This window comes from Monodon monoceros, unplaced genomic scaffold (genome assembly GCF_005190385.1).
Source record: "Monodon monoceros isolate NGI ecotype Baffin Bay Population unplaced genomic scaffold, NGI_Narwhal_1 Super_Scaffold_22, whole genome shotgun sequence".
NCBI lineage: Eukaryota > Metazoa > Chordata > Mammalia > Artiodactyla > Monodontidae > Monodon > Monodon monoceros.
Genome location: NW_021703779.1, coordinates 41,181,030 through 41,325,208, shown reverse-complemented (window position 1 = coordinate 41,325,208; position 144,179 = coordinate 41,181,030). Strand labels below are relative to the sequence as shown.

General features: G+C 39.4%; 2 protein-coding genes across 13 annotated transcripts in view; both read right to left on the bottom strand.

The window, feature by feature from the left end:
• JADE3 (jade family PHD finger 3) overlaps nucleotides 1–25,356 on the bottom strand; it is a 149,411-nt gene extending 124,055 nt beyond the window's left edge. For 2 of the 11 annotated variants that reach the window (XM_029240044.1, XM_029240056.1), the window contains exons 1-4: nucleotides 24,874–24,953; nucleotides 21,794–21,927; nucleotides 21,238–21,328; nucleotides 410–541 (exon numbers count right to left, since the gene is read on the bottom strand). The gene's annotated coding sequence lies outside the window, so the exon portion shown is untranslated. Of the gene's footprint in view, nucleotides 1–409; nucleotides 542–1,058; nucleotides 1,072–21,237; nucleotides 21,329–21,779; nucleotides 21,928–24,873; nucleotides 24,976–25,336 lie in introns of those variants that run through there. The other 9 variants (XM_029240047.1, XM_029240053.1, XM_029240045.1 and 6 more) reach the window with 7 other exon arrangements.
• Nucleotides 25,357–52,324: 26,968 nt separating this feature from the next.
• RP2 (RP2 activator of ARL3 GTPase) lies at nucleotides 52,325–100,125 on the bottom strand. 2 transcript variants are annotated; one of them, XM_029240043.1, is made up of 5 exons: nucleotides 99,847–100,125; nucleotides 77,432–78,097; nucleotides 72,582–72,696; nucleotides 55,706–55,791; nucleotides 52,325–54,334 (listed from the first exon to the last, which is right to left on the bottom strand). In XM_029240043.1, the coding sequence occupies exons 1-5, from the start codon at nucleotides 99,946–99,948 to the stop codon at nucleotides 54,251–54,253; spliced, it is 1,053 nt and encodes a 350-aa protein (XP_029095876.1). In that variant the 5' UTR covers nucleotides 99,949–100,125; the 3' UTR covers nucleotides 52,325–54,250. The 2 variants fall into 2 exon arrangements, 1 of the variants encoding a protein (XP_029095876.1); XR_003796318.1 differs by lacking the exons at nucleotides 77,432–78,097; nucleotides 99,847–100,125 and adding an exon at nucleotides 74,112–75,877.
• Between the last annotated feature and the right edge of the window lie 44,054 nt (nucleotides 100,126–144,179).

Here is a 144,179-nt window from a genome sequence, read left to right as displayed (position 1 = left end):
GTCATCCTGGAAGACAGTGTTGAGCCCAAGCTTTGAACTGTTTGAGAGCCAGGGAGAGACATGAGGATTAGGAAGCTTGGTTGTCTACTAAGTAAAGAGGAGTGACACCTTGATGACAGGGATCCACAGCAATCTCTTACTGACAACCTACCATGAACATGCCCTCTAGATGCCAGGAATGCAGCAGTACAAAACCTGCTCTTTCGGTTATTTACTGCTGCATAACAAATCACCCCAAAATTTAGTGACTTAAAATAACAACCATTTTATTTGCTCATAATTCTGTGGGTCAGCAATTTGAGCTAGAATCAGCTGAGTGGTTCTTCTGCTAGTCTTTCCGAGAGTTCCTCATGAAGTTGGTCATCTGGCAATACGACTAGGGTTGAGTATTTAAGATGGCGTCACTCACATGTCTGATGGTTGGCTGCTGACTGGCCTCTCAATATCATCTCTCTTCTTCCAGCAGACTAGCTGGGGTTTCTTCACATGGTTGCTTCAGCGTTCTCAGGGAGAAGAGGAAAGCTACAAGACTTCTTGAGACCTAGGCTCAGAAGTCACCCAGTTACTCATGCTGCATTTATTGGCCAAAGCGAGTTACAAGAACAGCTCAGATTCAAGGAGTAGAGAAATAGACTCCACCTCCTGATGGAAGAAGCTGCAAAGTCACACTGTAAAGTGGTGTATATACAGAAATGAAAAGACTTGGTGTCCATTAAGCACTCTATCACACCATTCCATTTGGGAAAATGAGTGTTAAACACATAGTCCTGTGGGCCTTGAGAGATGGAAGGAACCACTGAGGTGAAAAAAATGAGCTTTTGAGTGGATCCTGAGAAATGTGCAGATAGAACAAACAGAGGAATGTGGAGAACTTCAGGCAGAGGCAGTACAGACAGAGTGGCAGGACGACTCATGGTATGTTTAGACTCTAGTGAATGCACACTTGGGTGGAGTGGGTAGAGAAGAGGATTTAAGACATAAGCGGTAAGGATGGTGGGAAAGGTTATGCTTGGGTGTGGGGGACTTTACCTGCTAGGCTCTCAGGAGTACAGGCATACCTACTATGCAGTGAGCAGCCAGGAGTACATGGTGGCTTAGTGGCAGGAGTGGGTATGGTGGTGTAGCGAAGACACCTTTAAGAGCCTGCATCTTTATGAACAGCAGTTTGGAAGGAAGTTGAGTTTGACCTGGAGCGGCACAGAGATCATGGCAAGAAATCAGCCTAGAGACAGTTTCCCTAAAGGCAAGTGCCTACATGGATTCTCCTCAAGGGGCTAAAGGGCATAATTGGAGTTTTAAAGGTAGGCTTATTTAGAAGTATAAAAAAATGTTTATCCTGGATTGAATTACCCTAGAGAGCTAAATTTAGGTTCATAACACACACAAACATACCCTCCTCTCTCCTGTATAAGATTCGACTTTCATGTGAGACAAGTAGGATACAACTGTTTACAGTCAAAGTTTTGTTTGTATTTGAAAAGAAAAAATCCTAGTGCTCTTTAACATTATAAGTGGGCAAGGAATCATGGATGAGGCCAGAAACCATGATGCAGCCAGGGAAAAGCTGCCTGCAGTTTTGACTGTAATCTAAACTACAGAGCCATGCTCTGCCCAGGCAGACTGTATAGCCACACTTTTCACAGTGGCAGCATAGGAAAACACCAGTTTTCTTTTGACAGTCTGCAAAATGTATATTTCTTTTCCAAACGACTGCTTTCCACAGGATTTATGTGACCATTAGAGCACGTTATGTGTAATTTTTTAAAATACAAAATGAGAAGTGATGTTTGGTTTGTTAATTAAACAGCAGGCAGCAAATAGATAACCAACAAGGACCTACTGTATAGCTCAGGGAACTATACTCAATATTTTGTAATAACCTATAAGGGAAAATAATCTGAAAAAGAATACACACACACACACAGACACACGTATCTGAATCACTTTGCTGTATACCTAAAACTAACAAAATTGTAAGTCAACTATACTTCAATAAAAAATAAAAAACCAGCAGGCAACAATTCTGTTTCAGGTATTTGTGAGAGACAGAACGTAGAGAATTTGAAGCTCTACTATCACTATGGGAGGGGCAGTCTAGTTGTAAAGCTTCAGGTCATGTGTATACGAAATAGGTCACAGAGTAAGGAAGTATGGCATTAGGTGCCAAAGTGAATAAAAAAGACAGGACTTAAAATGAGAGAATATGGCGCAGAGGATAACATCCAAGTGTGTGGGTTTTGGGGAAATGGAGAATCTCCCAAGCTAGAATTTCCAAGAATTTGGAATTGGCCCAGGCAGGATTGATTGGCAGGAAGAAGAGGACAGGATGATCCAGCTGTGAGGAAAGGCTCCAGGTAAACTTGAGTGTTGGATTGTTGGTGGTATTGGGGGAGGGGAGCCAGTGAGGAAACAGTTCAGAGATGACTTCCCAGTCTGTGTGCTTAAGATTTCTGTTAAACCTAGTTGCCCTGAAATCCCAGGTGAAGAACTGTCCTCAGTTGATGGATTGTCATGGGAAAACATTACAAAACAACTGAAACTAATAGACAGGAAAAGAAAGGATATTTAGGTTCCTCTTTACACATACAGGGCTTTATCCACTGTCTAGTAGGTGAATGGGTGGCCCTTTGTGCATACATCATAGGATAGGGAAAAGTTCTCCAAGGGAAAACACATCTCCTCTGCCCTTGGTGCTTGCTCAGACTGAGCCAGACCATAGCATGCAGCAGTTATGCAAGAAAGGGACCTCCACTGCATTTTCTAATGACATAGTATTCTAGGGAGATATCTGAGTGGGCATGCTGTTTTTGTCAATTCTCTCCTCAATGTGCTCCTCAAAACTGGGGAGGTTTCCTGTAAAAAGATGTGTTTTCTTTTAGGATCTGAGAAATTATAGATGGTTCATATCATGGGGGTTCCAATAAATCATGCCTCATCAGTGTCCTCAACAGTTAGCTTTTTAAAAAAGTATAAAAATAGCATTTAGTGATTATCCGAATTACTTATTTTGTGGGGAGGTACTCAGGTTTACACACCTGAGGACTGTCTACACATAGGCCTGGTATATAGCAACCACTCGAGTGTTAGTTCATTCTGAGCTACTTTTTGCAGCTTCTTTATGAAGTATAGCAATGCACTAAATTTTTGGTGAACGTGATTCCTTAATGTTGGGAGGACAAGTAAACCCATCAAAACGGGGCATCTGGTCCAACCTTTGGATATTATATAGAACTCCCATACATCTAAATGTTCCTAAGGACAACTGAGGACAACATTTAAAATTTCGCCAATGGACACCATGCTTTGAAGGCTTGCCTACGAAACACACCACACCTATGGATTATTATTATTTTTTAATTACTTATCTCCATGATATCATTTTATTTTATTCTATTTTTTTAAACATCACTAGAGTATAATTGCTTTCCAATGGTGTGCCAGTTTCTGCTTTATAACAAAGTGAATCAGTTATGCATATACATATGTCCCCATATCTTTTCCCTCATGCGTCTCCCTCCCTCCCACCCTCCCTATCCCACCCCTCTAGGTGGTAACAAAGCACCGAGCTGCTCTCCTTATGCTATGCGGCTGCTTCCCACTAGCTATATATTTTACATTTCATAGTGTATATATGTCCATGCCACTCTCTTACTTTGTCACAGCTTACCCTTCCCCCACCCCGTATCCTCAAGTCCAGTCTCTAGAAGGACTGAGTCTTTATTCCCGTCTTGCCCCTAGGTTCTTCATGACCATTTTTTTAAGAGTCCATATATATGTGTTAGCATACAGTATTTGTTTTTCTCTTTCTGATTTACATCACTCTGTATGACAGACTCTAGGTCCACCCACCTCACTACAAATAATTCAATTTCGTTTCTTTTTATGGCTCAGTAATATTCCATTGTATACATGTGCCACATCTTCTTTAACCATTCATCTGTCGATGGACACAGGTTGCTTCCATGTCCTGGCTATTGTAAACAGAGCAGCAATGAACATTTTGGTACATGACTCTTTTTAAATTATGGTTTTCTCAGGGTATATGCCCAGTAGTGGGATTGCTGGGTCGTACGGTAGTTCTAATTTTAGTTTTTTAAGGAACCTCCATACTGTTCTCCATAGTGGCTGTATCAATTTACATCCCCACCAACAGTGCAAGAGGGTTCCCTTTTCTCCACACCCTCTCCAGCATTTATTGTTTCTAGATTTTTTGATGATGGCCATTCTGACTGGTGTGAGATGATACCTCGTTGTACTTCTGATTTGCATTTCTCTAATGATTAGTGATGTTGAGCATCCTTTCATGTGTTTGTTGGCAATCTGTATATCTTCTTCGGAGAAACGTCTATTTAGGTGTTCTGCCCTTTTTTCGATTGCGTTGTTTGTTTTTTTGATATGGAGCGGCATGAGCTGCTTGTAAATTTTGGAGATTAATCCTTCGTCAGCTGCTTCATTTGCAAATATTTTCTCCCATTCTGAGGGTTGTCTTTTGGTCTTGTTTATGGTTTCCTTTGCTGTGCAAAAGCTTTGAAGTTTCATTAGGTCCCATTTGTTTACTTTTGTTTTTATATCCATTTCTCTAGGAGGTGGATCAAAAAGGATCTTGCTGTGATTTGTGGCATAGAGTGTTCTGCCTATGTTTTCCTCTAAGAGTTTGATAGTTTCTGGCCTTACATTTAGGTCTTTAATCCATTTTGAGTTTATTTTTGTGTATGGTATTAGGGAGTGTTCTAATTTCATTCTTTTACCTGTAGCTGTCCAGTTTTCCCAGCACCACTTATTGAAGAGGCTGTCTTTTCTCCACTGTATATTCTTGCCTCCTTTATCAAAGATAAGGGGACAATATGTGCATGGGTTTATCTCTGAGCTTTCTATCCTGTTCCACTGATTTATATTTCTGTTTTTGTGCCAGTACCATACTGTCTTGATTACTGTAGCTTTGTAGTATAATCTGAAGTCATGGAGCCTGATTCCTCCAGCTCCGTTTTTCGTTCTCAAGGTTGCTTTGGCAATTTGGGGTCTTTTGTGTTTCCATACAAATTGTGAAATTTTTTGTTCTAGTTCAGTGAAAAATGCCAGTGGTAGTTTGATAGGGATTGCATTGAATGTGTAGATTGCTTTGGGTAGTAGAGTCATTTTCACAATGTTGATTCTTCCAATCCAAGAACATAGTATATCTCTCCATCTATTTGTATCATCTTTTATTTCTTTCAACAGTGTCTTACAATTTTCTGCATACAGGTCTTGGTCTCCTAAGGTAGGTTTATTATGAGATATTTTATTCTTTTTCTTGCAATGGTAAATCGGAGTGTTTTCTTAATTTCACTTTCAGATTTTTCAATATTAGTGTATAGGAATGCAAGAGATTTCTGTGCATTAATTTTGTAACCTGCTACTTTACCAAATTCATTGATTAGCTCTAGTAGTTTTCTGGTAGCATCTTTAGGATTCTCTATGTATAGTATCATGTCATCTGCAAACAGTGACACCTTTACTTCTTCTTTTCCGATTTGGATTCCTTTTATTTCTTTTTCTTCTCTGATTGCTGTGGCTAAAACTTCCAAAACTATGTTGAGTAAGAGTGGTGAGAGTGGGCAACCCTGTCTTGTTCCTGATCTTAGTGGAAATGGTTTCAGTTTTTCACCATTGAGGATGATGTTGGGGCTGTGGATTTATCATATATTGCCTTTATTATGTTGAGGAAAGCTCCCTCTATGCCTACTTTCTGGAGGGTTTTTATCATAAATGGGTGTTGAATTTTGTTGAAAGCTGTCTCTGAATCTATTGAGATGGTCATACGGTTTTTCTCCTTCAATTTATTAATATGGTGTTATCACACTGATTGATTTGCGTATGTTGAAGAATCTTAGCATTCCTGGGATAAACCCCACTTGACGATGATGTATGATCCTTTTAATGTGCTGCTGGATTCTGTTTGCTAGTATTTTGTTGAGGATTTTTGCATCTCTGTTCATCAGTGATATTGGCCTGTAGTTTTCTTTCTTTGTGACATCTTTGTCTGGTTTTGGCATCAGGGTGATGGTGCCCTCGTAGAATGAGTTTGGGAGTGTTCCTCCCTCTGCTATATTTTGGAAGAGTTTGAGAAGAACAGGTATTAGCTCTTCTCTAAATGTCTGATAGAATTCGCCTATGAAGCCATCTGGTCCTGGGCTTTTGTTTGTTGGAAGATTTTTAATCACAGTTTCAATTTCAGTGCTTGTGACTGGTCTGTTCATATTTTCTATTTCTTCCTGCTTCAGTCTCGGAAGGTTGTGCATTTCTAAGAATTTGTCCATTTCTTCCAGGTTGTCCTTTGTATTGGCATATAGATGCTTGTAGTAATCTCTCATGATCCCATGTATTTCTGAAGTGTCAGTGGTTACTTCTTTTTCATTACTAATTCTACTGATTTGAGTCTTCTCCCTTTTTCTCTTGATGAGTCTGGCTAATGGTTTATCCATTTTCTTTATCTTCTCAAAGAACCAGCTTTTAGTCTTATTGAACTTTGCTATCGTTTCCTTAATTTCTTTTTCACTTATTTCTGATCTGATCTTTATGATTAATTTCCTTCTGCTAACTTTGGGGTTTTTTTGTTCTTCTTTCTCTAATTGCTTTAGGTGTCAGGTTAGGTTGTTTATTTGAGATGTTCCTTGTTTCTTAAGGTAGGACTGTATTGCTATAAACTTCCCTCTTAGAACTGCTTTTACTGCATTCCATAGGTTTTGGGTTGTGTTTTCATTATCATTTGTTTCTGGTATTTTTTGATTTCCTCTTTGATTTCTTCAGTGATCTCTTGGTTATTAAGTATTGTTTAGCCCCCACGTGTTTGTATTTTTAACAGATTTTTTCCTGTAATTATATCTAGTCTCACAGCGTTGTGGTCGGAAAAGATACTTGATATGATTTCAATTTTCTTAAATTTACCAAGGCTTGGTTTGTGACCCAAGATATGATCTATCCTGGACAATGTTCCATGAGCACTTGAGAAGAATGTGTATTCTGCTGTTTTTGGATGGAATGTCCTACAAATATCAATTAAGTCCATCCTGTTTAATGTATAATTTAAAGCTTGTGTTTCCTTATTTATTTTCATTTTGGATGATCTGTCCACTGGTGAAAGTGGGGTGTTAAAGTCCCCTACTATGATTGTGTTACTATCCATTTCCCCTTTTATGGCTGTTAGCATTTGCCTTATGTAGTGAGGTGCTCCTATGTTGGGTGCATAAATATTTTCAATTTTTATATATTCTTGGATTGATCTCTTGATCATTATGTAGTGTACTTCTCTGTCTCTTGTAATAGTCTTTGTTTTAAAGTCTATTTTGTCTGATGAGAATTGCTACTCCCGCTTTCTTCTGATTTCCATTTGCATGGAATATCTTTTTCCATCCCCTCACTTTCAGTCTGTATGTGTCCCTAGGTCTGAAGTGGGTCTCTTGCAGACAGCATATATATGGGTCTTGTTTTTGTATCCATTCAGCCAATCTGTGTCTTTTGGTGGGAGCATTTAGTCCATTTATGTTTAAGGTAATTATCGATATGTATGTTCCTATTCCCATTTTCTAAATTGTTTTGGGTTCGTTATTGTAGGTCTTTTCCTTCTCTTGTGTTTCTTGCCTAGAGAAGTTCTTTTAGCATTTGTTGTAAAGCTGTTTGGTAGTGCTGAATTCTCTTAGCTTTTGCTTGTCTGTAAAGGTTTTAATTTCTACGTCAAATCTGAATGAGATCCATGCTGGGTAGAGTAAACTTGGTTGTAGGTTTTTCTCCTTCATCACTTTAAATATGTCCTGCCACGCCCTTCTGGCTTGCAGAGTTTCTGCTGAAAGATCAGCTGTTAACCTTATGGGGATTCCCTTGTGTGTTATTTGTTGTTTTTCCCTTGCTGTTTTTAGTATTTTTTATTTGTATTTAATTTTTGATAGTTTGATTAATATGTGCCTTGGTGTGTTTCTCCTTGGATTTATCCCGTATGGGACTCTCTGCGTTTCCCGGACTTGACTGTTTCCTTTCCCATATTAGGGAAGTTTTCAACTATAATCTCTTCAAATTTTTTCTCAGTCCCTTTCTTTTTCTCTTCTTCTTCTGGGACCCCTATAATTCGAATGCTGGTGCATTTAATGTTGTCCCAGAGGTCTCTGAGACTGTTCTCAATTCTTTTCATTCCTTTCTCTGTATTCTGCTCTGCAGTAGTTATTTCCACTATTTTATCTTCCAGGTCACTTATTCATTCTTCTGCCTCAGTTATTCTGCTACTGATCCCTTCTAGAGAATTTTTAATTTCATTTATTGTGCTGTTCATCACTGTTTGTTTGCTCTTTAGTTCTTCTAGGTCCTTGTTAAACGTTTCTTCTATTTTCTCCATTCTATTTTCAAGATTTTGGATCATCTTTACTATCATTAATCTGAATTCTTTTTCAGGTAGACTGCCTATTTCCTCTTCATTTGTTTGGTCTGGTGGGTTTTTACCTTGCTCCTTCATCTGCTGTGTGTTTCTCTGTCTTCTCATTTTGTTTAACTTACTGTGTTTCGGGTCTCCTTTTCACAGACTGCAGTTTGTAGTTCCCTTTGTTTTTGGTGTCTGGCCCCAGTGGCTAAGGTTGGTTCAGTGGGTTGTGTAGGCTTCCTGGTGGAGGGGACTAGTGCCTGTGTTCTGGTGGATGAGGCCGGACCTTGTCTTTCTGATGGGCAGGTCCACGTCTGGTGGTGTGTTTTGGGGTGTCTGTGGCCTTATTATGATTTTAGGCAGCCTCTCTGCTAATGGATGCGGATGTGTTCCTGTCCTGCTAGTTGTTTCTCATAGGGTGTCCAACACTGTAGTTTGCTGGTTGTTGAACGGAGCTGGGTCTTGGCATGGAGATGGAGATTTCTGGGAGATTTTCACTGTTTGATATTACATGGAGCTGGGAGGTCTCTTGTGGACCAGTGTCCTGAACTTGGCTCTCCCACCTCAGAGGCACAGCCCTGACACCTGGCTGGAACACCAAGAGCTTGTCATCCATATGGCTCAGAATAAAAGGGAGAAAAAAAAGAGAAAAAGAAAGAAGATGATAAAATAAAATAAAATAAAGTAAAATAAAATAAAAAATAATTATTAAAAAAAATTTAAGTAATAAAAAAGAAAGAAAGAAGAGAGCAACCAAACCAAAAAGCAAATCAGCCAATGATAACAAATGCTAACAACTATACTTAAACAAACAAACAAAAAAACGGACACACAGAACCCCAGGACAAATGGTAAAAGCAAAACTATACAGACAAAATCACACACAGAAGCATACACATACACACTCATAAAAGGAGAAAAAAGGGGAAAAAAAATATATCGTTGCTCTCAAAGTCCACCTTCTCAATTTGGGATGATTCGTTGTCTATTCAGGTATTCAACAGATGCAGGATACATCACGTTGATTATGGAGATTTAATCCACTGCTCCTGAGGCTGCTGGGAGAGATTTCCCTTTCTGTTCTTTGTTCGCACAGCTCCTGGGGTTCAGCTTTGGATTTGGACCCGCCTCTGTGTGCAGGTCGCCTGGGGGCGTGTGTTCTTTGCTCAGACAGGACGGGGTTAAAGGAGCAGCTGATTCGGGGGCTCTGGCTCACTCAGGCCGGGTGGAGGGAGGGGTACAGAATGTGGGGCAAGCCTGCGGCGGCAGAGGCCAGCATGACGTTGTAACAGCCTGAGGCATGCCGTGCGTTCTCCAGGGGAGGTTGTCCCTGGATCACGGGACCCTGGCAGTGGCAGGCTGCACAAGCTCCCAGGAGGGGAGGTGTGGATAGTGACCTGTACTTGCACACAGGCTTCTTGGTGGCTGCAGCAGCAGCCTTAGCATCTCATGCCCATCTCTGGGGTGCGCACTGATAACCGCAGCTCGCGCCCTTCTCTGGAGCTCGTTTAGGCGGTGCTCTGAATCCCCTCTCCTCGAGCACCCCGAAACAATGGTCTCTTGCCTCTTAGGCAGGTCCAGACTTTTTCCTGGACTCCCTCCTGGCTAGCTGTGGCACACTAGCCCCCTTCAGGCTGTGTTCACACAGCCAACCCCAGTCTTCTCCCTGGGGTCCGACCTCCAAAGCCAGAGCCTCAGCTCCCAGCAGACAAGCCTTTTGGGCTGGTGAGTGCTGGTTGGCACCTATCCTCTGTGCGGGAATCTCTCCCCTTTGCCCTCCACACCCCTGTTGCTGTGCTCTGCTCCGCGGCTCCGAAGCTTCCCCCCTCCGCCATCCGCAGTCTCCGCCCAAGAAGGGGCTTCCTAGTGTGTGGAAACCTTTCCTCCTTCACAGCTCCCTCCCACTGGTGCAGGTCCCGTCCCTATTCTTTTGTCTGTTTTTTCTTTTTTCTTTTGCCCTACCCAGGTACATGGGAGTTTCTTGTCTTTGGGGCAGTGTGAGGTCTTCTGCCAGCGTTCAGTAGGTGTTCTGTAGGAGTTGTTCCCCACGTAGATGTATTTCTGATGTATTTGTGGGGAGGAAGGTGATCTCCACATCTTACTCTTCCGCCATCTTGAAGCTCCCTCCTATGGATTATTTAATTTCTCCATTTTAATTGACTAAAGGCGAATGTCTCTGACAAGAAAACGTTTTATTAAACATGAGATAAGTATAATAATATATTTAATATGCCAGACATTGATCAGCATTTTATTCTTTTCTTAAATATTTATTTATTTGGCTGTGCCAGGTCTTAGTTGTGGCATGCAGGATCTTTGTTGCAGCATGCAGGATCTTTTGTTGAGGCATGTGGGGTCTTTTTTTAGTTGCAGCATGTGGGGTCTTTTTTCAGTTGTGGCATGCAGGCTCTGAGTTGTGGCACGTGGAATCTAGTTCCCTGACCAGGGATCAAAGCCAGGCCCCCTGCATTGGGAATGTAGAGTCTTAACCACTGGACCACCAGGGAAGTCCCGATCAGCATTTTATTCTTAATATGCCATCAATATAGGACTTCCCGGGTGGCACAGTGGTTAAGAATCCACCTGCCAATTCAGGGGACATGGGTTTGATCCCTGGTCCAGGAAGATCCCACATGCCGCAGAGCAACTAAGTCCATGCGCCGCAACTACTGAGCCTGCACTCTAGAGCCCGCGTGCCCCAACTACTGAGCCCATGTGCTGCGACTACTGAAGCTTGCATGCCTAGAGCCCATGCTCCGCAACAAGAGAAGCCATCACAATAAGAAGCCTGCACACCCCAACGAAGAGTAGCCCTCGCTTGACACAACTAGAGAAAGCCCACATGCAGCAACTAAGACCCAACGCAGACAAACATAAATAAATTTTTAAAATATGCCATTAATCCCACACAATAATCCCAGTGGTTGTTATTGTTAACTTCATTTTACAAATATGGAAACTGTGGCACAAAGAGGTTAAACTCACTCAAGGTTGCATAGCTAGTAAGAAGCAAAAGCAAGATTTAAACAATTTGGGTCTTTGTTACTCTATCCATTTCTAGCATTCAAACTCTAGCTAACTAGTTTTACCATGAATGGCAGTGTAATTCTAGCAATCTCACTCTCAGGTATTTACCCTAGAGAAATGCAAATTTACGTGCACACAAACACTTGCACATGAAGTTTTACAGCAGCCCTACTTTTAATCACCCAAAACTGGAAACAACCAAAATGTGGTTTCATATAATAGACTACTACTCTGTAATAAAAAGGAACAAACTATTTGATACACACAACTTGGATGAATCTCAAAAGCATTATGCTGAGTGAAAAAAAACCTCAAAATATTACATATAGTCTGACTCCATTTATGTGACATCAAAGTGACAAAACTATAGTGTGATAGAGCACAGATCAGTGGCTGCCAGCAGTTGGGGTGAGAACATAGTATGACTGAAAGAGGTAGCGCAAAGGAGTTTCCTAGGGTGGTGGAACTGTTTTGTACTTTGACTGTGGTAGTGGTTACACTGATCTATACGTGTCAAAATCCACTGAAATATACACACCCCAGAAAAGTCAATTATACTATGATAATTAAAGAAAAAGGCAACAGGTCGTCATCTTTTCAGTCAGTACGAATTTCTGTATTTCTTATTTACTCAAAATAAACTTTTACAGTTCTGTCACCAACACTAGGTTTTCAGGTTTAAAAACTAGAAGAGTTACATTATAATGTGAAGCAAAGAATCATTATTAGGCCACACATCCAACCTGAATGATGACAGTTACCCCTAATAAACATTCCTTAAAAGTTAAATGAATTTGGGTGCTTATTCCCTTAAATATAAAAATATTTCACGGGACTTCCCTGGCGGTTCAGTTGTTAAGACTCTGCGCTTCCACAGCAGGGGGCATGGATTTGATCCCTGGTCGGGGAACTAAGATCCCACATGCTGTGTGGCACGACCAAAAATTTAAAAAAAATATTTTTAAGTATTTCAGTAAACTTATTAGATGATACATTTGATATAGCAATTTGCACAGTAAAACAAAAGTAAGTAGTCAAAATTAACTTTGGGAAGGAGAATGTGACGGAATGAGAGTGTCATAAGGATGTCAATGGACAACCATGGCTCTAGTAAAAACTAGTAAAAACTTTTCAGTTTTTACTAGAATTCATTCATGTATCACTAATATAAGTAAAAATAAAAATTTAAAAAGAATTTTAAAAATCCTAGATTGAAATGGAGATGTTTCCCAAGTTGCAATATACTTCCATCCATGGGGCTTCCATTGCCTTCAGGAACCCCTTGGTTACTCCATTTACCAGGTCAGGCTTGTATTCTACTTAACACTTAGTGCCTCACTCATAGCACAGTGGGCACTCAACAACTATCAGCTGAACTGAAGTGCACCTGGAAATGTGGAGAATAAAAACAACGAACACATGGTCACTAACAAACTCTATGATCTAGAAAGGCTAAATCATGCTCTAATTTTGAATGAGGCCAATTATTATTGAGTGCTAACAACATGCTCAGTAGTTACCAAAGGCATACACAGAATTTTAGAAGAGAGCAAGACAAACATATAACATACTACCAGTGGTACAGAGGCTTTTAAAGCCTAAAATAGGCAGAACCCAAGCCAGAATCAATTATTTCTGGCTCCCTAGCCATAAAACTATAAAATTCAAGGGTTTGAAAAAAAGAAAAATAAGGGGAAAAAACTAACCTGTACTAAGTTTCTATGGGCTGCACATTAGACATTTGTGTAGATTAAAAGTTATTTGAGGCCTTAGGTTTCAGCTTGGTCATGTAAAGTACTGGGAGGTCATCATTTCCACCTTTACAAGAAAGAAGCTATATCGACTGAAAATCAATGACTCTTCTTGGACCTATCAGAGAAGTGAAGTCATAGGGCAAACCACCAACCCACTATCTGAAGAGACCGGTGCCTGCAGGTAGACACAGGATCCGAACATGTAATCTGGTAGGAAGATTAAACTAGAGATTCTGACAAATTACTGGAGGCCAGAGTATGGAATGTCATGAGAGTATGAAGCTCTTGGGCTCCACGTTGTGGGGGAGGGGTTTCCCATCCTCTTCCAAGTTTTACCAAAAGGAATCCCACAAGGTTCCTACAGGGAAGATCAGGAAAAATGTCAGAGAAAGCTTCCATGAAGGTGCTGTTTGGCTGAGGAAAATAGCACTCACTGTGAAATCCACCCAGACCCCTTTCCTTTATCTCTAGTACAGAACAAAAGGCTTAATTTTCGGGGGGACTTAAAATCTATGGCTTGAGGACACTGGTGGATACTCACTGCCGCTGGGCGAATGAACAGAGGAAAAAGAAAAAGAAGCTCCACCCCTGGAGAAAGGGCAGGAAATCTTGTGAAGGACACACTCAAGACCCAAGTTCCAGTACCTGCCTAAGTCTGAGGCTTAATCAAATCATCAGAGAACTCCCCCTCCCCCAGCAACCACCACCTGGCAAACCAGTTATGTGGTTAGTAACACTGAAATGCAACTGGGAGAGCTGTAAGAGACAGCTCTTGGGAAACAGCGCAAAGGAAAAACCCAAAGCCAAGCAGGAGTCAAAAAGAAGGTATCACTAGAGGAATCAGAAATCTCTGGTGCCCATAGCAAAAACAAACATGGAACACAGGCAGACTCCTGACTAGATTAATTAAAATCCCCACACTAAAGGCCTAGCAGAAGGAAACCTGTGTTCTTCTCCTGCCCATGTTCAGCTTTTAACAAATTTATGAGGTATAATAAAAGGCAGGAAAATATTCCAAATGCCAAAACAATCATCAGATCCATATTCAGTATGACACAGAAGTTGGGACTATCAGAAATAAGATCTAAAAGAATTATGATTACTGTGTAATCTAATGGAATTAGACTCTAATGGAAAAGGTAGACAATATGCAAGAGCAGATGGATAATTTCAGAAAAGAGATGTTAACTGTGATAAAGAATCAAATGGAAATGCTCAATAAAAAAAGAGTAAAAAACCACCATGCTCAACAGTAGAACTGACACAAACAAGGAAAGAATCAGTGAACATAAAGATCAAATTTGTTGATCAGGTCAATAAAAATAAAATAAAAAGGGACAAAAGGGAGAAAAAATAGAACACAGCATTCAAGAACTGTGGGACAATAACAAACAGTATAATATATTTGTAATTGGAACCCCAGAAGGAAGAAAAAAAGAGAGAATGGGGCACAAGAATTATTTGAAGAAATAATGGCTGAGAACTTTCCAAATTAGTGACAGGCAACAAACCACAGACACTAGAAGCTCAGAGAATACCAAGCAGCATAAATATGAAAAAAACTAAAAGGCCACACCTGGGCAAAGACAAAGAGACTGAAGGAAGCCAGAGGAAAAAAGGCAAATTAGCCATGGAGGAACAAAGATAAGAATTACAGCAGACTTAACAGAAACCATGCAAGCAAGGCAACAGTGGAGTAGTATGTTGAGAGAGGAAAAAAACTCAACTCCGAATTCCATATTCCATGAAAATGTCCTTTAAAAGTGAGGAAAAAAAAGACTTTCTCATACAAACAAAAACAGAATTTACTGACAGCAGATCTGGCATAAAAGTTAATGTTAAAGGAAAATTCTTCAGGCAGAAAGATTATGAATAAGATGGGAAGCTGGATTAGCATAAAGAAATGAAGAGCGTTGGAAAAGGAATAAATGAAGGTAGAATATAATGTTTTATTTTCAAAATGTTTGAAAAGCCAATTTCCCAGACACCAGCCAAGGGCCAATCTTGCAAGCAGGCCTTCTAAAGACAGCAGCCTCAGGCCTGCTATGTTAACTCTTTTCAGCACAAGAGGGTATATATTTAAAAAAAAATCCCTACAGCTAGCATCGTACTTAATGGTGAGAGATGGAATGCTTTCTAAGACTGGAACAAATGAAGGATGTCCTCTCTCACCTCTACAACTCTGATAAAGAAGAAAAAATAACAGTACCCATATTACCTGATTTCAAGAATCCTATGAAGCTATAATAGTCAAGACAGTGTGGTAATGGCAAAATGACAGGCACAAAGATCAATTCAACAGAACAGAGAGCTCAGAAATAGACCCACACAAGCATAACCACATTTTGACAGAGGTACAAAAGCAATTCAATGGAGAAAGGACAGTCTTTTCAACAAATGGTTCTGGAACTACTGGACATCCATATTCAGGAAGATGAACCTTGACATACACTCATTTTCATGGCTGGTAGGAATGCAAAATGGTAGAACCACTTTGGAAGACAGTTTGGCAGTTTCTTATAAAAACTCAGCAATCCCACTCCTACATATCTACCCAAATGAACTGAAAACTTATGTCCACACAAAATATTTATTCAGCTTTATTCATAATAGCCAAGAAAATGGAAGCAACCAAGTTGTCCTGAAACAGGTGAATGAACCGTTGTATTCCATACAATGGAATACAATTCAGCGATAAAAAGGAAAAGGCTATTATTTCACATAACATAGATGAATCAAGTAAAAGAAGCAAGACCAAAAAAGGCTACATACTGTATGATTCCATTCATATGACATTCTGAAAAAGGTAGGGCTATAGTTAAAAATTCAGAAGTACACTATTCTGAGGCATTTCTAGGAAACAAAACTGGCTGGATATATTTTTTAACATGGATAGTTCTGACCAGGTCAACTTGCGTAGGAGTTCATGGAAGTTCACATCACCATAACCATATACCATCTCTTTTTAGATAAATGTACTTAATTTTTAAAATAGGGTAATATATTCACGTGGCTTAAAATTCCAAAAGTATATATAAAAGTTTATGCAGTGAAAAGTCTCTCTCCCACCCTCTACCCAGGCCATGTATGCCCCAAAGCTATCAGTGTCTTGAATATCCTTCCAGAAATATTTTATGTTTATGTAAGCAAACATTTACATATTACTGCCCCACTATCTATTTTATACAAATGGTAGTATACAATACACATTGTTCTGTTTCTTGCTTTTTTTTTCATTTTGTACATCTTGAAGATCATGCAATATCAATGTAATATTCTACTGTATAATCAAGTCTTGATTGATCCTTAGGCTATAACCACTCTTGCTATTATAAGCAATACTCCGAGTAACACGCAAACATTTGTTGAATTCATTCCTGGAAGTGTTTTCTGGTTCAAATGATATGTGCATTTATAATTTTGATGGCTATTTCCAAGTCACTTTTTCTTTTTTTAACATCTTTATTGGAGTATAATTGCTTTACAGTGGTGTGTTAGTTTCTGCTTTATAACAAAGTGAATCAGCTATACATATACAAATATCCCCATATCTCCTCCCTCTTGCGTCTCCCTCCCACCCCCCCTATCCCACCCCTCTAGGTGTTCTCCCTGTGCTATGTGGCTGCTTCCCACTAGCTACTCTACATTTGGTAGTGTATATATGTCCATGCCACTCTCTCACTTCGTCCCAGCTTACACTTCGTCCCAGCTTACCCTATCCCCTCCCCATATCCTCAAGTCCATTCTCTACATCTGCATCTTTATTCCTGTCCTGCCCCTAGGTTCTTCAGAACTTTTTTTTTTTTAGAATCCATATATATGTGTTAGCATACGGTATTTGTTTTTCTCTTTCTGATTGACTTCACTCTGTATGACAGACTCTAGGTCCATCCACCTCACTACAAATAACTCAATTTCGTTTCTTTTTATGGCTGAGTAATATTCCATTGTATATATGTGCCACATCTTTATCCATTCATCTGTCTATGGACACTTAGGTTGCTTCCATGAGCTGGCTACTGTAAATAGTGCTGCAATGAATATTGGGGTGCATGTGTCCTTTTGAATTATGGTTTTCTCAGGGTATATGCCCAGTAGTGGGATTGCTGGATCATATGGTAATTCTATTTTTAGTTTTTTAAGGAACCTCCATACTGTTCTCCATAGTGGCTGTATCCATTTACATTCCCACCAACAGTGCAAGAGGGTTCCCTTTTCTCCACACCCTCTCCAGCACTTATCGTTTGTAGATTTTTTGATGATGGCCATTCTGACTGGTGCAAGTCACTGACTTTTAAAATGTCAGGGATTTTTCATTTTTAATTTTTATCCTAGGAGGAAAAAAAGGAAGCTGAGATTCTATCACCAGGCAATTTTCTAGAGAAATGTACAGCTCTAAGATGTACAAAGTGAGCCTTCTATTCATTTTCCCACACATGCTTCCTAGGGTCCAGTTGCATTTTCATGTAATGTATTTCAGGCCACAAGCTGGTTGTAAAGCCTATTTCAGGTGTGTAAAAGGTGTTACTTCTAAAATCTTCACAAGCAAAAGCCAAAGGCTGACTCCCCAAATTACTAGTCACTGGCCACTCTACAGCACAATGGTGGATTCTTCACTGCAACCACAGGGAGATTTTAAAATCTTGACCAAATAAAACATATCTACAGAGAATCCTTTGTCCTTATTATAATGCCTAAATAAGGATTTCTTCTCTTAGGTAAAACTAAAGGTTATGAAGAAAGGATGCAAATGTTTCTCTCATCTTTCAGGTGGTGATGGATTCCCAATTAACCGTCTTTTTGCTTGACTACAAAACCTAGTGCAGTCTAGTACACTACAGTTTTTGTGATAAAGCTTGAACGGGAGGTTGAGGAAACCCAGGGGCTCCTTTGATAATAGCCACACAAGATCAGTGAGCAGCCAAGCCATTCATGATGGTATCTACATCTAGAGCCACACTGTCTCCCTTTGGCTTCCTCCTAGAAAAACCATCACTCAGCTCCACACTCGATAGAAGAGATGTGGCATGATCATATTACTTAGTCTCAAGAATACACTACATTTACAAATGAGCATTTAAAATGATTTATCAAAGGAAAAGCTGTTATATTCATTAATAATTATTATGCATTACTGTGGTAATGGTCCCCAATTTTCTCACATCTCCTTATGTCCACACCCTGGAGGGTCCCCTCCCACAACGACTCTGGGCTTGGCCACGGAAGAACTTCTGTGGTTTGGCTGATGGGACAATATCAAATGTGACACAAGCAGACACTTGAGAAGTGCTTGTGCACTGGTGCTTGCTCTCCCTTGCTACTCTTTGTGCCTTTGAGACCACGATGTTAACAAGTCCAGACTAGCCAGCTGGATGAGAGACCACTTGGAGTGGGGATGAGCCATCCCAGCTTAGGGCCTCCTAGACCAACCAGCCTGCCAACTACCAAATGTGTGAGCGAGGCCATCCTAGATCATCCAGCTGCCAGCTAACTACCCTCCCTGCCAAAAAAAAAAAAAAAGAAGGAAAAGCTAATTGACATAGGCTACTTCAAAGTAAATATGTTTGTGGTCCACTACATATGGAAAGGGGAAAAGAACACTGATTTTCCCTATGAAGTTTACTCTGCACATAAGAAATAGTTTCAAACAGAAAAACCTGCAGTACCTGGATGAGAATAAATAAATATATAAGTATTGAAAAAATTCATCAGTCTTCCCAGATTCTCACAAATGCACTGTCTGCCATCACGGATGGCACACACCAAACACACACACACACACACACACACACACACACACTCCACAAAAAATTTCCACTTAGTCACTGAAGCATCTTTATCATGATATATTTAAGCCAAAGTCTTATATATTCAACAGTTCCATTTCTAACATGAACAACAACTCAGGTTTCCAGGAATCACTTTTTCCTTCAATTCTACTTTTTTTCCCATTTGACAGGGCTTGGTGAAAGCTGAAAGAGCTCCCTTAATGCAGCCTAAAAAGCATCAGATATAAGAGCCCAATTAAACCTCCTTCTAGAAGCATTCTACAGGACCAGCTTCTTCCAGCATCACAGCAACTCTTTTTAGCCATGTTAATGGTGGGCAGTAAAAATTGTTTAAGATCTACACATGGGACTTCCCTAGTGGTCCAGTGGTAAAGAATCCGCCTTCCAATGCAGGGGACATGGGTTTGATCCCTGGTCAGGGAACTAAGATCCCACATGCCGCAGGACAACTAGGACCGTGCACCACAACTAGAGAGTCTGTGTGCCTCAAACTACAGAGCCCATGCGCTCTGGAGCCCGCAAACCACTACTAGAGAGAGAAAACCCACACGCTGCAACTAGAGAGGAGCCTGCGTGCCGCAACAGAGGATCCCGCCTGCCTCAACGAAGCCTGTGTGCCGCAACTAAGACCTGACGCAGCCAAAAAAAAAAAAGATCTACACATTTAGGCCAGAAACACTGCCTCTATTGGATCACAAAGTGGGACACTGAAAGGGAAATGACTCTCTTAAACCGCTTTTGTTTAGGCCTCACTAGATGCCTTTCTGGATTAAATAAACACACACTCAGAAAAACACCTTCCAGCAGCCTCCCCCAGTCCTTGGAATAAAACACAAGCTCCTTAATGAGGTCCCATAAGGCCCTGTCAATTTTCCCCTGCCTATCTCATCTCTTTCCCCAGGTCCTAGCCAAACCTCTGTGGATTCTTTCTACATCTCTCTCCCATCTCAGTGCCCTTACAACACCTGTTGTTCCCTCTGCCTAGCAATCCCTTCTCTCTGACTTTTACCTTGTTTTTTCCTGCTCATCCTTCAGGCTCCAGGGCACCTTGCTGATCTCCCTCTCAGAAGCATTCTACCTCTTACTTGCTGTGTGACCTTAGGCACGTTACCTTTGCTTCACCTCTTTGAGCCTCAGAAAGATACCCTGTGATAAGCACTTAACACAGTGCTTAGCACACAAGAAATGGTTAACAAATCATCGCTGCTGTTATTGCTATTATCTCACAGTAATCTCCATCACAACTCAGTACAATTAGTAATTAGATATTTATTTGCAGAAAAATAGAAACACCTCCTTGGATTTCACCTTAATACCTAGTACCTTTCATGCTATTCCCCCCATACTGTATTTTTTGAAGGGAAGACGAAATGAATGTTTACACAGCAATTATTTTTATTATTATTATTTTTTTTGCGGTATGCGGGCCTCTCACTGTTGTGGCCTCTCCCATTGCGGAGCACAGGCTCCGGACGCGCAGGCTCAGCGGCCATGGCTCACGGGCCTAGCCGCTCCGTGGCATGTGGGATCTTCCTGGACCGGGGCACGACCTGTGTCCCCTGCATCGGCAGGCGGACTCTCAACCACTGCGCCACCAGGGAAGCCCAACAGAGCAATTATTACCTTAATTAATTATTATCTCGGAGGTGTGGTTTGGCAGATGAAGAAATTGAGGCATGGTGAAGTTAAGTAACTGGTCAAAATCAAGTGGTGGATTAAAATGCAAGTTGGCATGACCCCACAGTCTGTGTTGGATATGACACCAAAGGCTTCCCTAACCTCATGAACCTTGTCATCTAAGAGCAGCAAGCCTCAAAAAAGATGGATCTTCACATTCACATACTTCCCAAATGACTCCCAGGTATCTAACTCTTCAAATCCTCAACCAGCTTGCTGTTCCAATTACCCCTGTAAACCCCTTTAGCACAATACTCTTCCCCTTGATTGAGGTGATAGATTTCCTTACTACCTTTCCACTGGATGTTGAGCTCTCAAGGAGATGAATATCTTTCACCTCTTATACCCCTAGCAAATATATGCTTGCTAAATAAATTAAATGAAAATGTTCGAGAATATATTATAGGTGCAAAGTTGGGGGAGTGGTGGAATGGATTTTCATAACTATTAAAGCTTGGCAGAGCTAAGAACAAACGACGAAAATGCTGACAAAAGGGGAGTTTACATTAACCACTTTTACAATTGATACTGATTTCTATATTTAGCACCAGAGATTCCATGTAATTTAAAAATCAGTGCTTTACAGCTTTAGGTAGATTTCACTCACCAATGTTCTGCTGCACCCCACAGCTGCACCTGGGCCACCCTCTGTGCAGATGCCTTTGACAAATACCAATCTCTCAATGGTTACTCTCAAACTGTTCATAAAAAGAAACAGAAAGAGCAAATGATAAGGCAAATGGGAACAAACTGTTAGTAAACGGTGACCTTGACTGAAAGGAATAAAGGAGTTCTTTGTACTATTCTTACAACTTTTTTTCTAATTGTGTCAAAATAAGAAGTTTTGAAAATCTAAAAAAAAAATTTCCCAGGAGATTGCAACACACAAGGTCTAGTGTACTGGCCATGCTGGTACCATATTCTCTTGTCAGCTGTTCCAAAAAACACACTCCAGACTCGGGTTTCCTTGCCTATCAGCCAACAAAAAGCCCCTTAGGTAACGGGGCTCAGCCATGGCTTCTGGGTTGGGACAGAGATTAAATTATTTACTGCTTGAAGAGCACTAATGAACATATAGGTATCTCCCATTGGAAAATGCCCCAGTACTATTTCCCCACACCAGGCCCCCTACTTTCCTCAGTCGGCTACCTTTGAGTTCTTACTTTCTTTTTCCCAAGCTCAGCTATAGGGTCAGGCAAATTCTCCCCAGGACACTTCTTGCTCACTGTCCCCGGCAAGAGAAGCACAGAGGCAATTTCAATGGTAAGAGCTTTGCTGCTGTTGTCTATGGAGAGATCTACAGAAAGGAGACAAAAATAACCATGGGGGAGTCACAAAGATTCCAGAAAACAGAAAACTCAAAGCTAGTAGTTACTTGGTCTGTAATGACCACTTGCTAGCACCCTTTTATTCGTTCATCACTTCTACCTACTCATCCTAGACCTTCCCCACCCCACAAACCAGAATGCTTCAGCTTTCCCAGTCACTGTAAGTGGAACAACAAGTAGAAACTTGTAAACCATTCAAGTGTCCCATATTAGCCATTTCAGCAAAGTGCCACATGGGTGTCACCCAATACTCACCCCTCACTTATAAGGTGAGATAAGTAAAGGTCACAGTAAGTTATCCCCTGATGAGAGATTTTCTTAATGTAAACCAGCATATGATCTCTACCTTCCTCAGCTCCTGTTTTGTGTAAGCTCTATGAGAAGGTAGGTACATTATGTCCTATGATAATATTCAACCTCTGTATCCCTGATCAAGGCTTGTTAGAGTCCTTTGTAATGCCATGTCTTCAAAAACACCCAATGCCTTCTGCCTCCCCCAAAATACTTGCTTAGTTCCAGCCAGACCTCAAAGTAGCGTGCAAAAAGAAGAAATGCTTTCGTGTAGCTTAGGGTAGGAATGGGTTGTTAGGATCAGTGGAACACAAAGGAGGGAAAAGACAAGCATTACCAAAGGAGATCATACTCAACCTACAGCCTTCAACATCCTTTGTTCTTAAATATTTCAACTTTTGCTAACTCATACATCTCAACTATGATGACAGCCCTGCACCATCACCTTTCTTGCTCCTGGGAACTCTCTACAGGTCAGAAGGTGGGTCCCGGTCACCCCTAAGGCTGCTTCCAAGTCACTCCCGGAGGCCAGATGATCACAAACACTTCAGGTAGGAGTGGAAGGCCCTTCTTCACTTTCCCCTACCTATGAACAAGATTCACCAACTCCTACAGGCGAGAAGGCATTTACCACACTGCCAAGGCACAGCAACACGACTCAGAAAAGTGGGAGAACGAAAGTGTGGGTTCTAGAACCAGACCAGGACCCCTGAGTATTCCAGAACTGACTGGATGAAGAATGCAAGAAACTGTCAAGGCACCAATACTGGGTTAAGAGCACTTCTCTAGCAAACAAAACTGTAGAGAAGAGCATAGTTGAAGAAAAGGTGTCAATGATGGTAGCCAAGACTGAGATCTCATGTAATTCTCTCACCCTTGGAGAGAGTCATTATCCTTTTACAGTTCAAGTATTTAAATTTAGAGCTCACTTTAAATGAAAAAGAAAATGATATGTTATAGAGGTAGAATACTCCTAGGCTAAACAAAAGAGAAAAAAAAACACATTTTCACTTATCCAGAGAGTAATCACATGATACTATAAAAGCATGAGAACTACACTATTCAAAAGGTACAGAGGCCTGGGATCCACATTCCCATTGTTTACAGATGTTATGAAAGTATTAAATAAAAATGCGATGCTTTGTTCAGGCCGACTCCTTTCTCACACCCCGCCTTCACCCCCAGGCTGACAAGAAATGGCTGCAGGGAAGGTATTTAAGAGAACTACTCTGAGAAAGTGGATTCTGGGTTGCTTAAACTAAGCCAAGATGTTGTGCAACCACTCTTTACCTAAATTATTTTCCATTACTTTGCCAGTTTTGAGAGAAGCAGACAGTTATCTTTATCAGGGAATGAGGTCGCCTTTCCCTCCAGGCCACTGGAATCACCATCAACACGGTTTTGATTTCTTACACAATCAGACGGCAGGGGGGGGGGGGGACGCGGGGGGGGGGGGACGACACGGGGACCTCATCCTCAGCTTCACAGATCAACGGATCTCACATCAAAAACAATCTCTCGAACATCTGAGACCATGGATTTCCTTGCAACTCAGAAATCCAGAGAAGCGGCCAAACAAGTTTCTTGCCAAATGCTTAGGAGCTGCATATGTCCCAGGGCTACACAATGATACCAACTTTTAAACATGCCTTCACATACCACCATTACGGTCACACACTCGAAATCCCGCCCCCCCTTTCCTCCTCACAAATAATAAACGCAGGTTGCCCGGTGCAATTTAAAGCCAGACTTCACCGAAGCAGTGGCTCTGAAAAGCGAGAGAAAAAGATTGGAGGGAGGCTATCTTTTTTTTTAATCGATTGCCCCACGGCGGAGGGAATAAAACCAACTCGATTGCTGGAGAAAAGTTAACTTTGCCTTGCCCAGCGATGGGAAATTTTTCCCATAAGACTGGCAAAGCCCTCCCGTTTTCGCCACCCCCGCCCCCGGACCGCCCGGCGCTCACCGCGGATCCGGACCCGGAGCGCCGGAACAATGACGCGAGGGGGAGGGAAAGTTCGCCAGCCCGCGGGGCGCCCGGGCTCACCGGGGACCTCGCCGCCACCCGCACCGCCCGGCCCCCAGTCTCCGGGACTCAGTTCTTCCCGCCCCCCAACATCGAAACAGTCAGGGCGCGCCCCCGCTCCCCGGAGCATCCGGCCCCAGGCGGCCGGCAGAGCAGGTCCTCCCGCCGCGGGTCTGACCCCGGGAGCCCCGAGAGCAGGCAGTGGACCGGGAGGGAGGGGGCGCCAGGATGGGGCACCGGAGGGAACGGCCGCAACAGTTATGGCGCTCAATTCCTGCCCGAGTGTAGCCGCAGCCGAGCCCGGCCGGGCGCCCCCACCACCCCTGCCCCCGCGCCGGCCACCCGGCGCTGCGCCGGCCGGCCGAGGGACCACCGGGCACTTCACCTCAGCCCACACACGCTCTCGGCCCCAAGGCGCTGGGGACGCCAGAGGCCACCGCGGTGAGGAGCCGAAGCGACCCAGAGCGCGGCGAGGCTGGGCCGGGACGTTGCGCTCCGCGGCGCCCGTTTCCACTCCCCGAGGCCGCCACTCCCGCTGCCCACACAACGCGACGCCCCCTAGCCCGCTCGCCCCGCGTCGAGCCTCAGTGGCGCCTACCTTTGCGCAGCTCGGTCGCCGCTCCTTCCCGGCTCCACACTCGGGCCCGGCAACGTGCCTGGCGAGTCGGGTAGGGGTGGTAACCGCCCCCCGAACCGCTCGCTTTCTTCTCTCCCCTCCCTCGCACCTGCCCCCTAATCTCCTCCCCACCCCCGCCCCCCGCCCCCCGCCCCGCCACGGGATCCGCCGGGGCCGCCCCCAGTGCCTCAGCTCCCGCCCTCGGCCCTCGCCCGCCCGGCCCGTCAGGCCTCAGCGCTGGGCAGGCGGTTGGGCGGCGGCGGCTGCAGCGGCTGAGGCGGCGGCGGCGGCGGCTGAAGCGGCGCGGAGCACTATTGTATTCCTGACACTGTGCGCTCCCACGCTCCGCCTCTTCCCCTTCCTTCCTCCCCCCGTCCCCCCCCCCCCCGCGCTCCACTCACAACCCCCCCCCCCCGCAGCCAACCGCTGTCCGCGCTCGCCCTACCCGACTGGCTCCCCGCCGTCCGCCCGCCGCGCGCTCTTCTGGCGGGCTGGGCGCCGTCGCTACCGCCGCGCGCCTCGAGGCTCCGCCCACTTAGTGCTCCCGCACCCGCGGCACTGGGCTCCAGGTGGGTTCCTCTCTGCTCCTGCTGGGCGCGCTGCTGTCGGGAGCAGCCTCAGCGCCTCTAAGGGCCGGAGACGCCGACGACGGGGAGGTTCCTGGGCCGTGTTGAAATACTACCTAAGCTTTTCATGGCCCCTTTCAACTCTAAAGTTGTGTAAGTGGACCCTCATGTATACAACTCTTGTCGGCCACTATTGATTTAAGTCGTTTGCACTTGAATTACCTATAATAATCAAGCCAAAGTGGCTATTAACAGAATAAATTTATTCAGTTGCAAGCACAAGTGGTTTATGATGTGTGGCTTTTTGATGAGTCAACTTGGTTAGGCTACAGCCTCCATTTATTCAATCAAACACCAACCAAGGTGTTGCTGTGAAGGTATTTTCATGTAATTAAAGCTCCTGATCAGTTGACATAAAGTAAGGGAGATTATCCTGGATAATCTGAGTGGGCCTGATCATTCCTTCCTGACTGCGTGCCCTATAGATTTTGGATTTACTTAGCCTGCCCCACATTTGTAAGCCAATATCTTCTAATTAATGAATGAATAAGAGAGAGAGAGAGAGAGAGAGTGTGCGTGTGTGTGTGTGTGTGTGTGTCTATAGCTATTGGTCTGCTTCTTTGGTGGAATACTGACTCATACAAATGTTTAAGCAACAAACCCTTTACCATGAACTCATAATTGTCATTTTCATTTACATTTCTAGACTAAACAAAAAGGTAAGCTCTATGTCATAATATGCAAATGTGTGAATTCTAAAATATTCATGGTCCTTCAGACTTACCTCATTTTATTATACTTATTTTAAAATAATTATAGATTCACAGGATCTGTAAAAAAAAATATTACAGAACAGTCTCATGTAATCTTCACCCAATTTCCCCCAATGGTAATATCTCACATAACCAAGATATTGACATCGGTGCAATCCACAGGCCTTATTCCGATTACACCAGTTTTACATGCACTCGTTTCTGTGTCTGTGTATATAGTACTGCGCAATTTTATCACATGTAAGTGGAATCATACCTTTTGAAACTGGCTTTTCTTCACTCAGCATAATTTCCTTGCGATCCACCCAAGTTGTTGCATGTATCAATAGTTCATTCCTTTTTATTACTGAGTAGTAGTATTGCTATGGATGTACTACAGTTTGTTTAACTACTTACCCATGGACGGACATTTGGGTTGTTTCCAATTTTTGCCTATTAAGAATAAAACTGCAATGAATATTCATGTAGAGTTTTTTGTGTAAACATTAGTTTTCACTTCTCTGTGACAAATGCCCAAGAGTGCAATTTGCTGGGTCGAATGGTATAAGTTTAGTGTTATAAGAAACTGCCAAAAATTCCAGATTATCTGTACCATTTTACATTCCCACCAGCAATGTATGAAAGATCCAGTTTCTCTACATCTTTGCCTGCATTTGGTGTTGTCACTATATTTTTATTTTAGTCATTCTAATAGGTGTGTAGTGATACTTCTTTGTTTTAAATTGCACTTCCCAATAGCTGATGATGTTAAACATCTTTTCATATGCTTATTTGCCATTTGTATATCCTCTTTGGTGAAATGTCTGTTCATGTCTTTTGCCCATTACATTTTGAGAATTTTTTATATATTCTAGATACAAGTTTTCTGTCAGATATGTGGTCTGCAAACATTTTTCCCAGTCTGTAGCTGGTCTTTTCATCCTCTTAAGAGATTTTGAAGGCCAAAAGTTGTAATTTTGATGAAGTCCAACTTATCAATGTTTGCATTTATGTATCATGATTTGGTGTCATGTCTGAGAAAAATTTCACCTAGTCCTAGGTCCCACAAATTTTCTCTTGTATTTCCTTCTAAAAGTATTATAGTTTTATATTTTACATATAAGGCCATGCTTCATTTTCAATTAATTTTTGTATAAAATGTGAAGTTAAGGTCGAGGTTCATATTTTTGCCTATGAATGTCTGATGGCTCAAACACAATTTGTTAAAATAACTATTTGTTCCTCCACTGAATTGCTTTTGCACCTTTGGCAAAATCAGGTGGGCATATTTGTGTTAGGCTATTTGTGTGGGGCTATTTCTCCATTCTCTATTCTGTTTTATTGTTCTACGTGTCTATCCCTCTGTGAATACCAAACAGTCTTGATTACTGTAGCTATATATTTCTTTATTCTTCTTCAAAATTGTTTTAGCCATTCAAGGTCATTTGCTTTTCTATATAAATTTTGGAGTGAGCCTGTCTATATCTACAAGAACCTTGCTGGGATTTTGATAGGAATTGTGTTGAACCTATAGATCAATTTGGGGAGAATCGACATCTATACTATATTGAGTCTTCTATCCATAAACACGATATGTGTGTCTCTCAATTTATTTAGATCTTCTTTGACTTCGTTCATCAGCATTTTGGAATTTTCAGCATGCAGATCGGGTACATGTTTTGTTAAGTGTATATCGTATTTCATTTTCTTTGGCGTGATTGTAAATAATATTGTGTTTAAAATTTCAGCTTCTTTATTCATTGCTCATTATTAGTATATGGAAATGCAATTAATTTTGGCTGTTGATCTTGTATTCTTTGACTTTGTTGAACCCACTTACTAGTTCTAGGAATCTTTTTGGTAGATTATTTGGGATCTTCTACATAGACAATCATGTTGTCCATGAGTATGGACAGTTCTATTTCTTCCTTTCCAATCAGTATGCCTTTTATTTCCTTTTCTTGCCTTATTGTGCAGACTAGAACTTTCAGTACTATGTTGAATAAGAGTGGACATCCTTCCCTTGTTCCCTATCTTAGGGGGAAATTTGCCATTAAGAAAACTGTTAGGGGGCTTCCCTGGTGGCGCAGTGGTTGAGAGTCCGCCTGCCGATGCAGGGGACACAGGTTCGTGCCCCAGTCCGGGAAGATCCCATGTGCCGCGGAGCGGCTAGGCCCATGAGCCATGGTCGCTGAGCCTGTGCGTCCGGAGCCTGTGCTCCGCAACGGGAGAGGCCACAACAGTGAGAGGCCCGCGTACCGCAAAAAAAAAAAAAGAAAGAAAACTGTTAGCTGCGGTGTGTTTTTTTATTTGTTTGTTTTTGTAGATGCTGTTTATCAAGTTGAGCAAGTTCCCTTCTACTCCTAATTTGCTGAGAGTTCTTATCATAAATGAATGCTGAATTTTGTCAAATGCTTTTTCTGCATCAATTGATATGAACATATGATTCTTCTTTAGCCTGTGGATATGGTAGTTTGCATTGATTGAATATTGATTTTTGAACTAACCTTGCATAGCTGGAATAAGCCCCGCTTGGCCATGGTATAATTGTTTTTATACCTTTCTGGATTCTATATCACTAATATTTGATTGCAGATTTTTGTGCCAAAGTCCCTGAAAGAAGTTTTGAGAGTTTTTTTCATGCCATGTTTGTCTGGTTTTGATATTAGGTGAATACTGGCCTCATAATACGAGTTAAGAAGTTGTGCAGAAAAGAGTTAACATAGCAGGCCCTTGGCGGGCCTCTGGGAACTGGGATTTCAGGAGGGTTTCTACCATCCCCAGAACTGATAAGAGTGACTCACTATGCCTAAACTGTTTGTACAAATGTGATTTATACTGGGACTAAAATTCAAGTCTCCTGATTTCCAAGCTGTGCAGAAGAGTTAACATAGCAGGCCTGACTGTTATCCTTTGAAAGGCCTGTTTGCAAGGTTGGTTCTTGGATGGCATCTGGAAACTTGGATTTGGAGTGAGTTCCTCCCATTCCCAGGACTGATAAGAGTATCTCACTGTGCCTAAACTGTACAAACAATATGGTTTATGTTGATCATCTGCTTTTCTTCTGGGAGTCTGGAATTTTGGTAAGCGCTAAGCAGAGGGTGCCTACATGACCGACCCTCAATAAATGCCCTGGGAACTAAGCTTCTAATGAGCTTCCCTGATAGACAACATTTCACATGTGTTGTCACAACTCTTTGCTGGAGGACATAAGTACATCCTGTGTGACTCCACTGGGAGAGAACCCTTGGAAGCTTGTGCCTGGTTTTCTCTGGACTTCCCCCATGTGCCTTTTTCCTTTGCTGATTTTGCTCTGTATTCTGTCATTGTAATAGATAATAGCCTTGAGTCTGACTATATGCTGAGGTCCTAGTTGAATCATTGAGCCTGGGGATGGTCTTGGGGACCCCGACACAGAAATGTTCCCTCCTCTTTGGTATTCTGGAAAAGATTGTGTAAAATTGGTGTTAATTCTTTAAATGTTGGTAGAATTTTCCAGTGAAACCATGTGGACCTGGAACTTTTTTTCCCAAGACCTTTTAAATTACAAATCTAACTCCTTTAGTAGTTATTGGAGTATTCAGATTATAAATTCCATATTGTTTGAGTTTTGATAGTGTGTGGTTTTCAAGGAAACGTTCCATTTTATCTAAGTTGTCAAATTTATACGCATAGGGTTTTTCATAGTATTCCGGTTTTTAAAAAAATTATTTAATTATTTTCACACCGCACGGCATGCAGGATCTTAGTTCCCCGACCAGGGATTGAACCTGTGCCCCCTGCAGTGGAAGCACGGAGTCCTAACCACTGGACCACCAGGGAATACCCCATAGTATTCCTTTTCTAAAAACACACATCCATCACCTCACACATTTACTCTCCCCTTCTTTTTCTTTGGTGAGAACATTTAAGTTCTCCTTAGCAATTTCAATTATACAATACAGTGTTATCAACTATACTCACTATGTCATACATTAGATCCTCAGACTTTCTTCATCTGACAGATGGAAGTTTGTACCCTTTTTTTTGTTTGTGTTTGGCTGCTTGGCATGCGGGATCTTAGTTCCCCAACCTGGGATTGAACCCGTGCCCCCTGCAGTGGAAGCATGGAGTCCTAACCACTGGACTGCCAGGGAATTCCCTGGAAGTTTGTACCCTTTTACCAACCTCTCTCCGTTTCCCCTACCCCTCGGCCCCTGGCAACCATTATTCTACTCTGTTTCTATGAGTTCGACTTTTTTCTTTTCTTTTTTTCTTAGATTTCACATATAAGTGATTCCATGCAGTATTTGTCTTTCTCTGTCTGGCTTATTTTACTTAGCGTAATGCCCTCCAGATTCATCAATGTTGTCACAAATAACAGGATTTCGTTCTTTTTTTTTTTTTTTTTGCGGTACGCGGGCCTCTCACTGTTGTGGCCTCTCCCGTTGCGGAGCACAGGCTCCGGACGCGCAGGCTCAGTGGCCATGGCTAACGGGCCCAGCCGCTCCGTGGCATGTGGGATCTTCCCGGACCAGGGCACGAACCCATGTCCCCTGCATCAGCAGGCAGACTCTCAACCACTGCGCCACCAGGGAAGCCCCCTCGTTCTTTTTTTTAAGGCTGAATGATATTCTTGTATATGTGGTATATATATATATATCACATTTACTTGATCCATTATTCATCTGTTGACAGACACTTATGTTGCTTCCATACCTTGGCTCTTCTGAATAATGCTGCATTGAACATGGGAGTGCAGATAGCTCTTTGAGATCCTGATTTCAGTTCCTTTGGATATATACCCAGAAATGGGATTGCTGAATCATATGGTAGTTCTTTTTTTTTTTTTTTTGCAGGGGGGACCCTAATGTCAAAGAAATACAATAATTTGCAAGTTTCTTTTCCAAATAGTGACATTTTTGGGAGTTCCCTCGTGGCCTAATGGTTAGGATTCCAGGCTTTCACTGCTGTGGCCGAGTTCAATCCCTGGTTGGGGAACTGAGATCCTGCAAGCTGCACAGTGCAGCCAAAAAAAAAAAAAAAAAAAAAGAAAGAAAAGAAAACTACAGTGACATTTTTAATGAACATTTTGGTCAGGGATTGACTATATATTTGCTATAGACAGACATTTCCATAGCACCTTCCTTCCAAAGAATTTGGTTACCAGGTTGAGAACTTTATTTTCCTTTCAATTGGCTTCAGGATCTGTAGAAAGATCCCCTGGCTCATTTGTGATATTAGTGATTTATGTCTCCTCTCTTTATCTTAGTCAATCAGTGCTATAGGTTTATCAAGTTAATTGATCTTTTCAGAGAAACAGCTTTTTGTTTAATTGATTTTCTCTATTGTTTTCCTTTTTTCAATTTCATTGATTTCTGCTCTTATCTTTGTTATTTCCTTCCTTCTGCTTGCTTTCTTTGAGTTCATTTTATTTTGTTCTTCTTTTTCTAGTCTCCTGAGATGGGAGCTTACATGATTGATTTGAGGCCTTTCTTCTTTTCTAATGTAAGCACTTAGTTCTAAATTCCCATGCCAGCACTACTTTAGCTACATTCCACAAATTTTGATATGCTGTATTTTCATTTTCATTTAGTTCAGTGTATTTTTAAAAATTTCCCTTGAGATTTCCTTTTGACCTATGGATTAATGAGAAATGTGTTATTCAGTTTCCAAGTATTTGGAGATTTTCCTGTTGACTTTGTAATTGATTTCTAGTTTGATTCCATTATGGTCTGAGAACATACTCGGTATGATTTCAGTTTTTTACATTTGTTGAAGTTTGTTTTATGACTCAGAATATGAGCTATCTTGGTGAATATTCATTGGTATTTGAAAAGAATGTGAGTTATGATGCTGGATGGAGTGTCCTATAAATTAGGTCCTGTTGTTTTATGGTGTTGTTGAGCTGTATAATCTTGCTGATCTTATGTCTAGTAGTTCTGTTGCTGAGAGTGGGTATTGAAGTTTCCAACTATAATTATGGATTTGTCTGTTTCTCCTTTCAGTTCTATTAGATTTTGCTTCATGTGTTTTGAAGCTCTGTTGTTTGGTTCACACACATTTAGGTTTGCTATGTATTCTTGGTGGATTGACTCTTTTATCACTGTGTAATATTCCTCTTTGTCCCTGGTAATTTTGTTTGCTCTGAAGTCTACTTTATCTGATGTTAATATAGCCACTCCTGCTTTTACAAATTAATGTTTGAATAGTATATCTTTTTCCATCATTTTACTTTCTATCTACCTATGTTATATTTGAAGTGAGTTTCTTGTAGACAACATATAGTGGGGTACTTTTAAAAGCCGTTCTGTGAATCTATTTTATTTTCTAAAATTTATTTATTTATTTTTGGCTGTGCTGGGTCTTCATTGCTGTGCACAGGCTTTCTCTAGTTGTGTCGAGTGAGGGCTACTCTTCCTTGCAGTGTGTGGGCTTCTCATTGCAGTGGCTTCTCTTGTTTCAGAGCACAGGCTCTAGGCGCACAGGCTTCAGTAGTTGTGGCACATGGGCTCAGTAGTTGTGGCTTGCAGGCTCTAGGGCGCAGGCTCAGTAGTTGTGGCACACTGGCTTAGTTGCTCTGTGGCATGTGGCATCTTCCTGGAACAGGGATCGAACCTGTGTCCCCTGCATTGGCAGGTGGATTCTTAACCACTGCATCACCAGGGAAGTCCCTGAATCTCTGTATTTTAATTCATGTATCTATACTATTTACCTTTAACATAGTTATTGATACCTTAGGGCTAAAGTCTAATGTTTTATTATTTGCATTCTGTTTATTCCCTCTCTTTCTCATTCCTCTGTTTTCCTTTTCCTGCCTTATTGTAGGTTACTTGAATACTTTTTAGAATTCCATTTTGATTTACATTGTATTTATTTATTTATTTTTGGCTGTGTTGGGTCTCCGTTGCTGCGCGTGGGCTTTCTCTAGTTTGGGCAAGCGGGGGCTACTCTTTGTTGCAGTGCATGGGCTTCTCATTGCAGTGGCTTCTCTTGTTGTGGAGCATGGGCTCTAGGTGCGTGGGCTTCAGTAGTTGTGGCATGAGGGCTCAGTAGTTGTGGCTCATAGGCTCGCGAGCACAGGCTCAGTAGTTGTGGCACACAGGCTTGCTTGCTCTGTGGCATGTGGGATCTTCCCGGACCAGGGCTCAAACCCGTGTCCCCTGCATTGGCAGGTGGATTCTAAACCACTGTGCCACCAGGGAAGTCCCTACATTGTATTTTTGAGTATATCACTTTGTATGGTTTTCTTTTTCTTTCTTTCTCTATTTCTTTCTCTCTTTCTTTCTCTCTTTTTTTTTTGGAGGTGCTGGGTGGCATGTGGGATCTTAGTTCCCTGACCAGGGACCAAATACAGGGCACCGGCAGTGGAAGCATGGAGGCCTAACCACCGGACCACCAGGGAATTCCCTCTATAGTTTTCTTAATGTTTGCTCTAGGTATTAAAATACACATATGTAATATCACAATGTACTGTCATCAACATTTTACCACTTGTAGTAAAGTGTAGAAATTTTATTTTCATTTATGTCCCTTTACCCTCTCACTTTTTAAATGCAATTTTCTTATCTATTTCCTCTACATACATTAAACCCAACATCAGATGGTGTTATAATTTTTGTTTCAAGAATCCGTCATGATTGAAAAAACTCATGAGGAAAAGGATAGTCTGTTATATTTATCCTTATTTTTACACATTTAATTGTTTCCCTTCCTTTCTGAAGTTCCAAGCTTCCTTCTGTTATCATTTCCATTCTTTAGCCATTCATTAATGGTAATTCTGCTAGTAAAAAATTTATAAGTTTTCTATTATCTAGGAATGTCTTTATTTCCCCTTTATTCCTGAAGGATATTTTTGCTGATCATGGAATACAGATTTGACTTTTTTTTTGGCTGTGCCACATGGCTTGCAGGATCTTAGTTCCCTGATCAGGGATTGAACCCATGCCCTCAGCAGTGAAAGTGCGGAGTCTTAACCACTGGACCACCAGGGAATTCCCAGATTTGATATTCTTTTCTTTCATCATTTGAAAAATGTATCACTATTTTTTCTTTCATCATTTGAAAAATGTATCACTTCCTTCTAGCCTTTATAATTTCAGATGAGAAATTCACTATCATCTGAATCAGTGTTATTATACAGGTAATGCATTTTCTTTTATCCCTAGCTGCTTTCAAGACTTTTTTCTTTATCTTTAGTTTTCAGAAGTTATTTATGATGTGTCTTGGTGTGGATACTTTTTACTTTTCCTGTCTGAGTTTCACTGAGCATTTTGAATTTGTAGGTTTTTGTCTTTCACCAAATTTGGGTCATTTTCACCTATTATTTCTTTGAATTCACTTTTACTTCTCCTTCAATTTTATGAATATTAGCACTTTTGTTGTTATTGTCCAACAGGTCCCTGAGACTGAGGTTTTTTTCCCCCCTTCATCTTTTTTCTCTCTTTTGTTCAGATTGGAGAAATTCTATTGTTCTGTCCTCAATCACTGAGTCTATCCTGTCATCTTCATGCTACTATTGAACCCATCCAATGAGTTTTTTGTTTTGATTATTATATTTTTCACTTCTATACTTTCTGTTTGGTTCTTTTTTTGAAACTTCTGTTTCTTTTTTTTTAATACATTTATTTATTTATTTTTGGCTGCATTGGGTCTTCGTTGCTGCATGTGGGCTTTCTCTAGTTGCAGCAAGCAGGGGCTACTGTTCATTGTGGCACACGGGCTTCTCACTGCAGTGGCTTCTCTTTCTGTGGAGCACGGGCTCTAGGCATATGGGCTTCAGTAGTTGTGGCATGCGGGCTCAGTAGTTGTGGCTCGCAGGCTCAGTAGTTGTGGCACATGGGCTTAGTTGCTCCACGGCATGTGGGATCTTCCCAGACCAGGGATCAAACCCATGTCCCCTGCACTGGCAGGTGGATTCTTAACCACTGCGCCACCAGGGAAGTCCCGAAACTTCTGTTTCTTTGCTGAAATTTTATGTATTTCTCCATTTGTTTCTTTTTTCTTTTTTTTGGCCTCGCCACATGGCTTGTGGGATTATTTCCCCGATGAGGGATTGTACCCGAGCCCTCGGCAGTGAAAGCACAGAGTCCTAACCACTGGACCACCAGGGAATTCCCTCTCCATTTGTTTCAAGAGAATCTGTAATTGCTCATTGAAGCATTTTTTATGACAGCTGCTCTAAAGTTCGTTTAAGATAAATCCAACATCTGATTCATCTCAGTGATATATCTGTTAATTGTCTTTTCCCAGTAAAATTGTGATTTTACTAGATCTGGGTATGATGAGTGCTTTTCCATTATCTCCTGGACATTTTGGATGTTAGGAGACTCTGGATACTACTTAAATCTTCTATTTTAGCAGGCAGTAACACTATTTAGGTTTAGTGCACAAGTCCTAGTCTACTTTTGTGGGCTGTGGTTCCAATGACAATTTTGTTTTTAGAACCCTTCTTGAAAACAGAGGTGGCATTGCACACTGTAGTTCAGTTCTCAGACCTTCAGGCATGTTGATTTAGTCAGTTTTACCTTGTGGTCAGTCAGGTGTCTTTCCAGGACTTCCTATACAGATTTAAAGAATCCCTTTCTCCAGCTCCCTCCTCTCTGAGATCCTCTCTTCACTCTCTAATTGAGAGAATGAGGGTACTAGCTGCCACTGGCCGACACGGGTAAAAGTCTGGACCCCTCACTCTGTCTCTACTGACATGGCAACACCAGGTAGGGGGAGCATCTCTCTGGATCCTTTCCTTATGCCAGGTGGGAGAGGAGTGGCAGATGTCCAAACTCCCCCATACATTCTCAGCCAACACCACTGGTGGGAGAGGAAAGTGCCTCCCCAGTCGCCTGCCACTTGATGGGGGTCAGGGGATCCTGTGCCTCCCTGGGCCATCCCATATCACCAGGTTGAGGGGAGGGGGGCTGGGAGACGCCAGGCCTGCTGGGGCTGAAAGTGCTATAACCCTGGCTACCTGGTGCTGCTGGGTGAGCCACAGCAGTGTGGATTCCTTGCTGGTTATCTGCTGATGGCTCCAGCAGGGCACAGCACTGCCACCATCCCCACCCCCACTCCCCGACCAGTGCCATTGTGGCTCCAGTTTACTCTCCATGGGGGGAGGGGGTGTGGGGTGCTTCCCAGGCTGCCTGGTGCCACTGGGACTCACACTCAATCTTGGCTTGTGCTCTTCGAGGGAGAGGGAGGGGAAAGCATAGGAAAGTGTTTCCCCTAGCTGCCTGCAGCTACTGAATGGGGCACCTAAGTCAAATGTCCCTATTCAGTCACTGCTGACACCATAGGCTGCTGTAGGGCAGGTGCTGTCAAAAAGGTTTCTCTCCTGCTGGACTGGGTTTCTCTCCTTTCCAGGTGCTTTGGCCAGAAAGAACAGGGTTTTTTTTTTGGCTTTACTGTTTTTTGTTTGTTTGTTTGTTTTGGTCTGCTCTGATTGGAGATCCTAGGTTGCAGGATTCCCCAGCACCCAGTCTGGAACACTGAAAAACCAGGGAGCTCACCTCCATGTTTTCTCGAGTCCTGAGGTCTCTGGGCAGCCCACATTCCTCTTTCCAGCACCAGAGTCTCTTTATGATGGACTTTTGTATTATTTCTGGGGATTTTAGTTGTACTTAGCAGGGAGGAGCAAAGAGAAATGAGCCTATGCCATCTTGTCTGGAACTTGAAGCTACCTCACCATTTAAAAGAAATTAGTGAGGGCTTCCCTGGTGGCGCAGTGGTTAAGAATCCGCCCGCCAATGCAGGGGACATGGGTTCAAGCGCTGGTCCGGGAAGATCCCACATGCCGCGGAGCAACTAAGCCCGTACGCCACAACTACTGAGCCTGCGCTCTAGAGCCCATGAGCCACAACTACTGAGCCCACGCACTGCAGCTACTGAAGCCCACGTGCCTAGAGCCTGTGCTCTGCAACAAGAGAAGCCACAGCAATGAGAAGCCTGTGCACTGGAACTAGAGAAAGCCCGCGCACAGTAACGAAGACCCAACGCAGACAAAAACTGAAAAAAAAATTAATGAAATGATTAACAAAGAGATTTCTGTTTCAGTTAGAAAACACGAAGAATTTGCCATCATGATGACTTCAGCTTGCACTTTAAAGCCAAAACGACTCTTCTTTCTTTCTTTCTTTTTAATTTGTAAATTAGAACTGCTAATGCTTGGACTTCAGTGGAGAGACTTTCAGAAGGCCTAGGGGACTGTGTATCTGTCTTTGTTGAGCCACTCCTTGATGAAACTGGATGCAAGATCTCTAGACCACCTGTGCTATTGTGCAGACACTATGGTGGTGTAACTTGCCAGCAATGGGCTCAGGGGACCAAAAGTGAAAAGGCCAAAGAAATATAGAGAAGTAAATTATCACTCTTGGCAAAACCGTCCATCCTTCTCTTTTCTCTCCAATCTCTCTCTTACTCATCACACCAGTTTCACATGATAAAAATCAATAATAGGCCCTATTTTCCTTAGACAAGTAAAACAGCTACTTTCCATATAATTTCATCTGTCTGTGTACTGTACTATATATGTAAATCCATAGACAAATGGTCTGGAAGAGTACAGACCAAATTGAGAATGGTACTTACCAATGGGGAGTAGGGATCAAAGAGCGTTTTTAGATTTATCTCCATTTTTTTCAGGGAAAATAAAATGGTATTATTTGTGTAATTAACAATTAATAATAAAACAACCCGTGCATCTGCCGAGCCACATGAGAGAGACTGATAAGGAAAAGAATATAAGATATGCTCCCTTTTCCTCGGCCAAAAATTATTTCAAACTTGTGAAATCTGGTAACACCTAACCTTTGTTCAGAACTTCATGACTATGACTCAGGAATATTTTCAGATAAAATTTGGAAAATTGCTGATTTTTCAAACAAAAAAAGCAATTGTAAACACCTGGAGAATTTTATCTGCACTCATGGTTGAAATGAAAACATGTAAAAATGGTCTTCATATGCACATAAGTAAATACAAAGGAAACTACAGTGAGAGTATAGTCAGTGTGATAAATTCACGAGCCCTGGTAACCTCACTTGATTCTTTGCTATATATTGATATCCAAAATAATGCTATCAAGTAGAAACAATCTGCAAAAAAAAAGTTGGAGAGAACTTTTAATTCACAAGAGTTCACTTGTGAAGGCTGTATTCATGGAAGGAGACAGAAAATCAATGTGTGGAGAATCTACTGTGTTCCAAGTGTTTTAACTTATATTTTCTCATCTAATCCTTCCCCATACCCTCCAGATAATAATCATTATTCCCACTTCACAGGTAAACAAACTGAGGCTCAGAGAGAAAATAACTTTCCCCACATCATTAATAGACAGTAGGTATGCTTCATACAAAATGCTTCTTACTCTTGTGTAGGTTTCATTATTTAAAGCATCCACCATTTTTATTCCAAGGGAGAGTAGAAATTGCCAACTAACCTAGCCCAGTATTCATTAAACATTTGTGGCATGATGGGAATTCCCAGCGGGCCAGTGGTTAGAACTCAGCGCTTTCACTGCCAGGGCCCAGGTTCAATCCCTGGTCAGGGAACTAAGATCCCGCAAGCCAAGCAGTGAAGCCAAAAAGGAAAAGAAAAGAAAGAAATGATTTACAAATCAAGAAATACGCACCTATTCCTTGAAATACTCCTTCCTTTTTAGGTGTTAACTGCAATTGAGTTGGAAGACTAATTTTCTTACCAATAAACTGAAGAGAGTTTAGTGGAATCAGGTAATAGCATACACCCAATGGATGAATTATAATCAGTGAAGCTTCCTTTCACCAGATGGTTAATGACCTTTATAGACCAAATATGTATTAATGCTGATACCACAGATTGATAATATTGGCTCTTTCTCTTCTTAGAAGTCTGTCCAGGCTTGTGATTTATTTTCACAAAGAACAAAATGTTCTGATGGAATTTAAAAACAAAATGAAACACGAACAAACACCATTAGTGTTACAGGGCTAGGCTATAGTTCCCAGCTATTCATTCAAACACTAATTGAGGTGGGGCTGTGAAGGTGTTTTGTAGATATGATTCAAGTCTTCCTGACTTTAAGTAAGGAAGATTATCCAAGATAATCTGGGTGGGCCTGATTCAATCAGTTGAAGGCCTTAAGAGCAGAGCTGGGGCTTCCCTGAAGAATTCCCACCTACGGACAGCAGCATCAGCTTGTGCCTGAGAGCTCCAGCCTGCTTATCCTGACACTCCCCTCTACAGACTGCAGATTTTGGACTTGCCTAGCCAGCCCCCACGATCACCTAAGCCAATTCCTTGGTTCTGTTTCTCTGGTGGAATCCTGAATGATACAATCACTATCTTTACTTTTAAATCCAGAATCTATATGTACTTAAGACAAAAATTAGTTAATTTCCCTGAACTTTGTCTTCTCTCCTTAGATTGGATTTTTCTAAATCAGAAATTTCAAAAGGGGTGAACTGTCCGATTCCAGAGAATGCTCAGCTTTAGAGACTAACCATCATTTTCCATATTAGAAGTAAACTGCACCATGTGTGGCTTAGGCGAGAGTGATTCCTCTTGGAAACCATCATCTAAGTGAGTTCTCAGAAGTCTCAGTATCTGGCATTCTGAAGATATAAGCACCAGGATCTTTGGGATAGAAAGCCACGAAAACTGTTCCAGGCCTTCTATGCTCTATTTAAGGCCATCCATAAACTCTGCATGTCTGATGGGATACATGAACCAGTTGTTTTTGTTTGTCTGAGTCACAACAGCAATAATTTGGTACCTGAAGTTCTTCAGAAATTTCTTGGAGATTTTTTACTTCTCTGAGAGACCTTACCCAAATGATCTCATCTCATTCTTTATCCCTCTGAAGAAACTTTTGGGTTATTTGGAGAAATGTTCCTAAACTTTTCCCCTCCCATCTGTTTATGGTATATTCTAAACTACACGGATTATAAGCTTCATGTGGAAAATACTGAGAGTTGTTTACCCAATATCCATTCTTTTCATCTTACTGTCAGAACCTCAGTTTTTCAGGGAGACAATATGCCCAGTAAGAATACTCACCTCCTCAGACTCCCTAGAAGGTAGGATGGCCATGTGATCCAGCTCTGGCAAATGAGATATAAGTTGAAGTCTACTGAATGAGACTTCTGGGAAAGTTACTGTTTTCCCAATGGAAAGGTACAGACTTAGCTGGCCTTCTGCCATTCACCTTCTCCATTCTTTCTACCTAGAATGCAGTCACCATACCTAGAGGTCTGAAAGCCATGTTACTGGCATAAAGAAAAAGTTACATGTTTAGGATGGCAGAGCAGGAAGATAGAAAGAGCCTAGGACCTTAAAGACATTTCAGAGTTGTTGGGTGGCCTAGCTGCCTACCTCAAGACTTTGTTACATATGACCCATCACCTCAGCTCATATAAGTTCAATACTCATAGTTGTTCAGTCAGAGTTACTAATTGAGTGGCATTAGGGTACTAGAGCCCCCTACACATGTTTATATTTGTATTCATCCAACCAGTATTCATTTGCCTTAGGCAGTATTTGGCTGCCTGAGGCCAACAGGGGGCAGGTACAGAAGTCTTGGTGGCTGTCCACAGTGAGTTTTGTGTCATGTTAGAAAAATAAGACACAAGAAAAGTGATACTTCAGAGTTTTGTGTGATTAAGGTGAAGACCTAACACTGAGGCTAGAACTTTTACTTACTTTATTTCACTGAACACTCAAAATAACTACAAAGCAGTCATACTTCTCATTTTACAGAGCACAGAAGTAAAGACATAACTTACAGAGATCTACACAGGTAGTATGTAGGAGAATGTAAGTCAAACCCAGGTCTGATGTTTCTCAAACCCATACTTGTTGTTCTTTGCAACTCTGACATGACTGGTTCAAATGATCAAGGGTCAGTGGCTTATTGGAGGAGATGGAAATTAGGCCAGTCCAGAAGGAAGGGCAGAATTTGAAGCTTTGGGGTAAGGGGGCGGGAAAAGTGGAAGAGTGATAAAAGGATTCCAGGCATGGAGAGGAACATAAACAAAGACAAGTTTTCAAACTGCTAAAGTGGAGGACGGAGTTCTTCAAACAAGTAACTGTGATAGCTGCTGTGGGCTATACCAAAGTTAATTTTCGGAAAGTACATGGCATGTGTTGCCACTCAGTTTTTTAAAAAAGTGATCACTGAAGAACTCAAAGAGGAAATAAAAAAATACCTAGAAACGAATGACAATGGAGACACGATGACCCAAAACCTATGGGATGCAGCAAAAGCAGTTCTAACAGGGAAGTTTATAGCAATAAAATCCTACCTTAAGAAACAGGAAACATCTCGACTAAACAACCTAACCTTGCACCTAAAGCAATTAGAGAAAGAAGAACAAAAGAACCCCAAAGTTAGCAGAAGGAAAGAAATCATAAAAATCAGATCAGAAATAAATGAAAAAGAAATGAAGGAAATGATAGCAAAGATCAATAAAACTAAAAGCTGGTTCTTTTAGAAGATAAAATAGATAAACCATTAGCCAGACTCATCAAGAAAAACAGGGAGAAGACTCAAATCAATAGAATTAGACATGGAAAAGGAGAAGTAACAACTGACACTGCAGAAATACAAAAGATCATGAGAGATTACTACAAGCAACTCTATGCCAATAAAATGGACAACCTGGAAGAAATGGACAAATTCGTAGAAATGCACAACCTGCCAAGACTGAATCAGGAAGAAATAGAAAATATGAACACACCAATCACAAGCACTGAAATTGAAACTGTGATTAAAAATCTTCCAACAAACAAAAGCCCAGGACCAGATGGATTCACAGGTGAATTCTATCAAACATTTAGAGAAGAGCTAACACCTATCCTTCCCAAACTCTTCCAAAATATAGCAGAGGGAGGAACACTCCCAAACTCATTCTACGAGGCCACCATCACCTTGATACCAAAACCAGACAAGGATGTCACAAAGAAAGGAAACTACAGGCCAACATCACTGATGAACATAGATGCAAAAATCCTCAACAAAATACAAGCAAACAGAATCCAACAGCACATTAAAAGGATCATACACCATGATCGAGTTGGGTTTATTCAAGGAATGCAAGGATTCTTCAGTATACGTAAATCAATCAACGTGATAAACCATATTAACAAATTGAAGGAGAAAAACCATATGATCATCTCAATAGATGCAGAGAAAGCTTTCGACAAAATTCAACACCCATTTATGATAAAAACCCTGCAGAAAGTAGGCATAGAGGGAACTTTCCTCAACATAATAAAGGCCATATATGACAAACCCACAGCCAACATCGTCCTCAATGGTGAAAAACTGAAAGCATTTCCACTAAGATGAGGAACAAGACAAGGTTGCCCACTCTCACCACTCTTATGCAACATAGTTTTGGAAGTTTTAGCCACAGCAATCAGAGAAGAAAAGGAAATAAAAGCAATCCAAATCAGAAAAGAAGAAGTAAAGCAGTCACTGTTTGCAGATGACATGATGCTATACATAGAGAATCCTAAAGATGCCACCAGAAAACTACGAGAGCTAATCAATAAATTTGGTAAAGTAGCAGGATACAAAATTAATGCACAGAAATCTCTGGCATTCCTATACACTAATGATAAAAAATCTGAAAGTGAAATCAAGAAAACACTCCCATTTACCATTGCAAGAAAAAGAATAAAATATCTAGGAATAAACCGACCTAAGGAGACAAAAGACCTGTATGCAGAAAATTATAAGACACTGATGAAAGAAATTAAAGATGATACAAATAGATGGAGAGACATACCATGTTCTTGGATTGGAAAAATCAACATTGTGAAAATGCCTCTACTACCCAAAGCAATCTACAGATTCAATGCAATCCCTATCAAACTACCACTGGCATTTTTCACAGAACTAGAACAAAAAATTTCACAATTTGTATGGAAACACAAAAGACCCCGAATAGCCAAAGCAATCTTGAGCATGAAAAACGGAGCTGGAGGAATCAGGCTGCCAGACTTCAGACTATACTACAAAGCTACAGTAATCAAGAAAGTATGGTACTGGCACAAAAACAGAAATATAGATCAATGGAACAGGATAGAAAGCCCAGAGATAAACCCACGCACATATGGTCCCCTTATCTTTGATAAAGGAGGCAGGAATGTACAGTGGAGAAAGGACAGCCTCTTCAATAAGTGGTGCTGGGAAAACTGGACAGGTACATGTAAAAGTATGAGATTAGATCACTCCCTAACACCATACACAAAAATAAGCTCAAAATGGATTAAAGACCTAAATGTAAGGCCAGAAACTATCAAACTCTTAGAGGAAAACATAGGCAGAACACTCTATGACATAAATCACAGCAAGATCCTTTTTGACCCACCTCCTAGAGAAATGGAAATAAAAGCAAAAATAAACAAATGGGACCTAATGAAACTTCAAAGGTTTTGCACAGCAAAGGAAACCATAAACAAGACCAAAAGACAACCCTCAGAATGGGAGAAAATATTTGCAAATGAAGCAACTGACAAAGGATTAATCTCCAAAATTTATAAGCAGCTCATGCAGCTCAATAACAAAAAAACAAACAACCCAATCCAAAAATGGGCAGAAGATCTAACTAGACATTTCTGCAAAGAAGATATACAAACTGCCCACAAACACATGAAAGAATGCTCAACATCATTAATCATTAGAGAAATGCAAATCAAAACTACAATGAGATATCATCTCACACCAGTCAGAATGGCCATCATCAAAAAATCTAGAAAGAATAAATGCTGGAGAGGGTGTGAAGAAAAGGGAACACTCCTGCACTGCTGGTGGGAATGTGAATTGGTACAGCCACTATGGAGAACAGTATGGAAGTTCCTTAAAAAACTACAAATAGAACTACCATATGACCCAGCAATCCCACTACTGGGCATTTACTCTGAGAAAACCATAATTCAAAAACAGTCATGTACCAAAATATTCATTGCAGCTCTATTTACAATAGCCCGGAGATGGAAACAACCTAAGTGCCCATCATCGGATGAATGGATAAAGAAGATGTGGCACATATATACAATGGAATATTACTCAGCCATAAAAAGAAACGAAATTGAGCTATTTGTAATGAGGTGGATAGACCTAGAGTCTGTCATACAGAGTGAAGTAAGTCAGAAAGAGAAAGACAAATACTGTATGCTAACACATATATATATGGAATTTAAGGAAAAAAATGTCATGAAGAACCCAGGGGTAAGACAGGAGTAAAGACACAGACCTACTAGAGAATGGACTTGAGGATATGGTGAGGGGGAAGGGTAAGCTGTGACAAAGCGAGAGAGAGGCATGGACATATATACACTACCAAACATAAGGTAGATAGCTAGTGGGAAGCAGCCACATAGCACAGGCAGATTAGCTCGGTGCTTTGTGTCCGCCTGGAGGGGTGGGATAGGGAGGGTGGGAGGGAGGGAGACAGAAGAGGGAACAGATATGGGAACATATGTATATGCATAACTGATTCACTTTGTTATAAAGCAGAAACTAATGCACCATTGTAAAGCAACTGTACTCCAATAAAGATGTAAAAAAAAAATAAAAAAATATATACTAAGGTATTATTAAAAAAAAAGAAGTATAGTTGATTTATAACGTTGTGTTCATTTCTGCCATACAGCGAAGTGTTTCTTATACATATATATATTCTTTTTCATACTCCTTTCCATTATGCTTTATTACAGGATATTGAATATAGTTCATTGTGCTATGTACAGTAGGACCTTGTTGTTTATCCATTCTATATATAATAGTTTGCATCTGCTAATCCCAAACTCCCAATCCTTCCCTCCCCTCCTCCCTGCCACTCAGTTTTTGACATTGTTTTTTTTTTCTTTAAGAAAGTGGCTTCCCTGGTGGCACAGTGGTTAAGAATCCACCTGCCAATGCAGGGGACATGGGTTCAATCCCTGATCCGGGAAGATCCCACATGCCATGGAGCAACTAAGCCCATGCGCCACAACTACTGAGCCTCCACGCTATAGCCTGTGAGCCACAACTACTGAGCCCGCGTGCTGCAACTACTGAAGCCTGTGCGCCTAGAGCCCACGCTCTGCAACAAGAGAAGCCATCGCAATGAGAAGCCCGTGCACCGCAATGAAGAGTAGCCCCTGCTCACCGCAACTAGAGAAAGCCCACATGCAGCAACAAAGACCCAACACAGCCAAAAATAAAATAAATTTATTTTAAAAAATCAGATATCATTAAAAAAAAGAAAGTGGTCCCAGACTTGAGAACGAAGGTGTTCATCATTTGGATTACTCCAGAAGTTGACAATCTAGCTTGTCAACTGTGCATCACACAATATGATGCGAGATTAATGATAACAAAAACACCCCCAAAGGCTATGCTCTTAACTACTATGCAGAGCAAAACCCTGCAGTGTATGGGATGCGTGAGAGGAAGTGCGCAGAGATCTTAAGTAGGGGTCCTAGTGAGGAGGCCAATGTAGCAACCATGTGCCTACATTCGGTTGATAAGTATGGGCATGCAAAGGAAAGGATGGAGAAGAGGAACATTTCAACAACAGGGCTAGTTAAGAGCTTCCTAGCAAGGGGTGGGGTGGGTGGGGGGAAGAACATTCTAAGATGACCCCAAAATGTCAGTGGTATAACTGAGATAATTTCGTGTCATCAATGGAAGCAAGGGTGCCAGGACAGGGAGACCATCTGGGAAGGAGGAATGTGATGAGTTCAGTGTACTACATGGTGAGACCAGGAGAACAATTAAAATTTAACTACTTGGGTGAAGATATTTGGTAGAGCTGAAGATTGAGCAACAGCAGCCAGATAAATGGCTGTCCTTAGCGGTGCTGGTTGAAGCTGTGAGAAGGGTTCATGGACCTAAAGGAAAGGACACAGAGATCAAAGCAGAGGATTCATGACTGACCCTTGTACCATGATAACAGCTGAGGTGGAAGAGGGAAAAGGAAGGGCAGAGAGAAAAAAAAAAGAAATGAAGAGCTCAACAAAGAGACTAAGTCTCAAAGAAGTAGGAAAAACTGAGTCTAGCACAGTGCCTGGCCCAAGAAGCAGTGCTCAGTGAATTCGTGGATGGTGGATAACTGCATTCATTATCACAGGAACGAAGGTGGGAGAAATTTTAAAGAACAAGGCAATGATTATCAGTGAAAAATGCTATAGGGAACAAAGTGTGATTAAAAAACAAACAAACAGGGAATTCCCTGATGGTCCAGTGGTTGGGATCCTGCACTTTCACTGCCAAGGGCCGCGGTCGGGGAACTAAGATCCCACAAGCCACGTGGTGTGGCCAAAAAAACAAAAAACAACAATAACAAACCCCCCCAAAAACAAACAAAAATAACAACAACCTATGGATCTTGACGAGAAGATTTAGAGGCACTCTTCTGAAATATAAGTGGCATTGACACACACAGTATAAAGGGGGTTGTAATACACATGAATAGCAATAGGAGAAGTGCCACTGACTTGATAGTTACTCAGTTCCTATCCCTTCATCAAGTTGGATTCTTCCTCAACTCTCTTGGTCACTCAGGACACATCTTTTCTATCAGGATCCAGGTCTGATCTAAGGTACAGGTTGTCTCTTTCCAGCCATCTCTGGGTATTAACTTTTTTTTGCTTTCCCTGAATTCCATCCCAAGTAAAAAAATCACCAACTTGTCTTTGGAAAAAGTATTCCGATGATTTTTTTCTATTCTTATTCTTTTTCTCTTTTACTCTCTAAGCACCTTCTTTCTGCTTCTTTACCCCCAACTTAGATCTAAAAACAGATAATATATTTACAAAGTTCAAAAATCAAAGCTGTAAAAAGGTATACATTTAGGAATCGCATTCCCACTTCTGACCGCATCCCCCTTGGTTTCTCTTGCCTCCTGTGGGCAACTTTTATTGGTTTATTTGTCCTTTCAGTGGTCCTTTATGCAAAATTAAGCATATATATACATGTACTTATTATCTCCCCTTTTCTTACACATAAGGTAGCACAGGGGGTACACTGTTGTAGACCTTGGTTTTTTAACCTACAAGTAACATTACTCCTTATCAGTACTGCCCACTGAAGAAAAGCCCACAACCTAAACGTTGTGACTTATGTTTTATTTGGGGACCTTACTGAGAGAGGACTATAACCCAGGAGACAGCCTCTCAGATAACTCTAAGGAACTGTCCTGAAGAGGTAAGGGAGGGGCCAGGATATATAGGAGTTTTTGCAAAAAAAAAAAAATGTAGTCGAACATCAAAAGATTTTTGCTAATCACACACAAAAAAGACATCTCCAGTGAATGATACTAGTGCTCTTCTATGTATGGGAAGATGCAAGAGTCTGGGCTCATCGAAATTATTCCTTTGATATGCATCTTAACTATCTAGGGCCAGTATCCTGTTTTTCTCCATCTGAATTCCCCTGAGGGTACACCACTGGGTGGGGGGCTGCAGTGCCTGATGGCTTAATGGCAGGCAACATTTTTTGTCCACAGTACATAGAGATCTTTGTTTTTTGCTACTCGAATGTTGTTTCTCTGCCCATCTTTGATCTTCTTCCCCCACATTTAATGCTTTGTACAGCCCCCTTGTTTACGCTTTATAACTGCCTGAAGCGCCATATGTATTTTGAAAAATACCCACAAGTAATTTTGATATGCCCCTCTATCTGGAATAGTGGTTAACAGACAGCCATTTAAACCCCAGGTCTACCACTTACCTGTTATGATAATGCTGGTCTTTAGGAGAAAGGAGACTCAGGGTTACTAGTCTCCTCCCCCACTTCCCTGGACAATCCTGCACATGTTCTACTGATGATGATGGCCAAGCTCATCCCTAAACTCTCCAAGTGGAAAGATGTCAAGAGATAAAGAGGGAGGATAACATCTGAGAGGGACGAAATGACTAACTTTCCCCACAAGCCCAAAGCAAGTAGCTGGCTGCTGTTTTACTTTAACTCAGCCCCAGCATCAACAAAGCACCACTCTGGCTTATGCAACACATTTCCTCATTGAATAAAAAAACACATCAGAAGAAAATTTAAGTCAGAAAATGCTGTGCTCTTCTCTGTTTCCAATGCATACCACTGATGTTCTTAAAGCTCTCCAGGAGCCTCAGTGGGCAGAGACCCTGTTTACTATTTCAACACAAAACGGGGGGCGGGGAGAGTAAATATTGTAGAATGTTTTTATTCCAAAGCCAATCAAGGAGAGTACATGAAGAGAGGAATTACAGAAAAGACTAAAATCTGATAGAGTAGAATGAGGCACTGGATTATGTCATTCAGTCAAAAATATTTATTAAATATAGATCACATTACTGGACCCTAAGCTACTCTCTATGAATATAAAGGTTTCTGAGCCTTGATTTTAGTGCTTGAGGAACTAACAGTCTAGGACAGAGCTTCTCCAACTTTAATGTATATATTGAATCCCCTGAACACCTTGTTAAAAGGTAGAAGCTTGCAGACAGAAAATGTTGCCTGCCATTTCAGTAAACAATGCTGTCCACCATCAAGCCAGCAACCACTGCAGCTGCCCCCTGCCCCATGGTGCCCCCTGGGGGAATTCAGGATGTAGAAAAACAGGATACAGGCCCTAGATAGTTGAGATGCATATCTAAGGAATGATTTCTATGAGCCCAGACTCTTGGATCTTCCCATACATAGAAAAGGACTAAAACCATTAACTTAGGATGTCTGCTTTTTGTGATTAGCGGTAATCTTTTGATGTTCGACTACATGTTTGTTTTCCAAGCTCCTATATATCCTGGCTCCTCCCTTACCTCTTTGGGGCAGTTCCTCAGAGCTATCTGAGAGGCTGTCTCCCAGGCTATAGTTCTCAGTAAGGTCCCTGAATAAAACATATATATATATATTCTTTTTTTTTAATATTCTTTTCCATTATGGTTTTTCATAGGATACCGAATATAGGTCTCTGTGCTATACAGTAGGACCTTGTTGTTGATCCATTCTATATATAAAAGCTTACATCTGCTAACACCAACCTCCCACTCCATCCCTCCCCCAACTCCCTCCCCTTGACAACCACAAGTCTGTTCTCTGTGTCCATGAGTCTGTTCTGTTTCACAGAGAGGTTCATTTGTGTCACATTTTGGATTCCACATATAAGTGATATCATATGGTATTTGTCTTTCTCTGTCTGACTTATTTCACTTTGCATAATGCCCTCCAGGTCCACCATGTTGCTGCAACTGGCATTATTTCATTCTTTTTTTATAGCTGAGTAGTATTCCATTGTATATATGTACCACATTTTCTTTATCCATCTGTCGATGGACATTTAGGTTGTTTCCACGTCTTGGCTATTGCGAATAGTGCTGCTATGAACATAGGGGTGCATATATCTTTTTGGATTAGAGTCTGAATAAAATATGACTTGTAACTTTTAGGCTGTACATTTTTCTTCAGTTGACAGGCTTATTCAACAGATCTGGAATGGGGCCTGATACTCTAACAAACTCTAGGTGATGCTGATGCTGACGGTCTACAGGCCACACTTTGAGTAGCAAGGGAGGAATGGCTAAAGAAATAGAATAAAGTGTTACAGGAAATCTATACAGAGGACTGTGTAAGCACCAAAGAGGGGCCGCACCTTTGTGAGAGTTAGAAAAGGCTTCGTAAAGAAGGAGCCTGATGAGCTGAGCCTTGTTCTCTGGGTGATCGCAGGGAAAAAGTCAAGAGGTCTACACCGTAGTTCAGTGATTATGGTTTGAGTCGGACAGGCCATCTAAATTTTCTGACTCTCAAATTTATCATCTGTAAAATGAGGGATTGAAAATGTCCATACACTTCACAGTCCTAAAACTAGATTACTCTAATGAGATAATTTTTTTTTTTTTGGCCACACCACACGGCATGCAGGATCTTAGTTCCTCGACCAGGGATCAAACCCGTGCCCCCTGCAGTGGAAGCAAGGAGTCTTAACCACTGGACAGCCAGGGAAGTCCTGGGATAAATTTTAAAATCACTTAATATATGCTCAGTTTAGAAGTTAGGGTGAAATAATATAAAAGGTTCTATTAATGAGCCTAACAAACTGACCTACAATTGACAAATGAAAGTACATCAATCAATAAGAGAACAGCACTTAAGTCTTAACAGCCTCTTATATGTGTTTTCTCTTATTCAGTTGCCTATTTGTAGGTGGGTGTATGGCTTCACAACTGAACTACTTTAAAAGATCACCATACTACTTTGCTGAGCACAGTAATACTTAACATCCATAAAGCACCATTTCAAGGCACTTTACAAACATCAGTTAATTACTTGTCGCCACTTGCAAGTTACTTTTCATTAGTCCAATTACTAGTGGACAGATTAAACTGAAATGGGGAAGGCAGACCCCAGAGGGAGGATCAGAGCCGAGAGAAGGATGCTGGGGCCTCCCTGCTACCTGTGAGCCTGCTCCCTCAACATCTATTTATAGGTAAGAACCTGCCCTGACCAGGAAAGCACCAAAACACTAGAAAAGGAAAAAAAATGCTGCTTCTGAACATCTTGCTGGAGTTTGCCACTAAAAGCCAAAATGTCACAAATGTCAAAGGAGAGAGATGAAGTAGTATAAAGGTTTACTGCCTCCCCAGCTGAGTAGGACCGATTGCCACCCTCTTCAAACACTCGACCAAAAAAGGAAACCAAGTCAACAGTGAATGACTCCATTTTCACAAAAAAAGTCTTCATTACTAAAATTCAAATGAAATGTGGCTTTTTTTAGTGTTACACTTTTAAAGGATAAAATATTTTCTAGAATGGATTTTGAAGGAGTAATCATACCTTAATTACAGTATCTTCTCTTCCTATGTAAAACAGAGTTAAATATGACCCTTTTATTATTTATTTATTTATTTGGCTGCACCACACGGCATGCAGGATCTTAGTTCCCTGACCAGGGATCCAACCCGTGGCCCCTGCATTGGGAGCACGGACTCTTAACCACTGGATTACCAGGGAAGTCCCTAAATATGTCCCTTTTAAATGAGAAAAACACAGTGCTTTGTGACCACCTAGAGGGGTGGGATAGGGAGGGTGGGAGGGAGACGCAAGAGGGAGGAGATATGGGGATAGATGTATATGTATTTCTGATTCACTTTGTTATACAGCAGAAACTAACACACCATTGCAAAGCAATTATACTCCAATAAAGATGTTTTAAAAAAAGATAAAATCATAACTCAGACAAATATAAAATGAAAATAAAAATGAGAAAAAATTTAAACTCAGCACAGCAAGAATTATCCAATAAGTAGGAAGTAATTTTTGCTACTATCTTGCACAGTTCTGTTTTTCCCCCAAATGCTCTAAATATACATGTAGAAGCTTTATACGTAGAAATAATGATAATAAATGTTATTTTTAAAACTAACCAATCTGCAGTTTCTCTGATTTATGGGCTGGGAGAGGAAGAAATTGGGTACAAAGGCTGATAAATTTGGTAGCAATTCAAAAATAAGGTCCATTTGTATAAACCTGAAAGTATATCACAAACAATTCACTATTTTCTTAAATATGGAAGAAAAAGATGCCTAATCTTAGTAAGTATTCAATCATAGCAAAACATATCTTTTAACAAAGGGAGCATGATATTGGAAATTCCTTAGATTAAAACAGGTTTTCTACGTCCTTTGCATTTCTCCAGAGTGCTTTGTACACACAACATGGCATACAGTTCATTTATAATTAACATAAGACAGATTAGACCATTTATTTTACTTTTATCATTAAAAAATTTGTGTCATGATCATATTTTGGTACACGTATGAGTAAATATATGTTATAGAAGTGCTCTTCAAAAATTAGTGTTAATTCATTTTCATTTTAACAATATTTATTACAAATCACATTTTATAAACACTAGATAAATTACATACAAAAGCTAGATATAAATATACAGAAGCAAAAACAGCAGTACTATTAACACAAGAGAAATAAGCTAATATAATGTCTAAACATGTATATCTTAATAAAATTACTAAGTTTTCATTGCTAATTCTTTTTTTCATGAATTCAAAAGCTATTCAGAAATGAAATGTAGAATACTCTAATTACAATCAAGGTTTAGAATGATAAAAACAACAACCGTAGCACTACTTATTTTTAAAAAATCTTTTCAAACATTCAGAAGCAAAAGAACTGTCCTGAAACACAAATTAAACTTGGGTAAAAGCTCTTATCTAACTGAAGAGTATAAAATTTTAGGCTTTGGTTAATAGATACTAAATTTAGTGGAAAATTTTAAATTAACATCTCCCTTATATGTAATATTCCTGAGTTTTTGCTAAAATACCATAGGTAAAATAAAGAACTCAATTTACAGCGTTGTATAACATTGTATTATGTTTTTGAAAAACAAAGTATTGTGATTTTTTAAACTGTGAATAATGGGATTTAATAATGTAATTATGGTAAGAATATGTTTAATTTAGCTTACCTATGAGAAAAATTAATGTCCTCTGACTACTACTTGGCAAAGCTCATTTGTAAATTATGATAAAAATTATATTAAACCCATCACCGATTTTTATTTGTATCTTATGAATTCATTTTGATTTAAAGGATAGGTTATGTAGAATAGAATGCTCTTGTAGAAGACTGAAATGATACAATGCTAATACAAGGTGAGGCACAGGGTAGGTGGTCAATATTACTTATTAATTTAAAGTGAAAAGTCTTTTAATGTATTATTTCTGAACATCGACACAATTCAATGCAATAGTTGTAAATGAATCTGAAAATATCCACAAAAATATTTTCAGTTTAAACACGAAAATACATTGTTAGTAACAATCATAAGAGGAATTTTTACAAGTGATTATTTTCAGCTTTAGTTTTATCAAAACATAGTTAAATTTAAGGTTTCTTTTAAAAATAGACCTATGAAAGCTAACTTCTGATTAGCTGCTCTGTGTGGTGTAGATGGCAGGTTCAGTCCCTTCTCACAAGATCAGCCTATCAAGATCTTCTGATTACCTTACGTTACAACAAACCCCTTAAAACAGAGTTTCCCCTGGGCACTGAATCGATTTGCCTAAGGATTGGTCCAAGAATGTGGATTTTTAAACAAGTAGCTCTCCCCTGCCCCATGGTAAATTATTACGGTCAGGTTGATCTGGAAAATAATGTTTTAAAGCAACCAAAATAATTTTATCATACTTGAACACTGATTGATAGAAGTGGGATATCTAATTAAAATCAAATTTATCTAGCTTTTTAATAATCTGCATAGCTTATCACTATGCTTAAGTATTTCTTACCTAAATGTTGCAAGGCTTTGTTTTAATTCTAATAGCTCATAAGAGCTGATAAAACAGTGATCACCTTTTTGAACTGCTGGTGATTGGGCTTCTATAGTTTCAGTGTTGCATACACCTTTTCTTACCAGGAAGCAGAAGAGTCATCTAGCAGTTGTATTCAAACACTAAACAATGTGGAATTTATTCAAATAATCATACTACTCACAAAGTAGTCTTTAAACAGCTATACCAACATCAGTTAGTAGAGTTACTTGCAAAACTGGTTATCAAATACCTATTAATTTAAAAATCTTAATTTACGAAGTATTATGTCAACTCTGTATACAAAATTTCATTTGCCATATTATGCAACTAGGAAGCAAATATTTAACTGGATGTATATACATGAAAAAAATGCACATAGGTTCATTCTAACTGATCTGCTAGTAACGAATCCTTCTAAATTAAAAAAGAAAATAAGCAATGGAATATATTCTCAAATATCATGGAGTACTGAGGAAAGTGTAAATTAGAGATTTGAAAGAACATTTAATTAGGACTAAAATCATGAACTGTTAGCCACTTCTATTTTCTAATAACAGTTATCATATGCAGAGAAACAAAACCTACAAGCTCACTGAACTGGGTTAAATGTTTTTTAAGCTGATTAAAACTACTTAATTTAAAATGAACTCTTTTTGAAACTCAAGTAAATGATGCAGTATTCAAAAATTTATTTTAAAAATGACTTTAACAATTTTAGCATCAGTAAAAAAAACCATTGCTAATACACAAATTGAAAAGGGCTTAAAATCAAGTCCTGTTCCACATCGCACTTCATATTCCCATTTGTATATCAGCAAAGTTGTAGAAGCTGTCTACATCTCCAGATGCCGCATCCTTGCTTTCTGATACAAACATCTATGTTAAACATAAAAGAGACAAAAAATACATGCTAGTAATCCCCAAATTCCAAAGCCCACGTTCTTCACAGAACAGTCACAGGCTTGCTATGTAAAAGAAATTCAAGTACATCATTTATAATATTTGTGGATTTTCTGTAGAATTCATGCAATATAGTTTCAAAAGCTATGATGTAATTGAGCTTTTTTAAAAGCACTTAAGATATAATTAAGATCTTTGCTTTCATAATACTTAAGTTGTATTTTATTACACTTGGAATTTCAGTTTTTAAAATATGTAACAGTCAATATTATGAAAGCTACAAATAAAGAGGTTTATTTAAAGAACTCTTAATTTCTTCTATTTTCTAAATAAGAATCTCAATAGGCTGAGAAGGAAAACTTGAGATTATCTTTTTCAAAGCTGCTAAAGATATATTACTAATTTTAAATTAACTATTTTCCAAACATCAACAAAGCAGTACTCAATAGAACCCTTCAAAAACAGCTTTTATAAATGTCAGCCAGAAATTAGAGGAGACCTGGGTTCTATTTAGCTTTATCATAAACTAGTTGTATGATGCTAACAATTTAATAAACCTCTCTGGGCTCAGTTTCCACATATGTAAAATCAGAAAGTTGGATTAGATAATCTTTAACTCATTCAGATCTAAAAACTCCAAATCATATAACCATTTTCTCTCTGTTTCCTTTTCTATTCAATCTGATTTGCCCTCTCCCTTAGTACTGTTGTGATGATAAAATGAGACAAAAGACAAAGTACTCTGAATTATGCAAATTCAAGGGACCATAAGCCAAACAGACTTCAAAAATTTCCTCTCAGATATTTATCAAAAAAACCCAGTTATATATACTCATTTAGTCCTCTTATAATGTTTGGTTTTTAAGCTATATTAAGTTGTTTAAGTTTGAAATTTTCAGATACAGCAACCTCATCAACCATATCTAGAAAATACCTACATGTAGTGATTTCTAGATATAGCTCAAGTTCAAGTTTTGATCAAGTACTACTGAAGCAAATGAAAATGAACACTGGGCAATAGGATTGTCCATCTAAAGTATACAATCTTAGAGATATAACATTTTCAACATATCACTACTTTTAAAAAAGGAAGAACTTGAAGAGACATTTGGTGAGACATTTTACTTTAGAAACATGTATTATTGAAGGTTTTTAATAAGTAGATACTTACTTTGTAAATTTTTAAGCTATTAAAATTTTAGTTTGGCAAGGAAAAACCAAAGCTTACTTCCCAATTATTTACCATAAATTCTAAAAATCATGATGTGCTGAAAATACTATTTAATTGTAAGGAAAAAGAAAGGAAAGGAAAGGTTTGAATGAAATACAGTCAATAAAATCTTGTACCTTGGTCCCACTGAATATCTCATTGACAATAAGTTGACATCCTTCTACAGCGCCATCTCCATTGAACTCCAAGGCAATAACAGGACCTATAAGCAAACCCAAGAAGTGTTGTCTTAACATGAATATAAATCTATTCTCAAATTAATCTTTTTATTCTTCCCTGAAGAATCTTTAGCATCTTCTTTGGGGGTAAGAGAAAAGAAAGAAGGGAATAGACAGATGGGACACGTCACTTCAGCTACTTCCTACTCTAATCATAAAACAAATTAACATAGAGTCTCATCACATGACAAGTAGCTTCAGTGCCATTATAGGACTACTGTCACATTTTTAAGTGTTGTAAATAGTCTGGCTTTTCTGGTATTCATACTTCTACGAAAACCATAGAAAGTACAAAAAAATAGTTGATAAAATGACAAATAAGATCAGAAGCTATTCAAATCATTTTGCTAGGCAGCCAGTCTTGCTTCCAACTCTCCTACTTACCAGCCAAGTTCTGGGACACCAATAATGAAGCTAAGCCAAGTAGGAATTGAGGCCAGGCACCAAAAGTAATGACCATCTGAAAGTATTTTTCTTGAATGTGCCATAATACTACATTCTAGAAACAACGACCAATAATTCTCTGAACAGAATATTTGTGCCTCCTTTCCCATACTTAATTTGATTACTTTTAAACCACCTGTACTTTAAATTCTGGTACAAAGATTCGTGATTCAGTTTGCCTTGGATTTAAATGTAGCATTGGAACTACTGGTGTAAAACTGTTGGCAAACATGGCTGTAAGTGAGCCAAACAAAACAAGCCTTTCAATTCAATTAAAATTTTTTCCACTATCACTATATTCCTAATAGATTTGCTTTTTATCTCCTTCAGTAATGGAGAAGTCCTGACCTCCAGGAAATTACAAATTTCTTAAAAAAAGACATAAATCTAGAATCCTGCAGCCTGTGGAACAGAAGTCACATTCACAGAAAGATAGACAAGATGAAAATGCAGACGGCTATGTACTAGATGAAGGAACAAGATAAAACCCCAGAAAAACAACTAAATGAAGTGGAGATAGGCAATCTTCCAGAAAAAGAATTCAGAATAATGATAATGAAGATGATACAGGACCTCGGAAAAAGAATGGAGGCAAAGATTGAGAAGATGCAAGAAATGTTTAACAAAGACCTAGAAGAATTAAAGAACAAACAAACCGAGATGAACAATACAATAACTGAAAATAAAACTACACTAGAAGGAATCAATAGCAGAATAACTGAGGCAGAAGAATGGATAAGTGACCTGGAAGACAGAATGGTGGAATTCACTGCTGCAGAACATAATAAAGAAAAAAGAATGAAAAGAAATGAAAACAGCCTAAGAGACCTCTGGAACAACATTAAAAGCAACAACATTCGCATTATAGGGGTCCCAGAAGGAGAAGAGAGAGAGAAAGGACCTGAGAAAATCTTTGAAGAGACTATAGTTGAAAACTTCCCTAACATGGGAAAGGAAAAAGCCACGCAAGTCCAGGAAGCGCAGAGAGTCCCAGGCAGGATAAACCCAAGGAGAAACACACCGAGACACATAGTAATCAAATTGGCAAAAATTAAAGAAAAAGAAAAACTATTGAAAGCAGCAAGGGAAAAACGACAAATAACATATAAGGGAACTCCCATAAGGTTAACAGCTGATTTCTCAGCAGAAACTCTACAAGACAGAAGGGAGTGGCATGACATACTTAAAGTGATGAAAGGGAAAAACCTACAACCAAGATTACTCTACCTAGCAAGGATCTCATTCAGATTCGATGGAGAAATCAAAAGCTTTACAAACAAGCAAAAGCTAAGAGAATTCGGCAATACCAAACCAGCTCTACAACAAAAGCTAAAGGAACTTCTGTAAGTGGGAAACACAGGAGAAGAAAAGGACCTACAAAAACAAACCCAAAACAATTAAGAAAATGGTCATAGGAACATACATATCGATAATTACCTTAAACGTGAATGGATTAAATGCTCCAACCAAAGACACAGGCTTGCTGAATGGATACAAAAAGAAGACCCATATATATGCTGTCTACAAGAGATATACTTCAGACCTAGGGACACATACAGACTGAAAGTGAGGGGATGGAAAAAGATATTCCATGCAAATGGAAATCAAAAGAAAGCTGGAGTAGCAATACTCATATCAGATAAAATAGACTTTAAAATAAAGAATGTTACAAGAGACAAGGAAGGACACTACATAATGATCGAGGGATTAATCCAAGGAGAAGATATAACAATTATAAATATATATGCACCCAACATGGGAGCACCTCAATACCTAAGGCAACTGCTAACAGCTGTAAAAGAGGAAATCAACAGGAACACAATAATAGTGGGGGACTCTAACACCTCACTTACACCAATGGACAGATCATCCAAACAGAAAATTAATAAGGAAACACAAGCTTTAAATGACACAATAGACCAGATAGATTTAATTGATATTTATAGGACATTCCATCCAAAAACAGCAGATCACACTTTCTTCTCAGGTGTGCATGGAACATTCTCCAGGATAGAACACATCTTGCGTCACAAATCAAGCCTCAGTAAATTTAAGAAAAGTGAAATCATATCAAGCATCTTTTCTGACCACAATGCTATGAGATTAGAAATGAATTACAGGGAAAAAAAGTAAAAAACACAAACACATGGAGGCTAAACAATACATTACTAAATAACCAAGAGATCACTGAAGAAACAAAAGAGGAAATCAAAAAATACCTAGAGACAAATGACAATGAAAACACGACGATACAAAACCTATGGGGTGCAGCAAAAGCAGTTCTAAGAGGGAAGCTTATAGCAATACAAGCCTACCTCAAGAAACAAGAAAAATCTCAAATAAACAATACAACCTTACACCTAAAGGAACTAGAGAAAGAAGAACAAACAAAACCCAAAATTAGTAGAAGGAAAGAAATCATAAAGATCAGAGCAGAAATAAATGAAATAGAAACAAAGAAAATAATAGCAAAGATCAATAAAACTAAAAGCTGGTTCTTTGAGAAGATAAACAAAATTGATAAACCATTAGCCAGACTCATGTGAAAAAGAGGGAGAGGACTCAAATCAATAAAATTACAAATGAAAATTAGGAAGTTACAATGGACACCGCAGAAATACAAAGCATCCTAAGAGAATACTACAAGCAACTCTATGCCAATAAAATGGAGAACCTGGAAGAAATGGACACATTCTTAGAAAGGTATAACCTTCCAAGCCTGAACCAGGAAGAAATAGAAAATATGAACAGACCAATCACAAGTAATGAAATTGAAACTGGAATTAAAAATATTCCAACCAACAAAATTCCAGGACCAGACGGCTTCGCAGGTGAATTCTATCAAACATTTAGAGAAGAGCTAACACCCATCCTTCTCAAACTCTTCCAAAAAACTGAGGAGGAAGGAACATTCCTAAACTCATTCTATGAGGCCACCATCACCCTGATACTAAAACCAGACAAAGATACTACAAAAGAAGAAAATTACAGACCAATATCACTGATGAATATACATGCAAAAATTCTCAACAAAATACTAGCAAACAGAATCCAACAACACATTAAAAGGATCATACACCATGATCAAGTGGGATTTATCCCAGGGATGCAAGGATTCTTCAATATACGCAATATACGCAAATCAATGAATGTGATACACCATATTAACAAATTGAAGAATAAAAACCATATGATCATCTCAATAGATGCAGAAAAAGCTTCTGACAAAATTCAACACCCATTTATGATAAAAACTCTCCAGAAACTGGGCATAGAGGGAACCTACCTCAACATAATAAAGGCCATATATAACAAACCCACAGCAAACATCACTGTCAATGGTGAAAAAATGAAAGCATTTCCTCTAAGAGCAGGAACAAGACAAGGATGTCCACTCTCAGCACTATTATTCCACATAGTTTTGGAAGTTTTAGCCACAGCCATCAGAGAAGAAAAAGAAATAAAAGGAATACAAATTGGAAAAGAAGAAGTAAAACTGTCACTGTTTGCAGATGACATGATACTATACATAGAGAATCCTAAAGATGCCACCAGAAAACTACTAGAGCTAATCAATGAATTTGGTAAAGTAGCAGGATACAAAATTAATGCACAGAAATCTCTTGCATTCGTATATACTAATGATGAAAAATCTGAAAGAGAAATTAAGGAAACACTCCCATTTACCATTGCAACAAAAAGAATAAAATACCCAGGAATAAACCTACCTAGGGAGACAAAAGACCTGTATGCAGAAAACTATAAGACACTGATGAAAGAAATTAAAGATGATACCAACAGATGGAGAGATATACCATGTTCTTGGATTGGAAGAATCAATATTGTGAAAATGACTATACTACCCAAAGCAATCTACAGATTCAAGGCAATCCGTATCAAATTACCAATGGCATTTTTTTCAGAACTAGAACAAAAAGTCTTAAAATTTGTATGGAGACACAAAAGAACCCGAATAGCCAAAGCAGTCTTGAGGGAAAAAAACGGAGCTGGAGGAATCACACTCCCTGACTTCAGACTATACTACAAAGCTACAGTAATCAACACAATATGGTACTGGCACAAAAACAGAAACATAGATCAATGGAACAAGATCGAAGGCCCAGAGGTAAACCCACGCACCTATGGTCAACTAATCTATGACAAAGGAGGCAAGGAAATACGATGGAGAAAAGACAGTCTCTTCAGTAAGTGGTGCTGGGAAAACTGGACAGCTACATGTAAAAGAATGAAATTAGAACACTCTCTAACACCATATGCAAAAATAAACTCAAAATGGATTAGGGACCTAAATGTAAGACTGGACACTATAAAACTCTTAGAGGAAAACATAGGAAGGACACTCTTTGACATAAATCACAGCAAGATCTTTTTTGATCCATCTCCTAGAGTAATGGAAATAAAAACACAAATAAACAAATGGGACCTAATGAAACTTCAAAGCTTTTGCACAGCAAAGGAAACCATAAACAAGACGAAAAGACAACCCTCAGAATGGGAGAAAATATTTGCAAATGAATCAACGGACAAAGGATTAATCTCCAAAATATATAAACAGCTCATGCAGCTCAATATCAAAAAAACAAACAACCCAATCCAAAAATGGGCAGAAGACCTAAATAGACATTTCTCCAAAGAAGACATACAGATGGCCGAGAAGCACATGAAAAGCTGCTCAACATCACTAATTATTAGAGAAATGCAAAGCAAAACTACAATGAGGTATCACCTCACACCAGTTAGAATGGGCATCATCAGAAAATCTACAAACAACAAATGCTGGAGAGGGTGTGGAGAAAAGGGAACCCTCTTGCACTGTTGGTGGGAATGTAAGTTGATACAGCCACTATGGAGAACAGTATGGAGGTTCCTTATAAAACTAAAAATAGAATTACCATATGATCCAGCAATCCCACTACTGGGCATATACCCAGAGAAAACCATAATTCAAAAAGACACATGCACCCCAATATTCATTGCAGCACTATTTACAATAGGCAGGTCATGGAAGCAACCTAAATGCCTATCGAGAGACGAATGGATAAAGAAGATGTGGTACATATATACAATGGAATATTACTCAGCCATAAAAAGGAATGAAATTGAGTCATTCGTTGAGATGTGGATGGATCTAGAGACTGTCATACAGAGTGAAGTAAGTCAGAAAGAGAAAAACAAATATCGTATATTAACGCATATATATGGAACCTAGAAAAATGGTACAGATGAACCAGTTTGCAGGGCAGAAATTGAGACACAGATGTGGAGAAGAAATGTATGGACACCAAGGGGGGAAAGTGGCAGGGTGGTGGTGGTGGTGGTGTGATGAATTGGGCGATTGGGATTGACATGTATACACTGATCTGTATAAAACTGATGACTAATAAGAACCTGCTGTATAAAAAAAATAAATTAAATTAAATTCAAAAAAGACATAAATCTATTAAACAATATGGAACAAGAGAGAAAAATGAAGTATTAAGGAATGAAATACTAAGGTGAATGTAGTCATGTGCCACAGAGCAAGGCACAAGAAGGAGAGAAAAGGCTTGTGATTTAATACAGACAACAAATATAGAAAAGGCAGGATATATACAGTCGACTGTACAATTAGATACAGAGAACGAGTTAAAGTATGAGTTTTGCAGTATCACAGTATATAGATCAAGATGGGTACTGAGTAAAGAAAAGAAGGTAACTGGGGAATATTTTCTCAGAAAAATGGATGATTCTATGTCTGGGGCAAGAAATGTGTAAGATCAACCTCGAATATCATGTTGAGCCAAAAAGCAATGAGGCTATCAAAGGCCAATAGGGTTTTATCAAAAGGATACAGGAGCCAGCTTGAAGAGGCTCCTAATGACCAAAGATGAGACATGGTGAGATCAGAAGGAATAATGCCTGCAAGTTATCGAAACATACTGAATATATAAAGTCATGAGCTCATAATGATATTCAGAAGAGACACAAACAAAATTCACTGGACACCACTATAGGTTGCTAGGGCACTGACTTTTTACTCTGAAAATCGATGCTTAATTATTTCTCCTTTATTTACTCTGCTTTTCTGATATGAAGCATATTTCAAGTTAGCCAAACAGCTCAGTGTACGAGAAGTTCTGTTAACATCTATTAATAAATGCAGAGGTAATGACACAATTTGAAAATGATCATTTTGAAACTCCTAATAAAATAACTGGATCAGGCAACAATCATCAATGGCTTTAGCATCCCATAGGGAAGACTGACAGGAAACTCTACAATAAAAAGACTGTCACCACCTGAGCCTAACAATATTGTCATCACTAGAAGAACAACAATCAAATATTATGTGCCTTCTCATTATAGGAAATAGTACCACCTGTGAAATATTCCCCCCAAAAGACTAAACCTGAGTGTAAACAAGGCTTTGATTTAACTTCTAATCTACAAGAACTATAGAGGAACAAATTAAACAGACTCATGCATACTACAGGACAACTGACCACATTTCTTTTACAAGAGGAAGGCACGAAACAAACAGGGGAGGGGGAACACCTGTTTCTGGTTAAGAGCGATATAAGATACAAAACAACCACATACAGTGAGTGAGTGGGCCAGTTTTAGATCTGGATCAAATTAACTGTAAAAATACATAAAGAATGTTTTTAGACAATTAGGGAAATTTGAACATGAACTAGTTAGTTGATGATATTAAGACATTGTTAATCATGTTAGACATGATAATACACCCCACTTAAGAAAATATTTATGTAGCTGTCAAATTGTTATGGTATAATCTTATGGTATATAAAATATACCTTAATAAAACTGTTACTAGAAAGCATTCATTTTTAATTTCACTTTGTTTAAGACACATACTGAAATATTTAGGGATGAAATGACAAGACATATCAAAATTTGATTAAAATAGTTTAGCAAAAAGGAGAATATATAGATTATTTTTTAAAGTATGGCAAAAGGTTGAGAAAACTGGGGGATGGGTACACATGGGGTCATTGGAAGCTACTTCTGAGTAGAAACAGTACATTTGGAAATTTGCAAAAAAGAGTTTAGAAAGCATTTCAAACCGAATAAATATTGAACTAAAAAGAAAAATTTGATAATGTAGGGTTTCCAGTTTTGCAGAGAGTAGAAAGTTTGAATTAAGGTAGAATGGAATATGCTTTTATTCAGGATCACTAAAAGAAATACAGTAGATATATCTTTTAAAGTCAGATATTTATTACTGAAAGTTCCTGTATTCTACAAAGACAATATAATCTAGAATTCAGAAATACAATTTTGGTAGAATTACCCAAGTATGTAACTTGGTTGCTATCCTTTGAATAGGATATGAAGAGCTTCCAATAAGTGACTTAATTTGCCAACAAAGAAACATCAACAAAAAAGGTGGACAAGTGCATCAGTTTTGATTAACATGCGTGGACCCTAAATTTTAAAAAAACTACACCACCAACAATGCGCTTTTTAAGCAGTTCTATTTGTCTCTCTATCTAATGATGAGGACTACAGTTACTTCAAAGTGCTTACTTCAAGTGACTATTTCAAACTGAATTATGAGGTCAACAAGATCACTGGTCATGTTTTTACTGTTTTAATGTGACTGTCTTATCAAATAGCTTGCAGTAGCTTTAAATCTAAATATTTGAACTATCATGAAAAAATTGTGAGACTTCGAAGTAAACAAAAAAGATTTCTGGATATCCTATCTAATGAACTCTTCTGTGTTATTTAACATGACCTTGGAACAAGTCACTGTCACGTCTCAATTAGGTTACAGCAACAGCCTCCCAGCTGGTCTCTCTGTTTCTCCCTTAGAGTAACCAGAATGATAAAAGCTACATTTTAAAGGGACCATGGCATTCATATGCTCTAAAACCTCCAGTAATATGTCTATATTTTTCTTATTTTTAATTTTTCTAAAAATAACTGACAGTTTAAAGTAATAATGTGAACAATGCATTAGGTGTTTATAGCATATGTAATAGTAAAATATATAATAGTGACACAAGGATGGGAAGGAAGATTTGAGAATATGATGTTATTAGGTCCTTATATACTACAGGTGATGTGGTATAATATTATTATAAGGTGGACTCAAATTATTTAAATATGTATACTGTAAAACCAAAGGTGACCATTAAATAAGATTTAGGAAAAGAGGTATAAATACTAAGTCACTAGGGGAGGTAAAATGGAATCATTAAAAAATACCCAATTAAACAGAAAAAGAGGTAACAAAAAACAAAGAACAAATGGAACAGAAAGCAGCTAGCAAGATGGTAGATATTGATCCAACGATATCAATCCCTTTCAATATGAATGGTGCAAACACACCAGTTAAACACAGACTTCCCTGGTGGTGCAGTGGTTAAGAATCTGCCTACCAATGCAGGGGGTACAGGTTCAAGCCCTGGTCCGGGAAGATCCCACGTGCTGCGGAGCAACTAAGCCCATGCGCCACAACTACTGAGCCTGCGCTCTAGAGCCCACAAGCCACAACTACTGAGCCTGCGAGCCACAAATACTGAAGCCCGCATGCCTAGAGCCCATGCTCAGCAACAAGAGAAGCCACTGCAATGAGAAGCCCGTGTACCGCAACGAAGAGTAACGCTTGCTCACTGCAACTAGAGAAAGCTCGGGGGCAGCAACGAAGACCCAAGGCAGCCAAAAAAAAAAAAAAAAAACAGAGACTGTCATATTGGATTGAAAAGCAAGAACCAACTACATGCTGTCTACAAAAAATTCACTTTAGATACACAGACTTTGATAAGTTCAAAGAAAAGGGATAAAGTTTTATGATGAAACACTAACAACCAAACAAAAGGTGGAGTAGCTGTATTTCAGACAAAGCAGATTTGAGAACAAGGAAGATTATCAGAGACAAAGAGGGACATTACATAATAATAAAGGATTCTTCAAGAAGACATAATCCTAGATGTGTATGCACCTAACGACAGAGTTTCAAAATTCACAAGGCAAAATCTGATAGAGTCTGAAAAAAGAAATAGACGAATCTACAATTACAGTTGAAGACTTTGACACTCCTCTAATTCATAGAGCAAGTAGGCAGAAAATCAGTAAGGATATAGATGACCTGAATAACGCTATCAACCAAACTGACTTAGTGGACATTTATAGAACATTTCAGCAAAGAAAAGCAGATTATATATTCTTCTCACCTGCACATAGATTATTCACCAAGATAGACTATATTCTGTTCCAGAAAACAAGCCTTAACTTATTAAAGAAAATAGAAATCATACAATGTGTGTTTTCAGACCATAACAGCATTAATCTAGAAATCAGTAATAGAAACACATCTGGACAATCTCCCAAATGTTTGGAAATTAAACATTATACTTCTAAATTATCCATGGATCAAGTGAAAAGTCTCAAGGGAAACTACTACATCAGGGGTCAGCACACTTTTTCTGTAAAGGGCCAGATGGGAAATATTTTAGGCTTAGTGAGCCATACAATGTCTGTCACAACTAATCATCTCTGCTGTTACAGTGCAATAGCAGCAAAACATAATAAATAAAAGAATGAGTGTGGCTATGCTCTGATAAAACTTCATTTAAAAAACGTACAGTAGGCCATACTTTGCCAAACCCTGAATTAAATGAAAATACATCATATCAAAATTGGCAGAATGCAGCTAAAGCAGCACTTAAAGGAAAATTTCTAACACAAAATACATATACAGCCAATCCTCATTATTTGTGGATTCCTTATTTGCTAATTGCTTACTTGGTAAAATTTATTTTACCAAATAGGTAAAATATTTTACTGAAAATCAATACTTGTCTTTTCATGGTCATTCATGGACACACACAAAGTGGCAAAAAATATGAGCTGCCTGACATGCATGTTTCCAGGTAAATTTGAACAAAGTGATGCTCTGCTTTCTTGTTTCAGCATTCATTCTGTAAACAAGTGGCCTTTTCACAGTCCATCTAGTGCCACATTTTTATACTTTTTGTTGGTAATATCAGCGTTTAAAATGGCCTTCAAATGTAGTGCTCAAGTACAGTCTAATGTTCCCAAGCTTAGGAAACCTGTGATGTGCCTTACAAAGAAAATGTCTGTTAGATAAGCTTCATTCAGGCACAAGTTACAGTGCTGCTGGCTGTGCGTTCAATGTTAATGAATCAAAAACATATCTAAATGAGGTGTCTTTAAACAAAAGCACACATACAACAAGGTTATACTGATTGGTTGAAAGAAATGTTGTGACCAGAGACTTGCAGGAACCTAGCCCTGCATTTCTCCTAGGAGTAGCAATTCAGTACTCACTGATTCAGTGTTCACAGCAACTTTATAAAACAGACCTACTGTGAATAACGAGTATCACTCTATTAGAAAAGAAGAAATCAGTAACCCAAACTTAAACCTTAAGAAACTAGAGAAAGAAGAGCAAATTAAACCCAAAGCAAATGAAAGGAAGGAAATAAATATTAGAGCAGAAACCAATGAAACTGAAAAGAGAAAAACAATAGAGAAAATCAATAAAACAAAAAGCTGCTTCTTTGAAATTATCAATAAAGTGATAAACCTCTATCGAGGCTAATGGGAGAGGGAGGGGCCTCAAATCACCAACAGGAGTATAAGAAGGACATCACTACTGATCCTACATACATTAATAATAAGGAAATACTATAAACTCTACACCTATAAATTTGATAACTCAGATGAAATGAAACAATTCCCTGAAAGACAAAAACTATCAAAATTTACCCAAGAAGACAAATATATCTTAAAGAGCTCTCTATGTAATAAATAAAATAAAATGTATGGCTAAAAATCTTTCCCCCAAGTCTTCAGGCCCAGATGGGTTTCACTGGCAAGTTCTACCAGACATTTAAGGAAGAAATGATACTAATTCTCTATAATCTCTCCAAGATCACAGAAGAAGAAGGATACTTCTCAACTCATTTTATGAGGCCAGCATTACACTAATATCAAAGCCAGAGAAAGATACTACAAGAAAAGAAAACCACAAACCAATATGCTTCATGGACAAAGATGTAAAAATCTACAATAAAATATTAGCAAATTGAATCCAGCAATATATTAAAGGGATAAAACATCATGATCAACGGGGTGCATCTCAGGAATGCAAGGTTGGTTCAACATTCAAAATTAACAAAAGTCACTTACCAGATTAAATGACTCAATAATAAAAAAACACGACCATCTCAATAAATACAGAAAAAGCATTCAACAAAATTCAACATCATGTGTGATTAAAAATCAACAGGGACTTCCCTGGTGGTCCAGTAGTTAAGAATCCACCTTTCAATGCAAGTGATGTGGGTTCAACCCCTGGTCGGGGAACTAAGATCCCACATGCTGCAGGGCAACTGAGCCTGAGTGCCACAACTACTGAGCCTGCGTGCCAAAACTAGAGAGCCTGCATGCCGCAACTACTGAGCCTGCATGCTCTGGAGCCCACACACCACAACTAGAGAGAAGCCCATGTGCTGCAATGAAGAGCCTGTGCACCGCAACGAAAAGATCCCACGTGCTGCAACTAAGAACTGACACAGCCAAGAAAACCCCCAAAAACAAAAAAAGCCCTCAACAAACCATGAATAGAATGAAACTCCCTCAGTCTAATAAAAGGTATGTGTGAAAAATCTACAACTACCATCATTCTTAATGGTGAGACTGAACACTTTCACCCTGAGATCAGAAACAGGGCAAGGATGTCCTCTTCTCACTATTCTACATAGCATAATAGTGGAAGTCCTAGCTAACATAATAATGCAAGAAAAAGAAATAAAATGCATGTCAAAGAGACAGAGGAACTAACCTAAAAGAGCTCCCAAAGGCTAAACTGGAACAATTTGATAGTATTGGACTATAACCCAAAGAATAAAATACATATCTATGAGTCCCTACTGATAGACATAAATGACTGAATAAATAAATGGGAGAGAAGGGACAAATCTTTCTTACAGAATTCCAAATAATGTATGTAGATACTCCCCTCTCTAGGAGGTGGAGCTTAATTCCCTCTCCTTGAGTGTAGACTGGTCTTAGTGACTCAACTTCCAAAGATCATAGAAAGAACTTCCAAAGAGTATAGAAAGGGGAAAAAAGGAAATTTACAGTGTTCAAGAAACCTGGCAGATACCACCTGAACCAAGTCACTAAGGTCAACATCACCAGCATTAAGTCATGTTGCTATCATGTGCCCTATGATGTGATGTGATGTGACGTGATGAGAAGGGCACTTCACCTCTTCTCCAAAACCCATAACCCCAGTCTAACCAGAGAAAACACCAGGCAAACGCAAACTGAGGGACATTCTACAAAATAACTTACCAATACTGCTCGAATATTTCAAGGTTATGAAAAACAAGGAAAGACTAAGGAACTGTCACAGATTAGAAGAGATTAAGGAGATATGATGACTAAATGCAATGTGGGATCTTGGATTAAATTCTGGAACAGAAAAAGGACATAAGTGAAAAAAACCCGGTGAAATTTGAATAAAGTTTATAGTTTGAGTAAATAGTATTTTACCCATGTAAATTCCTTAGTTTCAACAAATGTATCATGCTTATGTTAACATAAGAGGAAGGTGAGTTTCAAAACTCTCTGTACTACCTTTGCAATTTTTCTGAAAATCTAAAATTATTCCAATATAAAGAGTTTATTTTAAAACAAAAATGTCTAGTAGATTCTCATCTCACTCAAACTAGAAGCCACAGTCTCTACAGTGGCCTACAAGGCCCTATATAACCTGATTCCTCCTTTACTACTTCTCAGATCTCATCTATGTTTGTTGAATAAATAAATGAATGACCCTTTAAAACAAAGGAACCCAAATCTGACTAATCATCAGAACCATCTGGGGAACTTTTAAAAATGCAGATTCTAAGGGAATATCTCAGAGATATTTGAATCAGTCTTTCTGGGGTGGGAGGTGGAAATTTAAATCTTTAACAGCACCCCAGACAGTTCTGAGAATCAGTCAGATTTGGAAGATTCTCAAGATGAAAAACACAACGAATTCTCTCATTTGGCTGTCAAATAGCTTCATTAATTGAAATAATTATGACTACTTTAACTGAAGAGGAAAACTTAAGAGACTCTAAAGTATAAGCTATTTGAAATAAAAGTGAATTTTCAAAAGAATAAGTCCATCCCCCTGCTAAGAACAGTGGTTTGCAACTGGGAGCAATTTTGTCCCTCACGGAGCATTTGGCAATGTCTGGAAACATTTTTGGTTGCCATAACTGGGGCAGTGTGCTATTGGTACCTAGTCAGTAGAGGCCAGAGATGCTGCTAAACATCCTATAATGTACAAGACAGCCCACCACAGCAAAGAATTATCTAAAATGTCAACAGTGCTGAAGCTGAGAAACTCTCCTCAGAATGACTGATGGCCACTTTTACATAAGGACCCAATCCATCCAACACCTGCTGGAATATCTCCACAGACAGCCTGCTCATTATTCTACATCAATCAATGCACTATTGGGCAGCTTAAAATTTTCCCCCAACTTTTCTTTTGCAAAATTCCAAACATTGTAGAAAAGTTGAAAGAATAACAAACATCCATTTGCTCTTCACTTACACCCAGCAAATGTTAACATTTGGCCACATTTGCTTTGCCACACACTATACACATATACACACATGCACACACAGACATGCACAAACACACACACTTTTTTGTTTTGCAGAGCCACTTGAAAATAGCAGACATCATAACACTTCAGCATGCATCTCCTATGTAACCACAGTACCACTATCATACTTAAGGATACAACAATAATTCCAAAATATCATCCTCAAACTTCCCCAGTTGTCCCCAAAATGACTTCTACAGCTTTATAGTTCACCCCACCCTAATCCAAAATCCAATTAAGGTTCACTCCTTGCATTTAATTGTTAGGTTTCTTTTAATCCAGAACAGTCCCCCATTGTTTTTGTCTTCCAGGACATTGTCTGAAGAGTCCTAGCCAGTTATCTTGTAAAATGTCTTCTATTTTTGATTTGTTTCAGTTTCCTCATGGTGTCATTTAACATGTCTCCAGATTTCCTTTCTTTCCTATAAACCAGAAATTAAGTCTTGGCTCGATCAGATTCAGGTAAAATATTTTTGGCAAGAATACTTCATAGATGATGATGTGTATTTCTCATTGCATCACATTAGGAGAAATACAATGTCAGGCTGCCCTGCCATCAGTGATGCTAAGTTTGATCACTGGGTTAGTGTGATGATCATCAAATCTCTGCTCTAAAGGTATACTTCCCATTTGAATTAGAATGTATAAGTATCCTACTTTTTATCAACTTTTACCCCAATAGTTTTAGCATCCACTGATAACCTTTGTCTGAATTAATTATTACAACAGGGGATAGAAAATGGTGATTTCTGAAGTCTATCATTCCTTCTACGTTTATTAGCTCAGAGTATTCTATAAAGAGCAGAAGAGCTTTCCTTATTCCCTCTCCCCCCGCCCCCCCTTTTATTGGTGCTTAATACACATTTATTAACTGAATACATTCAATACTGTTGATTTTTCAAATTAGATAAAAAGCATGGGCTGATGAGTTTTATGGAGATATTTCTCAGATTATAAAAACAAATTTTAAACAAGATCTGTGACTACTTAGATGAGAAACTGATTATTACTGTGAGCCAATTTGGGGTCCTGGAGAAAGGGTCATTTCAAGCTAATGGAAGAGTGCCTCTCTTAATAGAGGATAGGAAGCTTCTAGATCATGGGAATGTCTAGCAGTCATTCATGATATCCGTGTAGACCATATAGTTAGGTAGATTCCAAGCTGGCTGGGCACGCTGGTCCATAGTTCAGTGCCAATTTCCTCTCCCCTCTTTTTTATTATCACTATGGATGCATGGATTTCTATTGTTGTTTAATCAATTCCCTTCATTATTGTTTTTGATGCTCAAATTGACCCAAATTTGGCCAGTGGACACTTCTTGAGACTCCTTCAAGCTGGCTCCTGTGACCTTTTGACATAACTTCATTAGTCTTTGACCACTTCCTATGGACATCTCTGGTTTTAAAAGCTGTTTATATGATATTTATTTGCTGAAATTCCTATAACATCTGTCCATTGGTTTTGGTTCTACTTTTTTCAGGAACAGAACATTTTATTTCTTCCATGTGGAATGTTATGTGACTTAAACACATATTATGGCTGGGTTGGAGCAATTCTGTGAAACCGCTTCACTAACATCACACAAGTATATAAATCATTAATTTAGGCCTACTCATATGCTCACTTCATCCCTAATCCTCACACTTTAGGATGTCTATTACACACACTTATTACTTAATTCAGTTTCTGAAAGCTGCTGAGAGTTTAAAGATTTGTTTCCAAGGTTTCATCAAATTTTCCCATATCAAAATGGCTGCATCAAAGGAGCCAGGTCATAATTTCCTATATATGATCTGGGATAGATTCATGCACTGGTTGGAGCCAGTCCTTAGTACTACTAGAATAACCACTAAGGTATATGAAATACTGTATTACTACTTAAGGGCCAAATCGCACCCAGCATTAGTTATTAAAGTTATCCTAACAATCCTCCAATATTTTCATACAGGTTTTTGCAGTTTATTACAACTTATTTATACATAAAGAGCATGTAAATGCAGATGTGCCTTCTTTCTAGGGTATATCCAATCAGCATTACCCATTACCATATATATTTGCTCAGGCCAGTCAAGAAAAGCCTGATGAGCCTAGAGCAAAAAATGTCCCTGTCCTAATAGATGAACGGTACTCTGTCTTCTAGAATACATAGAGGCAAATAGCAACACTTCAGGAGGGCACAGGAACTCTAGTTCCTCTGTTTGTAGACATATTTCCGGTATCTGACAACTTAATCAGATCATGTTAAATACACAGAATAGTATACAGTTTTATTTATATTTCTTATTCCTTTTCCAGTATGGTCAAAGCACACTGAAGGCAGAAAGAATCCTTATCAAGTGCTTTGTAACTCTGGGCAGGGAGAAGGAAATGGTCACCCACTATAGTACAATAATAATAATAAAATAATTTAAAATAATAAAATGTGACTTTCAAGAACGAAGGTGACAGAACAGGGAAAAAAAACCCTAATGCCTAATTTCTAGGTGATTACATATGGCTTTTCGAATGATGTGAAATTTTGACATTTCTGAATAGTAATAGGAAAAGCATAAAACAAATGACAAAGAGAAGACAATGTAAGAGAAATACTAAAGGCAAGAGTAAATCAAATCAGCAGGTCAAGGGAAAAACCACAAAAGTATACCAATCATCCAGAAGGTACCTTTGTTCAGAAGAGGAAGGAAGTCAGGTGCTTTTTCCCGAAAAACCCTTTGAGCATCTTCAGCTTTCATTGATACCTCCTTTGTCTGAACCAGGAAAAAGCCTTTACCAACCAGCTGTGGGAAATAAAATTTCATTTACATTTTAAAATGACCTGAGACTAAAACAGTATTTTCCTATTCTACAACTTTTCTGTATAAAATGTAACACAGTGCTCTGATTTTTGTTTTAGTTATAACTGTAATTAATTCAGGGTGTTTGCTATAAACAAGTTTTCACATACACAAGATTCTTTCTTCCAGATGGGTGGTTCTGATTAAGAATTAGTACTGCCACTCCAATAAAGATGTTTAAAAAAAAAAGAATTAGTACTGCCTACTGTTACAATTAAGGGTCAAATAAATATAAATTAGCCCTAAAAATTTTAAACTTTATTAAAAAAATTTTGTTGACTGAAACTAACAGAAGCTTTAGTTTGGTGATACTGTCCAGTGAGAGGAGAATCATTAACTAAAGTATGGTACATTCACAAGATAAAATACCATAGTTTGTTAAATATAACAAATGATAAAAGGGGGAAAGCTTATATAATACTGTTAATTTTAAAAAGCATGATTCAAATTTATATAGTATAGCACAATAACGCTAGAATACATTTATGGAGTACTTACTATATGCCAGGCAGTTTTATGTGTTCTACATGTAAAACACGTTTAACCTCTCATGAGGCAGGTATTATTATCACTCTCATTTTACAGATGAGAAACTAAAGCACAGAGTGGTTAAGAAATCTGCCCATGGTCACACAACTATTAAGGGACAGAGCTGTGACTTGAACCCAATTAAACTGATTACAGACTAAATAAATTAAAATTATTCCTACAAAGACAATTCAAGGTACAGCACATTATGGATGATTTTTAAACTTATTTCTACTCTTCTTTATTTCTACAGCTCTCTACAATGAGTATACATTAATTTTTTAAATAATTATGAAAGTATTTTTTAAAAATGCAAATCGATTCAACCAATTAAAGCCTATTGAGTTTTTAATTATAAAAGTAACAAATAGGCTCAATACAGAACATTTATATTTTTAAAACATTTAAAAAATAAAAAACAGAAACAAAGAAATATCAAAGTGCTACCACTCAAAGATACCACTGCTATATAGGTATACTTCCTTTTTTTTGGCCACGCTGTGTGGCTTGTGGGATCTTAGTCTTAGTTCCCCTAACCAGGGATGGAACTCGTGGCCCCTGCAGTGGAAGCACGGAGTCCTAACCACTGGACCACCAGGGAAGTCCTGGCATACTTCCTTTTACCCTTCCGGTTTTCGTTTTCCCCCATTACAGAAATAATACATGTTTTATGTAAAATCCATAGAGCTACGAACAAGAAAAGAAAACCCTGCTCTTAATCCACTTCCTAAAAAGAACCACAACTGTCAACATTTTAGTATATATAACTCTCCAGACTTATCTACTTTAAAAAAAATCAGATACGTAATATTCTACAAATTTTCACTTACTTGGTTGTGAACATTTTCCAACTATTCTACTATAAAATCAGTTTTAATGGTTGATAGTATTTCATTCTATGGCTACGTTATTCCATACCATTTCATCAAATTGGATTCAAACTCAAATCCTTTTCCAGAGCCCTCAATGCTGCCTCAGAAAAAGAGAAACATCCATAAAAATGTAGCAGAAAATTACATAAACATCACTGCCAGATAATGACTGCAAAGTTACTTAAATTATCAGAAACAATCCCACATCTGTTTCTAATTCTCTAGACTGCTCAATACCTCTCATTTTATAGTCAGACACATAAACTGACAAAAGTAAGATGATTAATTCAAAACACTGTTACCTAAAAACAATGAACTATGAAACTAGTATATTTACTTTGATATTTCACTGCAGACATGTGAAGAGACTCTTTTTCATGAAAATTCTTCTACTTTTAAGCTTTTTTTTTTTTTTTTTTTTTTTTTGCGGTACGCGGGCCTCTACCTGCTGTGGCCTCTCCCGTTGCGGAGCACAGGCTCCAGACGCGCAGGCCCAGCGGCCATGGCTCACGGGCCCAGCTGCCCCGCAGCATGTGAGACCTTCCCGGACCAGGGCATGAACGCGTGTCCCCTGCATCAGCAGGCGGACTCCCAACCACTGCGCCACCACGGAAGCCCCTACTTTTAAAGACTTGAAAATAGAGGTAACTACCCAACTTTAATATACAATAAGTTATATATTAATATACATGTATATATACATATACATGTATACACGTATATGTTAATATACAATAAGTTATACAACTTTAAGTTATACAATACTTCCAAACAATTCCAAATACTTTAATTTATCCTGTGCTTATCTGTGATATAGTTAAGAGGCAGCAAGAAATCTGATCTTTAGGTAAGAAAACCGAGGCCTAGTAACTTCTCTTGACTCCTATGGAATGTACTTTCTGGTTTACCCAGTTTTTCTGGACTTCCTACTCTCTCAAGTTTTACACTTCCTACCTTAAAAAATCATTATGATATGTTTAATTTATGAAAACACTATGAAACAAAATTCTGTGCTACTCCTAGGGTTTAACAAAACCAGAGTTGGCAATCACAGTTCCAGTCTAAGCTGTTCTAAGACATTTGTGTTATGATACGAGAAAAGACTCAAGTTTCATTTTTTCCTGTCTCAGCATTAACTAGCTTCTACACATATTTTCCAGGGAACTTGAGCTTCATTTTTTAAAAAATATGTAATCGCTCTCTTGATATGTAACTTACCGGTCTTTCAGCACGCTGTGATACCCTCTTCACATGTACTTAGCATTTTCTTCTTTTTGTTCTCTTAATTCTGTGATTTCAGAATTAGTCAGGATAACTCTAGCCAAAAAGTCCCAGGGTTTTTCCTTCTAGGCTGGAGGGTAGTATCTGCCTTGCCTCCACACACTTTCAGTCACATTCCAGCTCCACCAGGCATTTATCAACTTTCCTTTACCACTGAGGCAGCATAATAGCATCATGCTTAAGGGTTAAGACTATGGCCTACAAAGCCAAACTGCCTGGATTTAAATCATGGCTCTGCTACTTACCAGCAAGTGACCTTTTGCAAGTTACTTACCTTCTCTGTGGCTCATTTTTCTTATCTGTATAAAGAGAAACAATGGCACCTATTTCATAGGTTATTCCTGAATTAAGTGAGTTAATTCACTTAAATACTGTATAACAGTCACCTGACGTATAATAAACACTATATTAACTGTTAGCTATTATTATTGTCATCATTTTTGTTACTGTTATTGTTGGATTTTTATTTAAATTATTTTGTAATCCAGAAGGACATCTAAAGAACATCACTCTTCCTGGTCATATTGCAAAAAGTGCACACAACGGTGCCATTTCGTACAACAGATATCAAAAGTTAAAAGGTTAAGGACATCTGATGACTCATGAAGAATGACAGTGTTTGTTTTGATGGCTTTTTTCTTTAAACGTACTGTACATTCTTTATGTCCTCTCCTCATTATCTACCAAAAAGGAGTTTAACCTGAATAATTACCTCTCTTGAAAACTGTATGTAGATTTTTAAAAAAATCACCATACAGTATAATGAAAATGTTTACCTCTCAGATGTTGGATTAACATCTGATTAGATAGCTCAAAGGCCAGAGCACTTTTTCTATATCTCACCAGATCCATAGCACATTTTTATCAGATTGGCATAATCAAGAAAGAAAATATCAAAGTCTTAAGATTATACTTGGCTTCTGTTGTTTTTAAAACTGGACCTCAGATATACTTTGTGGATTTCAGACATGGGTTTTCTACATTGTAGAATGTATAAGCTACAGAGAGGTGGTCATTTTTCTAGTTTTTTTTTTTTTTCTAAAACCGTTCCTTTCGACAGAAGTGCTACAACTTAAAAAAAAATCCATTCAAAGAGAGTTTTCCATTCACCTCTCCATTTCTGGAAGTTTGATTTTTAAATTCAAACAGACTCTTTCTGAAGAAAGCCTGATTAATGACTAATCAATACATCCTACTGCTGCCTCCCCAATGGAGGAACTGCTGCTTCTGGAGCCCCTAACCTCCACATCCCCATTTATTTTCCAAGTGAAAGCTGCTACCCAAAGAACCCTTCTCTACTCCTGAAAGCACTAAAAGCCCCTGCTCATGAGTCCACAATCTCTGCTGTCGCAGCTGCCACCTCATTGTTTCACACCAACTTCCTCTTCATGGCAATAGGGCAAAGGAAAGTAATGTGGAGGTTGCTCTCAGTCAAAACGGGCTCCAAAAGTTGTATGCCTAAATGCCTTTCCCACACCTTAAACAGTTAAAAACTCCAAATAAATTTCCCCACTAAATAATTATAAAAGGTCATGCTTTACTTTGCAGTACTACTTTTGTGAGCTCCCATGGAAATCAGTTATGATAAAGAATGGAAGTTCTTTGAGGGTAGAGAATTTTGTCTATTTATCTCCACTCCCAGCGTATATTTCATCACCTCTAAACTGCCATCAATTGTAAGATGCATTTCAGAGAAGCAAAACTGTGGAAAACAAAGGTGCATCCTATAATCAATGAAAGATGGTGACAGAGTAACCTGCACATAATGAGTGCTTAACAGATGCTTCCTGAATTGAATTGTTTTTAAAAAGTTTCTTTGGGAAAGTATTTAAGGCCTAAGCAACTAGCTTGCAGATAAATCTGTAGGGGGCAGAGGACTATAATTTAAGGATTGCCTGTATTTCTAATAGCCAATTTGAAAAGAATGGACGCTCTCCAGAAAGTGGTGTGTTTCTATGTAGGTGTATGTCTGTTTCTCTTCTCTCTCTTCTCCTTACCTCATCAATTAGTTTCCTGGCATTTGCGATAGTATAATCACCAGCAAATAATACCACTAAGCATGACTCATCACTGTTCTTCTGTCTCTGACCCCGGGACACTGGAACGATACTTCTACTGGCTTCTGTGGAAAGGCGGACAGCTTTGAGCTCTTCGGTAGTAGGTAGAGGAACATGGTCCTGAATGACAGCATCTTCTGGAAGAAGGCTCCAATTGAGTTCTCCTGACACAGGTGTAAAGTCATGAATGTTACTCCAGGTATTATTGAAGATACTGAGCCCTGCATCTTTGAACTGGAAAGCTAATTCAGGGTAGTACCATTGAAAACAGCCAAACTTGATATTCGTGGAAGACTCAATAATGGGCTGAGTGGCACAGCACAAAAAGACTTCCAGCTTTCTACAATCCCGCACACGAAACTGTTGGCAGGCTAATGCACACTTGCAATCTCTGCAATTCCGGAAAAACACACTGCCTTTCACCGGTCCCAGAAAAATGACACAGTTAGTACAGTCATCAATAGTAACTGTAGCAGAGTGATCAAAAATATAGATGTTACAGTTCTCACAGTCTTGAATGAGAAACTGTTGTCCTGCCACTTTCCCAGGTAAGCGACCTACTGTTTCATCCTTCAGTCCACTGAACATGTAGTCTTTCGGATCAACCTGCAGGAACAAAACACAGACCTTGAGTATTATTGACATTATTCAGCAAACATTAATTGTCTATTGGGAGTCAGGAACGATTTTTATTGCTAAAATAATATGTTCCAACTCTTACTGACTTTGCGACATAATAAGAAAATGAGCAGGACAAAAAACTTTTTTAAAATAAATACATAAAAGGCATGGGGGGAAGAAAGGGAGAGGAAACTGTTATAGATAAAGAAAGACTCAGGACATACCAACCAAATGATGTGTGGACATTGTTGGATCCTGTTTTAACATATCAACTGTAAAAGTACATTTTGGAAACAATTGGGGAAATTCTCATACATACACACAGCATACTGGATGATATTAAGGAATATTTCAGCTTTGAGCCTTTTCTTTTTCTGATGCTTCACTTTTAAAAAACTTCTGCGTCTTTAAAACTTCTAAACTTGGAAATACACCCAGATAGGAATATGTTTCTCTATCTTTCCATAAATTGATGCCTAGGTCTTAGTTTCTAAACCCTGACTGATTTCTGCAATATGCTACAGAAAATGGAAGCACCTGAAGGCCCAAGAATCACTATATGTCAGAATTTGCATCTACAAATTTGATTGAAACGTTTACTGAGCTACTCCTACAATGTAAAATTTTCAAATTTCACCATTTCCATCTTTAGGCATTTTAAACTAAAGCTCACAGAATCTTTTACACAGTGTGTCTTACATTATTTTTTAAATTTTAGCTGACCTCTCAAAATATAGTCATTAAAAGACCATTTTTATTTTTCTAAATTACTTTTAAATCTACTTGCACTGTCTTAACCTCTTTGTGAATATTAAATTTCATACAAAACTATTCATGTACCAGAAACAGGCTCCCATAGGTACGGTACGCAAAAACTTGATTATTTACAAAGGATAATTTAATCATCTTAATCGTTAGCAAACTAGCTTAAAGTGACTTATTCAGCATTACACAACAAATGTTGTACTCGTCAGTTTTACACAATGTACTAGAAGTAGTATTGGTCTGTAGCATGAGCAATAAAAGACACAGTTAGTACAGTCATCAATAGTAACTGTAGCAGAGTGATCAAAAATATAGATGTTACAGTTTTCTAGTCTCAATTTTGTCACCTATGAGCAACATGAATGAAAAAGGCACTTTAACTTTCTAGATCTTCATTCAGCCATTCAGCCATTTGAACACCCAATAGGAGCCAGACATTGTTTTAAGCACCAAAATGCATATGACCAGCTCTTTCCATAAAAGAAGTGAACACTAACCTAAACAAATGATTTTAAAACCACCTGGCTGTGTAATGAGAGATGCTCAGAATATTCTGGAAATACAGAGGAGGGACACCAGGCACAGGGGAGGTAGGGGTGTAAGACTTCCTGTGCAAAGTGAGAATGAATAAGCTGAAGTTCACCAGGTAAAAGGGGTAGGAGTAAAGGATCCTCCCTTCCCATATCAGGCAAAAGTGAAAGAATGAAATAAAACTCTTCAGGGAGTGTGAGGAAAAGTGAACATGGTTTGGTGTTACCAGCGATACTGCAATGGGAGCAAATGAAGCTGGAGAGGTAGGCAGGGGCTATGTTATGAAGCTTGGAAGTTCTCCGTGGACAAAGGGGTACCACAGAATGATTTAAATAAGCAAAATTTACATTTTAGGAAGATTGTTCTGGTAAGAATAATGACAAGTGGCGTGTGAATCGGAGAGGCGGTTGCAGTCATCCAGAAAGGGCTGGAACTAGAGTAGTGGTTAGCAGGGAAGAGGAAGATGGAATGAATTTGAGAAATACTGAGGAAGGAGAATCAGACGATTTAGTAATTCAATGGCTGTAGGAGGTAAGGCAGAAGGATGGGTCAAAAATGATTCCTAGTTATCTAGTCCAGTATTTTTCAACCTTTTTGACTACAATTCACATTAGTACATTCTCCAGCACAGCCCAGTACACGTATTTATGAGTATTTGTACATGTACACATACCAATGAAAGAAAAGTTTCACAAAATAATACTTACCCTTATTTTGTGTTAAACCCCAAATATTTTCTATTATCCCACCCACAGGTTTGAAGAAACACTGCTCTGGTTTATGTGATTGGATGTTGGTAGTGCCACACACCAAAAAAAAAGAAAAAAAAAGAAAAAAGAAAAAGAAAATATAAGAGGCAGCACAGGTTTAATGTGGGAAGAGGTGTTCAAGCTATTCCATTTCTAGGATTTTACAGGTGACACACATATATAAAGGTATAGTGTTCCAGTTTGGGCTCTATCAAGATACTGAACTAGCATAGTGGCTGGCTCCCAATTATCCAAGATCAATCTCAAATGGACCAAGTAAGAAAACCACCAAGGAAAGGGGAAACTATGAGACACCCCTGTGGTGGGTGTGGGAACAGAAAACAGAAAAGGAAACTCAGATTTCTTCTATTGCTTCTCCCCTTCCCAAATCTTGAGACAACAATGCTTCCCATACACCTGCTAGGACTCAGACCTCTGGTCCAGATTTCCCTGGGAGCAAATTCCGGGCAGGGCAGAAACCCTGTGCTGGCGAAGAGCTGAGAAAAATGGGTGGGGATTAATTTTGACAGTGGTTCAGGACCTCTCCAAATCCTCAGAACTGGCAAATTAAAATCTAAGGAGTTTCTTCTAATGCTGCTTCTCAAATATTGATTGGTCAAGTGAACCAAAAAAAAAAAAAAAAAATCGACAAGGATCTAGGCAACCCAAACCACACAATGAATAAGTTTGAGCTCTGCACACAACTAGTAGAGTATACTCACATTTTTTCTCAAGCACACATTGAAGGATTTTTTTAAAAATCATGTACTAGTACTAGATCATAAAGAAAGCCTCAACAAATTTTAAATAATAGATAACTTACAGATTATTATATGCGACCAAGATGCAATTAAATTAGAAGTTAATAAAAAAAGATACTTTAAAAAATCCTTGCCTATTTGAAAATTTTAAAAACACAGTGCTGGACGAGGGGAAGATGGCGGAAGAGTAAGACGCAGAGATCACCTTCCTCCCCACAGATACACCAGAAATACATCTACACGTGGAACAACTCCTACAGAACACCTACTGAATGCTGTCAGAAGACCTCAGACTTCCCAAAAGGCAAGAAACTCCCCACGTACCTGGGAAAGGCAAAAGAAAAAAAGAAAAAACAGAGACAAGAGAATAGGGACGGGACCTGCACCAGTGGGAAGGAGCTGTGAAGGAGGAAAGGTTTCCACACACTAGGAGCCCCTTCACGGGCGGAGACTGTGGGTGGCGGAGGGGGGAAAGCTTCGGGGCCACAGAGGAGGGCACAGCAAAAGGGGTGCGGAGGGCAAAGCGGAGAGATTCCCACACAGAGGATCGGTGCCGACCGGCACTCACCAGCCCGAGAGGCTTGTCTGCTCACCCGCCGGGGCGGGCGGGGCTGGGAGCTGAGGCTCGGGCTTTGGTCCGAGCGCCGGCAGAGGACTGGGGTTGGCGACGTGAACAGAGCCTGAAGGGGTTAGTGCACCACAGCTAGCCAAGAGGAAGTCCAGGAAAAGGTCTGGAGCTGCCGAAGAGGCAAGAGACTTTTTCTTCCCTCTTTGTTTCCTGGTGCGCGAGGAGAGGGGATTAAGAGCGCTGCTTAAAGGAGCTCCAGAGACGGGCACGAGCCGCGGCTAAAAGCGCGGACCCCAGAGACTGGCAGGAGACGCTAAGACTGCTGCTGCCGCCATCAAAAAGCCTGTGTGCAAGCACAGGTCACTATCCACACCCCCCTTCCGGGGAGTCTGTGCAGCCCGCCACTGCCAGGGTCCTGGGATCCAGGAACAACTTCCCCGGGAGAACGCACGGCGCGCCTCAGGCTGGTGCAACGTCACGCCAGCCTCTGCTGCCGCAGGCTCGCCCCGCACTCTGTGCCCCTCCCTCCCCCCGGCCTGAGTGAGCCAGAGCCCCCAAATCAGCGGCTTTCCTTTTTTAACCATGTCCTGTCTGAGTGAAGAACAGACGCCCTCCGGCGACCTATACGCAGAGGCGGGACCAAATCCAAAGCTGAGCTCCTGGGAGCTGTGAGAACAAAGAAGAGAAAGGGAAATATCTCCCAGCAGCCTCAGAAGCAGCGGATTAAAGCTCCACAATCAACTTGATGATTGAGGAGGTGGACTTTGAGAGCAAGATTTATGATTTTTTCCCCTTTTCCTCTTTTTGTGAGTGTGTATGTGTATGCTTCTGTGTGAGATTTTGTCTGTATAGCTTTGCTTCCACCATTTGTCCTAGGGTTCTATCCGTCCGTTTTTTAAAATTTTTTTTTCATAAATAATTTTAATAACTTTATTTTATTTTACTTTATCTTCTTTCTTTCCTTCCTTCCCTCCTTTAGACAACGAATCATCCCAAATTGAGGAGGTGAACTTTGAGAGCAGGATTTATGATTTTTTCCCCTTTTCCTCTTTTTGTGAGTGTGTATGTGTATGCTTCTGTAAGAGACTTTGTCTGTATAGCTTTGCTTCCACCATTTGTCCTAAGGATCTATCCGTCCATTTTTTGTTGTTTTTAATTTTTTTTAATAATTATTTTTTACTTTAATAACTTTATATTTTACTTTATTTTATTTTACTTTATCTTCTTTATTTTTTCCTTCCTTCCCTCCTTCCCTCCTTCCTCCCACCGTCCCTCCCTCCCTCCCTCCTTTCTTTCCTTCTTTCCTTCCTTTCTTCTTTCTTCCTTCCTCCCTTCCTTCCTTCCTTCCTTCCTTTCTTTCTTTCTTCCTACTTCTACTAATTCTTCCTCTCTACTTTTTCTCCCTTTTACTCTGAGCCGTGTGGATGAAAGGCTCTTGGTGCTGCAGCCAGGAATCAGTGCTGTGCCTCTGAGGTGGGAGAGCCAACTTCAGGACACTGGCCAACAAGAGACCTCCCAGCTCCACATAATATCAAATGGAGAAAATCTCCCAGAGATCTCCATCTCAACAGCAGCACCAAGCTTCACTCAAGGATCAGCAAGCTACAGTGCTGGACACCTTATGCCAAACAACTAGCAAAAGAGGAACATAACCCCACCCATTAGCAGAGAGGCTGCCTAAAATCATAATAAGGCCACAGACACCCCAAAACACACCACCAGACGTGGACCTGCCCACCAGAGAGACAAGATCCAGCCTCATCCACCAGAACACAGGCACTAGTCCCCCCCACCAGGAAGCCTACACAACCCACTGAACCAACCTTAGCCACTGGGGACAGACACCAAAAACAACGGGAACTACGAACCTGCAGCCTGCAAAAAGGAGACCCCAAACACAGTAAGATAAGCAAACTGAGAAGACAGAAAAACACACCGCAGATGAAGGAGCAAGATAAAAACCCACCAGACCTAACAAATGAACAGGAAATAGGCAGTCTACCTGAAAAAGAATTCAGAATAATGATAGTAAAGATGATCCCAAATCTTGGAAATACAATGGAAAAAATGCAAGAAACATTTAACAAGGACCTAGAAGAACTAAAGATGAAACAAACAACGATGAACAACACAATAAATGAAATGAAAAATACTCTAGATGGGATCAATAGCAGAATAACTGTGGCAGAAGAAAGGATAAGTGACCTGGAAGATAAAATAGTGGAAATAACTACTGCAGAGCAGAATAAAGAAAAAAGAATGAAAAGAACTGAGGACAGTCTCAGAGGCCTCTGGGACAACATTAAACGCACCAACATTCGAATTATAGGGGTTCTAGAAGAAGAAGAGAAAAAGAAAGGGACTGAGAAAATATTTGAAGAGATTATAGTTGAAAACTTCCCTAATATGGGAAAGGAAATAGTTAATCAAGTGCAGGAAGCACAGAGAGTCCCATACAGGATAAATCCAAGGAGAAATACGCCAAGACACATATTAATCAAACTGTCAAAAATTAAATACAAAGAAAGCATATTAAAAGCAGCAAGGGAAAAACAACAAATAACACACAAGGGAATCCCCATAAGGTTAACAGCTGATCTTTCAGCAGAAACTCTGCAAACCAGAAGGGACTGGCAGGACATATTTAAAGTGATGAAGGAGAAAAACCTGCAACCAAGATTACACTACCCAGCAACGATCTCATTCAGATTTGATGGAGAAATTAAAACCTTTACAGACAAGCAAAAGCTGAGAGAGTTCAGCACCACCAAACCAGCTTTAGAACAAATGCTAAAAGAACTTCTCTAGGCAAGAAACACAAGAGAAGGAAAAGACCTACAATAACGAACCCAAAACAATTTAGAAAATGGGAATAGGAACATACATATCGATAATTACCTTAAACATAAATGGACTAAATGCTCCCACCAAAAGACACAGATTGGCTGAATGGATACAAAAACAAGACCCATATATATGCTGTCTGCAAGAGACCCACTTCAGACCTAGAGACACATACAGACTGAAAGTAAGGGGATGGAAAAAGATATTCCATGCAAGTGGAAACCAAAAGAAATATGGAGTAGCAATTCTCATATCAGAAAAAATAGACTTTAAAATAAAGACTATTAGAAGAGACAAAGAAGGACACTACATAATGATCAAGGGATCGATCCAAGAAGAAGATATAACAATTGTAAATATTTATGCATCTCAATACAAAAGGCAAATACTAACAGCCATAAAAGGGGAAATTGACAGTAACACATTCATAGTAGGGGACTTTAACACCCCACTTTCACCAATGGACAGATCATCCAAAATGAAACTAAGTAAGGAGACACAAGCTTTAAATGATACATTAAACAAGATGGACTTAATTGATATTTATAGGACACTCCATCCAAAAACAGAATACACATTTTTCTCAAGTGCTCATGGAACATTCTCCAGGATAGATCATATCTTGGGTCACAAATCAAGCCTTGGTAAACTTAAGAAAATTGAAATTGTATCAAGTATCTTTTCTGACCACAATGTTATGAGACTAGATATCAATTACAGGAAAAGATCTGTAAACAATACAAACACATGGAGGCTAAACAATACACTACTTAATAACGAAGTGATCACTGAAGAAATGAAAGAGGAAATCAAAAAATACCTAGAAACAAATGACAATGGAGACACGACAACCCAAAACCTATGGGATTCAGCTAAAGCAGTCCTAAGAGGGAAGTTTACAGCAGTACAAGCCCACCTTAAGAAACAGGAAACATCTCGAATAAACAACCTAACCGGGCTTCCCTGGTGGCGCAGTGGTTGAGGGTCCGCCTGCTGATGCAGGGGACACGGGTTCGTGCCCCGGTCTGGGAGGATCCCACATGCCGCAGAGCGGCTGGGCCGGTGAGCCATGGCCGCTGAGCCTGCGCATCTGGAGCCTGTGCTCCACAACAGGAGAGGCCACAACAGTGAGAGGCCCACATACCACAAAAACAAAACAAAACAAAAAAAATCAACCTAACCTTACACCTAAAGCAATTAGAGAAAGAAGAACAAAAAAACCCCAAAGTTAGCAGAAGGAAAGAAATCATAAAATCAGATCAGAAATAAATGAAAAGGAAATGAAGGAAACGATAGCAAAGATCAATAAAACTAAAAGCTGATTCTTTGAGAAGATAAACAAAATAGATAAACCATTAGCCAGACTCATCAAGAAAAACACGGAGAAGACTCAAATCAATAGAATTAGAAATGAAATAGGAGTAGTAACAACTGACACTGCAGGAGTACAAAAGATCATGAGAGATTACTACAAACTACTCTATGCCAATTAAATGGACAACCTGGAAGAAATGGACAAATTCTTAGAAACGCACAACCTGCCAAGACTGAATCAGGAAGAAAGAGAAAATATGAACAGACCAATCACAAGCACTGAAATTGAAACACTGATTAAAAATCTTTCAACAAACAAAAGCCCAGGACCAGATGGATTCACAGGTGAATTCTATCAAACATTTAGAGAAGAGCTAACACCTATCCTTCTCAAACTCTTCCAAAATATAGCAGCGGGAGGAACACTCTCAAACTCATTCTACGAGGCCACCATCACCCTAATACCAAAAGCAGACAAGGATGTCACAAAGAAAGAAAACTACAGGCCAATATCACTGATGAACATAGATGCAAAAATCCTCAACAAAATACTAGCAAACAGAATCCAACAGCACATTAATAGTGAAAAACTGAAAGCATTTCCACTAAGATCAGCAACAAGACAAGGTTGCCCACTCTCACCACTCTTATTCAACATAGTTTTGGAAGTTTTAGCCCCAGCAATCAGAAAAGTAAAGGAAATAAAAGGAATCCAAATCGGAAAAGAAGAAGTAAAGCTGTCACTGTTTGCAGATGACATGATACTATACATAGAGAATCCTAAAGATGCTACCAGAAAACTACTAGAGCTAATCAATGAATTTGGTAAAGTAGCAGGATACAAAATTAATGCACAGAAATCTCTGGCATTCCTATACACTAATGATGAAAAATCTGAAAGTGAAATCAAGAAAACACTCCCATTTACCATTGCAACAAAAAGAATAAAATATCTAGGAATAAACCTACCTAAACAGACAAAAGACCTGTATGCAGAAAATTATAAGACACTGATGAAAGAAATTAAAGATGATACAAATAGATGGAGAAATATACCATGTTCTTGGATTGGAAGAATCAACATTGTGAAAATGACTCTACTACCCAAAGCAATCTACAGATTCAACGCAATCCCTATCAAACTACCACTGGCATTTTTCTCAGAACTGAAAGAAAAAATTTCACAATTTGTATGGAAACACAAAAGACCAAGAATAGCCAAAGCAATCTTGAGAACAAAAACCGGAGCTGGAGGAATCAGGCTCCCTGACTTCAGACTATACTACAAAGCTACAGTAATCAAGACAGTATGGTACTGGCACAGAAACAGAAATATAGATCAATGGAACAGGATAGAAAGCCCAGAGATAAATCCACGCACATATGGTCACCTTATCTTTGATAAAGGAGGTAGGAATGTACAGTGGAGAAAGGACAGCCTCTTCAATAAGTGGTGCTGGGAAAACTGGACAGGTACATGTAAAAGTATGAGATTAGATCACTCCCTAACACCATACACAAAAATAAGCTCAAAATGGATTAAAGACCTAAATGTAAGGCCAGAAACTATCAAACTCTTAGAGGAAAACATAGGCAGAACACTCTATGACATAAATCACTGCAAGATCATTTTTGACCCAGCTCCTAGAGAAATGGAAATAAAAACAAAAATAAACAAATGGGACCTAATGAGACTTCTAAGGTTTTGCACAGCAAAGGAAACCATAAACAAGACCAAAAGACAACCCTCAGAATGGGAGGAAATATTTGCAAATGAAGCAACTGACAAAGGATTAATTTCCAAAATTTACAAGCAGCTCATACAGCTCAAAAACAAAAAAGCAAACCACCCAATCCAAAAATCGGCCAAGACCTAAATAGACATTTCTCCAAAGAAGATATACAGACTGCCAACAAACACATGAAAGAATGCTCAACATCATTAATCATTAGAGAAATGCAAATCAAAACTACAATGAGATATCATCTCACACCAGTCAGAATGGCTATCATCAAAAAATCTAGAAACAATAAATGCTGGAGAGGGTGTGGAGAAAAGGGAACACTCTTGCACTGCTGGTGGGAATGTGAATTGGTACAGCCACTATGGAGAACAGTATGGAGGTTCCTTAAATAACTACAAATTGAACTACCATATGACCCAGCAATCCCACTACTGGGCATATACCCAGAGAAAACCATAATTCTAAAAGACACATGCACCCCAATATTCATTGCAGCTCTATTTACAATAGCCCGGAGATGGAAACAACCTAAGTGTCCATCAGCAGATGAATGGATAAAGAAGATGTGGCACATATATACAATGGAATATTACTCAGCCATAAAAAGAAACGAAATTGAGCTATTTGTAATGAGGTGGATAGACCTAGAGTCTGTCATACAGAGTGAAGTAGCTCAGAAAGAGAAAGACAAATACCGTATGCTAACACATATATATGGAATTTAAGAAAAAAATGTCATGAAGAACCTAGCGGTAAGACAGGAATAAAGACAGACCTACTAGAGAATGGAGTTGAGGATATGGGGAGGGGGAAGGGTGAGCTGTGACAAAGCGAGAGAGATGCATGGACATATATACACTACCAAACGTAAGGTAGATAGCTAGTGGGAAGCAGCCGCATAGCACCGGGAGATCAGCCCGGTGCTTTGTGACCGCCTGGACGGGTGGGATAGTGAGGGTGGGAGGGAGGGAGACGCAAGACGGAAGAGATATGGGGACATATGTATATGCATAACTAATTCACTTTGTTACAAAGCAGAAACTAACACACCATTGTAAAGCAACTGTACCCCAATAAAGATGTAAAGAAAAAAAACCCACAGTGCTAAGTAACTCAAGGTTTAAAGAAATCATAATCAAAACTTAAAAATACTTAGGAATAAATGTTAAAACACCAGCTACGGAATGCAGAAAAAATGGTACTTAAATAGCTACAATAAAAACTCTCAAATTAATGAGTTAAATGTCCATCTTAAGATATTAGACAATAAATAGTAGAATAAACCTACTTTCTGTAGTAGAAGGAAAAAAGATAAAAATAATGGAGAGGTTAATGATTTAGAATTCAAATATACAATAGAAAACATCAGCAAAGCCCCAAATAGGTTTTTTTGGGTGGGAAAAAACTAAAAATTGGGAATTCCCTGGTGCTCCAGTGGTTAGGGCTCCATGCTTCCACTGCAGGTGGCATGGGTTCGATCCCTTGTCAGGGAACTAATATCCCGCTAGCTGCGCAGCATGGCCAAAACAAAAAAACAAAGAAACAAACAAACAAAACCAAAAATGAGGCAAACTTCTGGTATGAATGATCAAGAGAATAAGAACAAAAACAGTATGAATGAAAAGGGCATATAATTATAAATAAAGTAGAAGTTAAAAAGAGAATAGGGCTTCCCTGGTGGCGCAGTGGTTGAGAGTCCGCCTGCCAATGCAGGGGACACGGGTTTGTGCCCCGGTCCGGGAAGATCCCACATGCCGCGGAGCGGCTGGGCCCATGAGCCATGGCCGCTGAGCCTGCGCGTCCGGAGCCTGTGCTCCACAACAGGAGAGGCCACAACAGTGAGAGGCCCGCGTACCGCAAAAAAAAAAAAAAAAGAGAGAGAATAACAACAACTATATACCAACAAGTTAAAAAACATTTTGTCCATGAAATGAATGCATCTCTTAAAAAATAACTTACCACAGCGAAGTTGAGAAGAAGTTAAAAGCTTAAATAAAAAGGTATTACTAATAAAGAAATAGAAGCAGTGGCTAAAGTGTTCCCACAAAGAAAACACAAGACTCTGATGGTTTTATAAGCAGATTCTAGTTTTATTCATCCCAGTTTTATGCAAACCTTTAAAGACAATAGAAAAAGAAGCAACAGTCCTAATTCATGCTACTAGTCTGTCCAGCAAGAAATAAGAAAAACAAAGACATAACAAAAGAAAATTTTAGGTCCATTTCACTCATGCCTATAGATGTTTTGAAAAAATTGTCAATTAAATCAATCCTAGAAGAAGAGAAAGCACCACAACCAAGTTGGATTTGTCGCAGGTAGTGTAAAAATGGTTCATTATTAGAAAACCTTTCAATGTAAGTCACTACTATATGATATCAACTCACATTTTAGTCCTAACTCCTATCACCCTCCTATGGGAACTTTATTCTTCAGTAGATCTGACACACTTGCTGTAACTTGTCTATGCCCTCTGATTCTCCTTTACCCAGAAGGCTCTCTCCTAGTTCTTATACTTGCCCACCTGTCACACTTTTCCTGTGACGCTTTCCAGTTCCCTCAACCAGAAGCCTGCTCTCCTTTTTCTGAGTACCTACATTACATTAAATACCAATCTACATCCCCTTATGTATCTAAAACTTTGGACTTGAATCCTATAACCAATCTATTTAAAACAGAAACACCTCCTCCAATAATATTACCCCTTTACCCTTCTTTATTTTTCTCCAAAGCACTTAGCTTCTTTTTATCACACTATATATGAACTGTATTTATTGTCAGTCTCCCCGCTGCCCTCCATTAGAACATAAACTACATGAGCGAAGGGATTATCTGTTTTGTTCACCCGTTTTCCCCAGCACTTAGAACAGTGCCTGGCACCACAGAGGCCCTGCACACATACTTACTGAACCCATTTTAACTACTTAATCTTCATTACCTCAGAGTATAAGCAGAAGTAGGTGGTCTCCAGGTATCTCTTAACAAATATAAAGTGTAACTGAGATGGATGATTATACACTTCTCCACACCCCATCTCTCTACTTCATCCCCAAAGAAGACAGACTCTGAAATGTATTTTTAGGGACATTCACTTAGGTCACTGTTCAAGTTGGCCAACTTCTGAGTAGGAAGATAATTATACACAAAGCCAGGCAGAGGCACTCCTTTTAATGTCAGTCCTGGGTCTCTCCATTTTACATACTCTTCTGTCCCTACCTGCAGTAAAAGGAGGCTGAGGCTGCCTTCCACTTGGTAAAGCCAGTGGAAGGGGATGGGAATGTGGTCATGGAGTAGGCTAATGGGATCTTGATCGACTCAGGAACATGCAAGAGTGGTTTAAGTTGGTTCTGCTTTAGGCCTTAAGGAGGATAAAAAACGTTCTCTGGTCTTCTTCAGCTTGTCTTCTCAGCACCAGTCTACCTCCCACAGTGGGAGTGAGATGATCTAGAGTGCCACCAATAGGTTTTTTGGAAAAGGAGTCCAGGAGTTGGCCTGTCTCTACCAAGGCCTCAAACTCAATGAGCAAGGGGAATCTTCAAGCTTCAGTTTATGGTTTCTCTCACTGTACCAGAAACTCCTTAAAAATTTTACGTAAAATTTTGTGTGTATTTTCCTGGAGAATTGATTTGGGCTTCAAGATTCTGGCCAAATTATCTTTGCCTAAGACACAGACAGCAAGTTCAAAAGTTTGCAAGCATATTTATCTCCGAATTAAATAGGAAACAAACCACTGTTCGGATAAAGATAAAAAATAAAAGTTAATACTTCTTACTTAAAGGAATTCAGCTAATTTTTTTGGCATGGGAAATGATATATATTATAAATGTACAGTACTAAACAGAAATTTCAACTATATTAATTATAATATATTATAATTAGTACTATATTAGTAGTTGTAGTTGAGACCTGTTGCAAATGCAGAAAGAAAATCTATTCTTAACTTTAAAATTACTGAGCTGCTGTCTTAGTCTGCTTGGGCTGTGTTATGGACTGAATGTTTGTGTCCTCTCAAAATTCATATGTTGAAGCTCTAACCCCCCAATGTGATGGCATTTGGAGGTGGGGACTTTTGGAGGTAATTAGATTTAGATGAGGTCATGAGGGAGGGGCCCTCATGATGGGATTAGTGTCCTTATAAGAAGAGATCTCTCTCTCCATGCAGGCAGGCACCAAGGAAAGGCCACGTGAGCACATGGCAAGAAGGCGGCTGACTACAAGTAGGAAGCAGGCTTTCACCAGTAAGAACTGCAGAACTCTTGGCACACTGCAAGTTCGTCCAAATCCCTGCACTAACAGACTTGACCAAACTCTAGCATGGCTTCTACTAGCACAAGGCTTTGTCCCTAGAATGACCCCAGGTCCCCATTAAAATGCCTGCCTGAGGAAGCTCAACTCTGCAGGAAATTTTACTATTTGTTCTAGCCAACATCTGATGATAGGCCACTGACCTCCCTGTCTTAAAGCATTTACTAAAAAGGGCTTACAATTGTGACTGTATCTCTTACTAATGAGAAGTGTCCTTCTCAAGGACCTGAGATCCATTCCTATGAAATGTAATTATTAGGAAGGACAGGGCCTCTGTTTACCAGTCTCTGTGGGAGGATAAGATCCTAACTTCTAAAATTGCCAGCTAGGGGCTTCCCTGGTGGCGCAGTGGTTGAGAGTCCGCCTGCTGATGCAGGGGACGCGGGTTCATGCTCCAGTCCGGGAAGATCCCACATGTCGCGGAGCAGCTGGGCCCGTGAGCCATGGCCGCTGAGCCTGCGCGTCCGGAGCCTGTGCTCCGCAATGGGAGAGGCCACAACTGTGAGAGGCCCGCATACCGCAATAAATAAATAAATAAATAAATAAATAAAATTGCCAGCTAACACGACTGACCTAATCTTATTTACACAGACCAACTTTGTAATTTTTCACTTCTCTGACTCTACTGAGTCCCTGCTCTCCCCGCTCTCTCATTCTTCCTTAAATGGCTTAAGTCACCTCTGCACAAATCAGAATGGAGCTCAGCTCCTTCCCCCGTCAGTAGTTACTGAACAAAAATCTGTTTTCACTGCTTTAACTAATGTCCAGCTGTATTTATCTCTGACACCAGACACTGGATCTGTTGGTACCTTGATCTTGGACTTCCCAGCCTCCAGAACTGTGAGAAATAAATTTCTGTTGTTTAAGCCACCCAGTCTATGGTATCTTGTTACAATGGGCTGAAGAGACCAAGACTGGCTACCATAACAAAATAATACAGACTGGGTAGCTTAAACAACAGAAACTTATTTCTCACAGTTCTAGAGGCTGGGAAGTACAAAATCAAGGTGCCATTGTGGTTGGCTTCTAGTGATACCTCTCTTCTTGTCCTGCAGATGGTTGCCTTCTTGAATTATCCTCACATGGTCTTTCCTGGGTGGGTGCATGGCAAGCTTTCTGATGCCTCTTCATATAAGGACACTAATCCTATCAGATCAAGGCCTCATCGTCATGACCTCATTTAATCTTAATTACTTCCTTACAGGCCCCATCTCCAAACAGAACCACACTGGGAGTTAGGGTTTCAACATATGAATTTGGAGGTGGCTGCGGGGTGGGGCGTGGTGGGGAACCACAAACATTCAGTCCATAACTGCTGCCAATGCTGAGGAATTAAATGTGATTTACTGCTCTACATATTTTATCTAAACACCTCAGTTCTCGTAGTTCACTGGGTGAAATTAATCCTATAACTAAAGAGTTCTATAGTATAAAATTATTTGGACTATCATTATGAACTACAAAGGAGAAACTTAGGATTTACATTGCTGTACTTACTTTCTCAACAATTCCTGAAAGCTCTTCAAAACAAAAAGTGACAATAAAAAACTTGAAGCTTAGTACCATAATAATTTTGCAAAAGTTACTAGTTCTCAAAGTGCCCAAAATCACAAACACGAAAGGTGAAGTTTTTAAACTACTTTTTCACAAGAATCACTTATGAAGTGAGCTTAGTTTAGGTCATATTTCTAACTACAATCCTTGAAAGGTAGTGGATATACTCTCAAAAATCAAAGAAACATTTCAGGAGTTGGAATTCACCTGATATAGCTAATAAACTTAGGTAAGTATTATTTTCCTAACAGAAAACAAAAGTGAACATCTTATTCTTTCACTGAGCAGTTATGCAAATTTTTCATTAAAATTCACCTCCACAGTTAAACTTCCATAGTGATAATCTAAGACGAAATAATGGCATTTGTTAGTTTTAATGGAAATCTGGTCTGGGTAGAAGTTCAAAATAAGGTAGAAGTTCAAAATACTCCTCAGGAGTAATAAGGAGCACTATATAGGCACCAGGCACCATTCTAAGTGCTTTATAATCATTCACTCAATCCTCATAAAAACCCCTATGAGGGTTGTATACTATAATTATCTCTATTTTACAGATGAGAAAATTGAGGCACCCAGAGGCTAAATAACTTACCCAAGGTCACATAGTAAATGCTTGAGCTGAGTCTCAGACCTAGGCAGTCTGGCTCCTAAGTATATTCTCTTGACTGCTTCTTCGTATTCAACCATATTCAAACAGAAGCCAATGTTTACTAGGTGAATAAATCAATGGAACAGAATTCAAAAACAGACTTATGTATATATTGACAAAGGTGCAAAGGCAGTTCAATAGAGAAAGGATAATCTTTTCAACAAATGGTGCTGGAACAATTAGACATCTATATGTAAAAAATAAAATAAGGAGTCTCCCATACCTTGTATCATATTTAACAATTAACTCAAAATGGATCATAGAACCTAAATATAAAACCAAAAAGTCTAAAACTTCTAGAAGAAAACAGAGGAGAAAACGTTTGTAATCTTGGTTAGGCAAAGATTTCCTAGATGTGAAACCAAAAACATGATCCATAAAAGAAAAAACTGAAAATTGGACTTTTATCTAAATTTTGAAAACTTGTTCTTCAAAAGACACTATTAAGGGACTTCCCTGGCGGTCCAGTGGTTAAGACTCCAAGTTTCCACTGCAGGGGATGTGGGTTCGATCCCTGGTTGGGGAGCTAAGATCCCACACGCTGTGTAGCAAAAAAACAATAAATAAAATGTGAATCTTTAAAAAAAAAAAGACACTATTAAGAGAAGACAAGTCATTATTTGGGAAAAAAATATTTGCAAGACCACAAGACAAGGGACTTGTATCCAGGATATATAAAAAACTCTCAAAACTCAATAATAAGAAAACAAATAACCCAGTAAAAAAAATGGGCAAAAGGTTTTAATAAACACTTCACCAAAGAAAATATACAGATGGCAAATAAGTACATGGAAAAATGCTCCACAAATAATTAGTCATTAGGGAAATGCAAATTAAGCCACAATGAAATACCACTACACTCCTATTAGAATGGCTAAAAATTTTTTAAAAACTGACCATACCAAGTGCTGGTGAGGATGCAGAGAAACTGGATTTCTCATACATTACTGGCGGGAATGCAAAATAGCACAGCTGCTTTGGAAAAGGGTTTGGCACTTTCTTATAAAGTTTAATATACAATTTCCATATGACTCAGAAATCCTACTCCTAGGTATTCACTCAAGTGAAATGAAAGCTTATGTTTATTCAAAAACCTGTATGCAAATGTTTATGGTAGTTTTATTCATAATTACCAGAATTTGTAAACAACCTAAATGTCCTTCAACTGGTGAATGGGTAAACAAATGTGGTAAATCCATAAAATGGACTACTACTCAGCAATAAAAAGGAACTCCTGATACATGCAACAACATGGATGAATCTTAAATGTGTCATGCTAAGTGAAAGAAGCCAGACTCAAAAGGTTACCTACTACATGATTCCATTTATAGGACATTCTCAAAAAGATAAAACTATAGGGATAAAAAACAGATCAGAGGCTGGAGGCAGAGTTGACTACAAAGGAGCATGAGGAAATTTGTGGGGGATGATGGTACTGTTCTATATCTTGATTATGGTGATAGTTACATGACTGTATTTGTCTGTCAAAACTTATAGAACTGTACACTTCAAAAGGGTAAATTTTACATTATGTAAATTACACTTCAATTAAAATAAATTATTTAAAACTTAAACATTGTTAAGTCAGTTTCAAGGCAACATAGCTATGTAGCTGAAAGGTAATTTCATGAGTGAAAATAACAAATACCAGTACCTTGATCTTATATACACTGATGACAAGAGAAGGTGAAGTATTATATTTATATAACACACCATGTTGCTAAATATATAACCACAAAATAGAATTATGAAATTTTAGGATTAGAAAAGATTTTTCATATCATCTAATTGATTTTTAATCTAATTTTACATCCTATCACATTCTCTCTGTTCATTCAGATTTGCCTGAATGCTTCTATTGATGCTTACCTCTTCTCTTAAGATGCTCAAAGAATTAAAGAACTGGAAGAGATCTTAGGAAATTGAGGGCTGGAAAAGCTACATGACTTGACCAGTGAGATATAGTACAGGGCAGAATGCAAATTAAAACCCCAGTCCCATACACTTTCCACTCCATGCACTTTTCCCCTTTTCCCACTTTATATGAGTGAAGAAATTGGAACCCCCATACACTGCTGGTGAAAATGTAAATGGTGCAGACACTTTGAAAAACAGTTAGGCAGATTCTCACAAAGTTAACCACAGAGTTACTATATGACCCAGGAATTCCACTCCTAAGTATATATCGAAGAGAAATTAAAACATATGTCTACACAAAAGCTTGTACACAAATATTCATAGCAGCATTATTTGTAATGGCCAAAAAGTGGAAACAAGCCAAATGTCCATCAACTAATGAATGGATAAACAAAACGGACAGTAAAATAAAATTTATTTATAAATAAAATGAAATAAAATATCTACTCTGTTAATGTCATTCAGCAATAAAAAGGAATAAACTACTGATATATGCGATAATATGGATGAATCTCAAAAACACACTAAGTGAAAGTAACAGAAGACCACATATTGTATGATTCCACTGATAAATGTCCTAAATAAGCAAATCTATAGAGATAGAAAGTAAAACTGTAGTTTCTAGGGGCTAGGAGGAGTGAGGAGTAACTACTTATGGATCTGGGTTTCTTTTGTGAGGGATAAAAAAGTTCTAAAATTAGATCATAGTGATAGTAACATAACCCTGTGGACTTGCTGAAACTATTGAATTGTACACTTTAAATTAGTAAACTGTATGGCATATGAATTTATCTCAATAAAGCTATTTTAAAATGAATAAACAAAGAGCTAGTTGCTTCCTTTAAGCAGCAACAACTTTATGTAAAGGATTTAAAACATGTCGACAAGTTTGACACTTCTCCCATCAAGAGGTCCCCTCCCCTTGGACGCAGGTGGACATCTGTGATTGCCTCAACCAACAAAATATAGCAGAAGTAATGCTACATCACTTAAGAGCCTACTTAGAAAAAGCCATGCAGCTTCTGCCAGTCTCTCTTAGGACACTTGCCCTGGGAACCCAGCCATCACGCTGTGGGGAAGCCCAGGCTACAGGAAGAGGCCTCTGGCCCTTAGCCCCAGCTGAGCTTCCAGCCAAAAGCCAGCATCAACTTGCCAGCCAGCTCTGTGATTAAGTCATATTGAAAGCAGATCCTCCAACCCCCAGTCAAGCTGCTGCAGCTGATGCCAGATAAAGCAAAGAGCCAACCTAGCTAAGCCCTACACAAATTGCAGAGTTGTGAGCAAAATAAGTACTTGCCATTATTCTATGCCATTAAGTTTTGGGGTGGTTTGGTATGCAACAATGGATAACTAGAATACCTCATGTACTTAAAAGGCTAAGAACAGCATCTAGCCCCCTACTCAATGCAGACACTTCTTCCTAGTAGGTCTCCATCCAACCTCTGCCTGAATGTTTTGACCAACATGGAGATCAGTTCTTCACAAAGCCACCCTTTCCACTGAAGAACAACTCTGGGAATTATGATCTGCCTTATACTGAGACTGGTTCTGTCCTGCCCAATCTCTGGCCCAAGTTCTATCCTCAGAGGTGACCAGTACTGTCTAACCCTCTTTCTCAAGACAGGTTTGATTTTATAACTGAGGAACCTGAATGGACACAGATGTGTTGTCCATACTCAAAATCACAATTTTCATACCTATGCCATCATTTCTATTGTCTAGAAAGAGTATTGGTATGAATAACTAGAAAATGAAAGCTACTTTTCTATACTACTCATCTTCCCGTGATACTTAAATATTTCCTGTTTTAACTCAAAAAAGCCAGTCAGCTCTTCAAGGGCAGGGATAATAATTCTTATAATTTTGAGTTTTCCTTGGTGTTTGAGAACATATATATTGAATAATTTTCTTAGTTATGGGAGGCAGCATACAGATAACAAGGATAAAAGCATTTCCTTCCAAATGATTTAAACACAGATCTTACAATCCAAAAATATTTCTCATCATGTCAATGTAGTAATTGTACAATAAGCTTTTTTTTCCCAAGTCAGCAATAGAAAATGAGCTTCTTACACTGCTGATTACAGTATACCAGTTGTCATGACAACACTGAGTCCCCAAACATTCTTTCTAATTGAGACAATTTCTTCTAGCTTCAGTCCCCTAAGACTGACCCAATTACACAAGTCAAAACCCAAAACTCAGAGGGTGCCTCTCAATAAAGATACTCTGATTACACAACCTAAGGAAAAATCTAAACACCACTTTTCCAAGTTGCAAGGAAACTTTTCAGGCAATGCACTTTTCTTTTTTTTTTTGTACTTTCTTTTTTACAGCTAAGTCTTACAAGTTGAATGGTAATTGTCTGATATAACTTTAAAATTGTTTATGTTATAGTCCATGATCACATTAGAGACCTAAACTTTTAATACAAACCATTCTGTTAATATACATCCAACGTATCTCATTTATGTTCTCTGGGCTGCATTTGCATCCCATTCTTTTTAAGGTACAATTAAAATCTTCTAGGAGCAAGCAAGACCATGCTAAACTCAGTAAAAGTATCACTGAACTAATACAGAACATTTGCGCACTACCCATACTGACCTCATGAGAGGTAAGGAGCTAGAAAAAAATCTTTAAAATCACATAAAATTTAGCAGGCTATCATAAATTAGAGGTACCCTAGAGTGAATTCTTAGTAATTCCAGAAGAAAAAGAAAAAATTTCTAAAAGAAAAAGCAATGTTGGGAAATGTGGTATCTCCACTGTCTCAAAATGTAAGCTGGTAATTCTTTCTCTAATAGTCCAGGAGAATTTTTAAAGGGGTTGTTTTCAGACAGAAAATATAGTATTTTCCACTGTTACATTATAAAATGCTTCTATCAAGTATGGATAAAAGAGAATTAATAAACAGACCATGCAACCCTGTGAAACAGGGGCAGAAAGATGGGGCTGAGAAGTCTGTAAAAAGCGTCCAATTTTTAAAATCTGACACTTGGAGAACCGAGTTTATGTGAATACATTCTGCTGGGGACTGGAAATCATGTGGGATGGTCTATGAAATCAAAACATTAGTAAGACATTTACTATAAAGTAGTCATGGATACAGATATGTTTATTAAGTAAGGAGTTAACTGTTCATAAAACTCATTTAAAAGTCTTTATTTTCGTTTGGATGAGAAAAATAATTGATGGATCAAAGTATTTTACTAAACACAAATGGAGAACTATGTAGAAACAGGAAGCATTATGAAATTTATGACTAAGTGCGCTTTGTGTAAGACTAGTGGGCGTGTTCAAAGCTTTTTCGTTTCTGGCTACATAGAAAAGTAAAAATAAGGGCATTTTCATTCATGAAAGCAACAGTAAAATATTGCCTGGCTTATGCTGGTTATTTTCATCTTACGGTCTTAACACACATTCCAAGGCTGATTCCATTTTCATTATTCCTTTCGGGTAAGTGGAAGAGGAGGTCATACAAAGCTGTAGGTCAAACGGTCCACTTCGTCATTGAGAAAATTCATCAGTGGAATATATCAGGAGGCACCAAAGAGATTTACTGGCTAGGGCAGACAAAAGAGAAAACAACCACAGAAAGAACACAAGCCGCGAAAGAGATGAGATCAGTTCCATGTGTAACTCGAGGACTGGACAAAACCCCGCTCGGAGCTGCGAGTGAAACGAGATGTGAGATTTGGGGCATTCCGGGTTCTCCTTCCTTCCCTGGAGTCCATCCTTGGACCGGAGGGCAGGGTGCACAGAGAAGGGAAAGCCCGAAGTGTCCATCTGCCTGGACAATGAGCTCTAGGGCCCCTTCCAGCGCTGCACCGCCCTCCGTGGAGCCCTCTCTGACGCTGAATTTCACTGCTCCCCCAAAAGTCATTCACTCCGACTTCAACTACTCGCGGGAGAGAGCGAGCGCGCAAGAGCGGCAGCTGCTGGGTCCGCCCCCTCAGCGCTGCCCGGCCGCTGGGGACCCTTGCCGAGCGGGCTCGGGAAGGCTGAGACCAGCCACTACGTGACGTTGGTTACCTTCTCGCGCTGGTCCCAGCTGTACTGCTTCGGCCGCTCCTCCTCGCCCTCCGGCTGCGACTCCTTCTCAGCCTTCCGCCTCTTGGAGAAGAAGCAGCCCATGGTCCCGGCCCGCGGGGTCCCACTAGCCACTACTCCTCGCCGGCGCGCTGGCTCAGGCACCTCCTGGAGTTGTGGCGTGAACCCCGGGGGCCCGGGTCCCGCAGCAGTCCGGACACCAACCCGCGGAACCGCCAAGCCGCCCGCAGCCTCGGTTCGCCGGCCAGGCCCAAAACCTCTTCTCTTTTTCCTCTCAGTCGCCTTGACGACCCACCGCAGCCAATGACCGCTCAGCGCCCTGGGAGCCAATCCAAGTCCCGCGAGCAGCCCTGCGCGGCCTATGAAGAGAGGCCGACTTACGCACACAGCCAATCCACGCCCAGCTCCTGCGCCAGCCCCCAGGGGCGGGCCCGGTCGGCCCATACGCACTCACCGCCACCACCACCCCCAACCCTGCCCCGCCCCTCTTAGGACTCAGCGGGGCTGTCCTGCTGCAGGGAGTGCAACCTCGGCAGACAGGTCGTTTTGCCCTAGGTTCTCAGTTTCCAAGCTCCGTAGTTGAACATTAGACTTAAGTTTTGTGGTGCAATTGGGAGGGAACAGGAATTCCTGCTGACGCAGGAAGGGCCATGAAATTCGCATGCCTCACTCTTCGTCACCCATTCCACGACCCCACGTCTGGCCAGTGTTACCTCCTCGGGAAATTTCCCCAAAGACCTTCCCGACCCTCCTGGAAATTTCCCCAAAGACCTTCCCGACCCTCCTTGCCCTCTCTTATGTGCTTTCTTAGAATTTCCACGAATGACTCTAAAATTGAACAAGAACTTAGAAAAATAATTGTTTTTGTATCGTCTCCTTATTGGAACTGTGAATTTCTTGAGACCAAAAGCCCTGTCTTTTTCTTTTATTTAATCCCCCAAGCCTTGCTCAACTCCACACTAGTTGCGCAATAAAACGTTTGTCGAATGAATGCTTGCACACTAGTGAAGGAAACATTTACAACCTTTCCCTATTCTTTCCCAAAGAAAGTGACTAAAGTGGGGCGGAGGTGGTGGGGTGGGGGGAAGAGTAATGGTAAAGGGGTTCTCCTCATGGAATTTATAGCCTGGTGGAGGACACAAGCGTTGCCATATAAGCTATCAGATCTGTTCTCAGCAAATGGTATAGGGTTTGTCTGAAGATATTTTAAAAAATATATACTAAATATTAGCATTTGCTATACTTGGGTTGAATGTTACAATACACATGTATTGCTTGTGTAATAGAAAAGGTAAGTTGTTGGTTTAATTCTCTGAGCACAGTATTTTGGCATTTGGTCAGACATCAAATGCAGATTAGTTTAGGTTCAAATTTGGTTACCTTTCTGCTTTCCCACACTTATTCACATCTAGTATATGCCCTAAATGAGCCTCTGAGTTAACTTGAGCATTAAGAATGTTCCCTTTTTCACTTCCTGCCTTTTATTGCACAATCAGGAAGAAAAGTGCATGTGCTCAAGTATTAGAAATTACTGTAAATTTAAGTTCCAGATCTTAGGCAACAGAGTCTTCACCCTGTGCACACTTTTTCTTCCTCAGAGTGAGATGAAAAGTCTATGTGAGCCTATGGAGAACAGTATGGAGGTTCCTTAAAAAACTACAAATAGAACTACCATATGACCCAGCAATCCCACTACTGGGCATATACCCTGAGAAAACCATAATTCAAAAAGAGTCATATACCAAAATGTTCACTGCAGCTCTATTTACAATAGCCCGGAGATGGAAACAACCTAAGTGTCCATCATCGGATGAATGGATAAAGAAGATGTGGCACACATATACAATGGAATATTACTCAGCCATAAAAAGAAACGAAATTGAGCTATTTGTAATGAGGTGGATGGACCTAGAGTCTGTCATAGAGTGAAGTAGCTCAGAAAGAGAAAGACAAATGCCGTATGCTAACACATATATATGGAATTTAAGAAAAAAAATGTCATGAAGAACCTAGGGGTAAGACAGGAATAAAGACACAGACCTACTAGAGAATGGACTTGAGGATATGGGGAGGGGGAAGGGTAAGCTGTGACAAAGCGAGAGAGACACATGGACATATATACACTACCAAACGTAAGGTAGATAGCTAGTGGGAAGCAGCCGCATAGCACAGGGAGATCAGCTCGGTGCTTTGTGACCCCCTGGAGGGGTGGGAGGGAGGGAGACGCAAGAGGGAAGAGATATGGGAACATATGTATATGTATAACTGATTCACTTTGTTATAAAGCAGAAAGTAACACACCATTGTAAAGCAATTATACTCCAATAAAGATGTAAAAAAAAAAAGTCTATGTGAGGATGTTTTGGATGAGACCCTTAGATGTTTTATATTCATAGAAGGTTAAAATTGTGATCCATTGCTGCGTAGTACGGTGGAGGAAACAGAGGTCCACAGCGGTGAAGGGACTAACCTGTGGTCACAATGAGAGTGGTTAGACAGGTTCTATAAAAATCCAGAGCCTGTGCTGTCCAGTGCTCCCTCCTCCTAAATTTGTTCCTTTCTGATTCATCTGAAAGAAAGAAGTAAAGAAGTACCTGCTTAGGCCTTCTGATGCCTATGGAGCTCTGTCCCACAGTGATGTTGTTCCTCTTAACGAACAAACAACAAAACTAATTTTAGAGAAACAATCCCTAAAACTCTCATAGTTTTGAAGTATTCATTAATGAGAGACTTAAACCTAAAACAAAATCTATATCCAACAGTGATCTTTTCAGGGACCCTTAAACAAAAGTGACAATAAAATCCCCTTTCTGTTAAATCCCATCTCACCATCACCCCTGACAAAAAGCATATGCATAGCTGAGAACAGTCATCCCACCCTGATTCCTCATGGCCTTTCTGTCCAAGTGCATACTACAATTTCTTTATATCTTAGTTCAGATTCTCAAGGGAGATAACCAGATAAGCTGCTGGCCAATCAATAGAATGGTTACCCACCGGTCAACTGTGCACCCCTGGTCTAATTGCTGCAGCCACACGGATGAGTTCTATATTGAAAACACAAGTGGGAAGCAGGTCCTGGAAAGGGCACATATGCTGGCAGCCCTAACTCTGCAGAGTCCAGACAGAAATTGGTCGCTCCTTCTGCTTATATTCCTCCTCCTACTTATACGCTTGTGACTTCTTTTCTATAGAAAGCTACCCCTCATGATCAGCCAAACAGATAGATGTTAATCTGTATTAAAAAGTTGGGTTGTGGGTTTGCACCTGGCCACAGGCTCCAGACATGGTCTGGGTCCCCTGTTTTTCTTGACCACAGAAGTGACATTGTTACCTCTCAGAAGACAGTCCTGACAACATATATCTTCACAGCATGAATAAGCGAAGTACCCCAGCAACAGCGGCTGGAAAAGTCCCTTTCTTGAGTTGACCTGACACAGGCTTGCTCACTCTGCACTCACCTAAGGAAACACTTTGCAAGTGAAGGAGAAGGGAGGAGAGGAGTGTTATTGCTGTGTAACAAACTTAATGGCTTAAAACAATGATTATTTATTTTCCTCATGAATCTGCAATTTAAGCAGGGCTCAGTGGGCACAGCTCAACTCTGGTTTCATGCGGCATCCAAAGCCTCAGCCAGGATGACTCAAATGGCTGAATCATTCTACATGAAATCTCAGAGCCTCTCCATGTGATCTCTCTAGCAAGGTAGCCTTAAGTTAGTCATATTTCATACACCATACTGAAGGCTCCAAGGATAAATGTTCCATGAGACCAAGGCAGAAGCTGCAAGGCCTCTTATGATGTAACTTCAGAAATCACACATCACTTCCACTGGATTCTGTTGATCACACAGGGCTGGCCCTGACTCCCTCAGGAAGGGAACTAAACAAATGCATGAATACTGGAAGGCATAGATCTTTGGGGTGTCATCTCAAAGGCTGGCTACCATAGCGGGAGTCGGTTCTGTCAATAGTATTACATATGTACCGAAGAAGAGAATTGGGAGGTTGAAAAAAATTGTACAAGCAGATAAATTTTTTCTTTTAATAGATTTTTGAACCAACATCTCTTCTCATACTTTAACTTTTAGGTAGTTCTTACTGATTTTCTTTCACCCTCTTATCAACCAGTTCTAATGATTTTTTAAAAGCATAAAAATTGTGTGTAATCAGGTTATAAAGACTGTATATTTTTCCGACTGCTCTTAGCATAGGGTATCTTGTTCACTGTTGTTGGTAAAATTCTTAATGTAAGCCAAGCAAAAAATATTTGGAATTTAGTACGGAAAAGGAACAACAGAGGAAACAGACTTTTAACTCAAATAGGGATGGGGAGGGTGGAAAAGTCAAGAACGGAGTCTCAGAAGTGAATGGTTTTAGCAGCATAAAATAAAAATCATTCCAGTAACTTTTACAGCAAAGCAGTTCCAATGGAAACTACTTTAAAAAATAGTTTCCGGACTAAAAAAATCTTTTTCTAGTGGAATTTCCATTTTCCAAACACTCATTTCAATACTTTTCAGGGAAGGGACAAACTGTGATAAAACTAAAACCTCAGAGTTAATCAGAGTGTGCTAGTTCATAAAATTTGTTTTTACCTTTGGGATTTTATTAATAAAAGAGCTACTTCCCATTTCACCCAAGCTAGGTTAGAGATTTTATTTCCTAGTTTCCTCTATGCATGTAGATTAAAAAAAATAAGCTCTCAATCTGACATCGAGAAGATTCCAACTCACAAAATTGCTACTCATCAACAGTTGTATAGTATACAATTCCAAAATAGTCAATAAGAAAGATTTGGGCAAGAAAACTGATGCCACAGACAGAAGTTTTAATAAAAGGATATTTAATAACATTTCCTATATCTTACATGAGTAAGTGGTTAATATCATATAGATGGCCAACACCTAAGCAGACCTGAAAGTCCCTGAGACCTTTATGAGTAGGATTTCTTTCCTACTCACCCTTCCCCCTCTCCCCCGGTTCCTGACAAAAGTAAGAAAAGTCAGGGCTCATGCTAAATAAAATCTTCCATGAGAGCTTCTTTGCTGGGTTTTGTACAATTCCCACCACCTCACCTCCCCACCACAAACACCCAGCTGCACGAATTAGGGAGGAAAACATCTCTTTAGCACTTCTTTCATTCATTCACTAATTCTTGTGGTGCTAAGAATAGCATCTAATCAGCAACAGTTCACTCTAAGAGAGAAATCCAGGATTTGTAGAGTTTGCAGTTTACACAATTTAGGTTGGGTCCTTTCTAAGAAAAATAATACAAATTATGAATACAAAATTGCTAGGGCCCCTCCTGGGGTACGTACAGGGCCCATGCAAATGGAGGGCCCAAAAGTTTCCATTCCATTTGCTGTACTATAAGCCATTTGTCCAAAAGTATTAGGGATATTACTTCTTGGGGAGTCAGGATCTAAATTCACACATACTACATATTTTTCATATACTAATTGGCTTCAGAATGTATACATGATGGCACATGATACAGACAAAGGACTAGGAAGACCATATTTTCCTGGCAATGTTGCATAATGAAAAACCTCAACGGGAACGGAGAAACCCATAGGTGCAGGCTGATGAAAACCAATGAAAAATGAGCTACTGGAGACAGATATGAAAAGAACAAAATTTCTAATGCAGATTTACTGACTGGTTAACAATCCACAGAGACAACTAGGTAACCAGACATTCAGATGACCAGAAGTGCAAATTTGGTCAAACTCTTTTGTAAAACTTTCCTATGAGAAAGATAAGTTAGAACCTTGAAATATATACGTTGGCCTGTACTTTAATTTTAAATTAGTATGATTGAGAATTTTTCTTTTTCTCAAACTGTTTAGAAAACTGATACTTACTCTTCCTGTTGAGACAGTGTAACTTCTTATCAAACCTGTCGTATCATGCTTCCCTGCTGGAAGAAATAAACTCAGTTCCTACATCTCTTGTCCAACTTTTAATTTTAACAATGACAACATTCTATTTTGTAGTTACTTACCCTACTGCCTCCTAGTTGATAACCTTTGCTTGAAAAGGGTACTACCAAGGTATAATTTTCAAAATATTAAACACATAATTCCTAGACAAACTGACAATGAGCCAGTATCAAATTATTGATTTAACTCATTAGTGAGGAAGCCAAAATGTCAACAACTTGATTCAAAGAGGATATGAGAAGTGGGGCTTTATATAGTTAGTGAAGAAAAAGGAATGTTGAAATAAGATTGCTACCGTGGAAACAAAACTGGTTAATGTCCTAAGGGGCAATAAAACCATAAGCTTTGAGAGCTTTTCTAATGAGCAGAAAAGAAAATCATCACACTGGACCAGTTTTCTACAAGTTAATCTCTAACTTCACAGACTTATAAAATATCTGAGTACTAATCAATAATAAATTGTATGTCAAGCAAGTAACATTCCCTTAGAGTCAGCTGAACCTTAGTCAGGCTTGTTAGACAGTGATATAGAACAGCATTAAAAGGCCATGCAGGGGCTTCCCTGGTGGCGCAGTGGTTAAGAATCCACCTGCCAATACATAGAGAATCCCAAAGATGCTATCAGAAAACTACTAGAGCTAATCAATGAATTTGGTAACGTAGTGGGATACAAAATTAATGCACAGAAATCTTTGGCATTCCTATACACTAATGATGAAAAATCTGAAAGTGAAATGAAGAAAACACTCCTATTTATCATTGCAACAAAAAGAATAAAATATCTAGGAATAAACCTACCTAAACAGACAAAAGACCTGTATGCAGAAAATTATAAGACACTGACGAAAGAAATTAAAGATGATACAAATAGATGGAGAGATATACCATGTTCTTGGATTGGAAGAATCAACATTGTGAAAATAACTCTACTACCCAAAGCAATCTACAGATTCAATGCAATCCCTATCAAACTACCACTGGCATTTTTCACAGAACTAGAACAAAAAATTTCACAATTTGTATGGAAACACAAAAGACCCTGAATAGCCAAGGCAATCTTGAGAACAAAAAATGGAGCTGGAGGAATCAGGCTCCCTGACTTCAGACTATACTACAGAGCTACAGTAATCAAGAAAGTATGGTACTGGCACAAAAACAGAAATATAGATCAATGGAACAGGATAGAAAGCCCAGAGATAAACCCACGCACATATGGTCACCTTATTTTTGATAAAGGAGGCAAGAATATACAGTGGAGAAAAGACAGCCTCTTCAATAAGTGGTGCTGGGAAAACTGGACAGGTACATGTAAAAGTATGAGATTAGAACACTCCCTAACACCATACACAAAAATAAGCTCAAAATGGACTAAAGACCTAAATGTAAGGCCAGAAACTATCAAACTCTTAGAGGAAAACATAGGCAGAACACTCTATGACATAAATCACAGCAAGATCCGTTTTGACCCACCTCCTAGAGAAATGGAAATAAAAACAAAAATAAGCAAATGGGACCTAATGAAACTTCAAAGGTTTTGCACAGCAAAGGAAACCATAAACAAGACCAAAAGACAACCCTCAGAATGGGAGAAAATATTTGCAAATGAAGCAACTGACAAAGGATTAATCTCCAAAATTTATAAGCAGCTCATGCAGCTCAATAACAAAAAAACAAACAACCCAATCCAAAAATGGGCAGAAGACCTAACTAGACATTTCTCCAAAGAAGATATACAGATTGCCAAGAAACACATGAAAGAATGCTCAACATCATTAATCATTAGAGAAATGCAAATCAAAACTATAATGAGATATCATCTCACACTGGTCAGAATGGCCGTCATCAAAAAATCTAGAAACAATAAATGCTGGAGAGGGTGTGGAGAAAAGGGAACACTCTTGCACTGCTGGTGGCAATGTAAATTGATACAGCCACGATGGATAACAGTATGGAGGCTCCTTAAAAAACTACAAATAGAACTGCCATACGACCCAGCAATCCCACTACTGGGCATATACTCTGAGCAAACCATAATTCAAAAAGAGTCATGTACCAAAATGTTCATTGCAGCTCTATTTGCAATAGCCAGGAGATGGAATCCACCTAAATGTCCATCATTGGATGAATGGATAAAGAAGATGTGGCACATATATACAATGGAATATTACACAGCCATAAAAAGAAATGAAACTGAGTTATTTGTAATGAGGTGGATGGACCTAGAGTCTGTCATACAGAGTGAAATAAGTCAGAAAGAGAAAGACAAATACCGTATGCTAACACATATATATGGAATCTAAGAAAGAGAAAAAAGAACGTCATGAAGAACCTAGGGGTAAGATGGGAATAAAGACAGAGACATACCAGAGAATGGACTTGAGGATATGGGGAGGGGGAAGGGTAAGCTGTGTCAAAGTGAGAGAGTGGCATGGACATATATACACTACTAAACGTAAAATAGATAGCTAGTGGGAAGCAGACGCATAGCACAGGGAGATCAGCTCAGTGCTTTGTGACCACCTATAGGGGTGGGATAGGGAGGGTGGGAGGGAGGGAGATGCAAGAGGGAAGAGATATGGGAACATATGTATAACTGATTCACTTTGTTATAAAGCAGAAACTAACACACCATTGTAAAGCAATTATACTCTAGTAAAGATGTTAAAAAAAAAAATGGATCCGCCTCCCAATGCAGGGGACAGGGGTTCGAGCCCTGGTCCGGGAAGATCCCACATGCCACGGAGCAACTGTGCACCACAACTACTGAGCCTGCGCTCTACAGCCCGTGTGCCACAGCTATTGAGCCCACGTGCCACAACTACTGAAGCCCGCGGGCCTAGAGCCGGTGCTCCGCAACAACAGAAGCCACCGCAGTGAGAAACCTGTGCACCGCAACGAAGAGTAGTCCCCGCTCGCTGCAACTAGAGAAAGCCTGCACGCAGCAACAAAGACCCAACGCAGCCAAAAATAAAACAAGTTTATATTTTAAAAAAGGCCATGCAATTATGTTGCTTGTTTCCACGTTCTGTTTAATTTTTCTTACACTACTCCTAGGCAATATGATTGCCACTATTTTCCAGTAATCTACAGCTAAATCATAAGATTTGCACTTTGGCATTAACATTCCCCTCAAGAATTTTGGTCTGGAGTTTGAAGGCTTGTTGGTTCCCTTCTTTGGGTCTCAGAGTTGTAAAAAATGTTACTTCATGATTCGTTCTTCTAATCTTAGTCTAAGAGTGTACTGCCAAATTAGCCAAACTGAGCAATGGCTCTGAGCGTCAGAACAAGCAGGAAAATCTTAGGCTATGTTATGTGTTGAACTGTATTCCCTCAAAACTCGTATGTTGAAGTGCTAACCCTCAATACCTCAGAATGTGACCTTATTTGAAGATAGGGTCTTTATAGAGGTAATCCAGTTAAAGTGAGGTCATTAGGGTGGGCCCTAATCCAATATGACTTGTGTCCTAATAAGAAGGGGAAATTTGGACATAGACATGCACAGAGGTATGACCACGTGAAGAAACACAGGGAGAAGACAGCCACCTACAAGCCAAGAAGAGAGGCCTCAGAGATCCTTCCCTTACAAGGAACCAACCCTACAGACACCTTGATCTGAGACTTCCAGCCTCTAGAACTGTGAGACAATAAATTTCTGTTGTTTAAGCCCCCCATTTGTGGTATTTTGTTACAGCAGCCCTAGCAAAGTAATACAGGCTGTATGTGTGGGTTTCCTTTCTGCAATCACGTGGAATGATGATTTGGTTTTGTTTAGGCTTGTGATCAGAATGCAATATCTTCCTGTGTGAGAAGTTTGGAACACAGTTATCAACAGAGGAGTCACGGGATCTTTTAGACTGGCCTGCTGGGTTTAAAGAGTGTCCCAAAGGACAAGAAACATATTTTAACACTGGCTTTTAGTTCAGAAGAAACAGGGCTGCAAACAAAACAAAACAGAAAAACAAAAAAAAAACCAAAAAACAAACACACAAACAAAAACACCGAATAAGGATTTTATTTCAACTTATGAAGTCCTGTTTCACTCCGTTTGTAATGTAAATGTTTCATTTAGCACATTAGCCATGCTACTTTATATGTGCCATCCCTCTTCAAGATAAGTCCTAAATCCTCAGTGCACACTAAGACCCAGGAATGTTACTGAGAATATCAGAGGCCTTTGTGAGACCAATGAATATGATGCAGTAATCTTGGTGTGGCTCCATGCACCTGATTTCTGGGTCAATTATGGCTCAAAGACACAGAAGCAGACATAGAAGACAATCTTATGGTTACCAAAGGAGATAGTGAGGGTGGGGCGAGAGATAAATTAGGAGTTTGGGAGTAACAGACACACACTACTATATATAAAACAGATAAACAACAAGGACCTACTGTATAGCAGACGGAACTATATTCAATATCTTGTAATAACATATAAGGGAAAAGAATCTGAAATGGGATATCACTCAGACATAAAAAAGAATGAAATAATGCTATTTGCAGTAACACGGATGGACCTAGAGATTATCATACTAAGTGAAGTAAGCCAGGCAAAGACAAATATCATATATCACTTATATGTTGAATCTAAAAAAATGATACAAAATGAACTTATTTACAAAACAGAAACAGACTCACAGATATAGAATACAAACTTATGGCTACCAAAGTGGAGGGAAGGATAAATTAGGAGATTGGGATTAACATATCCACACTACTATATATAAAATAGATAACCAACAAGGACCTACTGTATAGCACAGGGAACTCTACTCGATATCTTATAATAACCTATAATGGAAGAGAATGTAAAAAAAGATTATATATGTTTATATATATGTATAATGAATCACTTTGCTGTACATCTGAAACTAACACAACATTGTAAATCAACTATACTACAATAAAAAAAATTTTTAAAGACACAGAAGGATCTGAGGAGGGTATAGCTTTAAGCAGTTTCAGCAGCAGCTGATCCACAACATTTAGGATCTCCCTGGCAATAAAATAATCACTATAGGTGCAAGTTTTTCATTGATCTTCTTGTATGTATTAAAGACAGTGGCCTGTTTGAAACTAATGAACTTTTCTCAAAACTCTGTTAAGTTGAAAAAAGGTCTAGACAGAATTCCAAGACTCCTCACCTGCACACTGTAAAGGAGTGGCTCCGCCATGGTCCCCTGGTAACTTGTGTGTATCCACATAGGCTAGGGAGTCAAAGCTTGCACCACAGCTGGATCTAAGTCTTGACAGAATGCCTCTGATGCTTCTGGAACATGGAAGAGCATGGGAGGCTTGTGAAGTGCTGCTTTGAAGCCATTTTCCCACTCACCTCCCTGTCTTCCCTGGGAGATATCAGCCTAGGAAGCTGTCATACAATAGTTTCCTTCTTTTTTATGGAAATATATTTGACATATAATATTCTGTAAATTTATCAAATCAATATGCTAATTTGATACACATGCATTATAATATGCTTCCCATTGTAGTGATAATTAGCATTTCTATCACATTACTTATTTCTTTTTAGTGGTTGGAATAATTAAGTTCTAGTCTCTTAGCAAGTATGATGATTATGATACAATATTGTTGTGTATATTCACTATACTGTGCATTAGATCTCTAGGACTTAGTTACTACTCATTGCAAGTTTGTACCCTTAAACAACATGTCTCCTATCTCTCACCCTCACCCCCTGGTAACTACCATTTTACTCTCTGTTTTTATGAGTTCAGCTTTTTTAGATTCCACATATAGGTGATACCATACAATATTTGTCTTTCTCATCTCACTTAGCATCATGGCCTCAAGGTCCAACCAAGTTGTGGGAACAACCTAAGTGCCCATCAATGATTGAATGGATAAAGATGTGGTGTGTATATATATAGACTACCACTCAGCCATGAGAAAGAAGGACATCCTTCCATTTGGGATAACATAGTTTCTTACCCTCTCCTGGGTTCTGATGGGTAAGAGGCTTTCTGCCTTGCTCCCTTAGGGCACAGATGCAAGCGATGAAAACAATCGATGGCAGCCTAGAACGGGCTGCTCAGCAATAGGGTGTCCTATTATCTGTGTTGCAATGATTTGGCCATTTTTGTTTTAGTGCTGCCCTGCTCCAGGGCCATGGGAGCCTGTACCTTTGACTGCCCTTCCTCCTTTTGCTGTCTTTGTGATTAGTAAACTGTCTGAATCTAAAAGGGTTTGTTATTATATCTTTACCAATAGAATCAGTCAGGTCTGGCTTTGCCTCGTGCTTGACACAAATTTCACTTGCTAACCAGCCAGATACAAAGTCCAAGGTGTTGGCGGAAGAGAGAATGTGGAAAAAGTTTACCTGGGACAACTCAGAGTGTGTCTTCCAACTCCCAGGATCACAGCACCCTCATTTTCTTTCCCAAATTCCCATTCGCATTTCTTTAATATTTTCATATAAGTGGCATTTGATTAACATGAGCAGCAATTACATGGGCACAATCTTGGAAATGCAATGAATTATTAAATACTGAAAACATTTTAATTTCACTAGTAATGAAAATATGAAGATTAAAACAATGTTAAATTAGCAAAGCCTTGTCAAGAGTATGGAGTGGGGCAAATATGTATCACTTTTCTGGAAAGCAAATTGGCAATATATAAGAAGAGCTTTTAAAATGTCTGTTCCTTTGATCCAATAACTTCATTTCTAGGAATCTGAATTGAGGAAATGACCAGAAATGGGGATTAAAAAAACTATGAACAAATACTTTTACTGTGATATTTCTTTAACATCTTTATTGGAGTATAATTGCTTTACAATGGTGTGTTAGTTTCTGCTTTATAACAAAGTGAATCAGTTATACATATACATATGTTCCCATATCTCTTCGCTCTTGCGTCTCCCTCCATCCCAACCTCCCTATCCCACCCCTCTAGGTGGTAACAAAGCACCGAGCTGATCTCCCTGTGCTATGCGGCTGCTTTACGTTTGGTAGTGTATATATGTCCATGCCACTCTCTCACTTTGTCACAGCTTACCCTTCCGCCTCCCCATATCCTCAAGTCCATTCTCTACTAGGTCTGTGTCTTTATTCCCATCTTACACCTAGGTTCTTCATGACACTTTTTTCTCTTAGATTCCATATATATGTGTTAGCATACAGTATTTGTCTTTCTCTTTCTTACTTACTTCACTCTGTATGACAGACTCTAGGTGCAACCACCTCACTACAAATAACTCAATTTCGTTTCTTTTTATGGCTGAGTAATATTGCATTGTACATATGTGCCACATCTTCTTTATCCATTCATCCGATGATGGACACCTAGGTTGCTTCCATCTCCTAGCTATTGTAAATAGAGCTGCAATGAATATTTTGGTACATGACTCTTTTTGAATTATGGTTTTCTCACGGTATATGCCCAGTAGTGGGATTGCTGGGTCATATGGTAGTTCTATTTGTAGTTTTTGGGGTTTTTTTGTTTTTGTTTTTTTGCGGTACGTGGGCCTCTCACTGTTGTGGCCTCTCCCGTTGCGGAGCACAGGCTCCGGACATGCAGGCTCAGCAGCCATGGCTCACGGGCCCAGCCACTCCGTGGCATGTGGGATCCTCCTGGACTGGGGCACAAAACTGTGTCCCTTGCATCGCAGGCGGACTCTCAACCACTGCGCCACCAGGGGAGCCCTTTATTTGTAGTTTTTTAAGGAACCTCCATACTGTTCTCCATAGTGGCTGTACCAATTCACATTCCCACCAGCAGTGCAAGAGTGTTCCCTTTTCTACACACCCTCTCCAGCATTTATTCTTCCTAGATTTTTTGATGATGGCCATTCTGACTGGTGTGAGATGATATCTCATTGTAGTTTTGATTTGCATTTCTCTAATGATTAATGATGTTGAGCATTCTTTCATGTGTTTGTTGGCAATCTGTATATATTCTTTGGAGGAATGTCTATTTAGGTCTTCTGCCCATTTTTGGATTGGGTTGTTTGTTTTTTTGTTATTGAGCTGCATGAGCTGCTTGCAAATTTTGAAGATCAATCCTTTGTCAGTTGCTTCATTTACAAATATTTTCTCCCATTCTGAGGGTTGCTTTTGGTCTTGTTTATGGTTTCCTTTGCTGTGCAAAACCTTTGAAGTTTCAGAGGTCCCATTTGTTTATTTTTGCTTTTATATCCGTTTCTCTAGGAGGTGGGTAAAAACGGATCTTGCTGTGATTTATGTCATAGAGTGTTCTGCCTATGTTTTCCTCTAAGAGTTTGATAGTTCCTGGCCTTACATTTAGATCTTTAGTCCATTTTGAGCTTATTTTTGTGTATGGTGTTAGGGAGTGTTCTAACCTCATACTTTTACATGTACCTGTCCAGTTTTCCCAGCACCACTTATTGAAGAGGCTGTCCTTTCTCCACTGTACATTCCTGCCTCCTTTATCAAAGATAAGGTGACCACATGTGCGTGGGTTTATCTCTGGGATTTCTATCCTGTTCCATTGATCTATATTTCTGTTTTTGTGCCAGTACCATACTCTCTTGATTACTGTAGCTCTGTAGTATAGTCTGAAGTCAGGGAGCCTGATTCTTCCAGCTCCGTTTTTCGTTCTCAAGATTGCTTTGGGTATTCGGGGTCTTTTGTGTTTCCATACAAAATTGTGAAATTTTTTGTTCTAGTTCTGTGAAAAATGCCAGTGGTAGTTTGATAGGGATTGCATTGAATCTGTAGATTGCTTTGGGTAGTAGAGTCATTTTCACAGTGTTGATTCTTCCAATCCAAGAACATGGTATACCTCTCCATCTATTTGTATCATCTTTAATTTCTTTCATCAGTGTCTTATAATTTTCTGCATACAGGTCTTTTGTCTCCTTAGGTAGGTTTATTCCTAGATATTTTATTCTTTTTGTTGCAATGATAAATGGGAGTGTTTTCTTAATTTCACTTTCAGATTTTTCATCATTAGTGTATAGGAATGCCAAAGATTTCTGTGCATTAATTTTGTATCCCGCTACTTTACCATATTCATTGATTAGCTCTAGTAGTTTCCTGGTAGCATCTTTAGGATTCTCTATGTATAGCATCATGTCATCTGCAAACAGTGACAGCTTTACTTCTTCTTTTCCAATTTGGATTCGTTTTATTTCCTTTTCTTCTCTGATTGCTGTGGCTAAAACTTCCAAAACTGTGCTGAATAAGAGTGGTGAGAGTGGGCAACCTTGTCTTGCTCCTGATCTTAGTGGAAATGGTTTCAGTTTTTCACCCTTGAGGATGAATGTGGCTGTGGGTTTGTCATATATGGCCTTTATTATGTTGAGGAAAGTTCCCTCTATGCCTACTTTCTGCAGGGTTTTTATCACAAATGGGTGTTGAAATTTGTTGAAAGCTTTCTCTGCATCTATTGAGATGATCAAATGGTTTTTCCCCTTCAGTTTGTTAATATGGTGTATCACGTTGATTGATTTGCGTATATTGAAGAATCCTTGCATTCCTGGAATAAACCCCACTTGATCATGGTGTATGATTTTTTAATGTGCTGCTGGATTCTGTTTGCTCGTATTTTGTTTAGGATTTTTACATCTATGTTCATCAGTAATATTGGCCTGTAGTTTTCTTTCTTTCTGACATCTTTGTCTGGTTTTGGTATCAGGGTGATGATGGCCTCGTAGAATGAATTTGGGAGTGTTCCTCCCTCTGCTGTATTTTGGAAGAGTTTGAGAAGGATTGGTGTTAGCTCTTCTCTAAATAATTGATAGAACTCGCCTGTGAATCCATCTGGTCCTGGGCTTTTGTTTGTTGGAAGATTTTAAATCACAGTTTCAATTTCAGTGCTTGTGATTGGTTTGTTCATATTTTCTATTTCTTCCTGATTCAGTCTTGGCACGTTTTGCATTTCTAAGAATTTTCCATTTCTTCCAGATTGTCCATTTTATTGGTATAGAGTTGCTTGTAGTAATCTCTCATGGTCTTTTGTATTTTTGCAGTGTCAGTTGTTACTTCTCCTTTTTCATTTCTAATTCTATTGATTTGAGTCTTCTCCCTTTTTTTCTTGATGAGTCTGGCTAATGGTTTATGAATTTTATATTCTCAAAGAACAAGCTTTTTGTTTTATTGATCTCTGCTATTGTTTGCTTCATTTCCTTTTCATTTATTTCTGATCAGATGTTTATTATTTCTTTCCTTCTGCTAACTTTGGGGTTTTTTTGTTCTTCCTCCTCTAATTGCTTTAGGTGCAAGGTTAGGTTGTTTATTCGAGATGTTTCCTGTTTCTTAAGGTAGGATTGTATTGCTATAAACTTCCCTCTTAGAACTGCTTCTGCTGCATCCCCTAGGCTTTGGGTCATCATGTCTCCATTGTCATTTGTTTCTAGGTATTTTTGTATTTCCCATTTGATTTCTTCAGTGATCACTTCGTTATTAAGTAGTGTATTGTTTAGCCTCCATGTGTTTGTATTGTTTACAGATCTTTTCCTGTAATTGATATCTAGTCTCATAGCGTTGTGGTCAGAAAGGGTACTTGATACAATTTCAATTTTCTTAAATTTATCAAGGCTTGATTTGTGACCCAAGATATGATCTATCCTGAAGAACGTTCCATGAGCACTTGAGAAAAATGTGTATTCTGTTGTTTTTGGATGGAATGTCCTACAAATATCAATTAAGTCCATCTTGTTTAATGTATCATTTAAAGCTTGTGTTTCCTTATTTATTTTGATTTTGGATGATCTGTCCATTGGTGAAAGTGGGGTGTTAAAGTCCCCTACTATGAATGTGTTACTGTCGATTTCCCCTTTTATGGCTCTTAGTATTTGCCTTTTGTATTGAGGTGCTCCTATGTTGGGTGTATAAATATTTACAATTGCTATATCTTCTTCTTGGATTTATCTCTTGATCATTATGTAGTGTCCTTCTTTGTCTCTTGTAATAGTCTTTATTTTAAAGTCTATTTTGTCTGATATGAGAATTGCTACTCCATATTTCTTTTGGTTTCCATTTGCATGGAATATCTTTTTCCATCCCCTCACTTTCAGTCTGTATGTGTTCCTAGCTCTGAAGTGGGTCTTTTGTAGACAGCATATATATGGGTCTTGTTTTTGTAACCATTCAGCCAGTCTGTGTCTTTTGTTGGGAGCATTTAGTCCATTTATACTTAAGGTAATTATCGACATGTATGTTCCTATTTCCATTTTCTTAATTGTTTTGGGTTTGTTATTGTAGGTCTTTTCCTTTTCTTTTGTTTCTTGCCTAGAGAAGTTCCTTTAGTATTTGTTGTAAAGCTGGTTTGGTGGTGCTGAACTCTCTCAGCTTTTGCTTGTCTGTAAAGGTTTTAATTTCTCCATCAAAGCTGACTGAGATCCTTGCTGGGTACAGTAATCTTGGTTGCAGGTTTTTCTCCTTCATCGCTTTAAATATGTCCTGCCATTCCCTTCTGGCTTGCAGAGTTTCTGCTGAAAGATTAGCTGTTAACCTTATGAGGATTCCCTTGTGTGTTATTTTTCACTTGTTGCTTTTAATATGTTTTCTTTGTATTTAATCTTTGACAGTTTCATTAATATGTGTCTTGGCATGTTTCTCCTTGGATTTATCCTGTATGGGACTCTCTGGGCTTCCTGGACTTGATTAACTATTTCCTTTCCCATATTAGGGAAGTTTTCAAATATAATCTCTTCAAATATTTTCTTGGTCTCTTTCTTTTTCTCTTCTTCTTCTGCGACCCCTAAAATTCGAATGTTGGTGCATATAATGTTGTCCCAGAGGTCTCTGAGACTGTCCTCAGTTCTTTTCATTCTTTCTTCTTTATTCTGCTCTGCAGTAGTTATTTCCACTATATTATCTTCCAGGCCACTTATCCGTTCTTCTGCCTCAGTTATTCTGCTATTCATCCCTTTTAGAGTATTTTTAATTTCATTTATTGTGTTGTTCATCGTTGTTTGTTTCATCTTTCGTTCTTCTAGGTCCTTGCTAAACGTTTCTTGCATTTTGTCTATTCTGTTTCCAAGATTTTGGATCATCTTTCCTATCATTATTCTGAATTCTTTTTCAGGTAGACTGCCTATTTCCTCTTCATTTTTTAGGTCTGGTGGGTTTTTATCTTGCTCCTTCATCTGCTGTGTGTTTTTCTGTCTTCTCATTTTGCTTATCTTACTGTGTTTGGGGTCTCCTTTTTGCAGGCTGCAGGTTCTTAGTTTCCATTGTTTTTGGTGTCTGCCCCCAGTGGCTAAGGTTGGTTCGGTGGGTTGTGTAGGCTTCCTGGTGGAGGGGACTAGTGCCTGTGTTCTGGTGGATGAGGCTGGATCTTGTCTTTCTGGTGGGCAGGTCCACGTCTGGTGGTATGTTTTGGGGTGTCTGTGGCCTTATTTTGAGTTTAGGCAGCCTCTCTGCTAATGGGTGGGGTTGTGTTCCTGTCTTGCTCGTTGTTTGGCATAGGATGTCCAGCACTGTAGCTTGCTGGTCGTTTAGTGAAGCTGGGTCTTGGTATTGAGATGGAGATCTCTGGGAGATTTTCGCCATTTGATATTATGTGGAGCTGGGAGGTCTCTTGTGGACCAGTGTCCTGAAGTTGGCTCTCCCACCTCAGAGGCACAGCACTGACTCCTGGCTGCAGCACCAAAAGCCTTTCATCCACACGGCTCAGAATGAAAGGGAGAAAAAGTAGAAAGAAACAAAGAGGATAAAATAAAAATAAAATAAAATAAAGTTATTAAAATAAAAAATAATTATTAAGAAAAAAAATTTTTATGTAAAGAAAAACAAACAAAAAACAGACGGACAGAACCCTAGGAGAAATGCTGAAAGCAAAGCTATACAGACAATATCTCACACAGAAGCATACATATACACACTCGCAAAAAGAGGAAAAAATAATATATCTTGCTCTCAAAGTCCACCTCCTCAATTTGGGATCATTCGTTGTCTATTAAGGTATTCCACCGATGCAGGGTACATCAAATTGATTGTGGAGATTGAATCCGCTGCTCCTGAGGATGCTGGGAGAGATTTCCCTTTCTCTTCTTTGTTCGCTCAGCTTCCGGGGCTCAGCTTTGGATTTGGCCCCGCCTCTGTGTGTAGGACGCCAGAGGGCGTCTGTTCTTCGCTCAGACAGGACGGGTTTAATGGAGCCCCTGATTCGGCGGCTCTGGCTCACTCAGGCTGGGGAGAGGGAGGGGCACGGAGTTCGGGGCGAGCCAGCATGACGTTGCACCAGCCTGAGGCGCGCCGTGCGTTCTCCCTGGGAAGTTGTACCTGGATCACGGGACCCTGGCATTGGCAGGCTGCACAGGCTCCCGGGAGGTGAGGTGTGGATAGTGACCTGTGCTCGCACACAGGCTTCTTGGTTGCGGTAGCAGGGGCCTTAACGTCTCATGCCCATCTCTGAGGTCCGCGCTGATAGCCGCGGCTCCCGCCCGTCTCTGGAGTTCCTTTAAGCAGCGCTCTTAATTCCCTCTCCTCACACAGCAGGAAACAAAGGGAAGAAAAAGTCTCTAGTCTCTTTTGCAGCTCCAGACTTTTTCCCGGACTCCTTCCCGGCTAGCCGTGGTGCACTAACCCCTTCAGGCTGCGTTCTCGCCGCCAGTCCTCTCCCTGTGATCTGACTGAAGCCTGAGCCTCAGCTCCCAGCCCCGCCCGTCCCAGCGGGTGAGCAGACAAGCTTCTCTGGCTGGTTAGTACCGGTCTGCATGCTCCTCTGTGTGGGAATCTTTCTGCTTTGCCCTCTGCACCCCTGTTGCTGTGGTGTCCTCCGCGGCTCCAAAGCTTACCTCCTCCGCCACCCGCAGTCTCCGCCCGTGAAGGGGCTTCCTAGTGTGTGGAAACCTTTCCTCCTTCACGGGTCCCTCCCACTGGTGCAGGTCCCATCCCTATTCTTTTGTCTCTGTTTTTTCTTTTTTCTTTTTCCCTCCCCAGGTACGTGGGGAGTTACTTGCCTTTTGGGAGGTCTGAGGTCTTCTGCCAGCATTCAGTGGGTGTTCTGTAGGAGTTGTTCCACGTGTAGATGTATTTCTGATGTATCTGTGGGGAGGAAGGTGATCTCCGCATCTTACTCTTCTGCCATCTTGCCCCTCTCTCCTATTGTGATATTTTTAATAATAATTGAAAATGGATGCACTAAATGTTCATTAACTTGAGCTCACTGGGAATATGCACCCAGCCATTTTATGGACTATTATGTAGGCATTTAACATTTTGTTGACAAAAATTTTTAAATGTGTGTGAATATCTTATATATGATATGGTGAAAATTGAACACAAATTGAATATTTATATGAAAAAAATCAATGTAAAATTTATATGGGAATTGAAAAATGTGCAAGGAACTATGTTAAAATATTAATTGGTTGTCTGTGGATTGTAGGAATGTAGTGATTACTATTTTATTATTTGTAGTTTCCAAATCAAAATGGGCACGTATTATAGGTATAACCTGCTTCACCAAATTAAGTTTTAAAAAATCACATTTTTTAAATTTTGTTTTTAAATTAATTTTTATTGGAGTATAGTTGCTTTACAATGTTGTCTTAGTTTCTACTGTACAGCAAAATGAATCAGCTATACATATACATATATCTCCTCTTTTTTGGATTTCCTTTCCATTTAGGTCACCACAGTGCATTAAGTAGAGTTCCCTGTGCTCTACAGTATGTTCTCATTAGTTCTCTCTTTTATACATAGCATCAGTATGTGTCGATCCCAATCTCCCAATTCCTCCCACCGCCCCCCCTTTCCACCTTGGTATCCATACGTTTGTTCTCTACCGCTGTGTCTCTATTTCTGCTTTGCAAACAAGATCATCTATACCATTTTTCTAGATTCCACATATATGCATTAATGTACAATATTTGTCTTTCTCTTTCTGACTTATTCACTCTGTATGACACTCTCTAAGTCCATCCCCCAAAAAATCATATCTTTAAAATTTTTTCCAGTTGTTCTCTTGAACTTTCTTCTGTCACTTTAAGCAGGCAATCCAATATCTTTCCCCATAAATCTCCCCACTCCATCTCCCAGACTTTCAAGAATCCTGAGGCTTACTCTGGTCAAAGGGCACACCAGTCCTGTGTGCAAAAACCTAGGTAAAATAATAATTTTGAAACTAGGTATAGAAATAATAAGAACTACTATTTATTGAACTCTTAATGTGCCAAACACAATTCCAAGTTATTAAATCATTTAACTCTCCTAAAGACTATGAGAAGAGACTTTTATTATCCCCATTTTGCAGATGAGGAAAATGAAACACAGGGAATAACTTGCCTAAGGTTACACAGTAAGTGGCTGAGGTGGGCTTTGAACCCTGGCAGGATGGCTCTGAGCTTGCTCTAAACCACTGCTTAGGATGTGTCCAGCAAGAACTGGAAAGTAGGGTCAGTTCCCTACTGCTCTTGTTTCCAAAGCCACCCAGAGTAGCTTTTGAAGTCTGTTCCTGCCCAGTCCCACCTGGGACCTCGGTGGAGGCTTTTGGCTACATGCCTCAGTTTTCCTCCATATAGTTTCCAAAAGAGCAAGAATGGAGGCTGCAATACCATTTAAGACCTAGGCCTTGAACTGGCACAGCATCGTTTACATCATATTGCATTGTCAAAGCAAGTCATGAAACCAGACAAGATTCAAGGGGAGAGAAATAGGCTCCACCTCTTGATAGGAAGAGGTGAAAAAATCACATTGCAAAAGGCATTCAGGATGGGCAGGATTGCTGTGGCAATCTTTGGAAGCAATCTACCACAGCACTGCAATGTTTTAAGAAGGGGTGTGGTATGCAGGACGGAGGAAGTTAACCTGGGTGAGAAGTTGGGTTGGGCTGAATTAAAGCATTGTTCTAAACCTGGTTGATGACCAGAATTACCTGGGGGAGCGTATTAAAAATACAGGTTCCCAGAACTGATCACAGACGTACTGACTCAATCCCTAGGAATAAAGCCTGAAAATATACACTTTAATGCTCCTTCTTTCAACAGAGATTTTTATTGAGCACATTCTCTGTGCTAGGCACCATTCTGTGCTCTGGGTATAAGATGGTGAATGAGACAAAGGTCCTGTTCTTTCCTGGGGGCAGGGAGTGAGCGGAGACAGACAAGGAAAAACAAATGAACGACCAAATAAACAAATGAATATCTTTTTTGGATTTTTTATCAAAAACATTATTTTCAAAAGGAAACAAAATGAGACGCTGTTAAGTCATAATTAATAATTGAGAAAACAGGTGGAGATAGAGGGAATGGACGCATATGTAAAAGTTATTTATTATAGCATTGCTTGTAATAGCAATAGATTCATTAAAAGCAAGTTTTCTTCTTTTTGAATTTTTTGTTCTTTTATTTTAAATTTAGTTTTTGATGGTTTTCTTTTTAATTTTTCTTGTTAAAAGCAATTTTAATGGGGTGTAATTTAAGTAAAATAAACTGCATCCATCTAAAGTGCACAACTCAATGAATTTTGACAGATGTCACAACCCCCTACCTCCAATCCCCAGGCAACCACTGATCTGCTTGCTGTCACCATGGATTAGCTTGCAATAATTAGAATTGCATACAAATGGAATCATACAGTATATAATAACAATAGATCTTTAAACAACTTATATGAACAGCAATAGTGGTACTTTGTGGTACATTTATTCAATGAAATACTATGTGTCCATGGGAAAGGGGAGTAAGCTTTTTAGGTACTAATTTGGAACGATTTCCTCAAAAATATTGTTACATGGAAAGGCATGGTGCAGAACAGGGCATAAAGTGTGCTACCATTTATATAAAAAGAGAATAAAGAAAAATCCATATATTTGCTTGTATAGGCCTAGACTACCTGAAAAAAGCTGGCAACACAGATTGTCTCAGGAGAGGAAAACTGGGTGTCTTGGAGACAGCAGTGGGGAGGAGGCTTTTCACCATAAACCATTTTGTTCCTTTTGAATTTTGTACCAACAGAGTTTTTTACCTATTCAAAGAACTAATAATTTTTTTAAAAATCTTAACAACTTAAAAATCATAATAGAGTGAGAAATTTCCCCCCAAATTGGCAGATGACCTTGTAATGTTCAATGAATGACTGTAAACTTCAAATATTCTACTTCAAACTTGATTAAAATATAGTTAAAACCAGAAGCCACAAGTCTCAATTATCAGCTAAAGAGAAACCCTCAAGGAAAAAAAAAACTGTAAAGAAGTTGAGGATTGGAACTAAACAAGCTGATCCTGAAATTCACATGGAAAAAAAAATAGCAAGAAAAAAATCTGAAAAAAAAAAAGGGAACAATGATGGGGGACCAGAATGATCAGATAATAAAACACTTTATAAAAACTTAAAAGTGGAACTAGCATATGAATAGATGGACAAATGGAGTAGAAGAGAAATTTCAGAAATGGAAATTGACATATAATAAAAGTGCTATCTTGAAACAGGAGGAGAAAAAAGATCAGCTCTGGGGTAGCAAGCCAGGGAGGTGGGACAGTGGGAATGGCTCACCTCAGGTATAAACAATAAGGGGTTCATTGTTATAGAGAATTTAAAACAATAACAAGACTGACTAAATCAACTTGATTTTTGTCATCATCAGGCATCGTTGACTGTAAACAATGTCAGGGATAAAATGATAAAATTCCCTCCTCACTCCAGCAACTGGGTGGACAGCTCCCACCTGCCCCTTCTTTGGAATACTGCTGAATGGAATCTTTAATACATTTTGTTGGGACAGCTGGATAGTGTCAATGAAAAAAATGACTCAAATAGAGGATAAAGGCTTTATACAGCTGATGCACATCAGGGAGCACTGCAAAGTTAGGCAACGACCTGAGCCAAAGCAGGATTGGAGTTGTCATAGGGCAAGGAGAAGAGAAGAGCATGGGACTTTGGTCTTCTCCCAGGTTGAAGTTTTCTTTAAGTGAAACTGCTGCAAAGCTTTCAGTTGGAAGGGTTGGTATAGGTTTAGTTTTTCAGTTCTTTCCTGGGATGGGTGATGTGAGGTGGAATGTCATTTCGACAGCTGTATATGTGTGTGTGTAAGAGACGGAGACAGAGAGATTGAGAGAGACAGAGGTTGGGGAGAGAGAGAGAGAGAGAGAAAGAGAGAAAAAGAGAGAGAGAGAGGGAGAGGGAGAGAGAGAGTCTTTAATCAAACCAAATAATAAATATTCTCTACTTGACAGCTTTTAGAGCAGTTTGGGTCACAAGCCCACCTCTGGAGCAATAACATTTTCCAGGTGAAATGCTGGATTGATTGATTTAAGCCTAGTATTTTTGCATCCCTGGCAAGGGCAAAGGAATTAGCACAACTGGCCTAGACTTCTCAGGACCCACCCTTCAAGTTGAGCTACCTTCACCCAAATTACATAGGCCGAACAAAAGGAGGCAGATACTTAAATAAAATTGGGTTCCTTCAAGAAGCAGCATAAGGGGTAGATGCTGGGTAGGTAACCAATGATGTCACCATAAATGCTTATTCTAAAGTGAGGTGCACATGTATTGTAATGAACTTTTAAAGCATCTTTACAGTTTTATAACTAAACATGGGGGTCTCAGAAGGCAAAACATGACTGTTTAAGAGCATGAGCTTTGAAGTTAGACTGCTGGAGTTTGAATCCCAGGGACCTTGCGACCACAGGCAAGTTAATTTCCTGAGCTTCATTTTCCTGATGATGATGATAATAGGATGGTATGCTACAGATTTCATAGGATTGTTGTGAGGATTAAATGAAACAATGTATGCTAGAGCAGAGTACATAATAAGTGCTCAGAATCACTAAGTCATTGACCAGGCAGGGCTTAACATTTTTTTGTGGTATTGAATTTGATCAATAATTGTTCTTATTGTAGTAGGATTTGATAGTCTTCTTTTTTATTTTCTTTTTCTTTTTTTTAATTGAAGTATAGTTGGTTACAATATTGTGTTAGTTTCAGGTGTACAGCAAAGGGATTCAGTGATATATACATATCATATATATATATGTGTGTGTGTATATATATGTATATATATATGTGTGTGTATATATATATATATATATATATATATATATATATACTTTTTCAGATTCCTTTCCCTTATAGATTATTACAAGATATTGAGTATAGTTCCCTGTGATATACAGTAGGTCCTTGTTGGTTATCTATTTTATACTTAGTAGTGTGTATATGTTAATCCCAAACTCCTAATTTATCCCTCCCCACACTCTCCTTTCCCCTTTGGTTACCATAAATTTGTTTTCTATGTCTGTGAGTCTATTTCTGTTTTGTAAATAAGTTCGTTTGTGTCATTTGTTTAGATTCCACATATAAGTGATATCATATGATATTTGTCTTTTTCTGTCTGCCTTACTTCACTTAGTATGATAATCTCTGGGTCCATCCATGTTGCTGCAAATGGCATTATCTCATTCCTTTTGATGGCTGAGTACTATTCCATTGTAGATATGTACCACATCTTCTTTATCCGTTCATCTGTCAATGGACACTTAGGTTGCTTCCATTGACAGTATTTCTTGAGATGTTTCACACTGATTTCAGCTACTAGCATATGTCTTCCCCCTGGTAGCGTCAAGAGCAAGTCCACCTGGTGATGCATGGGCTGATCCACCTGGCCCCTCCACCTGAAAGTATCAAATCCATGATGGCACTTTCATGATAACACTTACTAAAGACCTTCTTTTCTCACATTTCAGGGCAACATCCACAGCTTGACGCCCCACTCACAATCTTGGTGTAGCTCCAGAGTCCCAGCAGAGAGCTAAAGCTTCAGACAACACAAGTTTTATGTAATTTTATTTTATTTCTTTAGCTCAACCTAGCTAGAAGAGAAGTCTCCACACAGGGATGTTTGACTGACCCCTTGCTTGGAACTGAGTCCAATTTCTCACCTTTACTTCCTACCAGAGCAGTGCAGACAAAAAATGTTGTCTGCCATTCTAGTAAACAACAAATGTTGCCCGCAAACAGCCACTGTAGCTGCCCTTCTTCCTCTGTCCCGACAGTGCACCCTGAGGGGACTTCAGGATGGAGAAAAACAGGATACTGGCCCTAGATAGTTAAGATGCATATCAAAGGAATGATTTCAAGGAGCCCAGGCTCTTGCATCTTCTCATACAAAGAAAAGCATTAAAATCATTAATTTGAGATGTCTGTTTTTTTGTAATTAGCAGTAATCTTTTGATGTTTGACTACATTTTTTTTCAGCAAAAACTCCTATATATCCTGACTCATCCCTTACCTCTTTGGAGTGGTTCCTCAGAGTTATCTGAGAGCCTGTCTCCCAGGCTATAGTCCTCAGTAAGATCCCCGAATAATATATAACTCGCAACTTTTAGGTTGTACATTTTTCTTCCGTCGACAGTACAATGCAGCAGAATGCAGTGACCAATGGAGGAATTGAAGCCCCCCTAAAACCTTATCAGCTCCTCCCATTTTTGAGTGATGAGCAACATTTTCTCAATTTTATGTAAATTGTTAGACAAATTCAGCTCTAAGATGGAACCCTAGAAGACCTTCCTTCACTACAGATTGTCACTCTAGCCCCTTCTTATCAAAGCAAATTCTGAAGCCACCACTAACTGAAATCTGGCTCCTTCCTTTCGTATCCCTTAGATTAAACTTCAATCTAATTCCTTCTCCCTAACCACAAGAAAGCCACTATATTTCTCAAGGCTGAATCCCCAGCACATTACTTGGACTCTACCATCAACTGTGACACCCAGCCACCTCTCACCTCAACCCTTACACCACCCTTAAAAATATATATCCAGTGCCACTGACCACACCTATCATGACAGGATGTCATAGCAGGATGGATGCCTATCAAGTACATGTGATGGAGACAATAAGTCCAATGTGAAGTGGGAAGGTAAGATAGGAAGCCAGGGGGAAATAAACATTTTATAATGTATAAAGATATAGTCAGTAACACAATTTTAATCCCTTACCCCCAAAACCTGGGGCTTGGACCATTATGTGTTTTCAGATTTGCCCATTCACAAATTAGTTTCATCCATAAATAGAGGATCTATGCTCCATTCTTGTCTTGCCTTATTTCCAAATGATCCAAGACTCTGTAAAGTAATTCTTGTTGTAATTCTATAAGTTTCATTTTTATGCCTGTGTTAACAATAAACAATCTTGTTTTATTTTGAAATGTTTTCAAAAGATTTTTGAAATGTTTTATGAGTTTCAAAGAAAAGTTGGTACTTGATATTTTATAGATTTACCCATATTCAACTTATTTGATTATAATATAACTGCTTCCAGGGAGATAAGGGGAGCTGATATACAGTTTGGGAATTTTCTGTGTCCTTTTGCAAAATGAAGTGACCAAATACAGAGAGATTTTTTTCCCTATATATTTGGACAAGGCTGATAAGAGGGTGTGTAGATTATCTACAGGGTCTTTCTTTTAAAAGCATGTAGGGTGAAAATACTGAAGAGAAAAAAATTTAAGTAGTTGGAAGTTTTATCCCATGATGGACGATGAGGTGGGAAGGGCTAACCTTGAATAGGAAACAGGCTCATAGAAGCATTGATGACTATAGCCAGCAGGTGGCAGCAGGGGGCCACATCAGGAGAATTCACTGACCTGGAAAAGCCCTAGCTGAGCCTTTGGGCTTAGGAACCAGCAGCTGTGGGGAGCTGGAAGAGGGTATGATGTGTTTCTCAGCAGAAAAGGAACGAGTGACAGAGTCTTCCAGAAGCCCAGGGTTAGAGTCTGGTGTCTAAAATGAAAGGCCCACACAGCATCGTGATTATAGTCAACAGTACTGTATTATAAACTCCAAAGTTGCTAAGACACTAGATTTTTAGAAATTTTTTAAAAATTTTAATTTTTAAAATTGAGGTATAATTGATTTACAATATTAGTTTCAAATGTACAACATAGTGAATCAAAATTTTTATAGATTATACTCCATTTAAAGTTATTATAAAATATTGGCTGTATTCCTTGTGCTGTACAATGTATCCTTGTAGCATACTTATTCTATACATACTAGCTTGTGTCTCTTAATCCTCTACCCCTATTTTGCCCCTCCCCTTCCCTCTCCCCACTGGCAACCACTAGTTTGTTCTCTATATCTGTGAGTCTGTTTCTGTTTTGTTATATACATTCGTTTGTTTTTTATTTCATCATATAAATGATAACATACAGTATTTGTCTTTGTCTGACTTATTTCAATAAGCATAATACCCTCCAGGTCCATCCACGTTGTTGCAAATTTCATTCTTTTTATGGCTTACTAGTATTCCATTGCATACACACACACACAGACACACACACACACACACACCACATCTTCTTTATCCATTCATCTGTTGACGGACACTTGGGTTCCTTCCATATCTTGGCTATTGCAAATAGTGCTGCTATGAACATTGGAGTGCATGTATCTTTTTTTAGGGGTGCATGTATCTTTTTATTTTTATTTACTTTTATTGAAGTATAGCTGATTTACAATGTTTTGTTAGTTTCTGGTGTACAGCAAAGTGATTCAGATATATATATATTCTTTTTCATATTCTTTTCCATTATGGTTTATCACAGGATATTGAATATAGTTCCCTGTGCTATACTGTAGGACCTTGTTGTTTATCTATTTTATACATGTATCTTTTTAAATTAGTGCTTTTGTTTTCGTTGGAAAAATACCGAGAAGTGCAACTGCTAGATCATATTGTATCATTTTGAATTAGTGTTTTCATTTTCTTTGGATATATACCCAGGAGTGGAATTACTGGACCATATGGTAGTTCTATTTTTAGTTTTTTAAGGAACCTCCATACTGTTTTCCATAGTGGCTGCACCAATTTACATTCCCACCATTCCTAGTATACCAGAGTTTCCTTTTAAGAGACTAAACCTTAATTGTTCCCACCGCAAAAAAGAAATAATTATGTGACATGATAGAGGTGTTTGCTAATGCTACAGTGGTAATCATACTGTAATATATAAATGTATCAAATCAACACAGTGTCACTTGAAATTTACACAATGTTATATGTCAATTATATCAATAAAAATTTTAAAAATAAATAAATCAAATGAAAGGCCCAGAACCCTGGTTGATTGATAGGGAGCAGGTATGTATGCAAGGCTAAGAAAGGAAGGGAGGCACAGGAGGGAGGGCATAGGAGAAAGAGCAGGCAGTGGGTCAGTCTCTGACACACAGATGACAGTGCAGAGTAGGAAGCAGGTCAGAAAGGGGGGGTTATTCCTTTTTGCATGAGCACTGATTTTTAAAAGCTGTAAGAATAAGTGGAAGCAACCTAAACGTCCACCAGCGAATGAACTGATAAACAAAATGCATTATATACAGACAGTGGAGTATTATTTAGCCTTAAAAAAAGGAAATTCCAATACATGTTATGACGCAGATGGACCTTGAGGACATTATGCTAAGTGAGATAGGTCAGTCACAAAAAGACAAATACTGTATGATTTTACTTATCTGAGGTATCTAGAGGAATCAGATTCACAGAGACAGAAGGTAGAATGGTGGCCGCCAGGGGCTGAAGGGAGGGGAAGTGGGGAGCTGTTGTTTATGGGTATAGTACTTTGGTTTTGTGAGATGAAAAAGTCCTAGAGGTTGGTTGCACAACACGACTGAACTGTACACTTAAAAATATTAAGATGGTAAATAAGGTTCTATCTCTTCTGGAACTCCCTTAAGGAGTGATAGGCCATTCCAGGCAGGGTGGTAGGACAGGATATGACATCAATTTAGTATAAAAAATAATACCTCTCATTTAAACGGCACTTTGCAATTTACACAGTTCTAGTATGGAAATCTCTTACCTTGTCACGGCTTCCTAACAACTAGTATAGTGTGGGTTGGGTCTCTGTGTTAAAAGTAAGCGGGTGGGCAGGACTTCCCTGGTGGTCCAGTGGTTGACTCCGCACTTCCAATGCAGGGATGCAGGGGACGCGGGTTCGATCCCTGGTGGGGGAACTAAGATCCCACGTGCCGTGTGGCATGGCCAAAAAAAAGAGAAAAAAAGTAATATCATCTTCTTAAAAAAAACAAAGGAAATGCGTGGGCTACATGACTAGAGAAGCAGGGAGTGAATGGGTTAACAAGAAGGCATCGGACAAATGCTAGAATTGGTGGGTGGAAACAGGTGGAAGAAATGGAAGAGAAAGAGGCAAAGCAACCAGCTTGTGATCTACTTGATTGCAGTTTTTCCTCAGATGTGATAGGCGGTAACCCCAGTGTCGACTGAAAAACAATGCGCAACCGAAAAGTTGCGAGTTATGTGTTATTCAGGGGACTTACAGAGGACCTCAGCCTGGGACACAGGCTCTCAGGTCATCTGGGGAGCTGCTCCAAAGAGGTAATGGAGGAACCAGGAGATTTTGCAACAAAAGCCAGGTAGTCGGAACATCAAAAGATTACTGTTAATTAAAGAAAAAACAAACATCTCAAGTTAAGCAATTTAGCGCTTCTCTGTGTATGGGAAGATGCAAGAGTCTGGGCTCACTGAAATTATTCCTTTGATATGTACCTTAACCATCTAGGGCCAGTATCCTGCTTTTTCTCCATGCTGAGTCCCCTCAGGGTGCACTGTCAGGGTCAGCTGCAGTGGCAGATGGCTTGATGGCCGCAACATCCTTTGTTTCCTGATATGGCAGGTGACATTTTTTTGTCCACACTAGTCTTCTGCATTCTTCTGTTTTCTACTCTTTCTGCACCCTCCCCCCCTTTTTTGTTCATAAGCTCTGCTCCAAGAAGCAGTATTGCTTCTTAATTAAAGGTGCTTGTGTTCAAAGTTTGGCCCTGGCCCTTCCTGATTACATGATCTCTGGCAGGTTACTTATCTCTCTTGGCTTTAGTTTTCTCTCTGATAATAACAGTTCCTGCCACCTCTAAGCCTTCAATGCATATTTTCTCTTTTCATTTTTTTCAGCCTTGTGACCTCAGGAGCAAATACTGCCCACTGACTGAGTGAGAGGGAATATCTCTTCGAGGCTTTTCTTCCTTCAGCTCATCTTGCCACAGTGTTCTTGAGAATATTTCCAATGTCAGCAAGCAGGAAATGAAATTATTTGCAATACACAGGTTTGATTTTTAGTATAACTTGATGACTTCACGGGTTTAAAAGAATACAGTTGACCTGAGTGTGAAATTGGCTGTTCCACAAAGCTTTTCAGAGATTAGTTGAAAAACTTGAGGGATGTTTCTGGCAAGTGATTTCAACAATTTCCCTAAAGTACCTCATTACAGTAGTTGGGGTGACATTCTGGGTAATGAGGTAGATATTTTCATTCATGCAGCCTATAGACTGTCACCTATATTGAACACCAGGAAAACTTGGCTCTTAAATTTCAAGAGGCCTTGCTTGTTACATTGGCTGCATTCTGACTCGTTGGAGATGGCGGTTTTCAATCCCTTCTATTCAAAGAGTCCTTACATTTTAATTAAAACCTCAAGTGGAATTCCTCACTTCTGCTTGTTAGCAAGATAAATCATGCTAGCTGCTATGAAGATAAAAGAACTTCTTTCATTTGGATTTTTCAAGCACTGATATGCACTGCTCATTTGAGGGTGTCTGGAAACATTAACTAAAAGAGATTATCTTATACGAGAGAAAATTCTTAGCTTTAAAACTATTTAACTAAGATTGCTTGATATATTTTGTGACTAACACAACTGGACCAACCTGTATTTTATGTTTAGTCGATGTAAAAATAAACACGAGCCGAATGGCAACCAGATTAAATTGTAAAACATTAATTTAGGATCAGGAACTAAACCTGTGTGGTGGAAGACTGATGTCCCCCTTCTCTGAGTCATCTTCACTCTTGGACTTTTTAGGATGACCTGGATTCAGTTGTCATATACTTGCCTCTTGAAGCAAAAAGCACATAGTGAACTCCTAAAAATGATGCTTTTAATCCAGAAATTCTCCTTTCTAATTCTCCAAAAGGGAGAGTTTCTCTAGGTCATTTCCAGGCTCTGCAGAGCCAAAAGATGCATGAGAGCCTATTCTGTAACAGTTCAGGGACAGACCCGAGAATTTATCACAAGAAGCTTTGTATCCCATGTTGTTATCGAGCAAATGTATCCAATTGCTCGATAACAAATTACCCCCAAACTTAATGGCTTACAATAATCATTTTATTCTGCCCACTAATTTTGTGGGTCAGGGATTCTGACGGAGCACAGTGGGAGTCATTTGTCTCTGCTCCACCATGTCTACGGCCTCAGCTGGGAAGACTGGGCTGGGGTAACTCAAAGTCTGGGGGCTGGGGTCATAGGAAGGCATCTCCATTCTCGTGTCTGCCTATTGATGCTGGCTGTTGGCTGGGACCTAGGCTGGAGATGTTGACAGAACTCTACCCTGTGTCCTTTCCATGTGGGCTGTGCTGCCACACAGCATGGTGGCCTCAGGGTAGTCGGACCTTTTACATGGTGAGTCAGGGCTTTAAGGTTAGTGTCCCAGGGAACAAGGTAGAAGCTGCATTGCCTTTTCTGACCTGGCTTCACAAGCATACAGCATCACATTTGTCTCATTCTATTGATTACAAGTCAATCACAAGCCCACCCCAGTTCAAAGAAAGGAGACAGAGGCCATACGTCTTGATGGAAGGAGAATCAAAGAATTTGTGGACATGTGTGATGGTTAATTTTATGTGTCAACTTGACTGGATCATGGGGTGCCCAGATATTTGCCTAAACATTATTTCTGAGTGTGTCTATGAGGATGCTTCCATATGAAGTTAGCATTTGAATTGGTGAGCTCAATAAAGTGGTTTGCCCTCCCCACAGTGGATGAGCATCGTCCAATCTGTTGAGGGCCTGAATAGAACAAAAGGATGGAGGAAGAATTCGGTCCTTCCTGACTGTTTGAGCTGGGTATTAATCTTCTGCACCATTGGTGCTCCTGGTTCTCAGGCTTTTGGAGTTGGATTGAATTACACCTCCAGCTTTCCTGGGTCTCCAGCTTGCAGAGAGTACATCGTGGGACTTCTCAGCCTTCAGAATTGTGTGAGCCAATTCCTTATAATAAATCTCTTCATATATATATATATATATATATATATATATATACACACACACACACACACACACACACACACACACACATAGCGCAGGATGGGGACCACTTCCAGGGCCTGAGAGTGGGCTCTTGTCTAACACTCAGAAATGAATTGTCCGAGGAGACACACATGCTGACAAAGCAAAAGACTTTATTGAGAGGGGGCACCTGGGCAGAGAGCAGGAGGGTAAGGGAACCCAGGAGGACCGCTCTGTCACGTGGCTCACAGTCTCAGGTTTTACAGTAATGATGTTAGCTTTCCGGTTGTCTCTGGCCAATCATTTTGCTTGTGCCCACATTTGGTCTGACTCGGGGTCCTGCCTGGTGGTGTGAGCACCTCTCAGCCAAGATGGATTCCAGCAAGAAGGATTCTGGGAGTGTGGTAGGACAATATTATGGGCTGGCATTTCCTCCCTCTTTTTGGCCCCGCCCAAATTCTCCTGGCAGCACCATGTTTCTCATCAGGACCTCCTGTTGTGAGACAACTCATGCAAGTGGTTATCATCGAGCCAAGGTGGGTGGTTTTGGTCAACGTTCCCTAACATATATATCCTATTGGTTCTGTTTCTCTAGAGAACTCTGACTAATACAGCATGTTTTTAAATTGCCACAGTGTGTTAAGCTTTATATATTTATCTCTGAAGGATTATATCATGATTTTTAAGCAATACATTAGACTGGACAAAAATGATGAAAAAAATGAACTGTAACCTCAGAGATGAATGAAAAGAACACAGTAGAATTGCCATCAGATACTGAGCTCAGGGGCCCTGTGTTTAAGATTGACTTAGGCAAATTTCCAGGATCAGTGACTTACACCTCTAAGAGGAGGAAGAGGGAAGAGCTTGTCGGCCCAGTTGCTAAGTGTGTTGTGGGTAGACAGCTTTGCTCAATGCTCGCATCCAATGACTGATGGATGCAGGAGTAGATGGCCTGGCCATTTTGGCCCAGTCCAGGACAACTCTGAGGGGCCATTTTATCTCCATCATGGTCCATAGAGTTGCTTGATGTTCTTGGGCCTATTTTGCAGCTTGACTTGTCTCTCTGCCCAGTTCTTCTCCCTTCCCTTTTTGTTCCAGGTGTTGTTTGTGTCGACTGAAAAAGTTCACAACCTAAAAGTTGAGAACTATGTTTTATTTGGTGGACAAAACTGAGGACTTGAGCCTGGGATGCAGCCTCTCAGATAGCTCTGAGGGACTGCCCCAAAGAGGTAAGGGAGGAGCCAGGACATATAGGAGTTTTTGCAACAAAGACCAGGCAGTCAGAACTTCAAAAGATTACTGTTGATTAAAGAAAACCAGACATCTCAGGTTAAGAAATGTGGTGCTTTTCTATGTATGAGAAGATGCAAGAGTCTGGGCTCACTGAAATCGTTCCTTTGATATGCACCCTAGCCATCCAGGGCCAGTATCCTGTGCTTTCCCATCCTGAGTTCCCTTAGGGTGCACCCTCTGGGGTGGCTGTAGTGGCTGAGAGCTTGGCAGTGGGCAGCCCAATCCTTTTGTCTCCATCCTGAGTTCCCTTAGGGCGCACCATGGAGGCGGGCAGCTGTAGTGGCTTGATGGCTGCAACATCCTTTGTTTACTGACATGGCAGGCAACATTTTTCATTCACATTTGCAAGGACACTCTTTAATAAATATTCTGTATGCTAAACTCTGTCTCAGAGTCTGCTTCTTAGAGAACACAACATGCAACATTATCTGCACTCCTGAACTTTATCTCCATGTTATCTCCTATCAACTTTGTCCGTGACTGGGCCCCAAACTGGGAATCTCATGCGTTCCTTGCTTAGTCATGGTATATCTCTCTTTTAAGCCAAGGTTGACCTAGCTTTAATCTCCACTCAGCTTTTACTTCATGGATTGAGCTTGGAGCCCCATCCCACCATCCAACTCCTAATGTGGCTCTTTGGTATATACTTTGGGTGCTCAGCTTGAAACACAGGGCTCACCAACATTAAGTATTTACTGAAGGCAGGGTCAGTAGTTGAGGGTCAATTGTCATGGGAAGAAGACAACCATAGTGTTTTAGATCACTTTAGGAATCACGTATTCATAGTATTGAGGAAAGTCAACAATTTGGTTCAGATGGAAAGAGAGAACATGCAGTTGTTGACTGAACTAAAGAACACAAAAAGAATTTAGCATAGTCAGATACACAGCTAGAAATCAGTAGTATTTTCAATGACATTCAATGACAGAGGGAGGTGTTTAGTTCCAGATCCCCAAAAGGACCTTACCGGTGGACACACAGCTGTACGTAGTAAGTCTGAGAGAAGTAACCTCACATCCAAGCTTCTGGAAGCTCAGCAATATGGTGACAGAGTATAGTTCAGATCAGAATACTCAGACATGTACACAGCCTTTATTTCTTGCTCTCATCTCAGCTAGACCAACCCAGCCTGAGCCAACTGCTTTTCAGAGCTCAGAGCTGTGAGAATGTAATGAAAGTCAGTGACCCAGACATCTCTGGGGGTCTTAGACCAGCTCTAGAGCTAATCCTGGGGGAATTTGTTAGAAGGAGCAATGATAATGTAAAAACAATGTCTAAGAACGATGACAGAGGTCACAAATGGATTGAGACCAGGGTGGGTACCAAAGATGAGACTCTGACACCATGGTTTTAGTAGATTAATTGCATTAATGGCCCCAATTAATAACTCCTCCCAGTATCCATACCCTTTGACAAGTAACTTTGAGGCTACTCTCATTGCAGTGACTGAGCATATTTCTGTACCCCTTGATTCCAAGTTTAGCTATGTGACTTTCTTGGGCCAATGGAACGTTAGCAGATGTGAGGCATGCAGAGGCATTAAAAAGCACTTGCATGTATCTGATTCTGCTCTTGTTCCTCTGAGAACATGCCCAGGCTGGCCTGCTGGAGGATGAAATACATGTGAGGCAGAGTCAAGTCACCCCAGTACTATCCAAGGCTATCTGAGATAAGCTGACAGCTAATCTATCTCCAGAGAGAAGAGTGATCCCAGTGAAAAACAGAGGACCCCCTCCTCCACCACCACCACACACAATCTGGGTCCAGTCTACATTTGCTGAGCCACAGTTCTGAGCTAAGTACGTGCTTACTGTTTTTAAGCCACTGAGTTTTGGGGTAATTTGTCATGCAGCAATGTTGTGCCAATAGATACCTTAGCAGTCAAGACTGAACATGTTCTGAGGAAGTGTACCGAAATGAAGACTAGGTAAGCAAAAGCAGGGATAAGCATCAGAGTACTATCCGGGAGGTATACTAGGGGAAATGCTTCCCTCTGGTGGAGCAGATGGTTTGGCAGAGGCTGCCCTTTGCTCACATTCCATCTCCATCACTGTCCTCTCCTGCTTTGCAATAGAGCCATCCAGCATGCACATTCTCTACATGTTTTGTTTTTAATAAATTTATTTATTTTTGGCTGCACTGGTTCTTTGTTGCTGCACGGGGGCTTTCTCTATTGCCGCAAGCGAGGGCTACTCTTCATTGTGGTGTGCGGGCTTCTCATTGCGGTGGCTTTTCTTTTTGCGGAGCACGGGCTCTAGGTGTGTGGGCTTCAGTAGTTGTGGCATGCGGGCTCAGTAGTTGTGGCTTGTGGGCTCTAGAGCGCAGGCTCAGTAGTTGTGGCGCACGGGCTTAGTTGCTCCGCGGCATGTGGTGTTTTCCCGGACCAGGGCTCAAACTCGTGTCCTCTGCATTGGAAGGTGGATTCTTAACTACTGTGCCACCAGGGAAGTCCCTCTGTACATGTTTTGTCAGATTTATACCGAAGTATTTCATTTTTGGAGACATTGTGAATAGTACTTTCCCCCCCAGCTACAATTGGCCCATAATACTGTGTAACTTTAAGGTGCGCAATGTGTTGATTTGATACATTTATAAATTGCAAAATGATTACCACCATAGCATTAGCTACCACCCTATCCCATCACATAATTACCATTTCTTTTTTTGTGGTGAGAACATTTAAGATCTGCTCTCTTAGCAACTTTCAAGTATATGATACAGTTTTATTAGCTATAATCACCATGCTGTACATTAGAGCTCCAGAACTTGCGCATCTTATAACTGGAAGTTTGTAGCCTTTGACCAATATCTCCCCATTTCCCTCACCCCCCACCCCTGGTAACAACAATTCTACTCTCTGTTTCTCTGAGTTTGACATTTTTAGAATCCATATAATATTTGCCTTTCTCTGATTTATTTCACTTAACATAATGTCCTGAAGGTCCATCTGTATTGTTGCAAATGGCAGAACTTCCTTCTTTCTTATGACTGAATAGTATTCCATTGTATATATATATATATATACCACATCTTCTTTATCCATTCATCTGTTGATGGATAGTTAGGTTGTTTCCATATCTTGACAACTGTGAATAATGCTGCAAATAAACATAGGTGTGCACATATCTTTTCAAATTAGTGTTTTCATTTTCTTTAGATAGATACCCAGAAATGGAATTGCTGTATCATATGGTAGTTCTATTTTTAATTTTGAGGAACCTCCATACTGTTTTCCGTAGTGACTGTATCAATTTACATTTCCACCAACAGTTTACTAGGATTCCCTTTTCTCCACACCCTCACCAAAACTTGGTGTCACTTGTCTTTTTTGATGATAGCCATTCTAACTGGTGTGAGGTGATATCTCATTGTAGTTTTGATTTGCATTTCCCTGGTGATTAGTGATGTTAAGCATCTTTTCATGTATCTGTTGGCCATTTGTATATTTTATTTGGAAAACTGTTTAGTTCCTCTGTCCATTTTTTAATTGGGTTGTTAGGGTTTTTTTTGCTATTGAGTTGTATGTGTTCTTTATGCACTTTGGGTATTAACTCCTTATCAGATATATAATTTGCAAATATTCTGTCCCATTTCATAGGTCGCCTTTTCATTTTTTTGGTTGTTTCTTTTTCTGTGCAGAAGCTGTTTAGTGTGATGTAGTCCCATTTGTTAATTTTTGCTTTTGTTGATTGAGCTTTTGCTGTCATATCCAGGAAATCACTGCTGAGACCAATGCTGAGGAGATTTTCCCCTATTTTTTCTTCTAGGAGTTTTATGGCTTTAGGTCTTAAATTTAAGACTTTAATCCATTTTGAGTTAATTTTTGTGAGTGGTATAAGACAGGGGTCCAATTTCATTCTTCTGCATGTGGTTATCCAGTTTTCCCAGTATCATTTCTTGAAGAGACTATCCTTTCCTCATTGATTATTTTTGGTTCTCTTGTCAAATATTAGTTGACTACATATTTGTATGTTTATTGCTGGGCTCTTCATTCTGTTCCTTTTGTCTATGTGTCTATTTTCATACCAGAACCATAATGTTTTATTTACTATAGCTTTGTAGTATAGTTTGAAATCAAGACATGTGATACCTCCAGCTTTGTTCTTCTTTCTCAATGTTGCTTTGGCTATTTGGTTTGTGTGTGTGTATGTCTCCATACAAATTTTAGGATTTTTTTCTATTTCTAGAAAAATGCCATTGGAATTTTGATAGGGGTTGCATTGAATCTATAGGTGACTTTCGGTAATATGGACATTTTAACAATATTAATTCTTCTGATCCATGAACATGGATTTGTTCATGTCTTCTTCAATTTCTCTCATCAAAGTTGTGTAGTTTTTAATGTATGTATCTTTTACCTCCTTGGTTAGATTTATTCCTAAGTACTTTAGTGTTTTTGATGCTCCTGTGAATGGGAAAGTTTTCTTTATATCCTTTTCAGATGTTTTGTTGTTAGTGTATGAAACACAACTGTTTTCTGTATGTTGATTTTGTATCCTGCAATTTTATTGAATTTGTTGATTAGTTCTAGCAGGTTTTGTTGTGAAGTCTTTAGGATTTTCTATATAAAGATTATATAATCTGAAAACAAAGACAATTTTACTTCTTCCTTTCCATTTGTATGCCTTTTATTTCTTTTTCTTGCCTGATTTCTCTGGCTAGGACTTCCAGTATTATACTGAATAAGAGTGGTGAGAGTGGGCATCCTTGTCTTATTCCCAATCTAAGAGGAAAAGCTTTCAAGCTTTCATCATTAAGTATGATGTTGTCTGTGGGTTTGTCATATGTTGCCTTCATTGAGATGAGGTGTGTTCTACCTATAGGCAATTTCTTGAGTGTTTTTTTTTTTAATCATGAGAGGATGTTGCACTTTGTCAAATGCTTTTTCTGCACCTATGGAGATGATCATATATTTTTTATCTTTCATTTTATCAATATAGTGTCATATTATTCATTTGTGTATGTTGAATCACCCTTGCATCTCAGGGATAAATCCCACTTAATTATGGTGAATGATGAATGGTACTGTTTTTAACTTCTATTGCAGTTGTCTATTACTAGTATAAAAAATAGAATTGATCTTTGTGTGTCAGCCTTGTGTTCAGTGACCCTGCTAAATTCACTTATTAGTTATAAGTCATTTTGTGGATTTTTTGGGATTTTCTACACAGACAACTATCATGTTGTCTATAAATAGGAAGTGTTTTTTTCTCTTTCTTTCCAATCCATATCTTTCTCTATATTTGTCTTGCCTATTGCATTGACTAGGACTTTCTGTACTAGCCCTATTTGTACATAACATGATGAAAAATTTGCCATAACCACATGAGATTCATCCTGGGAATGCAAGGCTGAGTCAATATTCAAAATCGATCAATGAATTACATCATATTAAAAGATGACAAATCATATGATCACATCAATTTATGCAGAAAAGAATTTGACAGAATTCAACATCTGTTCATGAAAAATACAAACAAACCCTCAGCAAACTGGAAGTACAAGAACCTTCCATAATCTGATAAAGGGCATGCACACACACACACACACACACACACACACACACACACTAAACCCTATAGCTAACATCACACCTAATGGTAAAAGTCTTAATGCTTTTTCCTGAGATCAGGAACAAGGTAAGAATGCCCACTCTCCCCTGCATTGCTTAGAATCAATATATTTTAAGTGGAATGCAGAAACATTACTATTGCCACCATAATATTACTTTCAGGCTTGGTTTAGGAGAACAAAAAAAAAAAAGAAAAGAAAAGAGAAACATAACTGGGAATTTCCATACGTTATTTGAGTTTTAGAAGATTCCTTTCCCATTCTTCAAGCCTGAACTAGAGGAGTTCTTTTGGGGCTCTCTCTGTCAGCACTTATGGGTTCAGGCTGCCAGGGGATGCCAGAGGGAGGTAAAAAAGAGGTAAACTCACCATCAGTTCAGTGATACTTTGAGTTCTAGTCTTTTCCCTAATGTGCCTACTCTCATTTTCTTTTCAGAGTCCTGAAAGTAACTGCTCCAGGCTTTATAGCTGCATTCAGTGGGTGAGACAGGCAGAGTATGCTTATTGCATCTCACCTAGAACTGGAACCTGGCATTATTTAATGATATTGAAGCAACACAGGTATGTTAACATAGCAGTTCTACTCCTAGGTGTACTTCCAACAGAAAGGCATGTGAATGTGTACTACAATTATACCTACAAAAATGTTCATCGCAGCACTAATGCTCATGAACCATAAAATGTATAAAAGTTATGGCACAGTCATAAAATGGGATACTATACAGCAAGAAAAATGGACAAACTGGGCTTCCCTCGTGGTGCAGTGGTTGAGAATCCACCTGCTAATGCAGGGGACACGGGTTCTATCCCTGGTCTGGGAGGATTCCCACATGCAGTGGAGCAACTAAGCCTGTGCGCCACAACTACTGAGCCTGCTCTCTAGAGCCCATAAGCCACAACTGCTGAGGCCCATGCGCCTAGAGCCCGTGCTCCACAACGAGAAGCCACCACAATGAGAAGCTTGCTCACTGCAACAAAGAGTAGCCCCCGCTCTCCGCAACTACAGAGAGACCGCGTGCAGCAATGAAGACCCAACGCAGCCAAAAATAAATATATTAATTTTTAAAAAAATGGACAAACTATTTCTATACATAACAACATGGATGAATCTCACATATTGTTGAGCATTAAAAAGACAATTCACAGAATATTATATACAATGTGACTTCATTTATACACATATATTTAAAAAACAAAAACACACTATATTTTTAGGGTTGTATTCTTAGGTCATAAAACCATGAAGAAAAGCAAGAAATGATTAACATAGGGAATTCCCTGGAGGTGCAGTGGTTAGGACTCTGCACTTCCACTGCAGGGGGGCACGGGTTCAATTCCTGGTTGAGGAACTAAGATTCTGCATGCTGCAGTACAGCCAAAAGAAAAGAAAAGAAATTAAATGAAATGATTAGCATAAAAGTCAGGGTAGTGGTTACCTCTGGTGGGGGATGGAAGGGGAGGAACTAGGGATCCATGGCAGGGGTTGCTTTTAAAGGGTGACTATAATGTTCTCTTTCCTGACCTGCTTAGTAAACACAGACATTTACTTTTTAAAAAACTTTAATAGACTTTATTATGAGAGCAGTTTTAGGTTCACAGCAAAATTGAGCAGAAATGCAGAGCATTTCCGTATACCCGCTAATCCTACACATGCACAGCTCCCTTCACTATCAACATCCCCCATTAGATTGTACATTTGTTACAATCAGTGAACCTACACTGATGTTTCATAATCACCCAAAGCCCACAGATTATATTAGGCTTCATTCTTGGTCTTGTATATTCTATGGGTTTAGACAGATGTATAATGACATGCATCCACTATCATAGTATCATACAAAATAGTTTTGCTGCCCTAAAAATCCTCTGTACTCAACCTATTCCTCCCTCCCTCCCCTGTAATCCTTAGCAACCACTGATGTTTTTCTGTCTCCACAGTCTTTCTTTTTCCAGAATGTCATTTAATTGAAATCAAACAGTATGCAGCCTTTTCAGACTAGATTCTTTCCATTAGCAATAGACATTTAAGGTTCCTCCATGCAGGCTTGACAGCTCATTTCTTTTTATCACTCAATAATATCCTATTGTCTGGGTGTATCACAGTTTATTTATTCACTCATCACCTACTGAAAGACATCTTGGTTGCTTCCAAGTTTTAGCAATTATGCATGAAACTTCTAAAAACATCTTAGTGCAAGTTTTTGTGTGGATACAGTTTACTTTTTATTTTTTTAATTACCTTTTTTTTGTAGGTACTTCTATTTATTTAAATTAGATTGAATTTTTTCTGAACAAAATACAGAGGTCAGAACAATTATTAAAGAATTAACTTGGGTAGTTGAAAGAAGTCATCACAATTTTAAGTTTCATTTACGTGATTTTTTAAAACATCTTTATTGGAGTATAACTGCTTTACAATGGTGTGTTAGTTTCTGCTGTACAGCAAAGTGAATCAGCCATACATATACATATATCCACTCTCTTCTAGACTCCATTTCCATATAGGTCATTAGAGAGCACCTAATAGGTCACATTTTACTTTTTAACCATTTGGTAAAATGTGCCTATAACTTATATATTTTTTGTGTATTTCACACCAAAACATATTTGAAAATGAGAGAATACATGTAAAGCACAGTGTTTGGCACATAATTAATGCCTAACAATGTTATGTGTTATGATTAAATGAGTTACATTCATCTCCCTCAAAAAAAAGAATTTGAGTACTGTTTAAATCAAAGGGTCTGACCAAAGCCAAATGTAGCAAACAGGGACTTTTTCACATGTTTCTGTTAGCAATATATTTCTGCTTGTTATGAAGATAGGACTCTGTTATGGCACAAAGACCTTATTGTGCCAAGTATTTCCTTAATTGCACTTCCCTTTGTATGTGTTCCTAGTCCCCTGTTTTCTCCTAAGGTGTTAACAATGCAAACATTTTAATGTAATCAGCAAGCTTATTGAGCTCAACCACTATTTTTAGGACACTGATAAGAATACTCATTCCAAGCCTCTTAGATAGCCTCATCCACCAGAGGGCAGTCAGAAGAAGGAAGAAGAACTACAATCCTGCAGCCTGTGGAACAAAAACCACATTCACAGAAAGATAGATAAGATGAAAAGGCAGAAGGCTATGTACCAGATGAAGGAACAAGATAAAACCCCAGAAAAACAACTAAATGAAGTGGAGATAGGCAATGTTCCAGAAAAAGAATTCAGAATAATGATAGTGAAGATGATCCAGGACCTCGGAAAAAGAATGAAGACAAAGATAGAAAAGATGCAAGAAATGTTTAACAAAGACCTAGAAGAATTAAAGAACAAACACCTAGAAGAATCAAAGAACAAACAAACAGACTTGAACAATACAATAACTGAAATGAAAGATACACTAGAAGGAATCAATAGCAGAATAACTGAGGCAGAAGAACACATAAGTGACCTGGAAGACAGAACGGTGGAATTCACTGCTGTGGAACAGAATAAAGAAAAAAGAATGAAAAGAAGTGAAAACAGCCTAGGAGACCTCTGGGACAACATTAAATGCACCAACACTCGCATGATAGGGGTCCCAGAAGGAGAAGAGAGAGAGAAAGGACCTGAGAAAATATTTGAAGAGATTATAGTCAAAAACTTCCCTAACAGGGGAAAGGAAATAGCCACCCAAGTCCAGGAAGTGCAGAGAGTCCCATACAGGATAAATCCAAGGAGAAACACACTGAGATACATAATAATCAAACTGACAAAAATTAAAGACAAAGAAAAGTTATTGAAAGCAACAAGGGAAAAACAACAAATAACATACAAGGGAACTCTCATAAGGTTAACAACTGATTTCTCAGCAGAAACTGTACAAGACAGAAGGGAGTAACATGATATATTTAAAGTGATGAAAGGGGAAAACCTACAATCAAGAGTACTCTACCCAGCATGATTTCATTCATATTCGACAGACAAATCAAAAGCTTTACAGATAAGCAAAAGCTAAGAGAATTCAGCACCACCAAACCAGCGCTACAACAAATGCTAAAGGAACTTCTCTAAGTGGGAAACACAAGAGAAGAGAAGGACTTACAAAAACAAACCCATAACAATTAAGAAAATGGTAATAGGAACATACACATCGATAATTACCTTAAACGTGAATGGGTTAAATGCTCAAATCAAAAGACACAGGCTCGCTGAATGGATACAAAAACAAGATGCCAGGGGCTTCCCTGGTGGCGCAGTGGTTGACAGTCCGCCTGCCGATGCAGGGGACATGGGTTCGTGCCTTGGTCTGGGAAAATCCCATATGCCGTGGAGCGGCTGGGCCCGTGAGCCATGGCTGCTGAGCCTGTGCGTCTGGAGCCTGCGCTCTGCAACGGGAGAGGCCACAACAGTGAGAGGCCCGTGAACCACAAAAAAAAAAAAAAAAAAAAAAAAAAAGACCCCTACATATGCTGTCTACAAAGGGACACACTTCAGACCTGGGGACACATACAGAATGAAAGTGAGGGGATGGAAAAAGATATTCCATGCAAATGGAAATCAAAAGAAAGCTGGAGTAGCAATACTCATA

Bases quoted from the DNA above. Each gene is read 5' to 3' on its own strand.
- RP2 (XM_029240043.1), bottom strand. From the start codon at position 99,948: ATGGGCTGCTTCTTCTCCAAGAGGCGGAAGGCTGAGAAGGAGTCGCAG. The intron at 78,098-99,846 runs GTAACCAACGTC...TTGTTCCTGCAG, and splicing joins GCTGGGACCAGCGCGAGAAG to GTTGATCCGAAAGACTACAT. The intron at 55,792-72,581 runs GTACCTTCTGGA...GTTTGCTTATAG, and splicing joins CCTTCCTCTTCTGAACAAAG to GTCCTGTTATTGCCTTGGAG.